A 144,179-nucleotide genomic window follows, 5' to 3' on the forward strand; every position below is an offset into this window, starting at 1 on the left:
AGAAAAGAAAAACAAAAAATAGTAAAAAGAGCAAGAGCACAAAAAGAGGATAAATATCCGTATACAATCAAGAACTAGATTGACCTGTCACAAACCTACTGATGCTATATCTGTATTTGCAGATATGGCAGATGCACGATCATTATACACTTCATCCACTCCCACCTTTGGTGAGAGGTATCATCTGTACCTTTCTCAGATATTTCACATGTGCTATCCTATAATTGAAACTGAATGGGATCATATAGATGTACTAGCTAGAGAGGAAAATGTTGAGAAATTAGAATGGCTAATTCGCCTATTGACCATGACTGACCCCTACTCCGTAGTAGAGGAAATATCCCTGATAGCCCAATGCTTTCCTTTTCCTCGCATGGTTACATTCTTGATGAGTTTATGTGGATGGGAAAATGAAAAGGAAATATCTGACAATGATGAATGGACGGATGAAACTCATGGCACTACTGAGGTTGACTTTATTTATTTGGATGATGCGGATAGAGGCTTAGCCTTAGAGCTAGGACTCTACAACATCCTCTTACCGTATCCTCAGTAGTAGTGTGGTGACGGGTAGGTAGGTTAGTGTTTTCAAGTTTTTTCTAGTTTGGATTCCTTAAACGAGTCTTTAATTTTTCACACTGATGTGCCTCTCGAGGTATAGTGCTTGTTAGTTGATTGTACAGGTTGAAAAGTTTGAGGTGGGTTTGCTTTCAAGTCCTGAGATAGCCGCAACGCTCATACATAAATATCTCATCAAATTGGGGGCATTTCTCTCATCGAATCAAGGAGATCTCCAAAATACAGGTGTAATTCTTCCATACCCACTCTCTTTTGTTTTTTCTGTTCAATTAATTGCATGAACTATAATGCATGACCACATGGAAATTGTCAATGTACTACTTAGTTTTTGAAGTTGCTTGACGTGCTAGTGTAAATCATTAATGAGCTTAACCTTATTGGATATATTCCTGAGAATGCATGACATCTTTAGTTAACCTTGGAATACGATTGTCTTAGGTCTAGGGTCAAACCATCTTAATGTTTGACACCTGGCCATGTGTGTGTTGACCTCTAGGACATAGCTTTTACCCCTTTGTCGAAAGGATGCAAGACAAATTATAGTTCAGGAGCGAAGATCAAAAGAAATAGATTAAAAAAACAAAAAAAAAGCCTACAATAAATGGCAATATAAGTCTATGATGTGCTTTAATGTTGGCCTATCGCCTTATTGATACTTGGTAGGCGAGGAGTATTCTACTCCAGACCGATGCCTTGGTTGGTAGGGGGTAGCCTTGCCTAAAGTGAGCTAATAGATTCCTGGATAATGCCTTGTGTTAAACATGGTACCAGGATCGATGTTAGTTTTGCTTTAGGAAGGTTGCCATTGTGTGTAAAAATTGTCACGTGCATTAAAAAAAAAATAAAGGCAAAAGGCTCCTGTAACTCTGATGTTTCTTGTGTCCCTAGGCTCGTGGTATTAACTTGTTCTTAGAGTAGACACAATGTGGTCATCTGTTTATTTATTAAGCTTGGTTATTTTCCTTGACTTAGGCCAGTTATAAACCTTGATTAACCTTTGACACCTTGCTAACTCTTGATTTACTTTCAATAATTTTAAACTCCTGTTAATTTGCTACACTAGCTCATTCATGTGACCTTTAAACTAAGTTCTCATAGCAGCATCCATTGTGGTCTAACATGCTTGAATTTATACACTTTATATCTTTTGAACTCCAGCATACTTTCACTCTACTTCCCTGTTTTGCAGACGGTCTACCACAACAACCCTCTCGAGCTTACCATACCATAGCTTCCGAGGACGGAATCTACATCAGGAAGGGGGGCATGTTAACCTATGTGACGGACATTGAGACGTACTATGTTTTACGTCATTAATTTAAATATTCTGAGTCATGGGCCGGGCTTGTCGGCACCATATGTTAAGGATGAAGGGATTGGGTGATCGCCGATGAGAGGCGCACCTTGAATATCAGTAGGATAAGGGTTAGGATCGGCCGGCCATGTATGGGCGCCCAAGTGTGAACGACCAAGTCACCTATAAGAGTCAAATGTAACCATAAAATCCTCATTCTCATGTGTTGTGAATACAAGAGTGCTCTTGCCTTATCTCCTTGGTTTTCTTCTCCTGCGTGTGTGAGAGAGAGAGAGAGAGAGAGAGTGAGAGAGCAATCGAGCACTGTGTAGCAGCACGGCGGCGGAGAGGCGGTAGAGTGGCGACGGCGGCTCCTTCTTCACTGCGACGCGGGAATCCCTCAAAGCGGCGGTTGAGCGGTGAGTGACACACCTTTTGCATTCTGTTTGAGCTTGATTTCCTGGTTGTATGCTTGCAGCCATTCGTGGCTTGCATACGGTGTTCGGTAAATCCCCAGCTACGACCTGTGCGGCAAAAGCGCACAATGGTGCACACTTGTTATGTGCCAGCAATCTTGGCTAGGGTGGCTCTTAGTTCTTCCTAAACTTTCTTTGCCCACTTCCTGCCTTTCTTTTTTCGGGGCTTCCGCTCTTCGGCATCCGACTCTTGACTGGATTCTGACTCTAAGGTATCTTCTCCAAAATAAAATTCCAATGTTTCTTCCTCTTGTCCTTGTTTTTCTTCTTGGAGTCTTTGTTTGTTTGCTTTAGGACTCCTTCAACTCTGGCGGCTCCTCCCACCACCACTTGTTTGAAGGTTAGGATTTCCAGGTTGTATGAGACTACTGTCATCTGGAGCTTCTCCTCCAGTCCTCTCACAAACCACTAGCTCAGTGTGGCTAGAGCGGGATGGTTGGGCTGGTCTAAGTGCATCAGCATTGCTCTGAATTCGGCTGTGTAGTCTTTTGTTGGCCTCTTTTTCTAGTTCATCCTCTACAACTTTTCTAGTACTTCCGTTATGGTCTTGTCTTTTGTGAATATTTTTAGGAAATCCTTCTTTAGCTCCTCAAATGTCTGGAAGTGCTCCAGACCATACTGGGCATACCAGGTGGTGGATTTGCTACCCAACATTGTAGTAAAATATTCTATTTTTTGCTACCCAACATTGTAGTAAAATATTCTGTCTTTTGCTCTAGTGGAGCTTTATTTGCCTGGAACGTGGTTTCAAAGGCGAAGATGTGGGCATCTGGGTCCTCCTCACTCTTGCCTTTGAATTTCGAGTATTTGAGGGAAATTCTGCCCCACAACTGCCAGTTCATCCCCTTCCTGAGCTTCCTACCTCTCGTTTGGTAGTAGTTCTTGATGGTCTTCTTCCTGATTTCTTAGTGGTTCCAGAATCAATCTCTCCTGCTGCTGCCGGTGGAATCTTATCTTCTTGTTGGTGATCTTCTTCTGGATTCCTTAGTTGTTCTAGAATCAATATTTCCAGCTGCTATGGAATCTCGTTTGCTAATCTTCTTGGTCGCGGCGGTGGATGATGTAGTGGTGCTTCTTGTTCTATAGCTTCAACCTGTCTATGGCAGTACCACATTTCCCTATTTGAGCTTCCTTTGTTCTCCATGCCTGCTCCATTGTGCTCTTATGACTCTAGTTAAAATTCTTGACACTAGTTAGTGTGTGCTTCCTTTATGGGCTTATTTTGACTAGTTTACTTTATTGATTGTGTAGGACTTAACATATACTAGTCTCTATCTCACTACTCCCCTTCCTAGCATACCAGTCCCCAGCAAGATCGCTAAAAGTGTCGATGTCTGATCGAGACCCAGCACTTGAGTGGTTCTAAACCACCTAGTCGACTCTGGAGGAGACACGACTAATGCCACTATGCCCAACACGATAAGCCAACGCTAGCGCATCACCGATCTAGTCGCGACTAATGCCACTATGCTAAAGGGAGTTAGTCGCGATAGTGTAGAGGTTAGTTCCTGCATCTGATAAGATTCCTGACGTGGCTCCTAGCTTCGGTTCCAAATAGGAGTCACATATGGACAATACAGAGAATGGAGAATCACACCAACAATCACTGTGTATCAGACTGAAGACTTAGTCGAAAGTACAATGCAATAGCCCATAGTTGACACTCCCTACTCCCTTCTCTATCCCCTATCCTGAGTAGTTCCCCCTTTCCCTTTTACATATGCACGGGTGCCACCCGTTGGCAAGATTCAGTTACAAGGTTGTTACAAGAAAGTTTTTGCTCAACAACTATACTAGGCAACGAAATTGGCGGCAAGGCTAGGCACTGGCTGACGGTTGGATAACCCCCAACATGCACACTCCAAGGCATTGAGATAAGAGTTGAGCTCTCCATAACTCCTTCTCTCATTGCTCCACACCTAGCTCAAGGAAAGCTCCACTTAGGTGACACAAGTGGGTGAAGTGAGCCCCTAGCGACTTCACATCGAGGAGTTAACCCTCGTTGGGGTTAGCTAAGTGTATGTTCCCAAACCAAACCTTGCATTATCTCTTTTCTCTTCTCTTCATCCTCTCTCATGCAAGGAGTATGCTCATTTAGGTGAATAGTGGGGCTGTCATCATCGAGCTTCAACTAAAATCTTTTTCTTAATTTCACCAACATTTGGAATACAAAGTCTGTTGTTGTAGTAAAGACATCCATCTTCCTCTTTGTATCCTTGAACTTTATTAGTCTTCTAATGATTCTTTCTCTCTTGAAGGAGTAGAGAAATAATAGGCGCAAAGAATTTATCCGAAGAGAAATAATAGAAGTATAGAAATAATAGGCACAAAGAAGTTATCCAAAGAAATGATATTTCAAACTTCTACTAACAACGGATTTGACACCATTGTAATTGCTAATAAAGAGACTTTTCTATTAAGTGCTATAACTACGTTTCCTTCCATGGCCTATACTTGATTTTAAAATCAAACTCTTACAAAGTCTATATCCACCTTTTCTAATGCATGTTTAACTCATCCTGAGTGAAAATCCTGAGTGATTTTCACTCATCCTGAGTGAAAATCCATTTCAGGCTTTTGTGGTAAGTTATTATCAATGTAAACATCTAACCAAGAAGATAGTGTCTCCACAACTTTAATACATACACTATTGCAAACAATTCCAAGTCATGTGCTTTTATGTAGTATAGGCTTTTGAGACTCATAAGCTATAAGTTGCCCTTCTTGCATAAGAAGTCCCTCAATCATAAATCCGCTGGCACTAGTAACAACTTCAAATGGTTGTATAATTTCTTTTATGTAATTTAAGCTTTTGAGACTCATGAGCTACAGGTTGCCCTTCTTGCATAAGAAGTCAATCACGTGAATCCACTAGCATTAGTAATAACAACTTCAAATGGCTTGCCAAATTTAGGCAATTTTAAAACTAGGTTGGTTACTAAAGTAGTCTTTAATTTGTCAAATGCTCTTTGACACATTGGGGTCCACTTGAAAGGAATATTCTTCTTCAACATATTAGTGAGAGGCAAAACTATTTTAGTGTACCTTAGTATAAAGATTTGATATCAAATCTATTAAGCCAAGAAATCTTATGACTTCTCTGACTGACTTAGGCTCAAGATGATCTACCACCACAGTTTGAACCTTAGTTGAATCTATAGAAATTTCCATATTGGAAATGATAAAACATAAATACTCAATGTTGTCTCAATAAGGTTTCTTGGCAAAAAGTCTATGTTTTCTAAGAATCTCCAAAACGTTACGCACATGAACTTCATGTTCAATTGCATTCATTCTCTAAAGATTTCCTACATTAACCTATTGAATGTAGAGTGAGAGCATTCATTAATATAAAAGGTATTACAATAAATTCATATTGGCCATATCTTGTATTGAATAATATATTTAGAATGTCCTACTATCGGATAGTATTTATTTAATCTATTTTTGTGAACATTTGAACACCATGCAATCGATCCAAAAGTTTATCAATTTGGGGAATAGGGTATTTATTCTTCACTATTAATTGATTCAATCCCCTATAATCAATACATAATCTAAGTGTCCCATCCTTATTTTGGAAGAGAACAAGTGTCCCCCCATGGTGAAATACTAGGTGAACCCCATGGCAGAACACTAGGTTGGATAAAGCCTTACTGTTGTAGTAACCTACCTTAGTTGCTCTTTAAGCTCAATGGATTTTTGGGACTACTGTTTTATAAGCTCAATGGATTTTTGGGACTACTGTTTTATAAGCTCTCTTAGAAGTAGGTTAAGCTCCCGGAATCAATTCAACATCATGATTGACGTCTTGGGGATATCTTGGGGTGGCAGCATTATCGATTTCTTGGGAAATACATCATTAAATTCACTCAATCATTCAGGCTACTTAGAATTTGAACCTTTGTCGATAGGATTGAGTTTTATAATATATATAGCTTGCTTTTTCCAAAGACCCTTTAATAACTTAGCAACTTTCATTAACTATAATTATGAAGATTCGTTCTTGGTAACCCCTTAGACTTTTTTTCCATTGAGATCACAAAAGGGAATTGTTTCTTTATGACAATGAATCTCGACTTGATTTTGAGTCAACTAGTCCATTTTGAGTGTGCCATCATAGATTCCCAAGGGTAGAACTTTGAATTTGGATTACCATCCAAATTCCTTTTCGGATCTAGCTAGCTAATCAATCCTAGTATATTTACCATGCTCTAATACCAGGTGTGAGACCCACCCTCAATAAATAGAGTAAATTTGATAGTAGAAGACAACCACAAAGGGGTGGAGCACCTCACTTGGGGCCTCTCCTAACATTGTCTCAAATGAATAGTATCAATTTATATGAGATACTGCAAGAAGGCTTCGTCAAGAAATGTAAGGGGATTCCTCCATGGTTATGTTCGTCACTTCTATTACTAGATGCAGTAGTTTATTCCTCGTTAATCCTCATAGTAGGACCAACCCCAAGCGGCTTCCCAAGGCTCAACTTGTGGTATCGTACTCCTCAATTAATGAAGATACCTACTCTATTCTCCTACAAATCCTATTTTCTAATAGCCAGGTCAATTCCCAAAGTTGTTTTCTCTCATCGCAATAATCCTCTTTCCTTAATCACTTATGTCTCAGATTCAGTGACCAAGCCTAACTCCATCCGACCCAATGGGTTAGCCAACCACCCAATCACTGAGTCATAGAATTTGGTGACCAAGCCAACCACACGATCACTTAGTCATAGAATTCGAGTGTTCAGTTGTAGGGTTTGGGTTGTGCTTGCATACAAGGGAGTTATACTGCCTGAGCCCCCTACCTAGTACTGCAAGAAAATAGGCACACCAAACTTTTTAAATGAATAATACTAAACATTCTTTTATTTTTTTTAAAGAAAGAAAACACAATCCTCACCATCATAAACAAACCACTAATTCAAATCAATTTCATAAAATAATTTAGATACATTAGGTCTTCACCCCATCTAATCTATAAATAATCCTTTTAAGGTGTCCGGGAGAAACCTGGCCATATGTAGCTCATGGGATTCTACTTCCAAATCACTAGGAAGGGCATATCCAACATACGTGCTCCAAATATCTAGAGTCTCATAACCTCGGCACTGGTATATATATATAATGCCTATAGATAAATATCTACACTGGGGCAAATATATATATAAAATGCCTAGAGATAAATATCTACACTGGCAATGCCCAAGAAATCCATAGATCCTTGCACTAGCTCAATAATGCCCATGGATTTGGTGAACCCTTGCATTGGCGCAACAACTGGAGCATGGACCCCCATCAATCATTCCCAACACATCTTTAAATATTTCATGTTTCTTGGATCCAACCTTAGTAATTCTATACCAAGTTTATACATATTGATTATTTTCTACTTGACCATGCCCATTTTGATTTATTTTTTGGCTCTAATTAATTTTTAGCCCATGTTTGTACTTATAAATATGTATACACATACACATGCATGGTAAAATTCACATGGATTAAATTCTTTTTCCATGGCTCTCATGTGGGTAGGTTTTGCTTTATCTGAATGCATCACAATGCTTATTGTAAAGCGTGCTTTTTAATGGATTTCATAACCTTGGATGGTTCAACTGGTTGAAGATAGGATCTCCCTTGCATTTTGGGTGATGTTGCAGGGCTTTACATTAAAGTGCTTCTTAGAAGAATATTATCCACAATTTCTTGAAGTTTGACCATTTATACATGGTCATTTCATATGTGAAAAGGTAAAGAATTTGCAATAGTAGCCATATGCTCTAGGGGCTTAAGGCATATTTGTCCACTATGGAAGCAATTGGCGTGTTGGATGTAGAACTGGATGTAGAACATATTTTTTAATGTGGAGAAGATACAACATACTATATAAATCTAAATGTTGGAAGGTTTGGCACCTTCCCCTCTTCATAGTGTAATTGTTGACCTTGTTGGAGATAACCTAAACCCTCCTTATGTGCAACTACGTAATCAAGTTTTGATGGCCAAAGAAAATGTTGAGGATGAGGTTGAAAACTTTGGCTGAGTGCAATTGTTGACCTTGTTGGGGACCACTTAGACCCTCCTTACGTGCGATTGTGTAATCAAATTTTGACGCGACTAAAGCAGATGTTGAGATGAGGTTGTGCTTGAGGCCCCAACACCTTCTTTTTGAAAATGCTATAATTATTATGTATAATCCAGTGAATGTGGAAAGCTGGGCCAATAACTTAGAATTCAGTGCAATTGTCCTGCAAGAAGTATATTCTCAGAACGTCATTACGTATGCACATATATCCAAATAAAAGCCACACTGCCATCTAGGCAATTAATGCTTAATGAAAATATTTTTACTTGTGTATATACCATATCTAGCGTTTGGATAATGCTATTAATGCTAACATTGCAATGAATTTTGTCTATTATATTTTTGGTTTTATATTTTCTGCTCGTTTAGTGACAACACCAATATTTTTGATAAAAAAACATACCATGAGAATCCAAGTACACAAATCAAATACACAAATCTATGTTATTATGTTTACAAGAACAAAAATATTCTTCCAAGGAAAGGTGCTTCCCTTTGGTGTTATGATGAGAAGAAGTGCGTACACATGAAAATGTAGTTATGTTATTTTTGTAGATATAAATATTTATACATATACACGTATGTTTTTAAGAAATTGTATACATGTTAATTTCAAGCCTTCCTTAAAAAAAGAAAGAAATTGTATATTATAATTTTTGTATTTTTATTAATGAAATCCATTAACTATAAAAATCTTTGAAATTATCAATATAACAAAATGTTCCAAGCTGGGTGTAATACATTAGAGGACGGTGTCATCTTCAGACTGCTGGGCATACCTATGGGGTTCAGAGTCACTGTCAAGCAGAGATGGCAATGGGTGTTAAGCATAATTTAAGGTAAACTCAATAGATGGAAAAAGACAGCTCAATCTTAGAGGCAGAAAGATGGTAATATATGGACAGATCTCAATGGTACTTTTTGTTTGGTAAGATGTGGAACCTAAGAAAGTCTGCTAGGCTCGGTTGATCATGCACATAGCTCTTTGGAGACAACAAAAAGCTCTCAGAATTAATGTTGGAGATGGGAAATGCCACAGATGCTATGAGTTGGAGGATGAAATGCACATCTTCATCCACTGTCCACTAGAAAAAGGGTGCTTTAATTCCTTGGCCATATGCATTTAGAATTGGAATGGGTACTCTCTAGGATGGAAAAATTTGTTACTAGGAGAAAGCATTGGGTGCATCATGGAATTATGGGCAGTTTTGAGAACTGAAATGCTGTGGTGTATTTGGTTACATAGACTTGAGTTCATGTTTAACAGTAATCCTACTAACAACATCTAGCTGAAAGAGAATCTGGTTCATGCAGGTGAAAGATACATTTAAAGAAGGTTGAAAGATCTAGATTCACAGTTAGGGAAGCTTCTCAGCAAAGTCAAAGACAAACATGTGGATCAGTTGAGTCATGCAATTCACGAACTTTTGATGATAAGAGAGACTATCATGTCCAAGGATATTGTACTCATTAGAGCTCTCTATATGTTGTAACCTCTTTCTCTAATCTCTATATGTTGTAATCTCTTTCTCTAATCTCTTAATATAAGCAGCCTTTATTTGAAAAAAAAAAATATAACATATGTTGTAATCTCTTTCTCTAATCTCTTAATATAAGCAGCCTTTATTTGAAAAAAAAAATATAACATAATGGAAAAACAACGAAATAAATAATAAAAAGCGAACAAGTTGCATATCGCCCGGAGCCGTAGCTGCGAATGAAGAAGTAGCCTTGCCATTGCTGGAACCAGCAAACTTCGTACACAGACGGTCTCTCGACACGACCACGTGCTCTCTTTTGGCTTCACAAAGGTTCTTGCTTCCTCTGCGTGATTTTACAGCGTTTCTATGCATACATGCATTTCTTGCTGAAGAATACTGTGCATCTTTTAAGGTTTCCATGGCTACACAAGGGGTGAGCTTACATTTAACTAAGTATGCTCCAATCTTCTCGTATCATGCTTTGGAAGCATGCTTAAGGCCATACAAACCTTTCTATAGTCTGAATAATTTCTTCTCTTGTTCCTTTTAAATAAAACCATGAGGTTGAGATACATATATCTCTTCATGTAAATCACTGTTCAAGAAGGCAGTCTTGATATCCAACCGATGTACATGCCAATCTTGGTGTACTGTCAGTGCGATGATACACGTCATACGTGATGTGGGAGAAAAGTTTTCATCGTAGTCAATGTCCTTCTACAGAGCATAACCCTTTGCAATAAGCCTAGCCTTGTAGCGGTCAACACTACTATCTGCCTTTCTCTTTAGCTTATAAGCCCACTTTATGCCAATTGCTTTCTTGCCATAAGACAAATCAGCCAAATACCACATGTCATTCTTAAGGATTTAGTCATACTCATCTTGCATGGCACGCATCGAATGATCATCTTTGTGTGCTTCCTCAAAGAAATCAGGTTCCTCTTCATTGTATGAACTGGCAATGAGAGCATCATTCATAACATAAGTAGATGCATAATGAGAACCTACATGTGTCGTGCAGGCAAAGGAGCTACCATTCTGCTATCACGTAATGTATCCAACAACCATCTCGGTACCCGTTGGACTCCTGAACGACTGTCCGTTGCTCATCCACTGTATCCTCCACAATAACTTCATCTATGGGTTGTAAAACAAGCTGAATCTCAGCCAATGGTGGCTGATTTGCAGCTGATAGGTGGCTGATTTGCAGCTGATAGGGGCTGAATTACAGCACCTTGTTGAGCACTTGATTGCTCTACATATGGTTGACCCAAATTGCACAAAGGTATATCTTGTGGGCGTATCCCTTGCTGTTTTTTGCATGTAAGCATGGGTTGAACCGAGTTTTCCACAAAAAACGATGTCTTTGCTCATCGAAATTTGCTTTGTGGCTGGATGGTAAGAGTCTATACCCCTTGCTTTCTAGGGCGTATTCCACAAAAATACATTTAACTGGCTCTTGTGCAGGCACAAGAGCATAAGCAAGACATCCGAACACATGCAGCCATAGAGGGCTTCCTGCCATTCCAAGCTTCATAAAGCATTACTGTTTGCGAGGCTTTGGTGGGGCATCTATTCAGCACATAAGTGGTGCATATAACAACCTCCAAACAAAAACCATAAAGGCAAATCTAGCCCCTTTACTATGCAATATTCCATCTCCATAAGAGGCTTTTTCTTCCTCTTTGCCACACCGTTTTGCTAAGGTGTGTATGGCACTGTACATTGATGTGTTATGCCTCTTTTAGACATGCATGTACCAAATTCCTTTGTTATATACTCTTCCCCTTGATTTGTATGAAGGGTACCAAATTGATTTGCAGACACATTTTTAGCCATGGAGAGAAAGCATCTGAAATACATAAAAACCTCACTTTTGCTTCAAGGAATACACCCAATGTCACGCGGATATATTTGTACAGCACGTACAAGGTAACTGGCCCTTTGTAAGCCCTTGTCTAAATGGCATGAGGGAGCACTGCTCTTAGTGGGGACAAGATTGCAGTTGTCACCATCTCCTATTTTTATGGCTGGACATCTACATGGGGATCATGGGTGGTACTCATGAGGAGTCTATGACATGTATGGGTTTACTCAAGACAGGCGGTGCCCATGAGTGCCCAAGGTTTGCATGGATGGTGTCCATGACATTCTAGTCTCTTCGCTTTGTGCACGACGGAAGACTTACAGGTGTACAGCTTACTCATTTAATTGGGATAAGTATATCTAAAGGGCAAAATCCAGATCCAGCAATATTGTGTGAGTGAGTGAAAACAATCATTCATTTTCCATCGAGTGTGCTTTATATGTGATGTTTACAAATCACACAACCACCCACAATCACACCACAAGGCTGATAATGTGCTGCATGTGTGAGCAACAAGTCAAATAAATACTAGTTTGGGGCGTTCTTCCCCATCAAAGGGTCATATTTGAAGACGTTTCTTCTATCCCTAGACTCTGTTTGTTGCGATTTCTGGTTTACAGCAAATCATTTTGAACAATTAGTAATTTTTGCAAGAGAAAAGAGGTTTATTGCCTTTAAAGTGGCTTGTTTTTTGCACGATTTTCCACTTAATGGTGGAATAATTAGTAATGCTCTCTGAGATAGCATGTAATATGCGGAAGCTTCGGAGAAGGATCGGTACTTCAAAACTCAGAAATCAGCACTCTTTTCGCGACGGAATTAACGCACAAACTGAAAGGAGATGTGCAGAAAATAGAGAGAGAAGGGGGAGATGGAGAGGACACAGTATTGGGTCCCAATTACCCTCTGTAGGGCCCCCACCACGGATGGTGTATTTGCTTTATTAGAATGATGTAAATCTGAAAATAAATATAGAAAACTTGACCTTTTCTTGGCTGGAAAATCTTGCCCTTGACCTTCAGAAGTCCACCCCTTTGCTTGGCAATCTCCTTGGCTTGACTGGCCCTTGATTTGGCTTGAGCACTTGGTGAAAACTGAGATGAATGATGGGATTATGGCCTCCACTATTTATACTCCTCCTGAGGAGCAGTCGGCCAGCTGAAAAAACAAGCTATGTCCCAGGACTGGTGAAATTCAGCAATAAATGCTGAATTAAATCCCAAAAAATACTACCTTTTTTTCCTAACAGGCTGAAAGTGATGCGCCTGCTTCTGATTGGCTAGACACCACTTTTGTCCACAATCCCAAGGCTGGGCAGCCTGTATGGGCTGCCCCATACATGCCCTACAGCCATCTAAAGGCTGTAATCCCCTGGAGATTGCCTGATCTGTGCCCTAGGGCTGTCCTACAGCCCCTCCATGGCTGGTGGGTTCAGCCTGGGCCTTCCTGGCCCTCATGGGGGTGGTTCTACACCATTCCCATGCCCACACTCAGATCCGGGGTAGTCCTATGGGCTGCCCCCTTGTCCTAAACATAATCTACTCCGTGATCTGGCATCCGGTACCATACCAGATACACAGAACCACTGACATCATTCTAGAGGGAGACTCACAGCGCGGACTAGCACTGTTTCATGTGCAAGACAGTGCACACCTGACCTTGGACTCATGTGCAGGACAATGCACACCTGACCTCGGACGACTGAGATGGATCCCTGGCTGACTCGTCCCGGACTGGGCTCACATGGGACCAGTTCACCATCCTAGGTCTGCACCTTCTGTACAGAAATGTCTACGTGGCATCCAAGTGCGGGATGCACGTGACATAGCATTTCATGTTTTTTGAGATGCTTAGTAGGCTTTAGAAGATTCTGACTTGGAGAGATAGGTATTGGTTAAGAAACCTCGTTGGGATCATGAGCATCTGATCTTCCTTGTGACTTTGCACAAGGTAGGTATCCTGGTGTGTCAAAAAGAATTGAGTTGATGCTGATGCTGTGTTCAATGTGGAAGATGCTGTGTTCAATGTGGAAGATACAACTTCTTCAATTTATTCCCAAAGCCGTGAATGAGTGGGGGTGAACGCAACGTTTTTAATTTGGATTAGAGAGGGGAGTTATTAAAGTTTGATTGTTAACTAAACCCATAATGTTACCCCCAATTTAGTCAAGTTTGTGCCATAGTAGAAATTTGTGTTTCATGTTAATGCAGTATTTCCATTTATGCCTTTGCAGGTGCTTTTGTATATAGTTAAGGGGATGAGGAGGAACTACCTTGTTCTTCAAGGAGGCTGAGTGTGAAGTGTGGGTGTTTTGTGGTGTTGATTATCTTTGATCAAAATGATAACAAAGCCACTTATCTTGACATATTTTTACCTACTCATCTACATATCACTCTCATCAGGGGTAATCTTGTACAATAAGGTATGGATGATACTAGTTTTCTGTGGGCATCCAAATAGATCAATCTCATAAGGCAATAGCATTGTTAAGTACTTTGGCCATGGCCCATATTTGACTTGATTTCTTTCTTTATGATGGCAGTGGGTACTCTCTACAAAGCACTTCAACTTTCCTTACCCTATCACTCTTACCATGATTCATATGGTGTTTTCTGGAGCAGTGGCCTTTATCCTTGTGCGGGTTCTCAAGGTTTGTTTTTGAGATTTGAAGGAAGATTATAAAGATGTTTTCTAGCTTGTTGTTTGTTTTCTGATGCATGTTTGTAACTGTGTCCTTGGAGCTACTAGGAATTTCTAGGACCTGCCTTTGTTAAGGACTCAATGATGCTGGTGTTATATCCGCCCTCATAGCAAGAACATTGTCAAACTCTACCATCATGGGCATTGAGTAGCTGATGCTCTGACTCCATATCTCTACCATCATGGGCATTGAGTAGCTGATGCTCTGACTCCATATCTCTACCCTCATGGGCATCATGCTCAAGGTTGATATACAGATTTTGGCCATGGTGTGATCAATTGCATTTGTTCTTTAGTCTCTTGGATCCCTCCTTTGTGAAGAGGGCTAGCAGTGTTGATGGTGTAGACGTGTGGAAGGCCTCTATCCATTTGTTCATTGAACAGTCTGACTAGGATTGGGGCCTACTCATAGTCAAAGTACTTTATTTGCAGTCTCTAATGATGTTTTCCCCCTTCTTAGTATTCTCACGTTTGTTGGTCTATAACTTGACAAATGAAGGGTGGGGTTCAAAGGGGGATCCCTCCCTTCAAGGGAACTTCCTGGCTTGCTTGTCACATGCACCCTGCACTGGGGTATACAGTGACACACTGGCATGATCATCAGTGCAAACATTTGTACAGAATAGGACCTTTTTATAGGAATATTTGTTGTACGTCGTGACCCAGCCCTCGGTCCAGGGGCAGGCAGGCACGAGCTACGTAGGTCAGTCTCCGAGCCATAGAGGATAGTCGGGAGTTAGTCGTTGTAACCCACTTGGAGAATTCATTAGATAAAGCATGTAGAAGTCTAGCCTTAGTAGTAGGTATGCATTAGGTTCATAAGCATAAGCATTGCATGCCTATGGGCCAGCTAAAGAAGCCACACGCAAATATAAGGATGACTAGCGTCGTTGAGAAGCTGCTGACCAAGAGTTTCAGCAAAGACTCAAATGGGAGGCTATGCAAATCTAGCATCAGCAGATGATGGCACAAATTCTGGCATCCCTCGCCAAGATAGCTCCGAATACCTCATCCTCCACTGCCCCTACCACCACTGTCATACGAACCTCTCCAAATATTAGTAATTATGATGGTAAGTGTGATCATGCTGCTGTTACTCAGTTTATTCATCAATTTCAAGCACATTTTCCTTTAGCTAAAATTATAGATCCACAAGATAAAGTCCATGTGGCAGCACCCCAACTCAGTGGGAAAGTTGCTACTTGGTGGTAGCATTGGTCACATGTAAGCCCAACGGAGCGTGGAGTGAAGGATTCAACCACGTGTACCAGAGATATAGATAGAGAGAGAGAAGGGGGAGATAAATATGGGTATAGGGGTTTCACACAGTACACCATGCTGAGCGGGAAACAGGCCCCGCCTCCTTTTCAAGAATTTATTTTAGGAACAATCCACAGGCTTTTCCAAGGGAGGACCACTACAAAAAAATGAATACAATATTAAACAAGAGTGCCAATGTTGAGGTCGGGGTTGAGGCACAAGATCTCTGATGCTGAGCTCACCACGAGGATGACCCACAAAAGTCTTACACTGGGCTAGTACCAATATCAAATTCTGAATCAAGTCTGATGCTCTCCAATACCCACAAAAGTCTTTACACCCAATCTGGAGTCTGGACAAGAATCTTGAAAAGGCACACACCGGGATAGAGAAGCTGGAAAGATGAGAGAGGATGGTGTAAGGCAGCCCAAGGCTCTTCTCCCAATGAGTGGTGGCGGCGTTTCTTTAGTTGGCAGCAGGCGGCACAGGTGGCAGCTGATAGGTGGCGCACGGCAGCGTTGCTAGAGGCACAGGTGCATAGTCGGTGTTTTTGGAGGCAACAGGTGGCGCAGGCGTTGCAAGGCAGCGCTCAGAAGGGCTGGCGGTGCTTTTCTTGCGCCGTTGGGATTCTGCACAAGGGGTAGGAGGCGGTGCTGCGCTTGTTGGCGGTGACTGAAGGCAGCAGTAGCAGAGGTGGCTACAGGCGGCACAGAGGCGGCGCAGCCAGGTAAACAGGGCGCTATAGGGGAGACGCACGCTGGCGGAGATGGTGAAGCAAGGTGTTGTAGAGGCGGAGGAACAGTGGAGCAGCCGGCAGTACTGCTTACAGGGTGGCGCTAAGGCAGCGGCAAGAGGCAGGGTAGCGACAGAAGAGGGTGTTGTAGAGGTGGCTGCCGTCAGCGGAGATGGAGGAGCTAAGCGGTGTGAGGAGGTAGAGAGGGAAGATGATGATGATGATGAATCTTCAACAAGGATACTCTTGCTCTCCACAAGGTTAAGCTCCAAAAAATTCATATGATTCTTCATGAGGGTACAAGCTTCTTATATACTTGATAGGGGTCCTTGCTTTTGTCTTGCCTTGCTTTTGCTTTGCCTCTTTGCTTTTGCTTTTCTCTTTAAATATTATTAATAATAACCAAAGTTCTTGATTTGTGCTTTTAGAGCTTCAGGACCTTGCTTTTTGGCCATGGAGTTGTTTTTTTGGAAAAGCGGCTTTTAGCTTTTTAATCCAACTCAGTCTCCTCTTTCCAATGGTGCCCTTGGCTCGCGGTCAACCTAGTTTGACTTTTCTTGCTTTTTGACCAAATTTGGTGCTTTTTCCAAGGCCATCTTTAGGAGCCATGTTTCCTTGTGTCCCTCAACCTGTCCATGTGTCCGGGCATGAGTTCTATGATGTGAAGAGAGCTTGGAGGGCTAAATAGTTACATTCCCTCCATCTTATATCAGAGTTGTCCTCAACTGTGGGGTACAAATATGCCATATGATCGTGGTACTAGTCCCATCTGGTGCTCTTGTACATCTGGTCTTTCCTCATATATGTGGTGCCTTCTGCTCCTCTGGCAACGTCTTTATGCCTTTCTTTGATCGATGTCCTTGTTCTTTATGGTACATGTTCTGCTTAGGTTCACATGTGTTAAGACATAATAAATGCATACCCACCTTCTGTAAAAACTAGACAGAAGCTAGTCAACAAACAAGTATGCATCATTTGTGTCTACTGGGTATTCCAGGTATTGGCTAGGTAGTCTGGAGCCCATGGACTATCACATGCCATAAATCCAAGCATTGTCCAAACGTCAAAAACAACACACAAAGTCGAAGAAATTCAATCATACATCAGTATGCGATGCACAAGTAATGATCCTCCTGTTCATGGATTGTCTTGTTTGGTTTCATCGAAACCGTACTGAGTCATTTGGTTCCCGAGGAAACCGCTCAGACTATCCTCAAGGACCGCCTGAGAATTCTTCCATAGTCATCTGGGCCATTTGGTCGCATTGACCGCCCGAGTATGAGATCCAATACAGTCATCTAGGCCATTTGGTCGCAATGACTGTCCGACTGCAAAATCCAATACAGGGTCGGGGAGCAGTAGGGTCAGTTGGCCAGTGTCTGGACCAGCCAACAAGCACAGGATAGCCTCCCACACCTGGTAAAAATAGGGGAAAAATATGGAGAGTGGGGAAAAATGAGAAACACCTAAATCGGGCGGGCACACCCACAACAGAGGCCCTGGTGTAAATATACAGAGAGGAGATGACTGCCAACACCCCCTCTCAGCTCCTGGATGTGGAACCAACCCCAGTGAGCTGGAGTGCCACCAGAGCATAGCCTGAGGTAGAGACTTCGTGAAGAGGTCCGCCGCATTGTCCTCCGTCAAACAATAAAGAAGCAAGATGTCACCAGCCAAGATCTTCTCACGAACAAAGTGATATTGTATCTCTATGTGCTTGGTCCGGGCATGGAAGACCGGGTTCCGAGCAATAGCTATAAAGCTCTGGTTATCGCACTGGATGACTGTGGGCTCCTTCTGTGGAAACCCCATCTCGCCAAGCAACCTCCGTAGCCACACAACCTCGCAAGCAGCACCACAAGCAGCCCGGTACTCCGCCTCTGTCGATGACAAGGCAATAGTTGGCGTCCTCTTACTGCTCCATGAAACTGCTCTTGAGCCGAGGGAAAAATTGTAGCCTGATGTGGATCTCCTCCCCAATTTGAGTCACTCCAACCGTGGAGTCTGACTCCATCCATCAATCCCCTCCTGTGTAAAAGAGTCCAAGATCCTTCGTACCCTGTAGATACTGCAAGATCCGCAATCCTGCGTCCCAATGAGACTTCAACGGCGTCTGTATGAATGAGCTCAACAGCCCCACAGAAAAGCTCAAGTCCAATCCGGTGTTCAGCAACCAGATCAATGAACAACTAGCTTCTGGTATAGAGAGGCATCAACTGGCTCACAAGGATCATTCACTGTCAGCTTCGTGTTCGGGTCCATCGGCGACGTAATAGGCTTGCAGTTCTCCATCCCAAAGGCCTCAAGCAACTCATGAACATACCGCTGCGCTGAGAGACAAAAAACCCCCTCTCGGTCTGCCAGATCTCCAATCCCAAGAAGAAGTGGAGTAAGCCTAAGTCGGTCATCTCAAACTCCTTTGACAAGGCAGCCTTCGTCACTCGAATGTGCTCCACATGTCCGCCGGTGAGAATGAGATCATCCACATAAACGATGATTAATGTAATCATGCCGCGTTCCCGAAAGAGATACAGGTTGGGATCTGCGATCGATCTCTGAAATCCAGTCCAGAGAAAGAAGGAATCAGTCTTCTAATTCCAAGCCCTGAGAGCCTGTTTAAGACCATACAAGGCCTTCCTTAACCTGTAAACGATCCCTTCTGATCCTGGAACCACAAAGCCTGGAGGCTGCTCAACATACACCTCCTCCTGCAGGTCACCATTAAGGAACGCAGATTTGACATCCATCTGATACACGGGCCACCGCTGAGAAGAAGCAAGGGCAAGAACGACCACCACAAGTCTGGCTTTGTGTTTGTCCACCGACCCATCTGACGCATATTTGGTCTTAAAGACCCACTTGACACCAATGACTGATCGTTTTGACGGCCTCGGTACCAACTCCCAAGTGTTGTTCTTCTCGATGGCATCCAGTTCCACTTGCATGGCTTTCCTCCAAGTATCCTGTGCAAGGGCTTCCTTGACGGAAGTGGGCTCTTTGTCTCGCATGATACGAGACATCAAAGCATAGTTTACCTGTAAAAGCTCCGCTGAATGACTTTTATCACGGACTCTGTGCGATCTTCGAGGTTCGTCCTTTGTGGTCCATTCGGAGGGAAGCTCCGTGACACCTGACTCCCGAAGGGTCTCCACTAACCAGCTGGGTACTCGAACAGAACACGGAGCTTCTTGCTTGTGTGGGGGCTCAACTCCATCTGCGGGCTCAACCTCCTGAACTGACTAAGGTTGTTTTAAAACGTCCTGAACTGACTGAGGTTGTTTTAAACCTTTGATGATAAAATAATAATTTTTATTTGGAGGATGTGCTTTTGCTATTGCTTTTAGTTTTTGGAGAAAAGCGAACTGAATTGCATCCTTGTTAAAAAGGGAAGGGTGGTGGAATTCGTCGTGTGGTGTGTGCGGGCGCTTCCTCTCCTTGTATGGCTGGTCGCCAAAGAGCACAAGCGACACACAGAGCTTCAGCGTAGGTAGCACTGGACAGAGAGAGCAGGGGTCGGTGTTTTTGTTTGTTTTCCTTCGGCTATGGCAAGCACTGCTACAGGTGGTGGTGTTGGCGGGGCGATGGCCTCTGTGGTACCGTGCAACAGGACATTGGCGGAGACGGGGCGCCGGCGGACGACGACGGTATGGCCTTCGAGACAAGCCTGGGTGAGGGGTGTACAGCAGCTTCGATGCAATGGGCATCCGGGACGAGCTCCTGCGGGGCATCATTCCTACAGCTTCGAGAGGCTCTCGGCCATTCAGCAGCGCTCTATCCGTCCCATCATCCAGAACCGCGATGTCATCGCCCAGGCCCAGTTCGGCACCAGCAAGACCTGCATGATCGCTCTCGCCGTCTGCCAGATCATTGACACCTCCGTCAGAGAGTTCTCTATTTTTCTCTCTATGGGATGCACGTGGGCTGGCTGCAGGAGAATAGAGATAGGCTTTTTCTCTCTCTCTCTCTCTCTCTCTCTCTCATCATGAATTTGCAGGCCCTGTTGAAGAGACTTGGATACAGGAGAACAAGCTACATATACACGGGACGATGTTCATGGAAGAGATGTGTTGTTCCTCTTCGTCTTGAAACTATGTGTATTCAGGGGTTGCTTGACATGTCTTCTATCTTTCTCTCTCTGGGATATGGAAAAAGCACAGGGTATTGCTATGGAAAACAACCCTGGTTTTTGGCACCGTGATTGGATGGTGTATCTGTGGGTTTTCTCATGGAAACAGGACATTGTTTTTCGAGAGGAAACAGGACTTTGGTTTCGAGGAAACATGCCTATGGTTTATGGAATACAGGTCTTTAGTTTATCGGATACAGTTCTTTGGTTTCATGTGGAAAACATGTCTTTGGATTCATGTGAACAGGGTATAGTTTTTCTCGAGGTTACATGCAAGCTGTGGCTATAGGTATTAGGGAGGGACATGTGATATGGTACAGCCCTACTGCTGTTTGGGAAAAGGTTTGAAGGATCCATGTTAGAGATGGAGAAGACCTTTGGAAAGCAGGGAGGTGTTGTACAGGTGTGCCTTCTCTATGGTATGTTGTGCTGTAATAACGAGAGTTCTCATTTGGAAGTCTTGGGTGAAACTACAAGGGATCCTGTTAGTAGAGGATTCTAGAAGTTGTACTTTGTACTCAAATTTGATCAAGTAAAGAAATACCGCAAGGGGCGCCACTGCGTTTTGGGGCCAATTGGTGTCCGTGTATTGTTTGCAGGAGCACTCTAGCTCCCCCTGTTTGTTTTCCTTTTCAGGTCCTCAAAGGTGTTGAAGTGTTTTGTGTGCGAGTGTTTGTTTCACCGCCCGTCAAGTTTTTGAAGGCCGGTTTCAAGGTCTCCAAGAAGTGGCGGCTCATCAATAGTAGTAACCGGAACATGCTCATCAAAGACCACATCCTTGCTGACAACAATCTCGTTCCTGTCTGGATCAAATAACCTGTATCCCTTGGAAAGAGAATTATATCCCACAAATATAAGCTTTTGGGACTTTGAGTCGAGCTTCCCCCTCTGCTTCTTCGGAATGTGAACATACGCATTGCTCCCAAACACACGGAAATGGGAGACATCAGGTTTCCTGCCAGAATATGCCTCAAAGGGAGTCGTGTTCGGTACTGAAGTCGTCGGAGACTGGTTGAGGATATGGACAGCCGTAGCCATAGCCTCTCCCCACAGTGGATGAGGAAGATCACGATGCTCTAGCATCGTCCTCGCCATCTCCACCACAGTCTTGTTCTTTCGTTCTACTAGTCCATTCTCTGATGGCGAACGTGTATTGGCCAGTTCCCTCTTGATGCCATGTTCTGCACAAAATCTCACGAAAGCATTAGAAGAAAATTCACCTCCTTTGTCAGCCTAGAGAGTCTGCACTTGCAATCCAGACTCTTTCTCCACCATCACATGCCACTCCTTGAACCGAGCAAAAGCTTGGTCCTTCTAAGAAAGGAAATAGACCCATGTGAATCTGGAACAATCATCAACAAGGAGCATGAAGTATAGAGAATCTCCCAAGGATGCTATCTGCATAGGTCCACACAAGTGAGTGTGTACCAACTCGAATGGTTTCGAAGCCCACCTGGAAGCTTGCTTCGGAAAGGATTCCCTGTGTTGCTTACCACGTATGCAAGAACTGCAACGTCCTTGCTGTTGCCAACATTTGGCAAGCCAACCACCATTTGGTCCCGGAAAGCTCGCCGCAGTGCATCCACATTTAAGTGGCCAAACTGAAAGTGCCACAAGTCACTAACCTGAGGACCTGTCACAGAGGAGAGTGCAGAGAGTTTGTATATACCATTCTCCACGCCGCCTTCCCAAACAGCCTAGCCAGTCTCGCGGTCCCTTAGAGCAATAGAATGCTCCTGAAACTCCACCCGGAAGCCAGTCTTGCATACCTCATGCACTGACAATAGATGAAAACCAAGTGTTGGGACGTAAAGAACATGAGAGGAATGCTTACCCCCCTTGCCATCGGGAATGATCTTCATCTAGCCCTCACTGTGTATCGGAATTGTGGAATTGTCGCCAATGAAAATGCGACCTGCCTGCCGTTTAAGATCCAGAAAGAAGTCACGGGAAGGAGTCATGTGCCTGGAAGCACCACTATCAAGAATCCATTCCCGAGTATCCTTTGTGGTGAAGCCAATTGCCTCCTCGCTCGAAGAAGATGAAGCATCTGTGTTCATCATCTCTAAGTGCACAAAGGCTGGAGTCTTTGTAGCTGAAGCTGAAGAATCAGCACTCTTCCCAGTCCGCTTGGGACACTTCCTCCAATAGTGGCCTTTCTCGCCACAATCATTGCAGGTCCTCTCGGCCTTCAGTTTCTCTCGGTCTGCGTCGGGCTTCTTCTTAGAAGACTTCTCCAATGAAGCCTTCCCTTTGCCCTTCTTGTTGTTATTCCGGCCTTTCGACCGTTGGCCAGTTAATGCCTCAGAACCTCCGCCCTGTGGAGGGTTCGTAAATCTTTTCTCCTGGTCCAAGACCGTGGGCACAAGCTCCTCCCATGTGATGGTGCTGAGCCTGCCACTGGTAATCAACGAAGAGTAAAATGTTGAGTACTAAGAGGGCAAATGTGACAGCAACGTTATGGCCATATCCTTCGATGATATCTCTTTCCCAGCCTGGAGAACTTCCTGCTGAAGAGCTTGCAGCTTGTTGATGTGCTCCCACATCGTCGACGACTTTGCAGGATTCATCAATCGCATCTGAACTTCCAAGGAGATCCTCTTCATGGGCGATACCCTGTTGTAGAGAGAAGCCAAATGCTGCCAAATACCTCTGGCCAACGTCATATGCTTGATATGATTGATCCCTGTGGTGTGCAATTGAGGAAAATGAAAGAACTGACTCTGGCATTGACACAATCCCATAACTGTGCCTGTGCCTCACGCATAGTTGTTACGAGGCGCGCTTCTAACGATTAGAGGCGTTCGAGGCATATGAGGCGTACGACTGCCTGATCGAGGTGCCCACATTATTATTATTATTATTTTTGGCTGGTTTGAGTCTTTAGACGGGGGACTTTAAGGGCCCAAGGCAGCCCCTCTCATGCACACTCTCTCTCTCCCTCCCTCCCTTAAGCCTTTTTCAAGACCCAAAGTTCAAAGTTCAAAGTTCAAACACACTAGGATGATGATGTTTTTTATACCCACTTTTGGAGCTCTCTCTATACTCTTCCGGTTCATTTCATTTTACTTTGTACCCTTGAGACTTTGGATGCCCCCTTCTTTGCATATACAGTGTAGCTAGGCCGCAGGATCCAATTGCCTGAGATAGACGGCACACTGGAAGCAGCAGCACGTTGGCAGTCTCGGGGCCTATCACAATGCTTCCTTTCAAACTTCTGGAAGAGGCTTTGGGACAGCTTTCGGCCTAGAAAGATCACTCTTTCTTTGGCTGATGGCACAGAGGAGTTTGGCGGTTGGTACTTGGCTGGCGATTGCAGGTCAATCGGCAGCTTGTGTCCTCGGTGCGCCACCATCAGGAGCCTCAACGACATTGCCTTTGGGATTGCCCGAAGGCTTAACAGATTTGGCAGCAGATTGTCCGCATCTTCACTATGGACAGGGCATCGACCCGGATCATCACTTGGGGCACTGTCACTTGGGCCACAGAGGCTGGAGCGATTAGGGCTTATGAGGAGGATGGGGGAGGACTAGCCCTTCAGATCTCTCACCATCGTATTGCAGCAATACCAGTCACAGCCCCTCCTATAGGTGACTGGCAGCTAGGGTCATGCCAGAGATGGGAGATTTGCAACAGCATCGCAGCCTAGCACATTTGGTGTGCTAGATGCAGCAAGGCCTCGAGGGTACCCCCATTCCACCGGCTGAGACCATTAGGAGTATATGGCTTGACATTATTCACACCCTCCGCGGTCAATGGGGGAAGTTACAGGGAGATTCTGACCGCATGCGAAAGCGGGACTTTGGAGGCATGGCCCTTTCCTCACAGATAGAGGCGGTGACCCCATTTGGCATTACAGACCACTTGTGTGGTTGTCCCCCCGCCCCCCCCCCCTTGTATGAGATAGCCTTCTCCTCGCAGAGCGGCCGGCCGGAGGAGAAGCATCTCTGTTAGCAGTCATCTCCTGGACCTTTGTGGTGGGTGTGCCTGCCCGATTTAGGTGTTTTCTCATTTTTCCCCACTCGATATTTTTCCCTATTTTTACCAGGTGTGGGAGGTTGTCTTGTGCTTGTTGGCTGGTCCAGACACTGGCCGACTGACCTTGCTGCTCCCCGACCTTCCCTGTATGCTGGCCGACTGGAGTTGCAGCAGGTCGTGGACATTTATGTGGCTGTCGGCTGTCTTTTGAGCAGGCCGACTGGCTGATGGGGCCATATAAAATGGCCGCTTACCCCCCACACTTCTGTATTCAGATTTCGGCATTTTCTCTTGTGTATATAGCAGAGTTATACGCTTCTCTCTCTCCCTCTCTATTTCTGTGTTTTTCTGCAGTGCACTTGCTCTAGTGTTTTCAGATCTTGTCCTCATCTCCGCTACATATTCTGACATGGTATCAGAGCTCTAAGCTCTTGGAAGATCTTGGGAGCTGTGTGAGCAAGAGGGGGGATGTTTTGTTGCTGATTGGAGGACTGTTTTGGGCCGTACGGGAAGAGGAGAAGCAAGCGGAAGGTGGGCTGATTTGCTGGACAGCCACTTGCAGGTTTAGTTCCTCATTTTTTCCCACCCACCCTCCCTTTTCAGTTACACCCCGGCAATGGCACATTTACTTGAGATGGCTGAGAAGCATGTGAAGATCCCGACACTCCCCACGTTCCCAGTGGACCGTCAGTTGGACGGGAACAACTACGGCATATGGAAGGTAATGATGGAATCTGTTTTGGAGTCTTACGACCTTGCTGATTTCATTGTTGTTGGGGTTCCACAGCCGAAGTTAAGAGGAAGGGGAGTTACCCTTGATTCGGAAGGAACGTGAGGCCAAGGTTGTTAAGAGGCGTCAGAGGCGTTTGGTACGAGGCGGGTATGGTACGCGCCTCGAAAGAGTCGTATTTTTTAGAGACGTTAGAGGCGTGTTAGAGGTTGTTTATATATATATATATATATATATATATATATATATATATATATATATATATATATATATATATATATATATAAACATATATATATATAGTGATAGATAGATATATATAAACATATATATATATATAGTGATAGATAGATATAATATATATAGTGAAAGTTGAGAGAGAGAGAGAGAGACAACATATGAAGGCCTCTAATGGGGGCTACGAAATGTGACAAGATATGTGGGCCTCATCGTATAGGCAAGAAACTCATACATCATGTGGAGTTCGAGGATCAGGGGGAGTAGCCGTGTTGTTCTACTCTCATGCTTCAAATGTTGTGTCTGTGGTAGAAAAGCAGATAGAGGCACAACATGGGGCTGAAAACTAAGAGAGGAGGATTGCAGTCAGTCTTTGTCGCCATATGCTACTTTCCTCCTAGTGGATCACCATACATCACCAAAAAACGAGGGAGGGTGCATCACCATTTTTTCTTCTTTTTACTAAGATGTTATAGCTTCTCACAACAAGGAGAGGTCATATTGTTGGAAATTTTTTTTTCATATATATATATATATATATATATATATATATATATATATATATATATATATATATATATATATATATATATTTATTCAAGAAAAAAAAAGAAAAAAAAACACAAAAGCTAAAGTAAAAGCTAAGCATAGCTTTTCGAGATTTTTTTTTGGCTTTTGGGAAACCTTTATAAACCCCTCACGTGGGCTTCTTGCCACACATCTCTCGAGTTCTCAAGTTCTCAAGTTTTCAAGCTCTCAAGCTCTCAAGTTCGCTTGCACTTTCATTGTGCAAAGATCGAATTTTCTCTCCACGTACCCTCTTCACGATGTCGACCCAAGAATCAGAGTTGGAGTCCCTCGTGGAACGCGAAGGCTTGCCGGCTACGGAAGGCATTGATGCCGATCTTTTTGACGAGTTTGTGTCAAAATCAGATTTCCAAGAGTTCAAAGTAGCTCTCGAAGCTTCTTCGACGGAACGTTATTGCTCGGGAGAGAGATCAATGCCCACCTGGCAACCGAGATATCGAACTTGAGTGCCCCTTGGGATCCACTGGAAAGCCTCAACTGGTCTCCAAGTCGGGGCGGGTACTGAACCTACCCAAAAACCACACGACTTGTGCCAATTGACCTGCGCTCCTGATGCACGGTAGAAAATCTCAATCGCCTCCGTGAATTTCTGGAGATTCCCAACATCTCTTGATAGGAAGGCTGCTGTGTCATCTGCAAACTGTAAATCCAGCAACTCCTCCTGCGAAGGGGGAGACGCAATCCCTAGAGCCCGGTCTCCTGGGCAGAGAGAAAGCTGCACATGGCCTCGGCGACGAAAAGAAAGAGGTAAGGTGCCAATGGACAGCCCTGCCAAACCGAGCGGGAGAGGGGAAATCTGTCACCTCGGGCCCCCTGAATGAGGACCTGGCTATGCGAGGCTCAGTAGAGTCTTGAAACCCTAGGAATCCACTCCTCTGGGAATCCCATCCGGCACATCGTGCCCTCCAAAAAGCTCCAATCCACCCTATCATATGCTTTCTTGAAATCTAGGAGAAGCAGAATGAGGTCCTGTCGCAGCATCCTAGCTGAAGCTGTCGCCTTCCAGAAGGTAAAAATGTTGTCCAAGATGCTCCTATCTTGAACAAAGCGAGTTTGAGTGTCATGGATCAAGTCTGGGAGAAAAGGCTGAAGTCTCTTGCTGATGGCCTTTGCCAATATCTTATAGGCTATCCCAAGAAGAGTGATGGGTCTCCACTGCCGGATCTCCAATTTGTCACCACCCTCCTTGGGAATCAAGTGAATCAAGCCCTTTGAGAGCCTCTCTGGCATGGCACCTGTAATCATAATCTCATTGAAGGCAGCTTGAAGGCCACCTTCCATGAGGTCCCAATGGCGAAGAAAGAAGGAGACTGGAAGCCCGTCCGCCCCTGGGAAGTGCCGTCAATGCCTTCGCCAACTCCTCAGCAGTAAATGGTGTCAATAGAAGAGAACGGGGAACCACCTCCGTCGTATGCCGCCAGACCCTCTTGCGTGTGTCCGCCACTTGTGCAGATGCTGGGGCACCAGTGAGGAGGGATTGAAAAAAGTCCGTGGCGATGGTTCTCACTTGGGGGGAATCTGAAACAATAGCTCTGTCCTGGCCACGCAGCCTGTGAATACCATCTCTCCTCTTGTGGGGACCAGCTATCTCAAAGAAATCCCCTATGACTCTGTCGCCTGCTTGTGTCCAAAAAGAGGCCCTAGCATGATACCTGTACTCCACCCTCCTCTCCTCTATGGATCTAATCTCCGGACGAGCGGTGGCGAGCTGACTCTCGATCCATTGGCTATCCGGGGACCTCTCCTGAAGTCGCTGTAATGAAGCAAGACTCCTCCTCAAACTCCTCTTGCTCTCAAAAACAATCTAATCTGCTCAAGGCTGCCTCCAACAAGAAACTGCTGATCTCCCCTAAGCCCTCATCCAGTGTGCACGCGGTAGAGCCTGAAAGAAAATCCAATCTCGCCCAAATCTGCTCTATCCTGTTGCATATCTCAAGGTTCTGAATGAAGCACGAGAAACGGGGGAGGAACTACTAGAGGCAGACTCCTGGCTTGCCGCCTAGTGCAAGCTCTGGCAAGATGGCCCATCTGCTTGTAGATGAAGCATTGGCCTAGGAGCCCTGAATACTCCATGCGCTGTTGTATGGGGTCGCCCCGGAGGCTAGGAAGAGATATACACTGCGGTACAGACTCCGACGAGGCCACACAAATACGAAGGGATGGAATCCCAGCTGCTCGTGCGACGGGCGAGGCAGCGGTGGGGGGGACTCTGTCACTCTCCCGATGGCACCCCCAACCACTGGGAGAAGAGGAAGGTATTCCTTTCTCAGGCCTAGAAAACAAATTGTCACGAGGAAACCGGAAACGCCAGCCAGTGGGTCAAACGCTGGGTCGAAGCCGTGCTACCACCGTGCAAAGAAGGCCTGTGCCGTACGCAATGCAAGGGGACTCAGCTGCATGATCCGGTGACCGGTCAGACGCTATGGACGAGCCGAATTCCACCCGGTAGTATCCATGCCCCAGAGAGTGAATATCGATGATCTTTGCAGGTTCGCTAATAAGGCTCGCCTGCAAAAGATCCCTGAGTTGTCCGCACGCAGGGCGGCTACCAACAAGCCTACAAACTAGGGTGGAGGCTGTCTGGGCCAGCAGCAGCAGAGGCTGAGAGTAGTACTGGGCTCCATCCAATCTATCTAGGATATCATCAATCCTAGGAATAGGAAACTTGTTCTTTATTGTGATCTTGTTAGGAGCCCTGTAATCAATACACATACGCCAAGAACCATTCTTTTTCTGAACCAATAAGATCGGGGAGCAAAAAGGTGATGAGCTAGGTTGAATCAAACCCTTTTCCAAAGGCTTAGTTACTTGCTTCATAATCTCCTTTTGTTGAGCTTGACTCACGTGTTTAGGAGGTGAGCTTCCTGGCATGTTGTCAATTTGATGATCTTCCAGCCTCTTTGGAGGTAGCTCTCATGGAAGAGTATCTGCAAAAAAATCTTGATACTTCTTTAGGAAATCTTTCCTTTCATGATCAAGAGTTGAGAGTGACTCATCACTCTCAGATTCCTTAGGATCTCTTACATATATCAAGTACGAGGAAATAGATTGCTTTATTGCTTTAGGAACTTGTATTTGACTAATGAGTGGAATGAAATTCCCCTCAACTCCTACATCAAAAGTTACATTCTTGCCCTTAAAAGGAAACCTAATCTTGTTTCCAGTCCAATCAATGGCCGGGTCCATCTTCTTATGCCAAGGCATACCCAAAATTACATCACAATGTCCAACTTTGCCAACAACAAAGTTCTCATTTTCCACATAGTCTCCAATCTGTAAGCGAAGCTTTCCCAAAATAGGAGTCACCTCGGCTGACATTCCTTCAAAAGCGGCACCTACAGTAATAGGAGTTCCAAACCTATCCGGAGGGAGGTTCATGGCTTCAACCACTTGAGGATGGATGTAGTGGTGGATAGCACTGCTATCAAAGTGGATAAGCATGGGTTGGTTTGCCTCTTTGTCCCAAGCTTTAAAAAGTTGCCTCTTTTTTGTGGTGTGTCATCTTGATATTGGAGTTCTTTCAACAATGCATTATTTTGGGGCGGTTTGGCTTCTTGATTTGGTCTATCAGGACATTTTGCAGCCATGTGTCCTTTCTTTCCACATTGGAAACCGTTACCTTCTTTGACATACTCCTCGAGTCGCTTGTGGGATAGCTTCTTTTGGTAAAATGGGGGTTTATCCTCATTCTTGTTCTTCTTTTCTTGTGGCTCATTCCTTGCTTGAGATCCTCATTTGAACCTCTCCTTTTGGGATGAATCTCGATTCTCGTTCTTTGATTTGCCCACCATTCAAGGCATATGTAGAGCTTTGGCTTGCAAGGCTTTGTCTTGGGCTTCTTCCAAGGTTTTAGGTTCTGCCATATAAACTGCTTGCATAAGCTTTGGTTGCAATCCATTGCAAACTTACGCATTTCCATCAATGATGGGATGAGAGTATATGAGGTAAACTTCAATGAGACGGTTGAAAAATTGTTAAGATATGTTGCCGCGCTTTCTCTGGCCTTTTGCTTTACCTCATCCCATTCCTTTTGCACATCTGCCTCGAAGTTTGTGGGAAGGAACTTTTTGTTGAACATGGTTTTGAAATCAGTCCATGATGTAGGCTTGGTCCCATCTTGTACCACTTTTAGCCACCAATTTAAGGCGGCATCTTTTAAATGCGTACGGACCATGCGGAGTTTGGACTTTTTGGAGAAGTTCTCTGTAGGCATATGCTCACTTATGGTAGTGCTATGTGTGAATAGGGCTTAACCAAGGGCATTTTTTCCCATGTGGTTTTTTCCCTTGGATATCAAGTGTGAAAGGACACTCTACATATAATATTTTGTACTTCTATATTATATGGATGTGGCACACATGCAAGGGTTGACTTGCATTTTGTGGCTACCACACTTTTGGCTCTCTCTCTCTCTCTCTCTCTCTCTCCCTCTCATTTTCTGTGTGTGAGCTTCTCTATCCGGCACCTAACCCTAATGTGCAGGTTTGTGTGTGTGAGTGTGTGAGTCCAACACCAACAATTGGTATCAGAGCGGGGAGCTGCCTCTGGAATTCTGCCCCTGGAAAAACTGCAGCAAGCTCAGCTTCTGTCGCTGCGAATTTTCGTCGGTTCTGTCCGTTGCTGTGAAATTCCGTCGTTTTTGTCCGTCGACGGTCCACCTTCCGTCCACCAGACTTGGCCGCCCCGGCCGCCCAAAACCGGCGGAGCTAGTGGACAACGAACCAGCGCGGCTCAGCCCATGGGCGGCGCTTCCCGTCTCAAGCGGCTCCGACAGGCGGCGCTAGTGCTCGCACATCCGCCACAGCCCCTTCCGCCCAGCTCCGTCAACGGCGCTACTGCACGCACTGCCGTCGCTCCCAGCCGGTGCTGTTCATGCGCAGGCAGCCACCTCCGCCCGGCGCTCCTGCGCCCACCTCCACCTTTACCCCTCGTCCTTGCTCCTTCGTCACTGGCCAACTGCTGGAACCAGCCTAGAGTCATCGCAGCTCAGTGCCCAGTGCCTCCAAGTGCCTCCATCCATTGGTTCACGTGGCCAGCAACGCCCCCGGCTGACACCTGCATTACACCTCAGTGCCATCTGTACTGCAGGTACTCTTTTGACAGAATTCTGTTCACATAAAAATATACAAATTTTGCAGACACTACAATGCAGGTCAGATTCAAAGAAAGGTGTGCAATTTGGGGGTTTTCCAAATTGAGGTCAAAATCAGCAAATTGAGCTTCTTTCAGTTGCAAAAATTTGGGGCTTTTGTGAAAATTGGTCAATTAAATGCACATTGAAGCGATTGGAGTGCATAAAAATTGGGGATTTTCAGATTGGAGCATGTAATTGGGCATTACAGCTGTGATTTGCCGCGTATGTATACACATTGTGTGTAATTGGACAATTTGGTGCAGGTTTACACTTGCTTCAGTTTGCAGGCAAACATTAATGCTACATATGTATTTGGTGTGCTCACCCAAGGGGACAAGTTGGATGGATCTAACTACTCCCTCTGGAGTTTCATGATCCGTAATTTGCTGGTAGCCAAAGGGCTTTGGGCATCGTGTGTGGTGATGACACATGCCCACTTACCATACAGCCAGCCCACGCCTCAAAGGGGAGGTGCTCAAAGAGCTCCTGATGTAGAACCTGCTCCCACACAAGAGCAGAAGAGATGGGACTCTAGGGATGCATAGGCCATGTCATTGATAGCCCTTTCAGTGAAAAGGACTATTATTCCGCACATTCGTTCTTGCAAGACATCGAAGCTTGCATGGGACACATTGGAAGCAATGTATCAGGTACACGCAACGAGGCAAGAGTTGCCTACTTGAAGAGGCAATTGGATCTTCTTTCTATGGATGAGGGTGACTCCATGGCAGATCATCTCACCAAAGTGAAAGATTTGCAGGAACAATTGCTCAACATTGATGAGGTTATCCTAGACAGACAAATGGTCACCAATACTCTTCATTCTTTACCACCTTCCTACTTGGGCTTTCACACCTCTCTCAACTCTCAATGAGAGGAGGTGGTGATCCCGTCACTTTTGAAGAGCTAGTGGGTTTACTCTTGCATGAAGAGCAAACAAGAGCAAACTTATCGAGCAACCGTGGTGGAGACAAGGCATTTACAGCCAAGGATAAGGGTAAAGCAAAGAGCTTTAAGCATGGGGGACAACAGTCTTGCAAGGCTGGTCATGGACAGCCCTCTTCTGGTGGTGAAAAGTCTGACAAAGGGGATGCAAACAAGCCCAAAAAGAAGGGCAAATGTCACTACTGCCATAAGCCTGGACACTACATCAGTGAATGTAGGAAGCGGATTGTAAAAGAGAACAGGAAAGAAGCAGGCAATGCAGTAGCAGACTCTTCTGATGACAAAGCACAGCAATCAGCTAATGTAATCCAGGAAGAGTACACTTTTTTGGTCACATGCACTAGTGGCACACCAAGTGCTTCAGACAATGATATGTCTTGCATTGCATCTGACAGACAAAATGTATCATGGTATTTTGATAGTGGTGCTTCGAGCCACATCACTTCATGCAAAGATGTATTTCAGCACTTGGTTTATGCTTCAAATGGCCGCATTGTATCATGTGCAGATCATACCACATATCAAGTAATATGTATGAAAAATGTATTGTATGTTCCAGGGATAAAGAAAAATCTGCTCTCCATCTCAGCCATAAACGACCAAGGTTTAAAGGTTGAATTTGAAGATGGGAAGTGTTTGGTAAAAGACCCATCAAAGGGTTATGAAATAGTCACTTCTGGAACATGATACAAAGGCTTGTATAAGCTTGACAGCTATGACAAGCGTACTTATGATGCAAATATAGTGGCTGCCCACACTCCTGCTATGCATGATGCAGAGCTATGGCATGCTCGTTTTGGACATGTAAATTTTCAGAGTTTGATGCTTATGCCGAAGCATCATATGGTTGTTAATATGCCGCCTCTTGAGTCTCCACCAAGACATGTATGTGAGGGGTGTTTTTTGGGAAAGAGACAACGAAAAACATTCCCCAAAGATGGAGCTGTTAGAGCTGAAAGTAAATTACAGCTCATACATAGTGATGTATGTGGTCCAATGCGGACACCATCCATAGGGGGGCATCTTTACTTCGTCACATTCATTGATGACTACTCCAGGTTTGCTTGGGCTTACCCCTTGAAAGCGAAAGCAGATGTGTTTACATGCTTTCGACACTTTGTAGCAATGGCTGAAAATATGTGTGAATGTAAAGTCCAAACACTCCGCTCAGATAGAGGTGGAGAATACATGTCAAATGCATTCAAGGATTATATGCTTCAAAAGGGCATCAAACACCAATGTACTGTGCCATATACACCGTAGCAGAATGGTGTAGCTGAAAGGAAAAATAGATCTCTCATGGAGATGGCAAGATGCATGGTGAAAGCACAAAAGTTGCCTCACAAATTTTGGATGGAAGCTATAATGTGTGCAACTCATGTGTTGAACAGGTGTCTAACAAAAGCTTTGAAAACCATAACACCATTTGAGGCTTGGTATAGCCGAAAGCCAACAGTGGATTATATGCGTACATTTGGGTGTTTGGCATATGCACATGTGCCAGAACAACTCCAAACAAAGCTAGATGACAAGGCAATGAAATGCATTTTTGTGGGCTATAGCAATGAGAGCAAAGGATACCATCTTTATAATCCAACTACACGAAGGATTTTTGTTAGTAGAGATGTGGTATTTGCTGAAAATTCAGAACAGCCCATGTACAGCTTGTATAAAAGTAATGATACAGGCATACAGGACATGTTTGATGGACTATTACCCATTGCAATAAGGGGGGATTCAGATCAGCCAGTCCCTAGACAAGAAAATCCTCATGTAGAACATGTGGAACAGCCAGCCATTCAGCCCTCTTCTATGGAAGAAGTGGAAGATCTTGTCAGGGAAGAGCAAACAGCCATAGACACAGCCAAGTCAGTGCCAAGATGGTTGCTGAAAACTTTGCAAGAAAGCAAACTTGCAGCTCCACTCACAGGTAGAACAAGGGCTAGTTCCAAACATGCTTTGAATATACATCGTGGGGAGTCTGCATTAGCAATGGGTGGTCTCTTTGATTCAGAAGAGGCTTCTTCTTATGAAGAAGCACATGAGAATGAGCATTGGGTGCAATCTATACAAGCTGAAATCTCTTCTATCATGAAGAACAATACTTGGGATCTTGTGGAATTACCTAAAGGCAAGCATGTCATTGGAACAAAGTGGGTGTACAAAGTCAAAAGAAAGTCTGATGGTACTATTGACAGGTACAAAGCAAGACTTGTGGCTAAAGGCTACTCCCAGAAAAAGGGAATAGATTATGAAGAGACTTTTGCTCCTACTTCGAGAATGACCACAATAAGATCAGTGATTGCATTGGCTGCACATAAAGGATGGAAAGTGCATCAATTGGACATCAAAACTGCATTCTTAAATGGGGATTTACAGGAGGAAGTATATGTAAATCAGCCCATTGGTTTTGTAGTTCCTGGTGAGGAACATAAAGTATGCAGGTTACACAAAGCATTGTATGGGTTAAAACAAGCTCCAAGAGCTTGGTATGATAGGATACATGCTCATCTAACCAACCAAGTGTTACATATCCGTAACGCCGCTACAGGCATTACCACAAGAGGGGACGGCCTCTGGCTCACCACCCAGCCATAGAGGAAGAATGAGGATTGCCCCTCATCCCCCAGGCTATATAGTGTGTGGCCTGCCGTCCACACTAGCCTGGCCGCCCATGACTCCGCATGGGCGTCCTCTCCCACTGAACCCCGGACATGGCCATCCGGTCTGCCGTCGGTCACAGGCGTTACAGCCTACGTGACATTACCCCCCCCTTAAGAAGAGTTTTCGTCCTCGAAAACAAACTGGGGAAACCTTTTGGAAATTGCACTACGGCGTTCCCAGGTTGCCACCTCCTCATCCCTAGCTATCCATTTAACAAGTACCTCCTGGTACACTTTATGTCGGGTTTGTCTATCACGATACTCTGGAATCTTTTCAGGTTCATGTGGTATCTTTGGTGGCTCTATCAAGTCCACCAAAATCTCTGGAGAAACTGCGTTCTCTAACCCGTGAACTGATTTCTTCAGTTTACTGACATGGAAGACAGGATGGACTTGAGAACTCTCCGGTAACTCAAGTTTATATGCTACGTCCCCAATCTTCTTAAGGATTTTAAAAGGACCACAATATCTCGGGAGAAAGTTTATCACACTTTCCCGTTTTCATGGTTTCTGACTGCGCAGGAACCTTGAGAAATACAAAGTCACCTTCTGCAAAGGTCACCTTTCTCGTCCTTTATCCGCATAAGTTTTAGCGCGATCCTGAGCGCTACGAATGCTTTCTCGTGCGGCTCTGAGCATATCATTCATATCTTCAAGGAAATCCTTGACAGATTGAATGTTCTCCTTTTCTAGGCCTACAGCCATCGGAGATCTCGGCTGGAATCCATACATTAACATGAATGGTGTAAATCCAGTCTCGCTGAGTGTTTGGAGCTGTTATAGGCAAACTCCAATAAGGGCAAGTACTCTTCCCAATTAGATTGCTTCTTACTAACATAAGAACGCAACATATCCTCTAGAATTTGGTTAACTCTTTTAGTTTGACCATCAGACTCCGGATGATCTGCCGTACTCATACTCAGAGTAGTATCCAACTTTTTGAAGATTTCCCTCTAAAAATGACTGTTGAACTTTCTATCTCTATCCGACACTATATCTGCAGGCAGGCCATATAGCTTGTAGAGATGTTCAATAAAGAGTTTTGCCAACTCTGGCGTTTTAACAGTTTTCTTTGTGGCAATAAACTTTGCCATTTTAGTTAACCTGTCCACTACCACCCACACCGAGTCATTCCCTTGACTCGTCTCATCATCCCCACTTTCTACATGCCACCCCCATATTAAGGGCATGTGGTTAGATAGAGCAGAGGAATTATCTATCCAAATTTCCAAAGTATGAGGTACCCAAGTAGCGTGGTGACTTAAAAAAACTCTGTCCAGCCTAGAAGAAGAACCAAAGTACTGTAAACTAAAGTATGTGTCCAAGATCATTCCTCCATTCACCAAGACTCCAACCATCTACCAGACCCGGCCTTCCTCTGAGTTCTCCCCATTTCCTCTTCTCTTGCCCCATAGGATGGTGCTTCCTCCACACCTATCAGCTATGCTATGTGATCCTTCCTGAAGTGGAGAAGCAGACTGAGGGGCAATGGGAAAATTTTCTGAAATAGGATGTGGCTGACTTTGTGTTGCAGTGGGCAAAAAGTGCTGAGAAAAAATTGTCAGAGAGTGCCCTTTTGATGTCAGAGCTCGACCGCCGCTACGGGCAATCCGACGTGCCATTAACTGGGGAAGTCATTGGTAAGCAAATGTCTAGTAGTACTCAGGCAAGCCGTGATTTGGTATTTCAACCAAAACCCCAAGGCAAATTTCATGCCTTGATTTTGCATCATGTCATTAGCACAGAAGCTAATGTACTGGAGAGCACTCTAGTAGCGCAAGTTCTTAGACTATGCTACTAGATATTTGTAGACTACGCTACCATGTTGCATCACCAACTTGTTAAAACTTTTCCTTGGAAAGCTCTACGGCCATAGGAGAAATAAACTAGAGCCAATCTAATCATGCATCACAAGGATTAGTTCCAAAGTTGAGAGATACTTTCTCTCTTAGAGTAACATCTTTGCACAAGCATATGCTCTAGAATCTTGTTGAGTTTCTAACTACCATCAAACTACGGATGGTTAAACTCCACTCTAACTCAGAGTAAATGTAACTTTTTGAAGATTTCCCTTCAAATATAACAATCAAACGTCCTATCTCTTATGCCATACTATATATGCGGGCAGACCATATAGTATGTGGAGATGTTTGATAAAGATTCTTGCACCAGTACGGGTGTATGGAGTTACATCCAATCACTTACAACTCTTTGTTGCTATTACCAGACACATCCCTTCAAGTATTGTCTGGACTTACACAACTATTCGAGTTTATGTGATATTTGAGGATATCCCTCCTTTCCCTCAAGAAAGGTTTTTGTCCTCAAAAACTCTACTCTCAAGCGGACTACGCGCTAGTGTCATAGGTCCAAGAACAAATCTAGAGCGTGTTTAATATCATATGTTATATTCTTGAGTCCTTCCAAGAAACTTTTAAACATCTTGCAACGAAGATGTGGTATAGTGTCTACGCACATATGGTGGTACTATTGATAAACTGCTTTGCAACAGATCAGTGGTTTCACACTTGTAACAAAGTGCTTCATTGTTGTATATTATTACCCTTCATAAGTGGTTACACACTTATGAATTATTTGGGTGGGTTGTACCATCTATCAAGAAAAATTCCAAACTACTAATAACCACATTATCAATCCACAGATAATGACTGAGCTTGCTGCGAAGCCATAGGTTGCTAGATAATTGATGGTAATTACACAAGCCCAATGTCTCATTACATCATACATTCAATATAAATGCAAACATCACAGTACTTTGTGATAATGAACTTAGGAATTTCATCCTATCCCTGTTTGGTGTTGGTATGAAGTATAACTATGAGAACATTATTTGCTGCCTCCTCATTATAGCGGCAAAGCTACCTACCCATCACAGGTGGCAATCTCTACCAAGCTATAACCAATGACAAGCAAATAAACGAGTACTCTTGTAAGAACTTCATAACCATATGTCACACAAAACTCATAATCACTACGGATTAAATGCCAGGGCTTGCAAAATTGAATGTTATCTGATAGGTAGAGGGGATCATCAAACTACGGATGACCTCGACAACTCACTAGGACTAGTGATGTGTAACTTTTAAGTTACTCCACTCTCCTTGCTTATTCCATACCATCGAACAAATCGGTCCCTCGATTTGAGCAACGTCAACATATTTATGAGTACCTCGATACTCATGGATTGTGGTTCGGTAATTTAAAATGTTGATCTAGAGTATCTTTCACTCGAGGATCTTAATTTTATTAGCATCTATGTATTAGTAGTGAGTAACTACGTACCCACTATCATCACACTAGTAGCTCCATACTAGTCATTGAGTAACTCTATACCCAATGGCGTACCTCCCCTGAGTGGGAGTACCATATACAACCATCTATAACAAGATGCTACACAAATTGACATACTAGTCTGTGAGTAACTCCGTACCCAATGGCGTATCTCCCCCGAGTGGGAGTACCATATACAACCATCTATAACAAGATGCTTAAGTCACTTGCTGCTAAGAAGTGACTACACAAATTGACCCCTCCATTGCACATTGCAGTACAATCTCTGGTATTACAACACGAATTTTTGGACGTCCTTATCATAGAGGTCAACTTAAAAACTAGTGCATAGGTCTTGTGGAGTCTCGGCTGACCTAATTACACCACTGGTGACTTCCTACAAAAAATGAGTAGCTCACTCCAGATGAGCCTGGTTGTTGTTAGTATCGGATCCGACATATGTAGTGTACATAAAATCGGGTTGAGTTAGGATAGGAGGCTAAGCCGGAGAGCTTAGCGGTAAATCCTACTGTATCTGGTGAGTTTTGACTTAACCGGAGTGTTAAGAAGTAAACTCAAAGTCTGGGGCTGAACTGGAGTGTTCGGAGGCAGACATATCTTTTGTTAAATCGGAGAATTTAGCAACAGATGAGCTTGGGGTGAACCATGGTACCCAGGAAAAAAGCTCTTCACACTGAAATAGTGCACAATAATTTTAGGGTGATAAAAATCCATCGCAGGAATGTTTTACAACTTTCCATAAATGATAGATGAAGACCATGTACTTTACGGAGTTAAAGTACATAGGTGGTGACTTCGGCATGTAAAACCTTATTAAATCCTAGAAATGCTCCACTCATTCCCCAGGGGTCATACGACTTATAGGGTTTACACGCACATGAACTTGTAAGCAAAATAGCCGGTCATGCAATATTACAATTGGTTATGTAGGAAAGTAATATATTTTCCAAATTCATATGGTAGCAACTAAAATGTGCTCACAATCGCACACTTATGTTGAACATAGGCAAGACTACACTTGCAAAATGCTATAGGGCGTCCCCCATGCATGAAATTGTCCAACCAAACTAGTCTTACTGCTAACCTCTAGATTTAGATCACTCCGGAACTAAATCACTCTGTTAGCACTAGCACACCATCATGGTCTTGCTACCTAGAGCTTCTCCGAACTCTACTGGGTTTTATCCCAACTTATGGCTATATTTGGTAATTTTCAAAGTTCAAATTTTATCTTGCACACTTTATCACTACAGACAAGTGTACATACAGACCTGCCAAAGAGTCAAGTTACATACACAAGCCTTGGCGTCCCATTCCACCAAGACTACAATCGATTCCGTGAGAATTTGATGTCCCATACCATCAAATTACCACCAAACCAATTGATGTGACATATAAAAAGACTCTTTCTCCCCTCGAAAGATCACCACCAACTCTCGAGCAGTGGGATGTTGACGCATGGCAATAAAAAGAAGAGAAAACCATGCTAGTAAGTTTAAGAACAGTTCTCTTCGTCGATCAACTTCTATAAGGGCATTGAGCATTACATCTCAAGACTATACCCCTTCAGATTTACCTTTGATTTCTACAAATCAATCCTAAATGTGCTATCATTATCTAGGCGTATGCTAATCCCTCAGATTAGTACTCCTAGATAAACCATTCAATTGAGTACTGCTAGCAGCACTGCTAGCCCCTTTATCCCAAGTAATACACACTTTAGGGATTACTTTCACAAGGCAATCTTCGTGACTAAATCAAACTAGTCACTACTGTCTAGGCCCAAGTAGTGACACTATTTTGTTACTACCAACAAGGGCCAGCTTGTCTCTACGGGCCAAGGCTCTCTTGTTGCTACAAACAGTAAGCAACTTGTTTGGACCCAAGGCATAACCACATCAAGACTACGCTTGTACATGGTTCTCATTTGCCAAAGTTTATCACAATCTTGTAGCATCTGTTAAAAGATTGTGAAGGGTTATGAGCACTACGGCTCAATTAGGCTTACCTTGATTTCTCGTGATAAGCACTTCGTCTAATTTGGGCACAACTGACCGTTATTTTCATTATTCATAAAAATGAATAATGAAAATGTATTAAAAAAAATAAATGGTTTTTTTAACCCTTTTTGTTTTCTCATGCGTGGCGTTTGCTGGGCTGGTCGGCTGCCTGGTGGTCGTTGCCGCCGCCTGCTGGCCGCCGTTGGCCGGCCGGCGCCGCCCATGGCTGGCCGCCGCCGCCGCCGCTGGCTGGCCTGGCTGGCTACGCAGCACAGGCAAAGGCGCCCACACAAACGGCGCATTACAGCAAGTTCTGGGCTGGCCGCCGTGGGGCTGGTCTTCGCCCCACAACGCAGACTTTTCCAGCCATTTTGTTCACGCCTTTCGTTGGTTTTCGCCCCACACACACGGTAGTGGGCTCTCGCCCCCCCCCACTCCCACACATAGCATTAACGAAGTCTTTGAGCAACGGGCCTGGGCTTGCCTTCGCCCCCCCGCCTTACAAGCTTCAACGAATCTGTGGGGCTGGTGCCGCCCTTCCCACACACAGTAGAGACGGGTCGTGGGGCTGGTTTCGCCCCCCCCACAGCAAACCCAAAATTTTTGCACACAAGCTTCAACGCAGCAAAAAAAAAACGAAATTCACTTACCTCCAATTCGCTTGCTCCAATTCGCTTGCTGTGTGTGACCGGGAGAGAGAGAGAGAGAGAGAATTCTTCCCCTCCATTCTTCCTTGGCCGCCTCCCTCCACACCTTCCATTGGAGATAAGGGTGAGAAGATGAATGGTTGAAAACCATCGAGTGGGCTCCGGTCCCCCGTTCACGCGCGAACTCTGACGATCCCATCGAACCACGCTCTGATACCAGTGTTACATATCCGTAACGCCGCTACGGGCATTACCACAAGAGGGGACGGCCTCTGGCTCACCACCCAGCCATAGAGGAAGAATGAGGATTGCCCCTCATCCCCCAGGCTATATAGTGTGTGGCCTGCCGTCCACACTAGCCTGGCCGGCCATGACTCCGCATGGGCGTCCTCTCCCACTAACCCCGGACATGGCCATCCGGTCTGCCGTCGGTCACAGGCGTTACAGCCTACGTGACACCAAGGTTATGTGAATAGTCCAGCTGAAAGCACATTGTATGTGAAGAAAACCGATGCCGATATTCTCATAGTCATCTTGTATATAGATGACATGCTCATTACAGGTACTAGCAAAGCACAAATTTCAGATTTGAAAGTTGATTTGAAAGCTGAATTTGATATGTCAGATTTGGGGCCTTTACACTACTATCTCGGCATACAGTTTATGCATACAGATGATGGCATTGTTATGCAACAAACTAAGTACATAAAAAGTTTGCTAAAAAGGTTTCACATGGATGAATGTAAGCCCATTTCTACTCCAGTAGAACCAGGTGTACGACTTACTATGCATGACATTGGAGAGCCTTTTGAGGCTGGCATTTACAGCCAGGCAGTGGGATGTCTCATTTACTTCCCCCCCCCCCCCCCCGAGAAAAGATCCTTTCATTAGTTATATAAAAAACACCCGTAGGGCTACAAAAGACTCTCTCCTGCTCATAAGAAAACAGAGCAGAGATCCAATCAAGGCAGCTAGGGAGACTCTCCCTAGGTGCAAAAAAGTACAAATATCAGTACAAAGAACTGAGGGGCTATATCATACAATAGGAGGGGGGAAAAGCCAAACAGGTGGCCTGTAGTGCCAGCGGGGGGAGCCCGCGTGTAGGGTATAGAAGGGGCCGCTGCGCCAAGTGGTGTGAAAGGCCTGCGCCGCAAGATCGCCTCGTCCGAGTCGCCCCGGATGCGGTCATACTGTCCTCGCAGGGTGTGGATCAACTCCTGCCAAATCCCCTGAATAGTCTCTGCTGGTGGCTCCAGTCTCCCCTCAAAGGCCCTGAAACACCGGGCTCTCCAGGTGAACCAGATGGTGAGGCTGCTGAGGAGCTCCCATCGTAGATCCCTCTCCTGTGTCCAGCCGGCGGACGAGAAATCCGGTGAAGGAACAAGGCGAGGCTGGCCCCTAATGAATCTGATGGCCTGGCTGTCCTGCCGGCGGACGAGAAATCCAGTGAAGGAACAAGGCGAGGCTGGCTCCTAATGAATCTGATGGCCTGGCTGTCCTGCTCCGTCTCATATCCCAGAGCAGGCCCCGAAGAAGTTGACCAAGCAGCGGCACCCCACGTATACATGCCCTCTGGAGAGAGGGGGGCCAGAATGCGCAGCATCCGCAACCAAATCTGCTGCGCCTGAGGACAGTCCCATAGGCAGTGTCTCTGTGTCTCCAAAGGGTGGCCACATCGGACGCAGGCCGCCGGAAGACCACTGTAGACAAGCCAGGTGCCAACTGTAGAGCCCCTGTGGACGACCAGCCCACTGGAAAGTCGAGATCCTGCGTGCCTGTCGACTAGCCCAGAGCTTGGTCCAAAAAACCTCCAGGAACTCCTGTGAGAGTCCCTGTAGCCGCCAATGCTCCGATGTAGCTGGAGAGACCATCCTCCTCGCAGTCAAAATATGTCTCCCCAACCGAACAATGTACTGTGAAAGAACACTCTACATATAATATTTTGTACTTCTATACTATATGGATGTGGCACACATGCAAGGGTTGACTTGCATTTTGTGGCTACCACACTTTTGGCTCTCTCTCTCTTTCCCTCTCATTTTTTGTGTGTGAGCTTCTCTATCCTGCACCTAACCCTAATGTGCAGGTTTGTGTGTGTGAGTGTGTGAGTCCAACACCAACATTCTCGCCTTCAAAGATGGTGTCAAACTGTTGATGAAAGATGGGGCTTTCTGGGTGTCCCGCTTTCCATAGAAGGTATCAAACTTTATGCTTTTCTCTCCCAGCTTGAAGTCCACTTTGCGAGTTGAAGGTTCCTTTGCCTTCTTCTCTTTGCTAGGCTTGAGGAAGTTGCATCAGATAGAGCAGGTCTAGGGGCAACTTCTCTCTGTCTTCCACGAGTGATGGATCGGGTAGCTTTGGGTTCCTCTCCAATGGTAACCCCTTTAGCTCGTAAGTATGCTTTGGCGGCTTCCACATCTTCAGCTTCAGTGGCGTGGTCTTTGATAAAATTTTCGAACATTTGGGCTCTTCAGTAGTCTTGTTCCTTCTTGGCTCTCCAAGCTAGGAAGTTAGGAACTCTTCATCTTGAAGATACTGTCTGAACTTTTGAAAATCTCAGTATTCTGCTAATGTCGTGGCCGTGGTCTCATGAGAGACAGATTGGCGACCTTGGATCTCTCCTTGATGTTCTGGGTTGGCTTCGTAGTTGTTCCCTTCTTGAGGCCCTTGGTCTTCCTCGACTGTTGACATGGTTCTGTCACACCAGAAAAGATTTCTTCAAGAGAAATCCTTGCTTTGATACCACTGTAAGCCCAACGGAGCGTGTAGTGACAGGTTCAACCATGTGTACAAGAGATATAGATAGTAAGAACGGGGAGAGAAAGATGGGTATAGGAGTTTCACACAGTACACCACGCTAAGCGGGGAACAGACCCCACTCCCTTTTCAGGAATTTATTTCAGGAACAATCCACGGGCTTTTCCAAGCCAAGACCAATACAGAAAAATGAATACAATATCAAACAAGAGTGCCGATAGCCTTATGATAATCATTCTCCAGTCGGCCAGGTCTGTAGCATTCCAGCAGCATGGAAAATCCAGGCTGAAACATGTAGTTTTAAAGTGCTAGCATTAAAAGCTATTTTATAGCATTTTTTGTCCCATAAGGAACTGGCCGACAACATCTGCTGCCCGACCAGCTCCTCCTAGGACTATAAAAGCAAGCGCATCATTTCCTCATTATTCATTCAGTCTTCAGCAAAGTATTCAGCAGTTCAAGCATGAGTCAAGTCATCCTATCAGCTCTAGGCTATGAGAGAAGTTCCTCTCCAGCATTCAGCCAGCATATGTGCAGTCCTACAGCTATCTGGACTTGCATAAGTGGCCCGAAGAGTCTTTTGTAGTGCCTCAGATTGGTGGTTACTCGAGCGATGTACGGTCTTCCTCGTCCTTGCGTTGGGCAATCATATCGCTTGTTCTCAAGCATTGTATGGCATTCTCTCATCCTATCAGCTCTAGGCTATCAGAGAAGTTCCTCTTCAGCATTCAGCCAGCATATGTGCAGTCCTACAGCTATCTAGACTTGCATAAGTGGCTCGAAGAGTCTTTTGCAGTGCCTCGGATTGGTGGATACTCAAGCGACGTATGGTCTTCCTCGTTCTTGCGTTGGGTAGTCATATCGCTTGTTCTCAAGCATTGTACAGCATTCTCCAAAGAAATAATATAAGCAAATACTCCTCCTTACAAAGAGGAAGGGGGGGGGGGGGGTTCAGTGGGTAATTGGGACCCAATACTGTGTCATGTACTTCATTTCTATTCTCTTCTCTCTCTCTACTCTGTGAATTGGATGTTAAAGATCTCACCACATAAAGGTATAAAGAAGGCCCTATTGTGCGTTACCACGATCAACTCAGTGCATGTAACACGGCTAGAAGTTTTACTTAGAACACTGTTCAAACAAAAAATATTACCATTTGTATTGTGTTTGAGAGATGGCTCATTTATTGGCTGCAATTCAAAACTTGAATGATACATTCCAATAAGCCTTTGTAGATCCTTTATAGACACTTATAAATTTTAACTGATCATGCAGGTTGTGGGGCCCGTGAAGATGACATTTGAAATGTATGTGATACCAGCCTCTTGAAGCTCTAGAGTTGTTTGTTTTTTAAAGTATTCTGGGATGTCACCTGACTGTAGGTGGTTTGATTGTGGATTTGTTGCTTGCATTGATTGCAGATATGCAACTTGTGTGGTTCCCATCAGTGCATTCTTTGCAGCCAGCCTCTGGTAAGAAAGGGTTTTGACTTTATCAAAGACTAGATGTTAAGAGCATAGTCACAATGCAACGGGAACGGAACGGTCCATGCCGTTTGGAACGGGAACAAGAATGACACATCAACACACACACACACACACACACACACACACACACACACATATTAAAAGCTATTGATCTTTCATTTAAAACATGACAAACACGATACATTATACATAACCATTGATCGTGAGACTTGAGTACTCTAGAAAAATAGAAATAGATCCAGATTCCACAATCAACTTTTGAAACTTCAAACAATACAAAGAGAGGTGCAATGCGCAGGAGCTACAAAGATAGATGCAATGAGCATGAGCAAATCCCAAATGTCAAATGATAGAAAACTAAAAGATGAAACAACATATCAAATGTGAAGATTAGCAACTAAATCATCATCAATTGCACTGGAAGAGCTCCCAATCTTATCGTCATGGCCCATGTCCATCTGCACTCATCATCATCTGAATCTGAAGAAGGGTGGGCATCAACGAAGCTCTCTGCTTGCGGCTGTAGAGCTGGCTAAGTAGTCGAAAATTTGCAAAGACATAAACAAAATCATTGGTTCTTTGTGTAGCAAGTTGGTTCCGCTTCTTTGAGGCAATGTGGCTAAATACACTCCACAATTGCTCAATAGGAGAGAAAATACGAACGGCAAGACGTTGAAGCTCAGGAGTCCTTGTGATCGTAACCTCTAGAGGTTACCACCAGACCACAACGAATGACCATAGGAAGGCAGCAATCCCCATTGCTAGCTGCCCCCCTCACGTCCACACAAAACCCAAGTGGGGAAGATATCTAAGAACCATGCCCACTGTACTATATATGGAGCTCCATCCAAGCCCCCCGATTTGCATGTGGGATTACTCCACGAGTTCCTTGGCTCCTCATGCCTTCCACCTCAATGCATTGGTGGCAACCCAATTCCAACTCCTTATCTGCAACAATGCATGTGAACCCCCTTGCCACATGGTCAACGCTTTGTAAGATTGTCAACCCAATAGTCGGCCAGGAGGAGTTCGTTGACGTCGCCATAGCAAACCAGAATCCTTGCATTGCTGCCTTTTTTTGCATGAATGTCTCCCTAGAGGTCCCTAGTCTTGCGAACCTTCGCAAGGCCTTTGCATTGGATCCTCTCGCTGTCAGCTGCCTCTCACCATCGCCTGCAGGAAGATCTGCTAGGATCAAGCGCCTAGAGCTCTGATACCAAGATCGAATCCCCAGAGGTTACCACTAGACCACAATGAACGATCACAGGAATGCAGCAATCCCCATCGCTAGATTCCCCCCTCACGTCCACACAAAACCCGGGTGGGGAAGGTATCTAAGAGCCATGCCCGCTATGCTATATATGGAGCTCCATCCAAGCCCCCTGATTCGCATGTGGGATTACTTCATGAGTTCCTTGGCTCCTCATGCATTCCACCGCAATGCATTGGTGGGCAACCCAATTCTAACACCCTGCTCCATAATCCTCCCACCATAAGGTAGCATCTGCTGAACCAAATCTTCCTTGCTTGCTTCTATAAATTGATAATTGATCTTTGATAGACCTCCAATGGAAAGGATCTGGCACCAATTTTCCCACTACTTTCTACAAAACTAGTTGCATGCAAGGGTGAATGATAGTTATCCCATCGAGTTTGGGAAAGTGCTTTCAACTCCTCTTGCCTTCCCTCATTAGGCTCCACCTGATTGCATATGCCCAAACTTTTTGCAAGTGAAACGGGAACCTGCAAAATTTTCCCATTTAAGTTAAAGAAAACTTCTTGTGTTGGGATTCCTTGCATTTTGACATCCATTGCTACCCTGTCAGGGGTTTCTTTGTCTGTGTCCCAAAAGGATACAGAATCTATTTACATTGCCAGAGGATCTGGGAGGGCATACAACCTTACCTAGTGATTCAACCAAAAAAGACAATGCAGGGTGCATATACACCGGGAGATCCACCACTTCTACCCACACAGGGCATCTGGCATCTATGCTTGATAAAATTCTGATAATCTTTGGTGGGCAACGAAGGGTAAACATGCACCATTTGCTGTCTGAAGAACAAGGTGACTTTTCCAACAACATTTGTTTGTACTTGGATTCAGTGACAATCACCTTATAAAAACCTCGTGATGCAGAGTATACTCTTCTTGAGGGAGACTCTTTGAAAGAACTCTTATACTGACATCTTTCTCAATGTGTTTCTTGATAACTGCAAGCTGAGTTAAGATACTCTTTATGTAGTTGAGATGAGTTGGAAGAGATTCATTTGAGTTCATCTTAAAGTTTAAAAAAGTTTATGAGCAGGCTGATCTTTGAGTTTTTTGATTGAGCTCCAAACAAAGTATCAAGAGTATTGCAGCTTCTTGAGAAATTGAGAAATGTCTAAAACCCTTACAAAGAGATTTGATAGATGCTAAAAAGCCCCATCACCATGCAAATGCATATTGTTTGCAAGAAATTCTGAAAATCCTAAGTTCTTTGCATGTGAGTAATAGTATGGTTTGATTTTTGCCTTGGACTTCTTTACCTTCTTGATTATCCTTCTTGTCTTGATGTGCTTGGAGTTTGATGACTCACAATTAGAAGGCATCTTTAAACCCCTTCGGGTTAGCTCAATAATTAAGATTTAAGTCAACCTCAATCACCAACATTGTTTTTGGGGGCAGAAAATTGATCCAGTTTGGAGCATAGAATTGGAGACCTTCCTCAAATCTCCTTTTAGTGTTATAGCACTATGTCTAGATGGGATTAAGCCCAACAAACACTTCATTAATCATTATAACCAAACTTTAATCACTGCCATACTAGAGTAGCTTCTGTTGAGTATACAGAGGTGAAACGCGTTGTTGCCAGCGATTATTCAACAAACCTTTACCCTCAATCCTTGCCAAGAGGGCAAAACTGATTGCGATCCATTTTGATCGCATTTAAACTATAAATCTGACGAACTCCTTCATCTATGGTTCTCGGATTAGTGTCTATTGAGGTTATGGATGGTTTTCTAGGTCTCTTGGAAAATTTTCGCGAAGTGAATACATCCACATTCATGCTACCATTCTCTCATATCCGTATCTACTAAATATCAGATAGAGTACAATCAAAGAATCTTCACATATGTGGTTTCTACATGGAGTTTTTCCGCAAAAGTGTCGAAAGACACATTTTGCATCTTAAGTCAAGAGTTTGCTGAAAACACTAAACTCATCTACACCTTGGCTAGAAGGTTCTCAAGACTTGTTGAAGTCTTGGTTTCAAGTCCCTTTCACTGGGTGAAGGTTTTCCTCCTTGAGGAAATTTGCTACGTACTCGATTTTCCAAGTATCAAATATCAGATGGAATCCAAAGTGCATTGCCTCACCTGGTCAACCAAGAGTAAGCACACACTCTTGGGTCTTCTATCTTTAATATCCCCAAATGTATAAGAGATCAAAGGAGAACTCCAAATCCAAGGTTCTACTACTAGGGATTCGGGATAACACACTCCACAAGTTCCACTTTTTCATGCAGGTGTTGCATCTCTCTTGTAAACGTAGCTTTCTAAACACGTTCAACTCAAACTCCCTCGTGATACCATGGCCCAACTGGTCCATGCGATGATCTACGTTTCGAAAGTTGTGCTCCCTATAATCTTCATGGTCTTATGTGGATCCTTTGGAGCAGTCACATGCATGTGGATCCTTTGGAGCAGTCACATGCATGTGATTCGGTAGTTTCAAAGGCCTTCTGCCAAAGGGTCGAAAGGCTCTCTCTCTCTCCCCCCCCCCCCCCTGTTACATCTAGGACAGGTGCACACTAGCGTGGGGTCAAGCTAGAGGCTAGACAAGGGGCGCCTAGTGGGGAGATATCCTTGACGTGGGAAGAGCCTTTTAAGAGGAGCCATAGTTATAAGGAATTATAGGGTTAAAAGCTTATAAAAGCATTGGGGCTAATTATAAAGCCTGGCCTATATAAGTGAAACAAATAGTTCCGGGGCTTGGTCTGGTGAGACCTTACACTGGTATCAGAGCCTATATCTGACGCGGTAAGGGACCTTGGACGTGGTGGTTATGGGCATGGCTAGGAATCCATGGGTTCTCGGGGAGAGGGAGAAAGAAAACCCTAAGATGGCTGCGAATTACTCTGTGTGCATGAATTGTAGAAGAGAGAGTGAAAGCTTGGCCCAAGTTTATTAGTGCTAGGCATTAGGCACATAGTTTATTTGGGGTTTTTGTTAAAATATAAGCCCAACATTGTCCTTTAGCCATATATCAAAAGGGGCATAGGATATGTACAAGCCTAAGGTTGTGTGTAGCTCCCAATGACATAAGCAATGATGTCAATCCACTCATGTATCCAGTCATATAGGATGTATCTCTCAAGGCTATTTATGCCTCATGTAGTTGTTCATTTGAATGGGATCAATGATATGAATGTTATCAACTCTCTTTCATCATGAATGGCTCATTCACTCTCCCGCCCTAAATCTAACATGGTATCAAGAGCAAAATCCTAGGAAAAATAGGGTGATATTCTCCCCCTTGAATAGTGGATCTCACCTTTTTCACCAACCCCCTGCCACTGGAGGACTCCCAGCAGCGAATCCAGGCCGCTTTAGGGTGTGATTTCAACTAGAGAGTGGCTCATTAGGTCTAGGCGCACCGTTTTGTACAATCAATGCCTGGCGTACGAGAACAGCAGCCGCGGCATTAGCAGAATAGCAGGCCGACGCATTGTTTTCCCTAGCTTGCTGGTCATACCGCAAATGCGCTCTGTAGCGGCTCCCTTTGCTGCCATTGCCTTAGGGATTTTGAAGCCGTGTATTTGAAGGCTCTTCACCTCAGTCCTTAGCCCAAAAGGAGCTGCGACGCGGTTGCTACTTAAAAAAAACCAGGTGGGATATGAAGCTTTCCATGAAAGCTCATTCCAAAACTTCATTTTAGTGTTTTTTAACACTAATCAAGTGTTGCTTGGCCCTATTTCTTCAAGAAAGATTATTTTCTCTGAGGAAGCTCTTCTACATCAGCACTTGAAGCACTCCATCAATCTTTCAAAAGCTTCATCAACACTTGAAGGACTACATCAACACTCCAACTTCATCAACATTTGCAAGTGCTCTCATGAGCCTTTTTTTGGGAGGTGAGAAGAACACAAATTAGTATCTTTCTTCATTCCTATGGTATCCACTTTTGTTATGGCCTCTCATTCTAAATGCCCTGATAAGTGCATTGTGGAAAGAACAACCATCCACCTCACAAGTGCTACTACAAAGACAAGGCCAACCTTGTTGTTCAAGAAAGTCACTTTATAGAAGTGAAGAGTTTTTGTAAGGAAGATGAATCCTATGCATTGTAAAATGTTGTTCACTCTTGTTTTGGTTAAAGCCTTTTTATTGTTATGGGGACACTTGTTGTATGATGGACCTTGTCACAAATGTGGTCCAATCATTGTTGCATACACCCATTTTTCCACACCTTGATGTTGTAGAGAAGAGAGCACACACCCTTATGTTATAAAGGGGGGCCTCTATCTCATTGTTTCAAGGAGGGATGTTGTTAGGCAAAATCTATTGTTGAGTGTCAGTTGTCCATGTTTGGCTTAAGGAGGGTGTTAAAATATAAGCCCAACATTGTCCCTTAGCCATATATCAAAAGGGGCATAGGATATGTACAAGCCTAAGGTTGTGTAGCTCCCAATGACATAAGCAATGATGTCAATCCACTCATGTATCCAGTCATTTGGGATGTATCTCTCAAGGCTATTTATGCCTCATGTAGTTGTTCATTTGAATGGGATCAATGATATGAATGTTATAAACTCTCTTTCATCATGAATGGCTCATTCACTCTCCCGTCCTAAATCTAACAGTTTTTGTACCTTAGAGTCACTTGTATGCTTTATGGTAACACATGGCACATTTTACTTGGATCCCTTGGTCCTTAGATGTAGGGGGGCACCTTTTACTTTTATTGCTATTAAATTCTCATGACTCTAGCATGAGTGTTTTTACCGCCAACCTCTCTTTTTTTTTCTTTTTTCGTGAAATGGTGTTTTATATTATATGTAAAAATGTACATCAGCCACATGGCTCACACAGAACCTATGGCCCCAAAAAAAACCCCCACAAAAGATTCTCTAAAGGATCATGACCATGCAAACCTGTACACTAATAAGAAAGCCTCCTAGCCAAATAAGCATCCCAGATAAAAGCATCAAAGATGAGCCAGTCGAGCCGCCGTAGACCATAACGAAATAACATCTGCATCCGGTAGCTGAGCTGAGAGAAGAGAAGAGAACTGCAAAGTAGCAAACCGCGGATACATAGAATGTGCCCATGTATTCTTGACAAGGAATCAAAGATGAACCCATTCCATGTAGTCAAAATATGCCAAAGTCCTGTCCATCTCTAAGGAAATGGAATATCACAAGGTGACTGTCCGAAGTAATGACTTGAGGACAAATCCCAAATATCCACTAATGAGCTGAAACAGTAGACCTCTCTACTGCCTCCCAAACGTGAGAGACAAAAGAGCAAATCTGACGGGCCACTGGACAACTCATGAACAGATGCATAACTGTTTCAGTGCATGTCGTGCAGAAGAAGCAAGAGGCCAATGTAATTTTACGACGGCTGAGCTGATCCCGTGTAGGTAACCCTCCCACCAACATCCTCCAAATGAAAACCTTACCTTGGTAAGGGAGTTTAGACTGCCAACCACGCATAAGAGTTTTCTGCCACCATGATTTAGAGTTGTGCAATCCCCACACCTTATTGGCCTTGGCTGAAACCCAATCTTTCTCTGATACGAGCTTATGATAGACCTGGTTAGCTGAAAGTGATATCAAGTCACCAGATTTACATAGTGCCCAATCAAGCCAAGACTGATCTGCAGATGGCCGAGGCAATGGAGTAAAAGGCTCAACTGCATGCATGATGTCAACCCATAGTGGCTGAAATGTCCGAGGAACCCTAAAGTGCTGCCGAATACGACGAAACGAATATGGCCTGTCGCGACCAGGTATCACAGCATCTCGGATTCTAACCAAGCCTAACCTGACCATGCGGTTGAGTCGTATGCGTGAAGCATCTCTGTCTGGCCAAACAATGACACGCGACTTCACAAATGTTTCGAACTGCAAAGAGTTCAAAAGTAGTCTTTCATGATCAGGATCCCACCGAGCCAATAGTAGAACTTCATGCCAAGAAAGAAGAATATGCGATAAAATGTGAGATGAGCGAATACGGACAGGATGAGCGGCATTCACAATGTCCCACCATGAAGCCTGCACACGTGTCCATCCATGTGACAATCCCTCCAACTCAATCAAGTCACGAGCCATGAATACCCAAGGCTGCTCCTGCAAACACATATCTTGAAAAAGCGCCCACCTACGCGCCACCATATGCAAGTGGACATCCAGTAAAGCAGCCCCACCCATTCTTTTGGGCGTCGTAATGTGATTCCAAGCTATCCATGTTTGACCCATAATATTTCCTTGCCTCTTCCACAGCATAAACCTAATGGGAGCAACCAAACGGAGAAGAGATTTGTGCGTCCAAGGTAGCAAAGGCAAAAAATAGGAAATCATGCTAAGCATAATAAACTGAGCTACCTTAACCCTCACGTGCATAGGCCACCCTTGAGCTTTCCAATACACAAATTTATCCGAGATCCGAGCAGAAATCCAAGCAAGAAGCGCTTGGGGATCCACATCCACACCCACCGGATACCCAAGATGACGAACAATGTCTCTTGTATGCACCACACGGCCTTGCCACCCTAATGCCTCAAGATCAAATTCCGTGCATACAATGAGGGCTGATTTTGTTGAATTTATTTTCAGCCCAGAAGCCAATGCAAAATTATTCCAAGCTTCCATTGCTCGATCTATACTGGCTTTTTCGGCCCTGAGAAACATAAAAGTGTCATCCGCAAGGGCTTGAGCAACCAATTGCTTGCCATGAGGGAGATGCAAACCAACCACTTCACCATGCGATGCCATAGCATCTAGGCGAGGTAACATAGGATAAGTGGCAATGGCAAAGAAAAGAGGGCTAAGAGGACAGCCCTCCCGGAGAGAACGGGTAAGAGAAATACCATTCGAAAGTCATCCATTGAGCATAATCCGCGTGATAGAGCCAGAGCCAAGTAAATGCACCAAATTAGCCATTTTGGGACCAAAGCCCATGGCTGTCATTAACTGAGAAAGGAAAGACCAGCTGACATGATCAAAAGCTTTTTCAAGATCCAGCTGCACCATCACAATCTCTTGCTTCTTTGCCTTGGCATAATCCACTCCAATTTGAACATTAAGAATATTATGCAAAATATTCTTGCCATGCACAAATCCATATTGATATGGATGAATAAGAGTAGGAAGCACCTTCTGCAAGCGATTGGCAAAAATCTTTGTAAAGATTTTATACATAATACCCATAAGTGAGATCGGGCGCCATTGAGCCAAAGAAGTAGGCAAAGGGACTTTGGGCAACAAACGAAGTATGCCCAACTTCCAATCGGCAAGCATATATCCCTCATTCCAAACCCTTTGACAAATAAGCGTCAAAGGCTCTGCAAGCTGATCAGCATATTTTCGAAAAAACTCATTTGTCAAACCATCCCAACTAGGGCTCTTTTCCATGGGAAGTTTGGAGAGAACAGCTTCCACTTCCCCTTGAGTAACAGGAGCATCAAGCTGAACCGCCACATCAGGGTCAACTTGATATCGTACTTCAGCAAACAATGACTCCCTTGCAGCCAGGACAGCCGGCGAGACATCCTCTCGAGGGGCAAGCAAATCTTCATAAAACCTGATGCAATGCTGAATAACCTCAGAAGGTTGAGTAACAAGGTTGCCTTGGGCATCCATCAGCCTAACAATATTCTCACGCATATGTTTTTGATGCAACTTATCATAGAAGCGATGAGATTGACAGTTAGCATCCCGCAAAGCATCAAGACGTGCAAGTAGTTTAAAGCGAACATATTGTGCTTCCTTCACCCTAGATAGCTCCTTTTTCAGCCATTCTATGGCATCCACAACTTCAACATCCATAGAGTCAGTAAACATGAACGCCTGCAAGCCCTTTAAAAGCGACTCAAGAAGAGCCACATGTTGTTTTTGTATAGAGGCATTAGCAAGACCATAATGCCGCGCTAATTTCCGAGTGTTGGTAAGGAACACTGGCCAAGCATGATAATCAGCCATGGACACTCTTGTGGAGAAATGTCGTATCAACTGACGCATATAAACATCAAAAACTTCATGCTCCAAAAAAGTGTGATTTAAGCGCAAAGGCAAGCGTTCCAACAAGCCTTTATATGCATCCATAGGATGATAGACCATTTCAAACACAAGCGGCCAATGATCCGACAAAACCTGTTGCTGATCAACCATCATAGTAAGAACCTCTAGCAAAAAGAGATCTTGATGTAAAATATACATCCTATCCAATCTAGCATAAGTGCCCCGAAACTGTTGTGAGGCATAAGTGTAACCCCTTTCATCTGGATGCAACCAAGACCACATGTCTTGTTTTAGTGACCTTGCTGCAAAAGCTTCCCACGCCATTCTCTCCAGGCCATCCATTACAGAATAAGTGTAACCCCTTTCATCTGGATGCAACCAAGACCACATGTCTTGTTTTAGTGACCTTGCTGCAAAAGCTTCCCACGCCATTCTCTCTAGGCCATCCATTACAGAATGAGGCGACGTGGCTTGCTCCCTGGAGACACACATATTAAAGTCTCCCATCACAAAGCCAGGATGAGAGATTGAAAGAGCACACAAGTCATTCCACAGCAAACGGCGTGCATGAGCATTATTTGGAGCATACACCCCTAACAACCATAAAGGCGTATCATCCCAAACAATCTGTATCACTAGAAATCTTCCATGAACATCTTGAATCACAAGAGAAGGTTGAAAGTGCGAACGAACAACAAACATAACACCTGACTGCGAAGCAGGATGTCCACTGTAGAAAACATGAAACCCCTTATATACATAGGCTTTGCCAGCCAACTTATGCTGCTTATGTTCAACTGCACACAAAACATCCCAACCATGACAAAAAGTTGTACGCCAAAGCCTGAACTGCTTTTGGCGCGAAGAAATACCCTTTACATTCCATTGTACAATTTTCATAAGCCTTCCCAGAAAAGGAATCAACAAGGCCGTGTACTAGGCCCAGGACAATCTGCCAAATCACGAACCTTTTGAAGCATTGCATTTTTAGACATGGTATTTGTGATCTCAGACTGCCGAGCACGTGCCGAAGGGTAATGACCATCCCATGGCGAGATGACCTCACCCTTCGAACCAAACACAAGAGGCAATTGTTGTTGTGCTTCTTTTGTTAGGCGACTTCTAATAGGATAGCGTTCTACTCTATCCACCCCAAGAGCCCCTGTACCCTGAGAAAGTTGGCCTCCCGGCCTCTCAATCCTGGTCTGTTGCTGGGCAACTGAACCCAAAGGGCGACGAGCATATGTATGTAAGGGCCCCTGATGAGTACGCAAAGGCCCCAGTAAAACAGCATCTGAGAAATCCCCCCGCGGGGCAACAAATCGTGTCTTTTTACCACGTACTTCCACCCATGGCTGCTCAACCTCATTCTGAACATCCACATGTACATCCATGTGCTGGGCATCATGTAAAGGAGCATCATGCTCATCTTCCACGGGCAACTGCCCATCAACGATATCCTTGGTAGCAGCAACTTGTTCTTTCTTAGGACATTCGGAGACAAAGTGGCCCATCTCACCACATTTGAAATAGTGGCCAGCAAATGTATCCCACCTCAATTCATACATTAAAGGTTGCAGCCCAGCCATATTGACACGCAAATGTGTCGGCCTAGGTCTCCCAGTATCCCACAACATGCATAGGCGATTTCGGTTTCTAGATGTCATTCGAGGCACCACCAAGACATCACCGATACCTCGCATGAGACCTGGTAAAACATGCCAAAACATTGGTGGGAATTGTTTCACTTCAACCCAAACTGGGCAAGCCTGGCGCAACATATCTTGGTACTCTGCCATAGGCTTCCACGGAACCACATGAACCAATTGCCCATCCAAAAAGAGTGGCACCTGCTCCAAGACTACCCTACGGGCTTCCGAAGTGCGAAAAAGTATTTCATAAAAGCCTCTCGGACCATCATAAATCTGCGACACCAAGCGGCCCAACCATGCTCTAAAACGAGGCAACAACGGAATACGTCCAGTAAAGAAGAAGATAGCAGCACGATCATGAAAATCTGCTAGCTGTTGTAGCAACAAAGGAGTCTCCATGCATACATCAGCCACACCACCATTATCTACTGCAGCCATTTGCACGCTATTTGCCTTCACATATTCTTGTAGAAGCTCACCAGTGATCTACAACAAACGTGCAAACTCCGGAGAAGGTACCTGAGAACTTTTCTCTACATTCTCTCCAACATTCACCGGAGTGTAGCTTGCATCAACATCAAGCCTTTGACGTTTTTGTTGCTCCGAGGCATCTGAAGCATAACCCACATCCTTCTCGATCATCTCCTCAATAAGATCCATGTTAAGGCTATTGGCAGCCATGCCACCAACAGCAGCAGCCGGGTCATCCAAATCCATGTACAAAAGCAAAGAAAACCCGTTCTCTCAAACCCTAATTCAGCACCTGCAAACCCTTGAATAATTGCTTGAACCCTTGCTGCACCCTTGAGAAAACCTGCAAACCTGATTTTTTTTTAATTTTTTTAATTTTTTATCTTTAATCTTCTTCCACTGCTGCCTGAAACCCTTGAGCCGGAAACCCTCCCAAAGCGTGTCAATTAGAGAGCTTATGATTAGAAAAGCACGAGAATCCGCTGCAGTAGGGATCGCCTTCAAGCTGAGGAACGGCACATCTGCTAGCTCACTAGATGACATTCCTCCCTCACCATACACAGTCAACCTCTCTCTCTCTCTCTCTCTCTCTCTCTCTCTCTCTCTCTCTCTCGTTTACCTGTTCAACTGTGCATGCGCTTGTTGCTGTTGACAAAAGTTTCCATTGCTTTCTCTTCCAACATTTGGTATCAGAGCAATTTGCAACCTTGCAATCTGTGGTGCTCACGTCTGTTGCGACCTTGCGAGGTGTGGTCGTGGTTCGACTGCACCAAGCAAGGCGAAGGGAAGCGAAGCGCATTGTCAACAAGCAAAAGCACTGTGTGGTGTTGCGTCGGCTGTAAAGAAAGCAGCACATGGCACACACGACAAGTGTGAAGAAGCAGCGCTATTTACAAGCTTCGCATGGCACTGACCTGGTCATGGTGGTGATGGAATTCAATACTTAGCTGTGAATGGCGATGGCAGCAGAGGCGCCTGGCACTGACCTGCTCATGGTGGTGAAGCTAAGCGGCGACAAACAGGTGACATGCTCAGTCAGTAAGCCGGCTTTTGGCACTGAAGCAGGTGTGGTAGCTTGCGACACTAGTGCTGTTGGTGTTGCAAAGGTTGCGAATTAGGTGACAGCAACCGCTGTACACAATGGAGCAACGGCGCTGCACGGGAGGTGCTCGGCTGAAGACAGCGCTGCTGCGGCAGTTTTGGGTGGCACGACTGGCGGTGATGGCGGAATAGGGCTCTGCACAGTCAGCAGTAGGAGCTGCTATAGTGACTGGTAGCGGCGAAGGGAGGCTATGGGCAAGACGTGGTGCTGCATAGGTGGCTCCAACATCGACAGGATTTCCTTTGCAACAAAAAGATAGATAGCAAGTTATCAGGTATACTATTTTGATACAGTGCAGTTCTACATTCTTGCTACAGGTACACATCCTTGCAGGCACACAGTACAGTGTTGGGATACGTGCTCTAGTACTTGTGTTTGCAGCAGTGCAGTGTGGTTTTTGCATTGTTGAGCAGAGATGGCACAGACATGGGATGTATTTAAGGTGCTCACCCAAGAGGATAAGTTGGACGGAACTGATGACTTCCTTTGGAATTTTATGATTCACAATGTATGGGATATAGTGTTTGGTGAAGACACATGCCCACCAACACTACAGCCAGCTACACCTCCTAGAAATGCTACACAAAGGGTTGCAGGTGTTGATGTATAGGTTGCAGATCATCCTCCTCCTACCCAGGGACAAAGGAGGTGGGACTGTTGTGATGCACAATCAATGCCATTGATTGCTTTGTCAGTAAAGAGGTCAATCATTCCACATGTACGGTCATGTACGACAACTAAGAATGCTTGGAATACACTGGACCATATGTATCAAACTTGGAATGAGGCTAGGGTTGCCTTTCTCAAGAGGCAACCGGATATTCTTGAGATGTGTGAGGGGGTGTTGCACATGCGCGGAAGTCTTGCTGTACTGATCCACATCCCTAACCTTGATTAAGAACAAGATGCTGATTTAAACATGGTCAAGACAGAGGAGAGAAGAAGAGAGAGAGAGTTGGTGTCAGGTTTTCTTGTATTTCATATGATACAAAAAGGTGACTTTATGTTTGTACATGGTTAGGCCCTTGGTTGGCCCCAAAGGGGTGACCTCTGGCCCCTACATATGCTTCTGCTGATGACTTCAATGATGAATGACTTGATTCCTTGACTGAAATGATGCCTTTTGCTTATATATGTGTACGAAAGTCTGGTCGGTCCTATCCAAGGCTGTCGGCCAATTTGCTTGGACAATAATTCATAAATTCCTTTTTTTTACTGCTGTGCTTTACTTCCATGCTGCCCATACCTGCTGGCCATTCACCCAGGCACTGGCCGCCTGTTGCTTGGGCTCTCTGCTGGCTGCCGACTGCTTCGTGCTGGCTGCCTACAGAGGTCCCATGCCCTCCAATGAGGATGCTGTTGATGGTAATGCTGAAGATGATGACGATGGTGTTGATATTGAAGATGCTGATGCTGATGTTGATAATGCTAACATTGGTAATGAGCCGATGATGACGATGACCTAAAATGCTATCCTAACCAAGGGATTAAAGCTGTTCATGCCATGGCACGGGCGTGCACGTGACATCCCCTCATGTGAAACTTGATGACTGGGTGGACACTCTGTCATCCTTCCTCCCTGGACTACTAACTTTGACCTGCTACGTCTGACTCTGACTTTGACTTTGATATTGTTGTTTGAACACCTTCCACTTCTGATCTCCACTTCCAAGTCTTGTTGAAGAATTGAACATCTGTTCCATTGCTGTCCCCATGCTTGCTATCCCTTACGCTTAACACAATGGCCAGAACTGATCATGCTTGTTGCTAGGCCTTTGGAACTAATCTGAGAACTTAATGATGTATTGTTTGTGAGTATATACCCCCAAAGAATGCTTTTCTCTAGCTTCGCTTGTTGTTGCAGACCACTCCATCCACTACTGTGCTGAATTCTTTTGCTGGATCTATGCACCTCCTTGGGACCTATACTTAGTGGCTGAGCCTAAATGCTCTGATACCAATGTTGCATGCTTCGTGCTGGCTGTCGATAGAGGTCCCATGCCCTCCAAGGAGGATGCTAGTGGTGGTAATGGTAATGGTAATGGTGATGGTGATGGTGATGGTGATGCTATGGATGACCTAAAATGTTGTCCTAACTAAGGGATTAATCGGGGATTAATGCTGTTTATGTTGGAATTAGCCATGGTAGGAGTGTGCACGTGACATCCCCTTTTGCTAAACCTGATGACGGCGTCAACACTTTGTCATGCTTCCTCCCTGGATTACTAACTTGGACTTGCTACTTCTGACTCTGACTTTGACTTTGATAATTTTGTGTGAACACCTTTCACTTTTGATCTCCACTTCCAAGCCTTGTTGAAGAATTGAACATCTGTTCCACTGATTTCCCCATACCTGCTATCCCTTACCCTTAACACAGCGGCGGGTCACCTATCGGAATTGATCATGCCTGTTGCTAGGCCTTTGGAACTGATCTGAGAGCTTAATAATGTACTGTTTCTGAGTACATACCCCCAGAGAATGCTTTCCTCTAGCTTTGCCTGTTGTTGCAGACCACTCCATTTGCTACCTTGTTGCATTATTTTGTTGGATTTGTGCACCTCCTTGGGACCTATGCTTAGTGGCTGAGCTTGAATGCTCTGATACCAATGTTGCATGCACGAAAGCCTTGTTGTACTGTTCCACAATCCTAAGCGTGATTAAGAACAAGATGTTGATTTAAACATGATTAAGATAGAGGAGAGAGAAGAAAAGAGAGATAGTTGGTGTCAGGTTTTCTTGTATTTCATATGGTACAAAACGGTGACTTTATGTCTGTACATGGTTAGGCTCTTGTTCCACTGTTGTCCCCATACCTGCTATCCCTTACTCTTAACAGAGCGGCGGGTAACCTATCGGAACTGATCATGCCTGTTGCTAGGCCTTTGGAACTGATCTGAGAGCTTAATGATGTACTGTTTCTGAGTACATACCCCCAAAGAATGCTTTCCTCAAGTTTCGCTTCTTGTTACAGACCACTCCATTTGCTACCTTGTTGCATTCTTTTGCTAGATCTGTGCACCTCCTTGGGACCTATGCTTAGTGGTTGAGCCTAAATGCTCTGATACCAATGTTGCATGCGCAGAAGCCTTGCTGTATTGATCCATAGTCCTAAGCGTGATTAAGAACAAGATGCTGATTTAAACATGATTAAGACAGAGGAGAGAGAAGAAGAGAGAGATAGTTGGTGTCAGGTTTTCTTGTATTTCATATGGTAAAAAACGGTGGCTTTATGTCTGGACATGGTTAGGCCCTTGGTCAGCCCCAAAGGGGTGACCTCTGGCCCCTACATATGCTTCTACTGATGACTTCAATGATGAATGACTTGATTCCTTGACTGAAATGATGCCTTTTGCTTATATATGTGTATGGAAGTGCTGGTCGGTCCTATCCAAGGCTGTCGGCCAATTTGCTTGGACAATAATTCATAAATTCTTTTTTTAAAACTGTTGCACTTTACTTCCATGCTGCCCATACCTGCTGGCCATTCACCTAGGCGCTAGCCGCCTATTGCTTGGGATCTCTGCTGGCTACGGACAGAGGCCCCATGCCCTCGAATGAGGATGTTGCTGATGGTAATGATGATGGTGATGATGGTGATGATGATACTACTACTGACGTTGACGTTGACGCTGACGCTGCTGATGATATTGATGCTAACACTGATGGTAATGAAGATGATGTTGTGGATGACCTAAAATGCTGTCCTAACTAAGGGATTAATGTTGTTCATGTTGGAGATTAACCATGGCATGAGCGTGCACGTGACAGGGAGACTCTATAACAAAGCACTTCACAAAGGTCAAAGATTTGTGGGAACAACTGTTAAACATAGATGAGGTTATCCTTGACAAGCAACTGGTTCAAAGCACACTTGATTCATTGCCTCCATCATATCTTGGGTTCATTACTTCTCTCAATCTCATGAGGAGGGGTGGTGCAAACCTAGATCTTTTTGTTAAACTTGTGGGATTTCTCCTACAAGAAGAGCAAACAAGAGCAAATCTTTCTAGTTCTCGTGGTGGAGAACACGCATTTTCTACGAGAGAGAAACGCAAAGCTAAAGTGGACTTTGGGCACACAGTCCCTAAGGGTGATAATACTTCCATGCGTCCAAGAGCAAGAAGAAGAAGGGTAAATGCCATTTCTGCCATAAGCAAGGGTACTACATCAATAAGTGCAAGAAGCAGAAGTGGATTGCTTATGAACAGGACAAAAAAAAGGATCCTGGCAATGTGGTGGATTCTTCTAGTGATAAAAAGGAGAATTCAGCCAACCTTGTGGAAAATGATGTGGTGGTCTTGACCTTGGAAAAGGTCAGTGATGAGATGTCTCTTAGTGCATGTGATAAGAGCCAACCAATTTGGTACATTGAGCAGGGCTACTAGACATCACGTCTAGGCATGATGTATTCAGCTCTTTGCAAGGTGTGGATGATGGGAGGAGTGTCTCATGTGCAGACCACTCTTTATACCACTTAAAAGGCATAGGCAAAGTGCCTTTGTTGCTTGCTAATGGCAAGCAAAGTCAAATGAAGGATTTGCTTTATGTGCCAGGCATAAAGGAGAACTTGGTGCCAGTGTGGACACCAATGAGCACACTCAACCGCAATATACTTATAACCATACAATGAGAGGCTTCTAATATAGATAGCCTCTAGCCAAGACTCTTTGACATGTGGCATCCTTAATCCCTCTATAAGCTGCCACCTTCCATACCATGTGTCCACACTCTAGACTTTCCACTTTCCATTTGACTTTATCATCCACATGTTTATCCTTAACAATTTTGCAGTGCACCAAATGTGTATTTTCTCTCTCAATACTCCCCCTCAATGGTAAATTGAGAGGAGATACTGCATGCCCATTACTCCCCTCAAATCACATATTTGGTGACATAAGATTTTCTAACAAAGATGGACTCCCCTCCTCTTCTTTCTTGGTTTTTTTTTTCTAATAACCTAAGAGGAAACTTGGATACAAAGCTTTACAAGTTGAGACCCAGCACTCAAGGAGCATTCAAGGTAAAACAAAAAGACATTAGTGATCCTAACAAGAATTAGAAAATTAGGATCTTGGAGTTCTGCAAGCAGCCAAATGGTGCAATAGAGGTCCTTGTGCAGCATGTTTATATGCACAAGGACATAATGCTACATCAATACGATCATGTTCATGCTTAGGACATTTGGAGGGGGCCCAGGATTGTTTGGCCCCCACTTGCCTGGCCATTACAATTTGGTCGTGGTCACCTTATAAACTTTGACAAAATAATGTTGTAACTCATCAAAAACCATGATAATAAATTGGGTACGGTTTTTAGTTACTGTCTGCAAAACTTATATGGACACTAGTTAGTGCATAGATTGAACCATATCTGCCTAGGATATTCTTGGGTGTCCTTCAGACTCATGGACATTCCACATTGTCCAAGAATGAAGACAGTTCATGCGTGCAAACCATTCCCAAGCAAGAGGCAAATACGATATAAATCACAAAAGACAAAATATCACAAAAACCGATCATCTTGTAAAGCTTTATGTATGAATCTTATGTCATAGCATTATGGTGTCATTGTTTGTGCCTAAACCACCATAGTGACCTACCATGATCGACCAAAATTCCATGGCAAACTCTCACCAAATGTCCTCATGAAACTCTTTTATGCACATGCCTCCAAGGTCCAGAGTTTTATGGTGACCTTCTATAATGGAACAAATCCCTGCCATACTTCATGCCTATGGTAGGGCACATGCTTTGGGGGTCCTATGTCCAACCTTGTGGCCACCTGCCATAGCTCATGTCCACCTGGTGACACTTGGGCTGCTCGGATGGGACTGAGGATTGAGGAACTGTAACATGATGGCAGAAGCTAAGAGAGATTAACGCTAATTATAGTCTGTCTAGGGATCGATTAATGCTTATCACAATGATAAACTGCAAGTACACAATAGACAAGGTAATAGACCTAAACATGCATGGCTTGAGTAGTCATGGGACATGATCCAAGGCCTGAGTTATGTGTCTGCCTTGCGCCTGTATGAGTTGTGGTCTGTGGTGAAAGGAAGTTGTTGTATTCTTTTGAAAGGAAGTTGTTGTATTCTTTTGTTTGCATTCTGATAAACCCTAATCTTTTGTGATGGAAATGCCAGGTTTGGCAACACTGCCTATCTGTACATTTCAGTGGCGTTTATCCAGATGTTGAAGGCTCTAAGTACGTCTACCTTTCTCAAGAAACAAATCAGAGTGTTTAGATACAGATGCTTACTGCTCTTCATCTCTTATGGATCTACATTGTCTTCGCAGTGCCTGTTGCAACCTTTTTTATAGCAATTATATGTGGGACAGACAAAGCTAGGTGTGACTTGTTCCTCAACATGTTGCTTGTCAGCTTGGGAGTTGCCATCTCCTCTTTTGGGGAGATTCATTTCAATGTAACTGGAACTGCATATCAGGTCACAGGCATACTCGCTGAAGCTCTTCGACTAGTTTTAACACAAGTTCTGCTACAAAAGAAAGGGCTTACATTGAACCCTATTACCAGTTTGTACTATATAGCTCCTTGCAGGTCATCTCTTTATCTTTCTTGTAAACATTAGTGTTATCCTCTGTGCATGTACGGTGGTTAAGGGGTGGATGGGGTGTGTGTGTGTGTGTGAGAGAGAGAGAGAGAGAGAGAGAAATGAAATGTTATATTAACGTCTTCAAAAGGCCATAATGACCTATGAGACCAAAAGTTACATCATGGTGGATTTGATACAATGTCTGGATTAAAAAACCCAGAAAATGAAAAATAAAGATGATACTACTGGCACCTAGAAAATGAAACTGGAAATGGAAGGTAAACAGAAACCCTTATAGGGTGTGAATATAGTGAGGGGGGGGGGGGGGGTAGGTACACTATGGAGGTGCCTCCATCTCATAATATGTGCCGCATCGGACACTGGCGGATCTCCTCAATATCCTCTGTGGTCAGCACCCTGACTGGGTGTCTCGCATGCCTCGCAAGAATAATCTGAATCCGCCGCTGCAACCTCCGTCTATGCTGGGATGCCCTCCTCCGTAGTCGTGGGCATTTGGACCACCCAAGCTCAATCGCACGATCAATCAGTGTACCTCTGGTGTGGGCGGTATCCATGTCCTGCTGCTGTGGTCCATCTGGCGCAGTGATGGCTGGACTAAAGAAGTCTGTAATGTGCCTCTGAGTCTGGCTCTCTGTGCGCCTAAGCAGGCTATCTCTATGTCTCCGCAGCTCAAGCAAGAACAATCCCAAACACCTCTGGTCCTGGTACCCCATGACTCTGGAAAGTGGTCCAAAACCCTCTCTGAATAAACAGTGGAAACGACCACGTATCTCATAGTATGCAGCTCAAGCAAGAACAATCCCAAACACCTCTGGTCCTGGTACCCCATGACTCTGGAAAGTGGTCCAAAACCCTCTATGTCTCCGCAGCTCAAGCAAGAACAATCCCAAACACCTCTGGTCCTGGTACCCCATGACTCTGGAAAGTGGTCCAAAACCCTCTCTGAATAAACAGTGGAAACGACCACGTATCTCATAGTATGCAGTACAATGGCATATATAATGCAGCTCTGTCTCTGGCTCCCCATGGCATACTCGGCATATCCTGGCCTCAGCTGGTGTACCTCTATATCGGCCAATCTCAATCTCAAGCTGGTGTGAGGATGTGCGAATCTGACCAATAGCACATTGTACTGCATGAGACAAGTGTACATCCATGTAACTGGGTCTGATCACAAAACCATCCGCTGTGAGCTAAAGAAAATGCTCTCTGTAGAAAGCCATCTTCGTGCCCAGCTCCTCAGTCGGCTGTATCCATGTCCTCCTAATGTCCAGTTGAACTAAATCCTGACGGATGAGTCTGGTAATCTCTGTCCGTGTGAGAGTGAGAGAGGGTGCCTCCAAAGAATACTAGAAGGGAGGCAATCTGTCCATGCTAAAACCATGTGCCTGGAACCAAGATGTCATCTGTCCATACCAACAAGCCGTGTCTCCTTGTAAAGCTAACTGTCGGGAGGACTCCAGGGCGAGGCGTGCATATCTGTCTCGGGGGAGATCCCACAAGCCATGTATGTAGGAGACTGATCTCGTAAGAGCCTCAATCACCAGAGGGGCAGCCGCCAGCTCTGCTCGAATAATCTCATGAGGTACCACGGCCTTGGCTCTAATCATCCTAGCAATCATAGATACCAAAGGCCTCTCCATACCTCTCCACCTGCCTGCGCTGTGATGGCCCACTGAAGGTCCCCATATCTGCACTCCATAAAGCATAGCTGATGTCACTAGAGTGTCAAAAAGCCAAAGTTTCGTTCGAGGTTCCTGAAACTGAACCTGCGAACACATCCTCTCCAAACCACCCAGGGCTGCATGTGCTCTAGTCAATCTAGTCTCTGCTGCTCTCCTCATCGAAAACACTGGCCCACTGAATACTACCCCAAGATATGTATATGCATCTGTATACTCCACAATCTCCTGCCCATATGTAAATGTGGAAGCTGATCGCCTAACCCACTGTGGCGTGGTGTTAAACACCATAACCTTGGTTTTGCCAAGGTTGACAGACAATCCACTATCATGTGCAAACTCATGTAAAGCATCCAGATGACGCTGCATACCCTCAGGGGAGTCAGAGATCAACACAATATCATCAGCATATAACAATAGTGGGATTCATGTACCTGCTAGCTGGGCTCCTCTGTCCCCCAATCTCTCAATGTAGTCAGAAGCCTCATCCACATACATACCAAACAATGAAGGAGATAACGGTCAACCTTGCTTCACTCCTATAGTGGAGTGAACCAAAGTAGAGACCCCCTCTGGGGTGCGTACCTGTCCTGCAACTGATCTATATAAAGCCATAATCCCCCATATGAGCTTTGTGGGTACCCCCATCTCCTGTAATCGCCTCATCAATCTGGCTCTGGGCATTGTATCAAATGCTTTGCGGAAGTCCACAAAGCTACAATAAATCCGTCGCCCATGCGACCTGCCCTCCTCAATAATGGCCCGCAGAGTCAAGATGTGGTCAAGAGTAGAGAAACCTCTCCTGAACCCTGCTTGTCCCTCTGCTCGAATGCCCTCTCTCTCTGCCCATCTACTCAACTGCTGCTCAAGAATGGATGCATACAATCGTGCTGGTGTGTGACCAATCATAATAGTGCGATAATTCCCTGGCTCCATAGGGTCCCCTGACTTGAAGATAGGCACGATGGTGGACCTACTCCAAGTCTCGGTAAGCCTTCGCACATAGCACGATTGAACATCACTGCTAGAAGCTCTGCCAGCATGTCTCTCGCATGAATAAAGTGCTCAGCGACCAATCCATCATGATCATATGCTCTCCGAGTCTTCATCCTATCAATGGCCTTCCTTACCATCTCTGCGGTAAAGAAAGTACATGTCTGTGGGCATGGTGCTGGCAGGTCAAGAAAAGGTGTCTGTCCAGGAACTGTATATAGAGATGCTGCATAACTACCCCAGACCTCTGTAGAAGTGATGGCCAAAGCAGGGGAGGACTCATGAAACATACGCCAAGCCTCCCTCGAATCTTGGCTCAAGAACAGCTGGTATAATTCCTGCTCTAGCTGAGCAAGGAAGGCCCGCTTCTTCCTTCGCACAAGGCGTCGGAAGGCAATACATGACTGTCGGTGAGTAGTGACTCCCAAAGCAACCTCCCGCTGCAGTCGGGCTCTGGTCTCTCTGCACTCCTCATCATACCAGCTTTTCTGGGGCATGCATCCAGAACGCTGTCTCTGTCCAGGCCGAGTATGTGGATATGCCTCTCTCGCTGCATCCTGTAAAGTCTCTGTCAGTATATGGGTCAACTCCTCCAAAGGTCTCCCTGGCTCCTCTGTGTACAGACGTCTATAAATCCCATCTGTGTAGACAGCATCAGTCTCTGAGGTAAAAGTATATCGAGTGTGATCTGCCACTCGTGTCCTCTGAGCTGTGGTAAAGTGAAAAGAGATAGTCAATGTCAACAATGCATGATCCACTACTACCCCAATGGGCCGAGATCCAACTGTGAAGTCCTCAATGCATGAAACAAAGCTCGGCATAGCCATAACATAATCCACTGTGCTAGCACCATGTCTATGTGGAAAGCAAGTAAATCCAGCTGCTGACGGAAACCTCTGCAAGCCATTAAGTATGGCCAACCCATTTGCAGTCCCCATATCTACCAAATATCTCCCATACTCTGTGCACTCCACATCCTGTGAGCGTCTGTCTAATCCCATATCCAGAGTGTCCAGCTCTCTCAGCATCTCCTCCGAGGTATCATAAAAGGCTGTCTGGCGGTTGCCCGTCCGGGCATTAAAGTCCCCTAACAGGATGATGTCTCCATCCCTAGAGAACTCCCATATGTCATCATCTAGCACAGAGAAAGGAGACTGCCCTCTAGGTGCTGCATATGTCGATGTACTAGGAGCAAAATAGCATATGGCAATATACAAGAATCTGCCTGTGTCGGCCCTCAGTCTCACCCACATATATCTAGCCTGATCATCTCTCCGAACGATGTGTAGAAGCGGTTGCAGCTCCTCCCTGAAAAGAACTGCCACCCCCCCTGATCCTCTACTACTGTATACCGATCTCGTCCCTACTCTGCAAGCTGTCTCCCATCTGTATCCTGTCACCTATGGCATCATCTGACCAGGGGCCTGGTGAGTCTCCGAGTAGAAGACTATATCTCTATCTCTAAAGTTGTCCTCAAAGGCACCTACATCAAGTCTGAGGGATCCATTGCAGTTCCAGGCTGCCAGCTTTAATTTGGTCCCATAGGTCTCGCACCGTCATGTAGAGCGTCGCTCCACGATGACCACCCTCCCTTCTCTATAAAATGCTATCTTTTCCTTTTCTCTTGCCGCCCTAATCTCTGGCATGACTTCCTTCATATGTGCAAGCTGTGAAAGAGTAAGATCATCACCGAGAAAAATGCTGTATTCTTTAAAGTGGGTCGTCTCTTCAAGAACTCCTTCGCCTCAATAGAGGGGAAGCGAAGTATGAGAGCTCTTTCCTTTGATGTTTCCCCGTTGCCTCCGCTTTTTTTGCCCACTCTCCAGGCTTTTGCATGTGCCGGACTGTCAATCCCCATCAACACCATAAGCTCTTTCACCTCCTCTTCAACTTTATCCCCGTCTTTAACACCGGTAATCCTCACATGCAAAGCACGTGTACGTCTTCGTGGTTCCTCTTCCAAAGTCATGTTAATGATTGTAGGTGTAGTGGTTGTTATCTCCTTACCTTTACCCTTCTTGGCGACCTCTATCCACTTCTTCGCTTCATCCATCTTCTTTTGAGTTTTGGTGATGACACGGAAGCGAGCAGGGCGAACAGCAGGCGGCGGAAGTGAACAAGGTGGCGGCGGTGAGCAGGGGGAATAGCAGGCGGGAGGGAAGGCGGCGGACACGAACAGGGCGGCGGCGAGCAGAGAGAGAGAGAGAGAGAGAGAGAGAGAGAGAGAGAGAGAGAGAGAGAGAGAGATTAACGTCTGCGAAAGGCCAAAGTGGCCTATGAGACCAAACAATAGTACACAATTGATGGTGTCTCATCAAAAGTAAGACAAAAAGGACTAAAAAAAGTCCTAAAAACAGTCGTTAACAGCTATGAAAGGAAAATACTCCTACTGAGGTACAACAAAAGTGTATAATATCTACAACTAGCATAAGACTGGTGTAATCTGCTCATCTCAGTATTTCTCTCATGGGGTGCTGTAAGATAGAGAAACTAAAGTGGCGGGGCAGTTGTCTCCTGTGGTGGCGGGTGATGATTCAGGCTCTAATCCACCGGTGATGAAGCGGCCGTGGACGAGGTCCTGGTAAGTGTGGGCGTCTCGCTCGACAAAGTGCTATGGCTCTGTCAAGGGTGACTCCTCGTGAAGGACGTCTGGCTCGCCGAGGGGGTAGTGGAGGTCTTGGTCGTATGTGCCGGGGTGGTCCTGGCCCTGAAAAAATCTGCCATGGCTCGTTTGCGGGGTGGGTTCTGGCTTGTAGGAGAGCCTCTCGATGGCATCTAAGCTCCAATAAGAAAAGCCCCTCCAATAAGAAAAGCCCCAAACACCTCTCGTAATGGTCCAAAAACTCTTGGAAGAGACACCAGTATCTCCCTCGTATCTCATAGTACACAGTAAATCAGCATATGGAGTTCTCCTTTGACTCCACTTCTTGGTGACATAACTGACAAATGCAGTCTTCTGGCTTCATCCCCTCGTATCTGCCAGTCTCTACCCTCAACTGATGTGATGAAGTCTGGATCTGTCCAATGGCACTGCGAATGCCATGTGAGAGATGGGTGTCCATGTATGTAGACCGTGTCACAAAGCCATCTGGGGAGAGATGTAGAAAACGGTCACGATAGTGGGCCATCTTCGTGCCTAGTGGTAGGGGGGGGCTGGACCATGTCCTTTCTGCATCTAGCCTCACGATGTCCATCCTGATCACCCTATTCTGCTCAGAGCGACTAAGGTCCAAGAAGGGGAGTCCAGGCTGTAATCAAATGGAGAGTGCATCAATCATAATGCCATGTAATCTGAGCCAGGTACACATCTGGGCGTACCAACATCGTGTATCGCCGTCTACTGCTAACTGCCTGGAAGAGATAAGTGCTAGGTGTGGGTATCTCTGTCTTGGGAGCTCCCATATCCTTTGCAAAAATGTCACTGATTGGAACAGGGCTTCGGTAACCACTGGTGCGGCTCCTATCTCTGCTCTGACAATCTCATGAGGTACCGATGGTTTGCTCCGAATCATGTGTGCGATCATAGTCACCAGTGGTTTCTCTAGTACGTGCCATCCATCATAGAAATATCTCTCTGGTCCGACTTGGTCGACAAGCGGCTCCCTCCTCGTGTGGTAGAGGCTGGGTCCCCATATGGGTGAGCCATATAAGAGTGTAGGTGTGACCAATGTGTCAAACAACCAGAGTTTGGTGCGCGGCTCCTAAAATTGAATGTAGGCACATTTTCTCTCTAGTGTCCCTAGGGGTGCATATTCACGCGCCAATAGAGCCTCTGTTGCCTGCCTCATAGTGAACTGTGGTCTGCTGAATGTGACTCCTAGGTACACATATGATCTGGTGTACTCAACTGATTCACCTCTAAAAGTGAATTGATGGTCGGATCTAGTCACCCAGGCTTGTGTGGTATTGAAGACCATAATCTTAGTCTTCCCAAGGTTCACTGTGAGGTCCCTATCTGCACAAAACGACTGCAAAGCATCCAAATGCTGTTGCAAACCCTCAGGGGAGTTTGCAATAAGTACAATGTCATCGGCATATAGCAGTATGGGTATCCAACCCCCTGCCAGACTGGCCCCCTACCCCCCCATCCTGTCAATGTAGTCGGATATCTCATCAATGTAAAGTCCAAAAAAGGTGGGTATAAATCAGTTGGTTTTTGGATCAGTGATTCTCCTCTTGCATATTGGGGTACATATGTTGGTTTTACTTGGATTGAGAGAGGATGCTTTGCCAGATACCTTGGTTGTCAGGTGGGCGTTGACATCTCCCTTGCACAACAGTTTGCTCCAGTGCTCTTAAGCATTAAAAGCAAACTTCATCACTGGAGTAGGAGAAAGCTCGACTTGGCCTCTAGAGCTTTGGTGGTTAACCAAGTTTTGCTAGCCACGTCTTGGTTTATTTCTTCGTGTTGGATTTTTCATAAGGGTTACATTGGCCAGCTTCGTCGCCTTATTCGAAACTTTCTTTGGTCAAGGCTTGATGGAAATGCACACACTGCTTGGGAAACCATTATCAGGCCTAAGCAAGAAGGGGGATTGAATATCATTGACCCTGAGGTGCAATGTAAGGCTTTGCTCTGTAAGCTTGTTGTTAGGGGCTTTCTTCGAGGCACTGAGCCGTGGAAGGACTTTCTCATGCAGTAGATTACGAAGTGTGTCCCTATTCGTGGAGGTGATTGGACTCTCAGCTCACGCTTTATTTTTTCAGATGTAGTTCACCGCTCCCCTTCATCCCCCCTGGTTAGGTCCCTCCTATGGGCTTGGGATTGCCTGATGAGTTTTTTGGTACACATCCCCCCGTGTTCAGCGGAGGAAGCTAACCGGCAGCCCATTCTATGGAATGATTTGATCTTAGATGGGCATGGTAGGCCTCTTGGGACAGCTATACATATTCTCTGGGCTGGCTAGGAGACCCTTTGCCCCACAGTGCTGGCTTGGAAGAGGTTTCAGAACCTTACCAAGGTGCAGAGATTGGATATCACGCAACACTTGAGAGGTTCTAGCCGGAGGATTGCACAGATTGATGCAGCCATTCCCAACCACTGGATTATTGGATCTTTTTTGGAAGGTCGTCATCATTCTTGGTTTGGGGTTTTCTCTGGGACATGTGTTCCTCTTCAGGTTATGGGTATCTCCTGGCCTAGGGAGGATGATGTACCGGTCTTTTTTTCTCTATACAGGATGGATGGCAGCTAGAGAGATGTGATGTGTAGGACCTTATTGAGGGCCCTGAGATTCGTCCAGTCAAAGTTGTTGGCAAGTTAGGGACATGTCTTTGTTGCCCCCTCCCCCCTCCTCCCCCCCCCCCCCCCCCCCCCCCCCCCCCCCCCCCTCAGGGATGATCACAGAGAGTAGCCTTTGGTTGTATGGTGGCTGCCCTATCAAACATTTGCCTTGGGACCTCGGTGAGTGGGAGTGGAAGGATGCTTGTAATCCTTTGAAAAGCATGCCTTTTTTCAATTATACGGTGCGGAATGCCAGACATCTTATCTTGGGATACATACAGAGTGTCCCTACTCTTAGACCCCATTGGGAGTCTTACGGCATTTCAATTGACATTTAGAGGGCATTTTGGCGGAGATTGTGGCACTCTTATAGGAAGCCACAGATTTCCTCCTTTATCTGGGTTTCCCTTCATGGTGGTCTGGCCACCAATCAATGGAGGTCTGTTACTGGTGCGTGCAGGAGTTTTGGAGTCAATTTACCATTGTTTATGGGAATGCAGGGAAGCACATAGGGTTTGGTCTGCGATTGTACACCTCTTTGGTAGGATTAAGAGGGATGCTATCCTTTCTTTTGGTTCTATCATTTGGTTGACACAGTCTGGGCCTCAGCTGAGGTTTGAGGGGACTGACAGGAGCTTGGCCATTTTGGTTCGGCAAGGAGTTGCTCGGCAGTGTTTTGTTCAGGATTTGCCACTTTCACACTTGGTCCCTCTAGCACAGAGGTTAGACAGTTCTTAGGAGATTATTGCTAGCATCTCAGCCTGGAATATCTGGAAGGCTAGATGCACTGAGGCCATTGAGGGTACTCCTGTTCTTGTTTCTCAGTGTCTTTGCAGGATTTGGAGTGATATTATTCACACCATTATGGCTACCTGGCCAAGAATCTAGGGATCTTCGAGGGTTGCGGAAAGGAAGTGCGCCCAGTTTATGAGAGGGTGGGACATTGGTATCTTTTTCACATCCTCTCATTCGGGACCCTATTGGCAACACAGGGTTCCTGATTGGTTGAGATCTCCACCTTGCTTGGTGTGAAATCTCCATTTTGTAAAATTTTTTCATACTTAATAGAAGTCTCCTTTTTGAAAAAACAAAAAAAAGGGTGGGTGACAGTGGGCATCCCTGCTTCACCCCAATGGTGTTAGTCAGTGTATCCGACATGCCTCCAAGAGTCCGTACTCTGCCTATCACCGCCTCATATAATGCATAAATGCCCCACTGCATCACCTCGGGAACACCAATGTCATGCAATCTCCTCATGAGTCTGGCACATGGCACCGTGTCAAAGGCTTTGCGGAAATCCACAAAGCAGCAATATATCCTCTTCCCTTGTGATCGTCCCTTCTCAATGAGAGCCCTGAGGGTAAATATGTGATCCAAAGTCGTGAAACCTCGTCTGAAACCTGCCTGCCCAGGTGCTGTGAGTCCATGTGTCTCAGCCCATCTACTCAGCTCTCGATCCAAAATATATCCGAATATCTTGGCCAAGCAATGGCCAATCACGATGGTCCTGTAGTTCCCTGGTATCATGGGGTCACCATTGTTAAATAGAGGTACAATAGTATGTGCCGACCAACTGTCTGGGAAACCTTCGCAAATGGCCATGTTAAACATGTGTACTAGCAGTGGTGCCAATACATCTCTGGCATATGAAAAATGTTCTGCCACCAGACCATCCTGGTCTTGGGCTCTTCCATTACGTAGTCTGTCGATAGCATCCAAAACCATCTGAATGGTGACAAAAGTAATATGATCCGGGCGAGTCGTTGACGGTTGAGGGATGGGGGGCTGCCTTGGTACTTCATATAAAGTTCTTGCATATTCATGCCATGCCTCAAGTGCTGTGATAGGTGTGGGTGGCTGTCGCTCATGGAACATCTTCCACGTCCTCTTGCTGTCCTGCCCCAAAAATAGTTGGTATATCTCCATCTCAAGCTTGGCCAGGTAATCCCGCTTCTTCTTTTGCACAAGGTGTTTGAAGAGCGTTCTAGCATGTCTATGAGTGTGGATGCCAAGGGTGATCTCCCGTTGCAAGCGGTCACGAGTCTTGCGACATTCATCATCGTACCAACCATTCTGTGGGGCCGTATGGCGAGGTCCTTGTAAATATTTGAGAAATAAAATGATTTCAAAAGTTTTACTTTTAAAAGCATGAGCGTAATGTAAAGTATGAGTCTTGTAATCCTAAAATTTAATCTTACGATGAATGACCAGGACGATCAGCCTCCACTCCCCAATGCATTATATACAGAAGTCCAGGAGAAGAAGCTCCTGCTCAAGCAAATGCAATCTCCCTCCTTTAAGGGGGAAGGTTCAAAGATTAAGAAGGATGCTGAGGTTTGGATTGACGCAATGGACGATTATTTCTCAGCTGCCAGTACTGGAGCGGCAAACTAGTCCATGCTTGCACGATTTTGACTCACCGGGGATGCTAAGCTCTGTGGAAACAATGGTGCCGTGACAAAGGAGTCACTGAAGACTCCCAAACCTGGGAAGATATCAAGCAGGGGTATACGAGAAAGCTGCTGAACCATGTAATGCATATGCCAACTCTTTTGTAAGCTCATCAAGTGGACTGCTCAGGTCAAGAGGGAACAGACCATCATATACTGCACTGCCATATACCCTAGAGGTCTCCCGAGTAAAGTGATATCTTGGGTATCTGGTATGACTAGAGGGTGGTGTGCCTTTAACATATCCACAAGTCACAAAAAATGTCAAATATGCATGGTTTGCTGCTATCCCAATGGGTCTGCCCGAAATGGAGAGATCCTGTATATCATGTATCAAGGTAGGTGAGCCCATCAGGTAATCCGGTAATCCACTGTACTAGCTTCTCCCTTTTTGTTCTAGCATGTGAGAGCATCTGAACCTGGCCAACGGGATAGGCCATTATAGATAACTAGCCCATGTGCACTCCCCAAAGCTAGGAAGTGTCTCCCATATTCTGTCACCTCTCCTGTGTCCTGGTCAGATCTTTGCATCCCTATCTCATCCGCTGCTAGCTCGGTACATGGGCTCATCTGTAGCATAGAGAGCTGATTGTTCCCGGCATGTATGTGCATTAAAGTCCCCCGTTAGTAGTAATCTGTAGCATAGAGAGCTGATTGTTCCCGGCCTATACGTGCATTAAAGTCCCCCGTTAGTAGTACATCTCCCAAGCTCGCAAATCTCATGATGTCCTCGTACAGCGGCATATATGGTGATTCTTCCGGCGTAGAGTATCTGGAATGTGCCGGTGGGGAGTAGCATACTGCAATGTAAATGTCCGAGGTCTATTTGTGCTCACTTTGATCCACATGTAGCGTGCGTCTGCACCTCTATGCATCACATGTACTGCCTCCCGTAAGTCCTCCCTTAACAGTACTGCTACCCCCCACTTCCTCTAGTCCCCCCTGCTATGCGTGGTTGGGGTCGTTATACTGATTCCCATCTATACCCAGGAACCTCCAGTAATTTACTCCCTGCACATTGGTGTGTCTCTGTATACATGGCAATATCCCGGCCTTTGAAAGTGTCTTGGAAGTACCTTGCATCTACCCGTAGGGCTCCATTGCAGCTCCACACCGATAACTTCAAGGTCCCATAGGCCGTGCCCCATCAGGATGACCGGCGCTCCTAGATGAATACTTGCCCATCTCTATATACAGCCCACTTCCCCTCCTTACGTGCTTCGAACACTCGAGGCATGTTTTCCTTCCGGTGTGCTACCTGGGCCGGCGTAAGATCCTCATCTAGATAAATTTTCTCTCCCTTAGCGCGGCCCTCTTGGCGAGAAAGGCCTTCTTCTTATCCATATCTGCAAATTTCAATATCAATGCTTATGCTCTGGTGGCATCCTTTCCCACTCTCCAAGCCTCTCCTAAAGAATTCTCTGTGGCTCCTATCTTTGTACTCAGTGTCTTAGCATCTTCTTGAGGAGTACCTTTTTCCCCCCACCCTGTAACCCGTACATGTAGGGCTCTGGCTCACCGTTTAGCCTCTTCTTCAAGGGTTGCATTCATCACCTCCACTTTATTGTCAGGCATTCCCTTGTGCTTTTTTACCACATCAATCCACTTAGCATTTTCTTCGACCTCCGCCTTGGTGTGCTGTGCAACCTCGGCGAAGGTTTTTATCTCCTTCTCCACCTGTATTTTTAGTTCTTTTATTTCCTCCTGCATTTGAGGTGTTGCAGTCATGCCTTGTCCCTCATTTTGATGGTCTAACTTTTCCTTGCATGCATTCAGCTTTGCCCTTAATTCCAAGATCATACTGTCTTTCTCTGCAATCATTGAATGCATTTCCTCTTGCAATTCTTTTCTGATTTCAGCCTGCATGAAAGTTTGTGCAACTTGCAGTTCCGCCCGTACTTGTGCTTGCATCTCGCCCTTCATCTTTGCATACATGTTTGCATACGTTTCAGCCAAACAGGCATGTGTTTCTTGCTGCATTTCTTGCTTAACTTCCTTATGCAAGAGGCGCATCTCTGTCCTGACCAATTTGTGTATCTCATCATACATTGCTTCATTGATTCTCTTGGATGTCTTCCCCGGTCGTTTTGACCCCGGGGAGAGTGTCCATTCCCTACCTTTTCTCACATAAAACTTCTTAACAGAAGGGGACTTTACTAGTGTATGAAATGCAGCATCGGCGGCTCCTGCGAGTTTGGCGACTATCTCCTCTTCGTCCATGTTGTTCTGCGAGCTGTCCATGTTGGACTGAAGGGGTCCCCCTTCTAGTATTGATTCTGGTCCTCAGTTGGTGGCCCCCATAAGTGGCCAGCTGCAAGTGGGGAGGCAAGTACATGCAACAAGAGGAGGCGCAGGTTGGACAGCGAAGACAGAGAAGGGAAAGAGGGGGAAGCAAAGAGAGAGGAGGAGGTGCAGGTTTGAAGCGAAGGGAAGAGGGAGCGCAGTTTCAAAGCGAAGGCAGCAAAGAGAGAGGAGCCGGTTCAGGTTCGAAGCAAAGGGAAGAGGGGGCGTAGGTTCGAAGGGGGCGCAGGTTCGAGGGGGTGCAGCGTAGAGAGAGAGAGAGAGAGAGAGAGAGAGAGAGAGAGAGAGAGAGAGAGAGAGAGAGAGAAAAGAAAGAGGGGGTGTGTGTGTGTGGTGGCGTTCGTGGAGATTCGCCCCCGCTCGACAGCTCCTCTGCTCGATTGCTTGCCTTGTTCTGCTATTCGTCGTTCATGTCCTGCTGCTCCCTGTGCTCACCTGAAGCTTGTCGCTCAACTGGCTGGGAGTATATTCCGTCCTCTATCTTTGCTGTTCTGTGTTGCTAGTCACCTTCCTGCTCTCCTGCGTCCTGCTGAATAAAATGATCATGAAGACACCTCTTAAATGTATGTCATATAATGTACAAGGTTTAAGCAATTTGAATAAATGGAGGCTAGTTTGGGACTATGTGCATAGAATGAAGTCAGACATAGTATGTCTTCGAGAACCGAACCAACATGCTATGGCTGGCCCGACTAGTTTCTTTGATGGATAATGTATATATTATGCTAGTTGTTCTACTTTCTCTGGTGTGTGTTTTCTTGTCAGACAAGAATGTGGGGATTTTAATAACTCACTAGCAAGAGATGATAATACTCGTGGCGATTCACACATGATTGCAGCTGAAAGAGTTGCTTGGCGCAATGCAATAAATCACATGGATGCACTGATACTTGGCTGGCCACTTGCCTTGACAAGAAGAGATATACCTTTCATCATAATGCTTATGCAACTTACAGGGCAAGGCTTGACAGATGGTATTTGTTGAATGCAACCCAGATTGATCCTCTTACATGTAGAATGTGGGTGGATTACTCTTTGGAACTTCGTATAGAATTGACGTATCCATCGACTGGAACCATGCTTCCAACGATGAAGAAAGATCTGCTCAAGCTCGATGACTTGTGCTTCGTCTACCACGTCTGGCTGATGTTTATCTGAAACATTAAACACTTCTGGTCCAACATATGGTTTTAGCCAAGAAACATGGAAAACATCATGCATTGTCCAACTGTTACGCAACTTCAACTTCATGGAGACATCACTTATCTTTTTAACTATTGGGAAAGGTCCAAAACTACGGAAAGAAAGCCTGGGACAACATTTGCCCACTTGTTTCAATCGTTGTTTCATGATGCGTAGATAGGACCAATCCCCTTCCTTGAAGTGGACATCTCGTCTAGACTTATTTGCCTGTTTGCTATATAAGCTTCCTGCTTTGGTCAAGCGGTCTTTAACTGACTCAATGATTTCGGAAAATACTTCCATCGTTTTATTAGCCTCAAGAGATGGAGACACCAATCTCGTCAAAAGAGAAGAGAAATGGCGACCAAAGGGTGCTTTATACGGAGTCCGTCTGACACCGGATGAATGAGTATCGTTCAAGATGGCTTGGACCAATGGAAGATAATGTTCCCATTTGGACTGCTAGTCATGACAATATGACTTGAGAACATCAAAGGCCAACTGGTTATAGATTTATGCCTAGCCATCTGTCTGTGGATGGAATGCACTAGATAACTGTAACTTGGTTCAAAAGTTTTCGAATAATGTCCTCCAAAAATACGAGGTTAACTTGGAATCTCTGTCTGAGAAGATGGTGCTAGGCAAACCACAAATGGGGTACTGATGTTTGAGAAAAAGACGGGCTACGTCGTCACAAAACGGGCACGTGTATACGGAACCAATTTTCTACCAAAACAGCATACATAAATCAACCATTCTTGGCATATACATGATTACCATCATTGTGAAACATTACATGAGCATATACATCCTGCAAACATAAACCAACTTGCACATGACACAGCACTAGGGGCTGAAGTTCCCCCCCCCCCCCTCCGAGGTATCTTTATTACCAACAGAAGTATTTATATGTACAAGATGCAGGTGCTCGGAGAGTACACACTCATCCAGCCGACACCAGATTTATCCAACTGTGAAAAACATAGGTAAACACATTACCTGCAACTCCTCGGTCACCACCCACTCCTATTGCAACACCCTTGGTCACCAACCAAGGTTGAGCGATCACCAACCGCTCCTATAGAAATACCCTCGGTCACCAACCAGGGTAGAGTGATCACCAACCACTCCTATGCTTTGATAGAGCGGTCACCAACCCTGTAACAAAGTGCTGTCCCAAACCTGCAAAACAGTAACCAGCCATCGTTTTGGCTCACTGGCCACCCACAGGCTCCATCAGATCACATCCCTAGGCTTGATACTTGTCTAAGGATATGTTTGCTCAAGTTTCGTCGCGAGAAACCTCCGGCAAACCTGTAAAAACAGCCAATAGTTGCCCTTACAACAGTCGGCCAGCTCCTATTGAGTCTTTGTTCACTCCGTCTGTGACTTGGTTGAACACAATGCTAATCAATACACTTAAATACACTAAGATTTGATGGACACTTGCTCAAATACAAGAAGTAAATCGCTGAATTGACAAGAGACACACAATGAGCCGGAACGGCTGACCCCTCACTCAAATAAAGTATATTGATCTTGGGAGAATCAAGTACATAGTGTCATGGGCATTTTTGACCAGATTTCCATACCAATGCATATGAATACAGTATTGCAAACAAGTGGTTGTCGATGTAGACTTGCAATCCACACTACCCTCTCAAGTGCCCATGTTCCCTACCATCTGCTCTCTATTGTTCCACCAACACATGGTAGCAACAACGTGCAAGAGAGCACGTAGGACAAGAGAACACTACACAGGGTATGTGATCTTGTAATCCGATTCCTCCCTCCTGCCACTTGCTTCCATATTTAAGCATTAAAGCTTACCAATTGCAAGTAGAGTCGATGACAGCGGAAGTCTTCGCGATGGAAGTCCTACGTTGAGATCTTTGATTTGTCACATTTCTTCGCGAGAAAAGTCTTCAAGAGGATGAAGGGAACCTTGGGAAAGCTTCCCCTATGGTTCAACTTGAGAAAGGAGGGCTGAAATTAGGGTTTTCAGCAAAAAAGACCAGAAATTACAGCAATAAAGAGAGTTGTTTTGCTGAATTTCAGTCATTGGGAGTGTGTAAGAGAGTGATTAGCATCCGGAAACACTCTTGGAAGGTTGAAAAACACCTTAGCAAGCTTGGAAATGGAGTTGGGAAGGAGAAGAGTGCAGAAAATGCAGCCCAACAGCCCTCATGAAGGAGGTGCCCATCTCTAGAGAGAGGAGGAAGAGTGAGGTGGTGAGTTGTCCAGTGTAGGTGGCAGGCAGGTGCTTTGTGGAGCAAGCTAGAGTGGACACATGGCTGGTTACTTCCTTTGTACAAAGGGGATAAGGTCTGGGCGGTGGACATTGGGTTATGTCCACCTCGAGACATCAATGTGTGTGAACACCGGGTTGGTCATAATTTATAAGTGAGTTTTGGTTGCCCAAAACTTAATGAAGTGTGTACACACTCACTTATAAATTAGTGCTAACTCCTAAGGCCAGGTTTATGACCGATACTTACCACCTGTCACATGCCACATAACCATGTCAGCTGACAGTTTCACACGCACGGTTCGCGGGCGGGCGTTCCCTTACCCGGAACTACACATTGGTCAAGCAAGCATGAAAACAACATGCAATTTCAATTGCAAGCAAGCACATAAAGATGCTATGCATTGCAGCATTGGTATGGACAATCTCCGTTCATGAGACTATACCAAAATAGACGTGCTCCAGGCAAGTACACGAGGTACTAGACCCAATGGAACAATCCACCAAGCATTTCCGGGCATGTACACGGAGGCACAAGTCTCAACGGAAAGCCAAGTCCACAGTATCACATGAGTGGCATCAATCCCCGACATATACAACTGCCATGGACACCAGTCCAATGTACATACATGATGAGAAAGCACGGGTGGACCAATTGGGTGGCCAAATGGGGACACCGTCCAAGCCCTATTCTCAGTAGAGTAGCACCAAAACAATCCCAACAGCCATGCGCTAGCTTTTGGAAACAAATCTAACAGCCTGCAGCCCTGTAGATGCAGTCGGCCAGCCCTGGAGAGAGAGAGAGAGAGAAATGAAATGAAATGAAATGTTATATTAACGTCTTCAAAAGGCCATAATGACCTATGAGACCAAAAGTTACATCATGGTGGATCTGATACAATGTCTGGATAAAAAAACCCAGAAAATGAAAAATAAAGATGATACTACTGGCACCTAGAAAATGAAACTGGAACTGGAAGGTACACTATGGAGGTACCTCCATCTCATAATATGTGCCGCATCGGACACTGGCGGATCTCCTCAATATCCTCTGTGGTCAGCACCCTGACTGGGTGTCTCGCATGCCTCGCAAGAATAATCCGAATCTGCCGCTGCAACCTCCGTCCATGCTGGGATGCCCTCCTCCGTAGTCGTGGGCGTCTGGACCACCCAAGCTCAATCGCACGATCAATCAGTGTGCCCCTGGTGTGGGCGGTATCCATGTCCTGCTGCTGCTGTGGTCCATCTGGCGCAGTGATGGCCGGACTAAAGAAGTCTGTAATGTGCCTCTGAGTCTGGCTCTCTGTGCGCCTAAGCAGGCTATCTCTATGTCTCCGCAGCTCAAGCAAGAACAATCCCAAACACCTCTGGTCCTGGTACCCCATGACTCTGGAAAGGGGTCCAAAACCCTCTCTGAATAAACAGTGGAAACGACCACGTATCTCATAGTATGCAGTACAATGGCATATATAATGCAGCTCTGTCTCTGGCTCCCCATGGCATACTTGGCATATCCTGGCCTCAGCTGGTATACCTCTATATCGGCCAATCTCAATCTCAAGCTGGTGTGAGGATGTGCGAATCTGACCAATAGCACATCGTACTGCATGAGACAAGTGTACATCCATGTAACTGGGTCTGATCACAAAACCATCTGCTGTGAGCTGAAGAAAATGCTCTCTGTAGAAAGCCATCTTCGTGCCCAGCTCCTCAGTCGGCTGTATCCATGTCCTCCTAATGTGCAGCTGAACTAAATCCTGACGGATGAGTCTGGTAATCTTTGTCCGTGTAAGAGAGAGAGAGAGAGAGAGAGAGAGAGAGAGAGAGAGAGAGAGAGAGAGAGAGAAATAGCAGCCAGCCAACCCTGGGACTCTTGCTCTTGGCATGTACTCCACCTGTAGCTCATGCAAACTGAGTAAACTTGCTGTTTTTCTTGTCCAAACAGCTCCTAACAGCCCACGTTTTTCAGATGAGTGCTCTACAAGTTAGGGCTTGCCCACTTTGGCCCTCCCACACCAAGAATACCAACTCGTGGAGCTATTTGGGAGTGCCCGGGTGCCCATCTCTCATAATTGGACTTGGTTTATTAAAAATAGTCCAGCTTGATGTGAACTCACTTATAAATTATAAGTGTGTCCATCCACACTTTTAAGTGAATGTGAACCCTGCACCCAATAAACCTTAGTAACATGAAATAATGAATAAATTGGGTTAAGTGTGCACACTTACCACCTGCAAAACACATAAGGAAACCATATGAGTCCCAAACAAGTGCGCACACGCGTATCCACGGGTTGTCTAGGCGTCCCCGGTGCTCCTGGACATTCACAGGCAAAATACCAAGCAATGTCCAGGCATCAAAAACAAGTCATCCATGCATGTGCAACTCACATACATATGCTGGTGCACAAACATAGTGGATGGAATCTCCCAACTTACATCTTGTACATCCAACTAGCCCGTTCACAGGCGTCGTCCATACAGGACCAAAAAGTACTCACCAAGGTAACCACCCTTCCATGAGTCCAGAGTCACTCACCAGGGTTACCACCCTTCCATGAGTTTATAAATCATGCCAGGAACTCACACCAGGAAACCAATCCTTCCATGGAGCCCTTCCACATGTATTCAATCATGACATCATTCCAAACGTCTGCCAGAGAAGTGGTGACATACGTCCTCAGCTGTGGCCGTATGCTTGTATGGGATGAGCATATAGAACTTACTGAAGCGATCCACAATGGTAAAACACTGAGTGTTACGAGATCTGGTGGATGCTGGTAGAGGACCTACAAAGTCCATAGAAATGTCGATGAAAGGTCCGTCGGGGATAGGCAAAGGTTGAAGTAACCCAGCCTTCTTTGTATGTGGAACCTTAACTTTTTGATAAATCTTACAGGCTTGAACATGTGAATATACATCACGTCTCATTTTCGGCCAATAAAAGGACCGTTCTAATTTCTCGAGGGTAGTGTTGACACCTCTATGTCCTCCAACTAAGGAGTCATGGGCATCATGGAGAAGAGCTGCTCGCTTTTCCTGAATGACAAAGAGGCAGTTCTTGAAGAACAACCAACCGTTCTTCACTTAATAATTTCCAGGCTTAGGAGTGAGGGCCAAATTGTATTGAGTACCAAACTCAGGGGAGTCGACATGCTGGTCTTTCATGCTATCTAAGTCTTTCCGCGTGATTTCGAGAATGGTAGACTCTTGCGTTGCTTGGATGTTGGCCTTTCGACTACGAGCATCTGCAACTGGGTTATGCTTACCAAGGATGTACTTGATCATTCCTCCAAATTGTTGGAAGAGCTGACTCTATCTGGCTTGCCAATCACTTCATTGGGCACTTGGCATGGTTTGAAGCCACTTAAGTGCTTGGTGGTCTATTTTGACTGTGAAGACCTGTCCATAAAGAAAAGGCTTCCAATGTTTGAGCGTTGTGATCACACCCAAAAGCTCTTTGTCATAAACCGAATAATTCTTTTTGGCGACATTCAATTTTCTATTGTAGTAGGCCACGGGTCTATTGTCCTGCTGGAGAACTGCACCTATGGCTACATTGCTGGTATCGGTAATGACCTCAAAAGGTTTATCCCAAGATGCTAACTTCAAAACAGGTGCTTCTGAGGTAACTTTTTGGAGTGCATGGAATGCATCAATTGCCTTGCCTGTGACTGAGACTTTTTGTCTATGAGTCTTCATCCCCTTGAGCAAGTCGGTGAGAGGTGCTGCAAGGTTGAAAAACTGGTGAACATGGGTGCTGTAGGCTTGAAAAAGACCTATGAAAGAATGGATCTCTTGGGCGGTTTGAGGAATGTCCCAATCCAAGATCTCTTGAACCTTTGAGGGGTCCAATCGAATCCCATCGGAACCGATGATCTAGCCCAAGTATTGAACCTCTTTAACATCGAAGATAGACTTTTTGGCGTTTATGTAGAGCCCATTATCTCGCAAAAGTTGCAAGACTTTCTCCACATCTTTCTCATGCTACTCCGTAGTGGCTGAGAATACAAGTATGCCATCAAGAAAGATTAAGACACACTTATCAATGAGGATTGCGAAAATCCTGGACATCATTTTATTGAAGGTTGCGGGTGCATTGGTAAGTCCAAAAGGTATGACTACAAACTCGTAGTGACCACTCTCTGTCCAGAAAGCTGTTTTTGGAATGTCAGCTTCGAAAACGAGGACCTGATGGAAACCACTCTTGAGGTCAATCTTAGTGAAAAATTTTGCACCGTCTAAACGCTCCAAAATGTACTCAATCCTTGGCACAGAAAACTTATTCTTAATGGTGAGTTTATTCAATGCCCTGTAGTCTACACAAAGGCGTGCAAACTTGTCCTTCTTTTGGACCACTAGGATGGGTGCAGCAAATGGTGAGGAACGAATCCGGCTCGGAGGAGCTCAGATAACTGTCTTTCTAGCTCGCCCTCTAAAGTCTTGGAAAGATGATAGGGAAATCTGCTAGGAGATTCTAATCTAGGGACCAAATCGATATGATGGTCCTCAGGACGTGATGGGGGGAGACTGGGCGGAAGATCGTCCCTAAGCATAATGTCATGATGTCTAGACAGGAGGTCTGCTAACTGTGGGACCGAAGATGAGATAGTTGCTACCGATGAGGTAGAGGCTGTCTGAGCATGAACATAAAGTAGTGCCCCTTCCACTCCCTTGCGGATAGCTCGTCAGGCCTAGAGGTGCGAAATCGATGGGATGCCAAGAATGCTTCTATCCCCACGAATCATGACGAGCTCAAGAAAACGTTTACAGATAGTAAAAGTGTCTTGTCCCCAATTGGGAATAGACTCATATTGACGAAACCACTGGATTCCTAAGATCATGTCACACCCTAAAAGAGGCGAGACCATGAAATCTCGTTGGAATGAGGCCTTTTGAACTTCAAAGGCAAACTGTTGTGCCTTCTGAGATATGTGGGTGCGGAGACCAGGTGTGAACCCATCCACATCCAAATGATATGGCACTAATGTACAACTCATTTTATTAGCCAACTGGGGAGAGATGGCGTCCTCAGAACTGCCCATGTCGAATAGGACTACAAATTGTCGACCCTTGACAGAGCCATAAGCTCGGATGAGGCTTTTCTGTGTAGAGCATCGCTCTCACCCTCCTGCTTAGCATCAAATACCATGGATGGCATAGGATGCATAAAAGGTAAAATCTGAACTGCATTTGTGGTAGTAGGCGGGGCTAGAGGAGCTGGAGATGCTGTGGCAACTGTGGCAAAAGGAGCTTTGGAGGCTTGCTCCGCTTGCCATTTGTGGTAACCCTTCTTACCATGCTTGATGGTATGACAGAAAAAGCATCTATTTTCTGACTGGTATGTCCTTTGCTCCTCTGGAGGAAGATAACCTCCAGTGATGTCTACTTTAGCCTTTTCCTCAAGGGTTTTCTTAGGCTTGGATTCCTTATCCTTCTTACCCCCTGAACTAGAGCTATTGATGTTGTCCTTCTTAGCATCTTTAGAAGATGCATTACCTTTCCTTGGCTGTGTAGCAGAGTGCTACTGCTGGGGTTTGGTATTGGACTGTGACGACTGGAATTTCTTTTGCTCCTTTGGAGGAAGATAACCTCCAGTGATGCCTGCTTTAGCCTTTTCCTGAAGGGTTTTCTTAGGCTTGGATTCCTTATCCTTCTTACTCCTTGAACTAGAGCTATTGTTATCGTCCTTCTTAGCATCTTTAGAAGATGCATTACCTTTCCCTGGCTGTGCAGCAAATTGCTGCTGCTGGGGTTTGGTATTGAATTGGGACGACTGCTTGGGCTCGTCTCCGTTCATCTTCATTTCTTCATTTTGAGCCAGAGTCAAAGCCCGGTCATATGTACTGGGTTCAAAGTTACGAACTGTGAACCGGATATTAGGATCTAATCCACGAAAGAATTGATCCATTTTGGCCTGGTGAGATAACCCCAACTGTTGTGCTAAAGTTATAACCTTTCCGAAAAATTGAAGCACTTGTGACCCATTCTGTTTGAGTCCATAGAACTTATATGCCAGGCTGGTCATATACTAGGGAGGGAGAAATCTGGTCTTTAGGTCAAATGTATCCCACAAAGCTGTGACACCTGTGGTCTGGTCTATATGAAGACTTGTGGGTTGACTACCATGAGTATATAACATGCACGTTCCTAAAAGGTGAATTTGGGCATGTTCCTGGATTCATCTAGGTGTATAATTCAGTTGTATTAGCGGACATGCAGATTTCACATTGTGAAGTTTTCGTCCGAGTTGCAGCCAGTTGATATTGTGCTTGTTCTTTCTATCTTTAGCGGTGCATTTGTCCTATCAACTACTTATTTGCTGTACTAATTCTTTCTATTTGCTACTTTCCTTAGTGCTAGGCTTCATTATGGCTGAGTTTGCCTTGCATCTCCGGAGGTTTGACAGAAACTCAGTACAAAAGGCTTTGTGTGAAGATATGCTCGTATGTGTGTGTGCGTGTGTGTGTGTGTGTGTGGAGTGCATGTGTGAGAGCATATCTTGATATAGAGTTCTACACCCACTATTGGGCACTGATGACGTTAGTGGGGATGTCGTAGTGTCTAGTCCATACTATGCATAATGGAGTTGATAGGTATATAGTCTGGTGGGTTGACTACCATGAGCAATGCTGCCACCAAGTGACTGCCTCACCCGTAAGGTGGGGAGTCGCTACGTGGACTCTATCCTGAGGATCTGTAATCCTAGCTAATGGAAAATGAGTAGTAAATTGATGAATGAACTGATTAAAATGATCACACTTATCATCATACTTACTGAAATTTGGTTGAGTTGGAATGACGATAGTCGATGTCGTGGGCTGTTGGCTGGTGGCACCTATGGCTGGGGAAACTGAAGAGGTGCTGATATCTAAGATGCGTGGCCTCCTTTTCCCTTTGGTACTCGAGTAACATACGTTCTCGATCGAGCTCTCATTGGTGCTTCTGAGCAGCGAGTTCAGCCTGGCGCTTGTCTTCTTCGATCTTGCGTTGGGCTTCCTCATAGTCCCGTGTATCTGCTTTTTCTTGTTGCTTTCTTGCTTCAGCTTCAACTTTTTCTTCTCTCCGTCGAACCTCATCTTCTCTTCTTTGTTGCTCAATCGGAAAGAAGAGCTTGATGTAGTTGGGGGTTGCTGCAGGCAAAGGAGGTCGTGCTGCTGTTGCCTCCAAGAGTTGGAGACGCTCCATGAGAAGCTGGTTCTGAGCTCTGAGTATAGCTATGGTGTCTGCGGTAGTCGGAAGAGCAAGGTCTCCTTCAGGGGAGACTTCTTCCAACTGATGTGTACTCTCCTCTGTAGACATGATACTGAAGTCGGTGGTCGTGCCGGAACGCAATCTAACAATCCAAGGATGCTCTCACGCTAGGATGCGGTGTGTGTGTGGACAAGCTGAATCTGATACCAATGTAACATGCAATTGAAGTATTCATAATTAAGGATCCTGTCACACAAGTCTCATTCCGCCTTCTATATCCTGAGTTTCGCGAGTTTAGCAATCAACTTTTATGACTTCAAACTTTACGAGATTTGAGAGAGAGAGAGAGAGAGAGAGAGAGAAAACTGTACACCATATGGGGTCCGGAATTACCCACTGAAGGGCCCCCTATCCCGTTACCGGAATAGTATTTGCTTTATTACTTTGAAGAGACCGACTTTGGACTGACGATAAGTCAAACGCAAGATCTCGGAGGACCAAGAGTTGGGCTGAACTGCACATGGCTGTAAAAGCACCAATGATGACCAATCTCGAGCCTATGCAATCTTCCCAATGGAATGAGGGAAGGCTGCAAATTTGAGGCTGAGGTGTGGACTGTTTGGGACTGTTCTAGGCTATGTATGAATGCTGAAAATGAATGTATGTACACGTGTTACCTTCACCGAAGGGGCTGTAGCAAAGGCGAATGCTATGCAATGCTGAAAATTGCTTCAGGGCTGAAAACACAAGGCTGAAGATGACCTGATACTGGCCGGCTGTTGAACATGCTGCGTTTTGCTGTTGGGTGGCTGATGGTGCAAGCGATGATGCTCCAGGGGCCGAGGACTGCAACGCTTGGCTGAAGAATGATATGAATGAATGGAATGATGCAAAAGCATGCCTATTTATATGCACAAGTGTTGGTCGGCTGGCATTTAATTCTGGCCGACTGTAGCATAAAATGCTACACGACTTGTTCATGTAAAATAATGATTTTAAATGCCATAAATTATGGAAAAAATGCCAGATAAATGCTAATAAATATTCTAAAAATACTAGATGTTATTTGAAGGCTTCTGCAATGGTCTATTTGCAATGGATGCATGCTATGCAATATGCAAAGTGCTTTCTAATGCAAACTCTTAGGTTTCTATTGACTCTACATTCATGAATGAATCTCTTCAAGTGGGTTAAGGGACTTGATTGACTGACTGACTCGCTATGGTTGAGGAATGACCTACGTAGCTTGTGCCTGACTTATCCTGGATTGAGGATTACAATGGGGTTACGGCGTACAATAATTATCATCCTAAAGGGTACTAATATTGTACAATGTTGCACTGATGATGATGAGCCATCTTGTCACCATGCACTACAGTGCAGAGTGCATGTGACAATCTTGATGGCTTATGTGTGGTTTTTCTTGCAAGTTGCCTCTATTGGTATGGACCAAGAAACATATTATGGCTTTCATGTCTCACACCATGTAAGTACTATGGAAAACCAGACATCAGAAGAAAGCTATTTGGCTCTTAAGATATGAATGGATTTGTTCGCCAAAGATGTATGGAGGAGTGAATACTCTGAATATTCATTATCATGTTTTGGCAAGAAAAGCAACTCTGTTGTCCACCTTCTTTGTCCAAGAGCAGCCTTGGACAGTCATGATTGCAACTATGTGTACTGCACTTCAAACAAATTCTTTTGGCAGATGGCAATGTATGCATTGGGATTTGCTTCTTGGTAAGTTGCAAGGAAAGATACCGGGTTGTCCTTTCACTACTAGACTGATTACTGATTGGAAAAAAGTCCTCTAATATTTGCATTGGTCTGGAAGATCTTCAGAGGCAGGTTACTCACTAAGATTGGAGAGCATTCACTAGAGTAGAGTTTTTATGGAACCTCTAGCAGTTTAGGAGCCAAGGAAAGCATATTTTCTTTCCACTAAAAATATATGTCTAATCCAGGATGTGGTCTCTCCGGATGGTAGAATTCTTACATTCCCATAGGCACAAAGGAAATGGAATTTGGGCATGCATTATAGGCCTATTTGGTAGAAAATCAGAGCTTTAATGCAGCAATTTGAAGTGATTCCACCTGTCTCACAAGAGAATAGATTGTAGATTGGATGTTGCAGAGAGATGAGCCCGGTTTTCCCAAAGTACCCTACCCATGTTACAACTCACTGTTGCTTGCATATATAGATCGATAATTCCTGAGCCGTGGATTATTGTTCATTCGAATAGGCTTTGGAATATGGGTAAGACAACCAAATGGTGGAAACAAAATCTCCAACAAATGTGGACTAGTAAATTGCCATCAAAGTAGAGAGTTTTCTTGTGGCAATGCTTGAATGGAGTGCTACCCGTTGGTGAAACTCTAGCCAAAAGAAAGATCACGTCTGTTTCTTGTGTTAGATGCCCAAATCGCAATGAAATTGTGTCTCAACACTGTCGACCTCGCCTGCAAGCCCCGCTTCACCCCCCCCCCCCCCCCCCCCCCCCGGCGCTGCTTCTCGCCATCGCGCCCCACTCTCCCCCCCGCCAGTCCTCCGCTGTCTCCTCCGCCCTCTCCCCCGCCTTCTTCTTCGCGCCCCTTTTCGCCATCTCTCCACCGCATTCTGCCTCGCGTACTCCCCCGCCTCCCTCCTCGTTTCCGCTTTCCTTCCCCCCGCCTTCTCTTCCTTCGCCACCTTCCTCGCTGCCCTCCCCGCCACTCCCCCCGCCGTTTGCTCCCTTCCCCCGTCCTTTTTTCCTCCACTTCTCTAACCACCTTCGCCTCCTTTCCCCCGCTTCTCTTCTCTCCCCCGCCACCTCTCTCCCCCTCCGCCTTCTCTCTCCTCCTTCTCGCCCCTCCGCCCACCGCTTTCTCCTCCCCGCCTCAGCTTCCCCCCCCACCCCCCCTGCCCCGCCCCCGCTATCCTGTAGCCCTCCGCCTCTCTTTTTTCCTCGCAGGGCTGTGTCCCTCCCGTCGGTGACCCCGGTTTCTGGCTTTTTCCCTCTGGAGGACTCCATGGAAGCCGCTCCGACTAACCCTGCCGATTCCGGTCTCCGTCTGGAGTTCATAGCTGAAGATCTTCAGTTGTTTGTTTCCACAGTTTCCGCTCTTGAGGCCTCCTCCTTGGTCTGCAAGATAGTGGGTAGCCGTCCGATGCGGAGAGAGCTTCGCGACCTTCTGCAAGGTAGCCTTGTTGGCGTGCCCGCCAAGATCGTCAGCGTAGATTTTTTGGGACGTGGCTACTATCAGGTGGATTTCGAGTCCCCACAGGCAGCTCAGATGGTGCTGGCTCGGAGCCCCATTGCCCTCCGCTCATCCTGGGCGTTCCTGGCGCGATGGACTCATGGTTTCGACCCCGCTTCTGACCCGCTAGCAGGCGCGACAGGTTTCCCCGTCACTATCTGTTTTCCTGGACTCCGTAGGGAGTACTTGCCCCTCTTGTCATCCATTGGCAAGGCGTTCGGGCAGGTGGTGGAGACGCCTCAGACAGCGGCTTCAGTGATTGCTCGGGCAGCAGGACTCCCGGCCATTCGGGTTGTGGTTCCGTCACCGGAGTCCCTCCCGAAGACGATCCTTCTCCCTTGTCTTTCTGGAGGACATATGATACAGCGCGTGGAGTATTCGGGCCTCCCCGGCCAGTGTTACATATGTCGGGAGATGGGCCATCTCGCACGCGCCTGTCCCCGCAAGGGGGCTCATCCTTCACGCTATGCCGCCTCCGGACCCCCTGCAGGAGACCCGAGGGGTGGCCATCCACTTCAGAGACCGGACATCCCTGGCTCGTCACAGCAGGCGCCATCATCAGACGAGCAGACCCCGGCGGAGGATGCCGCGCAGTCCCAGGAGGCTGGCGGATGGCAGGAGGTTCGCCGGCGGAAACGCCTGGCCCGCAGGGACCGTCGTCGCAGACGCTAGCAGGCAGCACAGGCTGGCGGACAGGCTGGCGGACAGGCGACTCCGGCTGGCGTACAGGCACCTATCTGCACTTATGCTCCTGTCAGGGATAGGCGGCCAACAGGTCCCACCCCGATGGACGAGGATTCAGTCTCAGTGCCCGTTGAGGCCGCTGGTGGAGCCTCCCACGTGGAGACCCCGCTCCCGCCTCCCCCCGCGGGGGCCCCGCCCCCTCCTTGGAGCAGATTCCTGAGGATCCTGGGCCGCACTCCTCGACCCCCGGCTCCCCTTCCCCTCACCCGGAGAGCACTCCTTCCACCCTCCCCTCTCCCCCCCCCAGCCCCCCCCCTCCCGCCTCCCCCGGCGGCCCCCCCTGACACCTATCCTCTGGCAGATGCCTCTCCATCCTCTCCTCGCTCTCCCCCCTCCTCGCCACGAGCCCCCATCCCTCCCTCGGCCTCTCCAGGATACTTCGCCAGACCACCCACTGCCCCGGGGCAGCGCAGCTGGGTAGGCCAAAGCTCAGTCCAACGGCTGTTCCACCGCCACTCCGGGCCGGTGGAGATGGCGATCCTCGCTTCGCCCGCCACAGAGTTCTCTCCAGCCTCCCCTGGGGGGCCCCCGCGAGTGATGGGGCTACCAGTGGATTACGGTTTTTTCAGGTGCCTCCAGCTGGACGCTGGCCCGTTCGAGACACTGGTCGCGCCCTTGCGAGTTTGCGTGGTGTGCCATCCCTCTCGTTCTCCCTCTGTGGTGAGCAGCATGGTGGCTTTCTCCTTTCCTCTTAGTGTTGCCCCAGACACAGCATGGGATTGCAACTCTGTAGAGGAAGTTTTGCGTGATCAGATACTGGAGTTTTCTCACCACTTCAGTGACTTGGGGCTCACGGACCTATTGCAGACCCGATTACACTCAGCCCGCATGAGCTTGTTTGGTATAGGAGACTGGCGGGCGGATCCGGTCCACACCTCAGTTGAGGCGGTGCTTCTGATTCTCCTCCATGCCGCCCCGAGGGTGCAGCCTACCTTTAGATACATATATGCAGAGGATTGGTCTCACGCCTATGCCCTGGACAGGGCGAAGGCGGAGTGGGGTTGGACACAGAGACAGGTCACCCTCTTTTTGGAGAGACTCTGCACCCGGACAGACAGTGATTATTCTCCCTCCAAGCCGGCGCCCAAGACTCACAGAGTGGAGGGCAGATCATCCGGGCCGGCTGAGAGGGGTGAGCCTGTGGAGGCTGCTTCACTTGCCATAGCTCATCCATGAGGATCCTCTCATGGAACATCCAGGGTCTCGGTGGACATCGTTGCTACATTGGTCGGGGCAGACTTCACCAGGAGATCCAGAGGGCTCTCGTTGGAGGACCCATAGATATCCTTTTCATCCAGGAGCACCACCTTTCTGCCGGGCGTACCCGCACTTGCGGGAAGATCTTGCCAGGCAGGAGTCACACTTTTTGGTCACCGGCATATGGCTCCTAGGGGAACCAGGGTGGAGTATGCATCTCAGTCAGCGAGCAGCTTCTATCCGAGGTGGTGGACTCTGGCATTCTGGTCCAGGGTCGTGCGCAGTGGATCATCCTTCGGGTTGCGGAAGACCGCATTGGCTTCCTCAACTTCTACGCCCCTAATGGGGCGACCGGGAGAGCCGAGTTCTGGAGCACCATTAGGCAGTCCCTCCCCTTGGCAGACCACTGGTGCCTCGGAGGGGATTGCAACATGCTGGAGGATGCAGAGGACAGGATGGGGGGCAGCCAGGAGACCATTCATGGGCCGGAGCTCGTTGCCTGGGAGGAACTAGTGCTACAGGTGAGAGGCCAGGATCCGTGGACTCTCCCGGAGTTTGGCAGGTTGCAGGGGAGTCTATCTTTCTCGCGCTCGGATAGACGGGCCACAGGAGTTAACCTATCCCGCATCGACAGGTTTTACATTGATGAGTGGGCCTGTGATAGAGGTGGCACAGTGGGCATACTTGCAGGCTCCTCGTTTTCAGACCACCATCCAGTGCTTCTCCAGATCGAGGACCCCACGAGAGGAGAGCAGGGCCAGAGCGTCCGGATTCCAGATTGTCTCATGGAGGAGCCCGAGATTGCGATCAGAGTTGAGCAGGTCTGGCAGGAGCTGCAGTTCAGGAGAGGATCGGCAGCCAGCGATCTTATCAGTGGCTTGCAAGAGATCAGCCAGATGCTCAGACAGGCTGCCTTGGACCGGCTGGAGGCCTTCAGAGAGCAGGAGAGGAGCCTACGGAGGAGTCTAGCGTCCCTCCAGAGACTCCAGGAGAGGGATCCTACGAGCCCTTGGATCTCAGAGCAGATGGAGTCAGCTCGCACGGAGATCAGATCCATCGAGGAGAGGAGGGTGGAGTTCCGATTCCATGCTCGAGCTTCTTTTTGGACACAGGCTGGAGACAGAGTGACTCGAGATTTCTTTGACGCGACAGGGCCTCGCTTCAGACGAGAGGGTCTCAGGCGTCTTCGGCAGGCTGATGGCCAGGTTGTGGTGGATCCCCCCAGGGTTCGGGCTATAGCCACAGATTTTTACAGGGACCTTCTCTCTGCTGAGCCAACAGATGACAGGGTGAGAGAGCCTCGGGAGGCAGTCTGGAGCTTCACGAGACCGGTTGTGCCGGCCCATTTGCAGCACTCCCTTCTCTCCCCCTTCTCGGATACGGAACTGGAGGAGGCTCTTCAGGCATTACCTCGGGGCAAATGCCCAGGAGAGGACGGTCTTTCGGTGGCTTTCTTCCAGAGGTACTGGGGCCTCTTACACAGCGGCTTCAGATTGGCATTCCAGGAGATTATGGAGTCAGGAGTCATGCCGGACAGCATGGCAGAGGGGTTGATCCACTTGATCCCCAAAGAGGGAGGAGACAGACTGGAGATTAGACAGTGGAGACCGATCACCTTGCTAGGCACGGCCTACAAGGTCCTAGCTAAGGCGATCAGCAGGCGGCTTCAGCCTCACCTTCCGGACATCATCCACTCCACGCAGACGGGCTTCATCCAGGATAGGAGCATTCTGGATAACATTTTCTCTTTCTGGGAGGCTATGGCTCTGGCTAGATTTCGACAGGAGGATCTGGCAGTGCTCCTTCTCGACTTCGAGAAGGCATATGATCGGGTGGACTGGGCCTTCTTGGAAGGCACTATGGAGAGGATGGGCTTCCCCCCTCAGTGGATCCGTGGGGTCTCTGCACTCTACACATCAGCTCATAGCCAAGTGCTGATACAGGGCGTGCGCGGAGAGAGGTTCCAGCTCTCGCGCTCGGTGCGGCAGGGGTGCCCCTTGGCGCCCTTTCTTTTTCTTTTTGTGGCGGAGGCCATGAGCACTTTTTTGACGGCACAGGATACAGGTTTGCGGGGCCTCCAGCTTCCCATCTGCTCCTCGGAGGAGCTCCTAGACTCGGAGTTTGCGGATGACACTGCTGTCTATCTTCAGGGAGGTGAGGAGAACCTCCGCCGCTTCGCCTTAGCCATGGACAGGTTTTGCAGAGCTTCGGGCGCTTTGATCAACTGGCACAAGTCGTGTGGGCTGTGGGTCAGCTCTATGCCCCCCCCGACTTGGAGGCCAGTTGTTGACGGTTTTCAGTGGCTGCCCCCTGGCACTACAGTGCGTTATTTGGGATGCTATGTGGGCATTGACATATCTCCGGAGCAGCAGATAGCCCCCCTTCTTCTGAGCATTCGGAAGAAGCTTTTGTATTGGAGTACCGCTCGTTTATCTCTGGCTGGCCGAGTAGTTGTGGCCAACCAGGTTCTGCTTGCTACTATGTGGTACATCACTTCTTGCTGGGCCTTCTCTCGGGCATGCATTGGCCAGGTGCAGAGGCTCATCAGGAACTTTCTTTGGTCCGGTGGCGATGGGCGGCCCGCCAGGGCCAAGGTGGCATGGGCGGTGATCACTCAGCCGAGGGAGAGAGGCGGCCTGGGCATTGTTGATCCTATTTGCCAAAGCCGAGCATTGCTTGGCAAGTTGGTAGTTCGTGGCCTCCTGCCAGGCGCTGAGCCGTGGAAGGAGTTTCTTGTTTCCAGGATGCTCAGCCGCACCCCTTCTCTTAGCGGCCCCTGGACCCCCAGCATCAGGTGGATCTTTACAGAGCAGCGATCCAGAGGAGTGGGCCTAGGCTTCGAGGAGCGTTTTGTAGCTAGCCTTCTGAGGGCCTGGTCGCATCTGAGGCCGTCACTCTTCCAGACTCCCCCGGGCACCGATGAGGAGCGCCTGAGGCAGCCTTTGATCTGGAACCCCTTGATTCGTCTCCCCAGTGGCCATATGGTTGGATCGCGGTCTCACGTGTCGTGGGGCCCGCTGAGCTCAGGCCCAGCCCAGTCCCTAGACGATTGGATAGGTTTTCAGCAGCTGCCTCTAGAGGCTCAGGAGAGGAGACTCAGTGGGATGAGGGGCAGAGAATTGATGAGACAGGACATTGAGGCGGCCATCCCCAGGGAGTGGCGGACCCCAGTACAGGACCCTCCACCTCCACAGTGGATGGGTGTCTTTACTCGGCATGAGATCCTTCTAGCGGTCTGCGGCACTGCGGAGAGAGTCGCCCCACTCACTTTCGAGGTGGGAGAGGGTGGCCAGCTTCAGAGGACACGACTAGATTTGGATGGGCTCCGGGGATGTATTCTTCAGAGGGTGCGGGTGGTCGGTTTTCATCAGAGACAGTGGCATGTAGACCCCTCACCGGCCTCGATAGGGGAGGACTGTTCTTGGAGATTATGGGCTTGGGACAGCAGGCCTCTTATTCGCCTTCAGTGGGATCCAGGTGAGTGGTTTTGGAGAGATCCCTACTTGGCCCATACCAGCCCAGGCATCCCCTTTTTTCAGTACACAGCGAGGCTGGGGCGGCGGATTCAGAGACACAGGATAGCGAGCACCCCAGCGGCGGCCGAGCATTGGCGGCGACAGGGGCTCTCCCCTGCCTTTCTTCGGGACTTCTGGCAGCGCCTTTGGGCCAGCTTCCGGCCCCGGAAGGTGACGCTGTTTCTCTGGCTCACAGCGCATAGAGGACTGGCTGTGGGGGCTTGGCTAGCTTTCAGCAATCACCCAGCGTCCTGCCCTCGGTGCGGCCATGCACAGGAGTCGCAGCGGCACTGCTTCTGGGATTGCCCACAGGCACAGCAGGTCTGGCAGCGCGCTCTCAGGATGGTTTTTGCAGGCTCACCAGGTGAGATGCTGGTGACGTGGGGAGCGGTGGCTTGGGCCACAGACAGCGGCCCGGCCCTTGGATATGAGGACGTCCCTGGCAGTGCGACCATCCAGGTCTCTGACAGGGTGATGGCGGTGGTTCCGACGCCAGACATCTCTTCGGCAGCCCCTCAGGAGGGGGTCGGGCACAGATGGGAGTTGATCAGCAGCATGACGGCTTGGCACATTTGGAGAGCCCGATGCAGGGAGGCCATTGACCGCCAGGCGACTCCACCGGCGGAGGTCATACAGGCCCTCTGGGTGGACATCATTCACACCTTGAGAGGACACTGGGGGAAACTCCACCAGGGCGACTCGGATCGCATGAGAGGGCGCCGCAAGGCTTTCCTCCGCACTTGGCAGCCTGGCCCTTTCCTCACCGCGAGGGGCGAGGATGTCACTTGGCACTACAGGCCTCCAGTTTGGCTTTTCTCACCTCCTACATGTACTACTAGGTAGCCCCCCCCCAGAGAGCGGCCAGCCACGGGGGTGGAGCTCAGGAGTTCTCTGTGTTTTATCCCTCCTTGCGAGGTGAGCTTTGTAGCCTTATGGCGTTTTCTCATTAACTAATAGAAGGATCTTTTTTCCGGGAAAAAAAGAAAAAGAAAAAAAGAAATTGTGTCTCATTTACTTTGGTCTTGTTTGGATACCAAAGATTTCTTGCTCGGATTATCTGTTTCTTTGGTTGCCAAATTTCCAGGGTGTTATTTCTCCAAGCATTTCTGAATCTTTGGAAGATATCACCAAAGACTGGCTGATTAGCAAGTTTCCTTGTTTGGACACGTTTTTGGGCACTTTGGACACTCTGGATTAGCTGCAATCATCTGATTTTCCACTTTACACAGATTGACAAGTACTCATACTTCCACCAGTCTTTGCGCCAATCTTTATATGATTGCCTCAGACTACAGTAGCTGGACCAGCTGCAGTTAGACTTGTTTGCTCAATGTTTCTGATCTTCAAGAAGTTTGCCTCGCTTTGAAGGGCTTCTTTCTTTGTGCAGTGGAAGTAATGGCACAAAGCTTTTGCAAGAAAAAGAATGGGTGTGTGTGTGTGTGTGAGAGAGAGAGAGAGAGAGAGAAAGAGAGAGAGAGCTTATTGCAAGGTACATGGTTGAAGCTTTCAAAAACTCTATTGGTGGATTGCAGTTTTTTATTCCTATTTGTGCCATGGTTTCTTCTTGAGAAACCTGAGATGGAGGCCCAGCAGATCACATTCAATTTCTGGATCTTCTTCAGCAATGCACTTTGCGCCCTTGCTTTGAATGTTTCACTGTTCTTGGTTATTGGTAGAACTGGTGCCATCACTGTCAGAGTTGCTGGTGTGTTGAAGGACTGGATACTGATTGCTCTTTCAACTTTTCTGTTTCCTGAGTCCAAGCTCACAGGGCTCAATATAATAGGATATGCCATAGGTAAATCCACCCCTTTCCATCTACATCTTCTCAAGAGAAAAGCTTTCTTTTGATCCCTTTATGTTGTTGCGCTGATCCTCTCAACATGTGTGTAAAATAGAGGACCAAGGATAGCTCATTTTTTCCTTGGTTGTGCAGCTTTATCAGGGGTTGTTACATACAATTATCTTAAAATGAGAGAAGCTCGTGCTAACAGCCAATTGTTGGCTGACACAATTCCTGAGAAGTTAAAAGCCCTACTGAAGGTATATGTGTGTGCGCATGCGCAGGGGTGAGCACCATGCATGTGTGTGTGTGTGTGTGTGTGTGAGAAATGAAATGAAATGAAATGTTATATTAACGTCTTCAAAAGGCCATAATGACCTATGAGACCAAAAGTTACATCATGGTGGATCTGATACAATGTCTGGATAAAAAAACCCAGAAAATGAAAAATAAAGATGATACTACTGGCACCTAGAAAATGAGAGAGAGAGAGAGAGAGAGAGAGAGAGAGAGAGAGCAGCACAACTGGGAATTTTAGATACATGTGCCTGTGTGAGCATGTGTGTCCCTCCAGCTGGTCATATTAGATGGGGTCATATGTATGTGCATGAGATAGATAGGTAGATTCAATTATGTCCCCAGAGGCCAAATATGACCTATGGGACCAAGGTGCAAAGGTGGCCAGTAGTGGCCTCAGAACATATAGAACAAAAGGAATAAATTAATACAAATTGACCTTTTGAGAGGATTGATGTCTCATGTTAGGGACTGAACATGGTCGTTTCTTGTCTTGGAAGTGCAAAATTCTTGGATGATGGCCCTTCCCTCCTGGTAGAATGCCCACTTGCCTGGTTTGCAGGCTTCTTGGACTTTCTGCAGGTCTATTCCCTCTTAAGTTGTGCTGGTGTAAGTTCCTCAGCTACCCATAGAAATGTAAAATTCAAGTGGTTTGACTGTTTGTGGATGTCGAGGTAGTCTTCTTTTATGGTAGACTAGTGCCTAATGTGCAAGTGAATAATAGAGAAGATAGTATCGGGGAATAGAGAGAGACACATGCACAACACACAACTACCTAAACCACTGTATAAGAAAATGAGATACAATAGTTCTCTCCAAGTACATTTTTTTTCCCAAAAATGTAGATCTCTGATCCTCAGCATAAACTGCTGTAAATCACCATCAGATCAGCCCCAATGTTAGCGAACGCTCCGGGTCTTCCGCTCAGAGAATTGTGAGATTTGCAATTGAATATTCCTCGTATGCTTATATAGGACCCATTTGACCTAGTCGGCCAGCCCTATATGTTGTCAGCCTGTAAAGTGCATATGAAGTGCTCCTCTGACTTGGCCTCCTGCTGGCACATAGTGCATATTCTCTCCTCACAAGGTATCTGCATTAATTGTTCTAGAGAGAGAGAGAGAGAGAGAGAGAGAGAGAGAGAGTTCTATTAATGTCTACAAAAGACCAAAGGTTCTATGACCAATGTATCCATGAACTGACAAAATCATGGAAAAAAAACATGATAAAAAAACCCAACTAGAGTTCAGAGAAGAACGACAGCCCTGGGGTAGTGGTGACAAGTGGCAGGAACCCTTTTTTTTGGGGGGGGGAGCGGGGGTTTATGAGACCAAAATAAGCTACACTAGTTCATGAAAAAAAAATGCAACAACTAGCCACAATAGTGATCGTGTGTGTATGCGCGCGCGCGTGTGTGTGTGAGAGAGAGAGAGAGAGAGAGAGTTCTATTAACGTCTACAAAAGACCAAAGGGTCTATCAGACAAATGTCTCCATGAAGTGACAAAATCACGGAAAAGAACATGATTTTAATAAAAAACCCAACAAGAGCTGAGAGAAGAAACAACAGCCCTGTAAGTGCCACTGGTACAATGCTACAATGGTACAATTTGAGGGGTGCACACAATGTGGGTGATTGCAATGTCTATCCATCCGACTACGTTCGTGTGTCCGTTCAATTGATTGAATGATTTGAATGCTTTGGAATGTTTGAAACATCTAGCCCCAGTGTTTACAACTTGCTTTGTCTAAGTTTTCCCGTGTTTATAACAGGAACGAAAACTTGAGAAGAAGTCCTTAGAAATGTACAACGGTAGCTCTGCAGATGTGGGCGGATTAAGTCCGTCCCCTATTTTGGTGGACGAAGAGGCTCCGCTTATTTCTCGACTCTCCCATGTTGGGGGCCGCATGAGCAGTACAAATAGCTAGGATGCCCATCGGCTTCTTCCATAGCCAGCATCTTTATCAGCCTACATCTCCATGCTGAAAATATATCGATCCTTCCCTCCCAGAAATGAAGTAGAGGGGGCACTTGAGGGATGGCATCCTTCCTGTTACTCTGTAGCTCGCAGCTTAAAGTAAAGCATGGGTCCTGGAAGAAAAGCACCAAAAACGTCTCTTCAGCTACTCTCTGGTTATTTTCAAGCCCTTTCAAAGTTTCCTTATGTCAGAACACGAGAGTTTTTTCTCCAATGTTTTGGGCTACCATGAAGGATTTTGAGCTCATGGTCTTATAAAAATCGATTGTATTTCTATAAAAGATGAACTTGTTTGAACAATATTGTGGTTGCACCTCGAATTCTCACGGTTTGTTGATGTGAAAATTAAGGCCTCTTTTATGAGGCGGGGGGTACTACATGCTGTTTCTGATGCATTGGTATGTTATGGACTACAACTGATTGCACAATTTTTGTGTACATTTAATGGTACAGTGGACACGTCTATTCACCAAGCAGGGGTTCATATGGGCCATGGTGTTCCCTTCCTCATGTATGCATACATATAGCACCAGTGGACCCCCCTCCCATCTTGTATGTTGTACAGTCAGAGGAGGGTGTTTGTGCGGTGCTAACCTTGTATGTCGTGGTGTGTTATGGACTACAGTTGATTGCACAATTTCACATTTAATGATACAGTGGACATGTATGTTCACCAAGTAGGGGTTCAATTGGACCATAGTGCTCCTTCCTCATGTATACATGCATAATTGGTATGTTATAGACTAAAGTTGATTGCACAATTTCTGTGCACATTCAATGGTACAATGGACACGTCTGTTCACCAAGCAGGAGTTCATATGGGCCATGGTGTCCCTTCCTCATGTATACACATGCATATAGCACCAGTGTGCACTGCAAGCCACAAGTACACATGAGCATGAGTGGACCTCCCTATCTTGTATGACGTACAATCAGAGGAGGGTGTTTGTGCAGGGCGAACGTTGTATGTCATGCGATAAGACTATTTTCTCTCTCCTGTCCAAGACTTGCTTCTACTGTTTTTGTGAGTACTGACTTACAAAACCCTGTTTGGTTGAGTACGGTATTGGCTATTCTATTTTCTTGAGGATAGTAGGGTGCTGCTGACTTCTGATGGAAAACCACGAACTCGGAAGCAAGTGTTGTATCGCATCACCCACAGATCGGCTTCCTTGTTTGTGGTTACATGCTCTTGGTAGAAATTTCTTGCATCCCTTTTTTTCATAGCTTTAGCAGTAACTTATTATGTACTGTAGCAATGTTGGATGCATAGCTGCATCATGAGTAGGCCTGAAAATTTCTGTTCACCAATTTTTCTTAAAAGCCACCTACATGTGTAAGGACATTCTGTCGTGGTCTCAGGGTTGTGGAGTGACTAGCGCATGTGATAGGCATTTTTGAAGAGTTATCTGCAAGCTGTGAAGAGTGTAGGGTATTGTGCTTGCTTTTGCTTCACCTTCTCGTGTTCATGTGCTCTTAGTCCCATGCTTTCCTATGATGTGGTCGTTGATAAGGTGCAATGGCCTGGTGAATTCTTCTTAGCTCCTCCTTGCTTAAGGTCGGATCTATACGTCCATTAAAAAGGAGGGGGGGAGGGGGGGGCTATTTCTTTTCCCCGAAGCGTAGAACACATGATACATGGCATAGGAGGGAGAAGCTCAGTTTATGAACTTCATAATTCCTCTGAGAGAAACCACACCAACCTTTTGGGTGGGACAAACAAGGCTCAAACAGTTGCCAGGCACCTATGGCATACATAATAGAAGTGATGTGGGCAACAAGACAACATTCCCTCTGCTAGTCTTCTCCAAGTTGAAGGATAGCAGTGACAATACTACACATGACTGACAAGTTGTGGACAACCGCAGGATGGTCTAATGTCCAAGTATGTATCCTTTTAATGGATCATATTGGAGCATTCGGCTTCACTTTCTAGTTAAATTTGGCACACGAAGCCTGCATACTGTACAAATTTAGGAAAAGCAATAAAAAACGAAATAATTACCAAAACTTAAAAGCGAACACCAAAAGGAAGCGAGCGCCTAGGATAAAATGAGTGAGGGGGGTGTTTGACACATTGTTTTGATGGCTGGTAGCGGATGGGTGGCACTTCCTTGAGCCAGCACTCCGTGCATGGCCTGCTGCGCATGTTGTCCCTCGTATGTAAATCAAATGTTAATGTTATGATTGGCTGATGTGTTAATATCATCAAGTCACTGGCACGTCCTTGAGCAACCACTCCGTCCCTGAAAAGCTGCATGGCCTGCTGTGATGTTGTCCCTCCTATTTAAATCAAATGTTAATGTTATGGTTGGCTGATAAGTGTAAGTCATGAAGTCAGGATGGCCGAGTGGTCTAAGGCGCCAGACTCAAGTTCTGGTTCTCGTGAGAGAGCGTGGGTTCAAATCCCACTTCTGACAAGGCTTTAAAGTAAGTTATAATCGCTATAGAGTTTCAAGTCCTTTTGTCAGTACTTATCACCCTATTATGCTGTGTTCTTACATTCTCTCGTGTCGCTTTAGCCCGATCGGCTGGCTAAACCAACCCCCACCGATAACGTATATTGCTCACAGTCAGATGATCTATCGAATGCTAGTTAAGACTCTTTCGAAAGCCTGTTCACAATCAGATGATCTATCGATGGGGTGCTGTTTTCGAACCTTTCCAATCGAAAGAAACAGGGCAGAGGAGTCTTTGGCACGCGCGCAGGGACATAAGATCAAAGAAGATCTACGAACCGAACTCGATGGCCGAAGACACCACGACATCGTGTGGCGTCCCGCTTTTCTGACCGCTCCTTCGCTCACAATTAGTGGATTGGTATTGTACAAGACATCGTTTTATCACAATTAGTGGACTGGAGTTGGAGCTATTGTACAAGACATCGTTTTATCAAAATCCACAACCTATCTAATGGCTTCTCTTGATATCTAATGGGTCCTTAATATATCTTTTCAAGATATTTAACCATAGATCTTTTTTAAAAATCATAAAGACAAATGCCATGGATTCATAATAATCAAGAAGACAAATGCCATGGATTCATAATAATCATAAAGACAAATACCATAGATCATAAAGACAAATGCCATGGATTCATAATAATCAAGAAGATTAATTCATTTTTTTGTCAAGAAGATTAATTTATTAATCATAAAGATTAGTTTATTAATCATAAAGATTAGTTTATTAATCAAGATTAATTAATCATGTGAGAGAGAGAGAGAGAGAGAGAGAGAGAGAGAGAGAGAGAGAAGGCTATGGAGAACTTGAGTACTTCTATAGAGTGACTGGTGCCCTCTTCTTCCCTAGAGTTGTCGGCCACAAGGGCAACAAATAGATGAGACATGGGGAAAACACGTGCAAAATAGCTGCTTCTTCCTTATTTAGGCTCAAGACAAGAAGTTTTTGCAAAATCACTGGTTTTGGCTGTTAAACATCTTTTTGTAAGGTTCAAAATTCAACATTTTAAAGCTTCAAAATGCCGTTTGGAAGGCTTCTACATGTTTGTACCTTGCTTTATATTATCCATATCTAATGGCTTGGCCCCCACGAGAGAGAGAGAGAGAGAGAGAGAGAGAGAGAGAGAGAGAGAGAGTATACAATACATCATTATAATATTTCCAAAGGCAAAGGTGTGTAGAAAACAATGAATGCAAATGCACTTCTTGACAAGTAGTCCGTCTATGGAGATTTTTTGTAGGAGTGCCCTTGGAGAAGCAAGCAGCTCCACATGATTTACATGCTTCTTGTATAAGAACTTAGGCATTGATGCTACACGAGGCCAGTGCAAAAAGGCAAGAATGAGGCGAAAGAATCACCTTTAGCTATTTTGTACAGACACAAGTTACACCTATTCTACTCCTCTAGCTTTCATATGCCTCCTTCCTACTCCATGCTACACAAGATAAACACAATCAGAGAATTCTCTCTAAAAGGAACTCATGCTAACTTTCTCATAATCCACTCGTTTATCCTCGTAACACTTCCTCGAGCCGATTTCCTAAACTACAACCTTTGCTAATCCCTCAGAACACTTACTTTTTATACCCTAGCTTCAGTTCACTCGAGATAGAGATTTCAAGCAAGAGGGGGTTTGCCATTTCACTTGAAGGAAACCTGGGCATGCTTCCCACACATAACCTCGAGCTCCAATCTCAAGTAAAGCTAACTAGTAAGAGCTCAAATAGACGCTAGAGCACTCTCAAGTATCATAGAACCTACAAATTTATCAAGAAAGCTTCTCATAATTGAGAGTGGTAGAAATAAAAAATAAGAGGGAAAGAAGGAGAAAATCTCGCAAAATCATAAAGATCTTTTTAAAAAATCATAAAGAAAAATGCCATGGATTCAAATTAATCAAAAAGATTAATTCGTTTTTTTTGTTATGGATTCAAATTAATCAAGATTAATTAATCATGAGAGAGAGAGAGAGAGAGAGAGAGAGAGAGAGAGAGGATCACCTTAAGCTATTTTGTAAAGATACAAGTTACACTTATTCTACTCTCCTCTAGCTTCCATATGCCTTCTTGTGCATAATACAAGGACATAGTTTTTCCATGAACAAGGATATAATATTAACAAGTTGATTGTGCAAGGACATGGAGTTTTTCTAGTAACAAGGACATCATATTAACATAATTGATTGTACAAGGACATGAAGTTTTTCCAATAACAATTTGTCTACTTTGTAAGTATGGGGACCAAGTCTATTGTGTCTATTGCTATTAGATATTTGGTAGTACTACATTATGAGGTCATGCACTTATGCCATGGGCACTTTTGTCCCATTGGGTTTTCCCCCATGGCCATACGAGCACCTTAGGGTTAGCTAGTATATATATAAGCAACCTCATTCATAGTTTAGGGTGGCTTGCTCATTTGTACTTTCCCTTTATACTTGTAGAGAGCTTAATATGTCCTTTGAGCTTACCAATCTCTCTTAGACTCTATACCCTTGTGTTCTTGTTAACCTCACTCACACTCTATATCCTTGTGTTCTTGTGTTTGGGCATTGTGTGTGTGCGAGTCCAGCTCTCCATTTTGCGTTCTTGTCAATCTCACTCACATCTATACCCTTGTGTTCTTGTCTTTCAGCATTGTGTATGTGGGAGTCCAGCTCTTGACTTTGTGTTCTTATGAATCTTTTTAACACTCTATACCCTTGTGTTCTTATCAATCTGAGCTCAAGTTGAAGCTCTTCAGTGTGGTGGTGCACCTTGAAGCTTTCCTTTGAAGCTTGCTTTGTGAGCTTTCTCTCCAAACAATAAAGGATACTTCTTCAAATTCATTCAATAGTGAGCTCCTTACAGCTAGTTCAGCCTACAACACCACTAGTGTAGTCTATCCCTTCAAAACAATTCCAACTACAGTTCAGGTGGTTCAATTTCGTATGAGTTGAACTCTCAAAATCAATTGAATCATTCACCTACGTAGTCTGAGTGATCTAACTTTTGCACCGCTTCACCAGTGGCGATATGTGGTGGATAGAATCACCCGATTTTGGAATTGTTCGACTCTGTGATCATTTTTAGGTGTAACTTCCCATTATTAGAATTGTTTTCAGGTTTTACAATTGGTCGATCCAATGGGTCGAATTGACCAATTCTACTTTTTGCCGATCCTTGTTTTGGCCGATTCCACTTTATCTTATCGTGATTCCAAAAGTCAGATCATTCAACGATCTTAGTGTGGTGGTGATTCTTCTTCGGCGATCCTACCTCGACCACTCTACTTTTGTGATTGTCAATTCTACTTTTCAGGATCGTTACCTTTTGAAATCGTTTGATTCACTTTCTTGGATTAACCGATTCTACTTTCCCGAATCGTCCGATTGTACTTTCAAGGATCGTAAGATTCCACTTTCTTCGATCATCCGATTCCACCTTCAAGGATCATCCGATTCTATTGCTAATTTTCAACAGTTGCAATTTGTTCATCATTATCAAGTGATTTTAGTTTAAGCTTACTTTTCACATCTTTTCTTCTCAAAATCACTAGCAGTCAGGTATTGCCAACAACTTTGCAAATGACTTGTTTAGTATTCTTTCCAAAGAGGATAAATTGGATGGATCCAATTACTCCCTATGGAGTTTTACGATTAGAAAAGTCCTTATTGTGGTAACGATCGCACAATTACACCTGCTACTCCTCAAAGGGGTAAGGGCCAATAGATCCAACATTAAGTTCCTCAAACTATTACCATGACCAAAGAAGACAAGCTTCACATGATGGTCAAGCTTTGGCATTGATTTTCTTGTCAATTAAAAGATTTTTTTTTCTATTCATTTTATCTTGCAAAACATCCATGCTTGCTTGAAACACTCTAGAAATTATGTATCATGCTAAAAATGATGCCAGGATTTCCTATCTCAGAAGGAAACTGATAATGAAAATATGCAAGAAAAGGGGGCTATGAACAAATATTTAACAAAATTATAGGACTTGAAAGAGAAACTTCTCAATACTAATGAAGTCCTTGAAAAAGTTATGATTAACATCACCCTTAACTCATTGCCTAAATCTTATCTAGGATTCATACTTTCCTCCAAGTTTCTTTGAGAGGCAATACAGTCCCTCCTACCTATTAGGAGCTTGTTAGTTCCGAGAGTTCTAGTAATGATCAAACTCTAACAGTTAAGGATAAGGGCAAGAAATTCCACTGTAAGACAAATTTAAACAAAACTTTTGAGGCTAAGGGTGATTCCGACATGCCAAAGAAGGTGACTTGCTGGTATTGATTGAAAATTGCTTTAAACTTCAAAACAAGGGAAAGAAGAAAAAAGAAATCTAAGAAGAATCCATCAGTTTTGCCTTTGACAATCAAATTTCAAAGAAAGAGGACTCTTCTAATATCATTATCCATGAAGTTTTCTCACTAATAGTTGTTTACAATTATAATCTTGAATAGGATGCATGTCTTAGTGTAACTGTCTCTGACTAATAGTTGTTTGCAGTTATAATCTTGAATAGGATGCAACTGTCTTTGACAGTTGGTTTCTTGACAGTGGTGCTTCTAAGCACATATAATTCTCAAAGAAGTTTGGTCAAACATATTGAGACTGCGCAAGGTGGTCACACTATTATGTATGTCAAAAATGCCTCTTACTCAGTTCAAGGTATTGGCGAGATAGTTCTCACTACTATTAGTGGGTGAGAATCTTTGTCTTCAAAGTATACTTTTTGTTCTAGGAATTAAAAAGAATCTACTTTTTGTGCCCACTCTAGCAAGGGGGGGAATTAATGTTGAATTTGTAGATAATAAATGCATTGTCCCTGATGAGAGAGAATAATAAGGTCACTAGAACAAGGATTTCCTAAAGTTCTAAGGTGATGAACGAGACAAAGGAGAAAAACACAAGGGACCTACCATGGTATTTTGAGATTGAGGATGTTCTTGATTCCTCCACTCAAATTACCTACCATGTTATTTTGAGATTTAGGATGTTCCAAATTCCAAAAGCTCTAAGGTAGTGAATGAGACAAAGGAAGCAACCGACCAGGTTATTTTGAGATTGAAGGTGTTCCAAATTCCCCCACTCAAATTACCTTAGAAGAAGAATGGGGAGTGGGAAGCCTTGATGAACCAATCCTCATGGACAGAAACAGAAGAACTTAGGGAAAAAGCCCAAAAAACATTGCAATCTCATAGGGATGAGAGGCACAGACAAACCAATGAAACATGGGATAGTCCAAGATATATTGAAATTGAAGATATTCTGGAACCTCCTATTCAAATAACTTTAGACAATGAACAAGGGATGAAAAGTAGTGATGTATCAATCTTGATGGGATAGATGAACTGGTAGTGCTAAAAGATCTTAGAACCAAAGAGAGAAAACATGTAATGAAGACATAAGAAACCTAAGAGTTATACATGACCGTATCATAAGAGAACAAGAGATTCACGAGAGGGGATGACATGAATGTGACCATTCTAATCAAATTGAAGGGTGTGGCCACAACTATAGTCCTAGATGGAGGAGCAGGAGTGAGCATAGCCACCAAAGACATGTGGCAAATGTGGGGGACAAACCCCTAAAACCTTAAAAAATTATCCTCAAATTAGCTGATGGCAATTTTAGGAACACCTATAGGAATCCTAAAAGAAGTGAAAGCAATGTCATGTGGCCTTGCCTACAAGCATATGTTTGCCATTGTTGACTTTGGAAGGCCCACCAATTACGATATGATGTGCTAAATGATGTTAATCCACAACTCGAAAAGAGATGACATCTACCTTCGATAGGAGAATGGTACCATCAAGGCTGTTAGAGTAGAGATCAAGGTAGAAACACATGCATAAATGTAGCAAGCAACAAGAGATAGTAGATAGAATCACAAAATTCAAAGTAGATTGATGAGAATGAGTGAGGTATAAGTGAATTGACATGATAAGGTCACTTACACACACTCATAAGAGTGTGTATATATGCTCGGGAGAAAAACCACCTAAGAGAAAAAAAGTGTCTCAGCAACCCATTATTAACCTACATACACTGAGCTACGATTAGAGAGGTGCTTGGGAGAAGAGGGGCAAACATGAATGAAAACTTGAGAAGAAGTCTGTAGAAATGTATAATAGTAGCTCTGTAGATGCAGATTAAGTCCGTCCCTTATTTTGGTAGACGAAGAGGCTCCACTTATTTCCCATGTTGAGGTCCACATGAGCAGTACCATTAGCAAGGATGCACATTAGCTTCTATCTTTATATGTAGAATCCATTGTCCATAGCCATCATCTTTATTGGCCTACATCTTCATGCTGAAAATATATCCAAAATTCCCTCCTAGAAATGAAGTAGAGGGGGCACTTATGGCATCCTTCTTATTACTATGTAGCTTTCGGCTTAAAGTATAGCATGGGTCCTGAAAGAAAGGCACAAAAAATGTATTTTTAGCTTTGTTTAGTTATTTTCTAGCCCTTTTAATTTTTCCCTATGTCAAAACATGAGAGATTTTTCCCCAACGTTTTGGGCTACCATGAAGGATTTCGAGCTCATCGACTTACAAAAATCAGATTGTATTTCTATAAAAGATTAACTTATTTAAATAATATTGTGGATGTATCTCGAATTTTAGCATGAATGGATTTGTTCACCAAAGATGCATGGCGGAGTGAATATTCTGAATATTTATTATCATGTTTTGGCAAGAAAATCAACTCTGCTATCCACCTTCTTTGCCCAAGAGAAGCCTTGGATAGTCATGATCGCAACTATGTGTAGTGCACTTAAAATAGATTTTTTGGGATATGGCAATGTACTCAATGGGATTTGCTTCTTGGTATGTTGTAAGAAAGATACTGGGTTGTCCTTTCATGACTAGACTAATTATTATTGATTGGAAAAATCCTCCAATATTTGCATTGGTATGGAAGATCTTTAGAGTCAGGTAACTCACTGGGATTGGAGAGCATTCACTGGAGCAGAGTTTTTATGGAACCTCTAGTAGTTCAAGAGCCAAGGAGAGCATGTTTTCTTTCCATTAAAAGTATACATCTAATCTAGGATGTGGTCTCTTTGGATGGCATAATTCTTACATTCTCGTAGGCACAAAGGAAATGGATTTTGGGCATGCATCATAGGTATATTTGACAGAAAATTAGAGCTTTATTACAACAATTTGAAGTGATTCCACTTGGCTCATAAGAGAACAGATTGTTAGATTGGATGTTGTAGAGAGATGAGCCTGGTTTTCCCAAAGTACTCATGTTACAACTCACTGTTGTGCTTGCATATACAAATTGATAATTCTTGAGCCATGGATTGCTGTTCGTTTTGGAATATGAGTAAGACAACCAAATGGTGGAAACAAAATCTCCTTCTACTTCTTATGTTAGATGCTCAACTCACAAATGAGACCAATATGTCCATGAAGTGAGATACTGGGTTGTCTCATTTACTTTGATCTTGTTTGGATACCAAAGATTTCTTGCTTGGATTATTTATTTCTTTGACTGCCAGATTTCTAGGATGAATTTTCTTCATGCATTTTTGAATCTTTGAAAAATATCACCAAAGACAGCTGATTACACAAATTTCCTTGCTTGAACACGTTTTTGGTGGGCACTTTGGACACTCTGATGGATTAGCCACAATCACCTGATTTTTCACTTTACACAGATTGACAAGTACTCATACTTCCACCAATCTTTGCCCCAATCTTTATATGATTGCCATAGACTATAGGAGCTAGACCAATTGCAGTTAGTCTTGTTTGCTCTCAATGTTTCTGATCTTCAAGAAGGTTGCCTCGCTTTGGAGGGCTTCTTTCTTTGTATAGTGGAAGTAATGGAACAAAGATTTTACAAAACTGTGTGTGTGTGTGTGTGGTGTATGTGAGAGAGAGAGAGAGAGACAGAGACAGAGAGCTTATTGCAAGGTACATGGTTTAAGCTTTCAGAAACTCTATCAATGTATTAAAGTTTTTTATTCCTATTTGTGCCATGGTTTCTTCTTAAAAAACCTAAGACAGAGGCCTAGTAGATCACATTGAACTTCTGGATCTTCTTCAGCCTAGGTACATGGTTGAAGCTTTCAAAAACTTTATTAATGGATTACAGCTTTTGATTCCTATTTGTGCCATGGTTTCTTCTTAAGAAACCTAAGATGGAGGCCCAACATATCACATTCAAATTATGGATCTTCTTCAGCCCAATGCACTTTGTGCCCTTGCTTTGAATGTTTCACTGTTCTTGGTTATTGGAACTGGTGCCATCACTGGCAGAATCACTAGTGTGATGATTGAAGGACTAGATATTGATTGCTCTTTCAACTTTTCTATTTCCCGAGTCCAAGCTCACAGGGCTCAATATAATAAGATATGCCCTAGGTAAATCCTCCCCTTTCCATCTACATCTTCTCAAGAGAAAAGCTTTCTTTTAATCCCTTTATGTTGTTGCACTGATGACCCTCTCAACAGTATGTGTAAAATAGAAGAATTAAGGATAACTCATTTTTTTTCTTGTGTGTGCAACTTTATTAGGGATGGTTACATATAATTATCTTAAAATGAGAGAAGCTTGTGCTGACAACCAATTGTTAGGCTAGCACAATTCCTAAGAATTAAAAGCCCTACTGAGGGTTTGTGCATGTGCGTGCATGGGTGAGCACCATGCATGTATGCACATCCCTCTAACTGGACAAGTTAGGGGTGTTTGTGTGTGTGTGTGTGTGTGTGTGTGTGTGTGTGTGTGTGTGTGTGTGTGTGTGTGAGAGAGAGAGAGAGAGAGAGAGAGAGAGAAGTCCAATTTGGAAGTTTAGATAGATGTGCTTGTGTGAGCATGTGTGTCCCTCCACCTGCACTACTGGGGCCCTACTATAGGTACGTGCGCATAACACAAAAGAGAGCACCATGCGTGCATGTGTGTCCCTCCAGCTCGTCATATTAGATGGGGTCATATTAGAGAGACTGTGTGTTCTATTAACGTCCACAAAAGACCAAAGGGTCTAAAACTCCAATGTATCCATGAACTGACAAAATAATGGAAAAAAACATGATTAAAAAAGCCAACTAGAGCTGAGAGAAGAAACAACAGCCTTGAGGGAGTGGTGTCAAGTGGAAGAAACTCTCTTTTAAAAAAATAAAAAAATCTATGAGACCAAAATAAGTTACACTAGTTCATGAAAAAAAAAATTGAAACAACTAGCCACAATAGTGATTATATGTGTGTACGAGAGAGAGAGAGAGAGAGAGAGAGAGAGAGAGAACCCTGCCGGTCGAGCTCAGCGGTAAGCTCACCATTTACGGTGGTATACCCTGTTTGCACTCCCGAACCAGCTACACGCAAATCTACAGGAAGCAAGGTTGGGCTGTGATACCAAATGCGGTAGAATTGTGCCTAACACGCAAGTGAATAACAGAGAGGATAGCACATGCACAACACATAAAAGTACCTAAAATAATGTGAATTTATGTACAGTACTCTCCAAGTACAAATAGAAATGATATTGAAAATGAAGATCTCTGATCCTTAGCCCAAACTGTTGCCCAATGAATCGATCAACACGCATGCTTATATAGTTCGAATAAGACTTTATGTGCGAATCTTCTTCTTAAAGCTCTTGGTGGTGGTTTCTTTAGGGTGAGAAGAGCTCCTGAAAAGGAGATGATCTTGCCTTTCTCCATCTAAACCCTAGCATTGCATCCCCTGCCCAAATGTGAAAGCTGGATTGTATGGTTACCTGTATTTGCTGTAGGCCGAGCTTGAGTGGAGCTGGTGGTGAAGATCAGCGAGACAAAGAGTAAGACAGTGGAGCAGGAGTAGTGCAAGCCTCTAGGAAGTGGCGTGAGCCATTATACCGGGCGCAAAGTAGAGCAGGGTGCACAAACAGGCTGAGTGGTCAAAGCTCTAGTGAAGTGCCCACAGCTGGAGACCTAACACCCCCCTTCTAACTCGGTGGTGGCTGGGGATGTCAAAAATGAAAACAACTAGCCAGAATAGTGATCGAGAAAGTTATACTAAATGTCTTCAAAAGACTTCAAAACACCCAATGGGTCTTTGAGACCAAAAGTGATACAATAGTGTTCATCTAATCTCATCGTGGTACAAAAGAAAATAAATACTCGAGCTATGAGCTAGGAATGTCAAATCCGAGCCATATGATACAAAATGGGACCATCATCATCATACAGCCTATGGAGCTAACCCCTTGGTAGGAGGATGGGGCCATCAAAGATATTAAGCATGGGGTCAACTTGTAGAAGGCTCTGCAGATCCGCTGGTTGTGGTAAGGTGGCTTTGTACCTCTCCAAGATCTCCTCAAGCTGGGGTTGATGTTTGTGTTGCTAGCGAGGTCCAAGGAGTCTGGGACGTCGGGCTCGCTGTAGTGTTGCAGCAGCCCGATCTAGAGCCACACCAAAGTGGGGTCTGGTGGGAGGTCAGACACTCGAGAAGGTGTGGCTCGACGAGGTTTTGGGTATGTCATCCATGGCTGGTGTGGCGCCCTCTTGTGGTTGGAAGAACTGAGTGATGGCTGCCTAGGGCTGGGGTGGATGTCTCCCATAGGGTCTCAACTCCCTGATCTGTGAGTCTCTATGGCGATGAAGCTCTAGTAGGAAGAGGTTGGGCGTCGCTGATCTGGGTAATCCATGATCCTAGATAAGGGTCCAAACCCCTCTCTGTCATGACAACGGAATTAGTGAGAGCTTAGAGAGCTCGACCGTCCCCGGCCAAGGGATGAGCGGGGTTTAGGGGAGCCAAAAATGACCCGATACGGACTCTAGGGTGACCGGGCACATGTGAAAGGCACCTAGCCAATAAAAGAATGGGGTCCAAGGATAGAAGGTCTGGTAGCTTTTTAGCTGTGGTTGGGAGGAGAACTAGGAGCTCAGCACCCTTGCCGCCTTGGGAAGAAGTCGTGCAGCTGGGGAGGCTGCCCCAACACTGGTATCAGAGCTTAATGATTTGCAGCACCATCCTTTTCATCCTATGAGCTGTGGAAGAGTCCGCTAGCTTATCAGCACAAAAAACGATTTGGATTCTTCATAGAGCCACCATCGTTGCAACAGCCCATGCATGCTTTGTAGCATCACAGGAAGAGCCGCGAGAAACAATTGGCGGGCCGGCACACCAACTAGTGTGGTATACACAGCAGCCGCTGCTGCTGGCGCAGCAACAAAGCAGCCAGACCGCCGGCCACATGCACGTCCAATTGTGCACACAGTCAACACACATAATCAATAGAGCCGGCATCACAGCACCAAGGCTTTTATGGCTTTTCGCAGACGACCCAGTCGACAATCGCCAGCCGGCTTTGGGAAGAGAAAAAAAAATAGAGATGTTGTCTGAGAGACAGGCCGCCAAGCCACAATCACCTTGTTGGAAGCAGAACTTCACAAAAATTCAGAAATTTCTTTAAAAAAGAAAGAAGAGAAAAAGAAATTTTAAAGGTTTTAAACCTTTGAAGTTTAGAGCTTGTTCGCATGGAGGAATTGCCAAGTGAAGATTCGAGGCTGTTTTCACGAGGCGATTGAGAGGTGTTTCGTCCGCGACTACTCTCAGCTTTTCATACCGCACCGGTGATTTCACTTCGAGCTAGCAATCCGGTTGCTTTCCTAGAGCTTGGACTTTGTGAGACCTCTCTACTCCCTCCGCGCGCATTGGATTCCCGGTTGCTAACATCGGAAGTAGCTTCCTCTTGCGCAGTGCAAGGTTTCCCACTCGGGACCTCACCCTCGAATGTCCAGACACGAGACTAATCTGGTGGTCATTCCGAAACCGAAACCGGGAAAATTTTCCTTGCCCGGAAAACGGGGACGATTCCACCTTTTTGATTTTCATAACAAATTTTCTAACGGGGTCAAGAGACTAAACTATCCTTCACCTGATTAAACCAAATAGAAGGAAAACTATCACTGACTTAGTTTGAAGAAATCAACGCTTTTTTTCCTAATCGAAATCAGGCACATCCGCCGTTGATCTAATCATTTGAAGAAATCAACGCTTTTTTCCTAACCGAATTCAGGCACAGCCATTAATCTACTCATTTGAGAAATTCTTCAGGTTTTTATTTAACTACTCGAATTCAAAGCGTATTCCTATTATTTCAATTTAATTATTAAAGCTCCATTGATTCCAACCCACCACCCAACCACTGGAATCGATGGAACCCGACAATTACTCACCCACCCATAATTGAATGCCTTTCTTAACTTTTGCTTTTGATACGCACACACTTCTCTTAAAACTTTAACATATAAAATAATCCATTGACAAACAGTTATTGGTTACAGATGTCATAACTCAAAAATTCCATCCAATCTTTTATTTCTTAAAAAAAACAGTATCACTCTGGACTCTCCGTTGAGACCAACTGGTCAGCAACAACGAGATCCAGTAGTAGCAAATTACAATAATCATTTCGTCCATCATACATATCTTCCACGACATACGCATGGGTGTCCTAGGCACCGCTAGGTGTCCTGGCACTTCACTCAGGGACCGCTTTGTCGGTCCTCGCCCATCGTATCAGAAGCGCACCATTTTTCAACCATACCGAGGCTGGCAGGCTTTGCCGCGTGAGTTGTCCTTTGAACACTCCCCGCTAGCTGTTGCAACCAAACGTCCCTTAGAAAAACATATACCAAATGCTTCCTCCAGCATTCTGGCGTAAAAACAGTCCTTTAAGAAAACAAGGTTTATAAGCAAGTTTTCAGTTTGATTTTTTTTTAATACAAGGAGTATTTCTTGAATCAGTATCCCCAAAACTTCTTGATCGTAATTCTGAATTTCATACCAGAATTCCTTGAATTCTATAACCTTGATCCACAGATCAATTCGAAGGGTCTCAAACTTAGTTTTAGATTTGGCGGGAGTTTTGAGTGTATTTTTCTAAACTGATCACACCTTCTTTTCTTGAAACTGACGAAAGAGTTTGGTCTTGGTCATAGTCTGATTCAAGGTTCGAGTCGGATAAGATTTTTCCTAAACTATCTTTCTCGAAAATAATTCGGTTACTATTTTACTGAATTTTTTTCTTTGAATATTCACTTAACTGATTTCTAAATTAGTTACGAATTCCAATGAGGAATAAATTAATCATTTATCGAAATATTTCAATCTCGATAGATTTTATGAATTTTCTTTTTAAAATCTGTGTGAATATAAAACGATAGAAATTTCTTTCTTAGAGTATTTAATTATTCATTTATGCATCTTTAAGAAATTTCTTATGCATAAAGAAATTCCTTTATGCATAAGAAATTTCTTTCTCTAAGTATTTAATTAATCCTTTATGCATCTTTCTATGCATAGAAATCAATTTTAATAAGAATAACACTTTTATAATAGAAATATTTTCATTATGCATCTTTCTATGCATAGAAATCAATTTCAATAATTAATATCAGTGATATCCATGCATATTCATAGGTGAATATGTACATAGAATAATTAGAATATTTCTTTTAGATGCAAAAATGGTAGGAATTACTCTTTCGGAATAACATAAAAACAAACTTTCTTTTTCACAAAATTCTAGAAAATTTTGCCATAACCTCCTTTGTATAGCTGACCATTTCTCATTTTTATCTATCTTTACTTAACTTAATTAACCCAATTTAGAATTATAGAACTCTAATCTAAACAATTTTCTAAATTTAAGAGAGTAAACGATAAGGAGAGTTTAATTAATCACTTAGTTAATCTTTCTAAGATTAAGAAAGGTTGGAATGTAAAGAAGAGAAGGGGTGGCCTTTTCATCAAAGGCATAGCATTTGAATTTCATTCAATCATTTACAAAACATAAAAATCAAGAAAACCATAGATTTTTCATTAAAATGCGTAAACAAAGTAAGAAAATTAGCTTACAAGGAGCTTGTAAGCTCTCCTTTGGCTTGAGGGATTGAGGGTTCTACTATTGTTTGAAGCAATAGTGGCCACCAATTCACTTTGGAGAGGATTAGGCCGAAAACAATTGAATTATTAAAAAACTTGACGTGAATTTGGGATCTCGATCACTTACTATTCTCCTGGGGTAGGCCATGCAATCTAAAGATTTCCTTGAGGAACACTCTGGCCACATCCACTGCAGTGTAGGTTTCTTTTATTGGAATCAGATGGGCAACTTTGGTTAGTCTGTCAACTACCACGAAGATGGAGTTGTAACCTGATTACACTGAAGGTAGTCCAGTAATAAAATCCATACTGATACATTTCCACTTCATCTGGGGGATGTCTAATGGATGTAACTTCCCAGGCATTTTTACTCTCTCCGCTTTGACTTTCTGACATATCAGGCATTGACGTACATGATTAAGTACATCCATTTTTAGTCCAGGCCAAAAGAAGCTTTTCTTTATAGACATGTAGGTCTTGATGAAACCTGGATGTCCTGTTATATAAGGCTATCATAGGCTTCATTTGGAATTTGACCCTTAGTTCCCTCATCATTGTTGGGAATGCATAGCCTACGATTATAATACATAATTCCTTCATCTAAGCTGTACCCTTGAACTCGGTTCAACTCCTGAGAAGTTTTGCTTTCCTGCATAAGTAGGGTAGCAATAGGGCCAAAGAATCTATCCTACATGATCTTCTTCTTTGCTTCATTAATCAATGGATTTGACACCACTGTGACTGCTGCAAGCAAGGAGGATTTTTTGCTGAGGGCATCTGCTCTACTACCACATTTTCTTTGGCCTGGGCGGTACTTGATTTCAAAATCAAATTCCTGCAGGGTCTGCATCCACCTTCTTTGGTGCATGTTGAGATCCTCTGAGTGAAGATCCACTTTAAGCTCTGATGATCTGTCATCATCAAAGTGAATCTTTAACCCAGTAGGTAATGTCTCCACAACTTCAGGGCAATGAAAGTAGCTCCTGGACATGGACAGTATAATTTCTCTCATGCGTTCTGAGTTTTCGGGATTCATAGGCCACTGCATGACTTTCCTGCATGAGCGCACCTCCCAGGGCAAAACCACTGGCATTAGTTACCGCAAAGGGTAAAGAGAAATTTGGCAACTTCAGAATGGGATTGGTTACCAAGGCGGTCTTCAGCTTATTAAAAGTGCTCTGACACCTAGCAGACCATTGAAACGGGGTATTCTTCTTGAGAAGATTAGTAAGGGGGGAAGCTATGAGAGCATACTTAGGTATAAAAATTCTACACCAACCAGTTAATCCCAAGAATCTCCTGACTTCTTTCACTGTCTTTGGTTTAGGCCAATCTATGACTGCCTGGACTTTTGCAGAATCTGGAGAAATTCCATCTTTGGATACCAGAAAGCCCAAGTATTCAACATGGTCAACAGAGAAAGTGCATTTGCTCTTTTTTGCAAAGAGTTGGTGTTTCCTTAGAATCTCAAGAACTTTACGGACGTGAGCTTCATGGTCAGCTTCATGGTCAGCTGCATTCTTTGAGTAAATCAGAATATCATCAAAGAAAACAAGAACAAAATCATCCAAGTATTCTCTGAGAATGTTCTGCATTAGGCGATTGAATGTAGTTGGGACATTTGTCAGTCCAAACGGCATGACAGTAAATTCATAGTGCCCATAGTGAGAATGTCTTGCATTAGGCGACTGAATGTAGCTGGGGCATTTGTCAATCCAAACGGCATGACAGTAAATTCATAGTGCCCATAGCGAGTATTGATGGCTATCTTTGGGATATCTTGATCATTAATCCTAATCTAGTAATACCCTAATTTGAGATCTATCTTTGTGAAGATCTGGGCTCCATTTAGCCTGTCCAGAAGCTCATCAATTCTGGGGATAGGATACTTATTCTTAACTGTCAGCTGATTGAGACCTCTGTAATCCACACACAGTCTTAACGTTCCATCCTTCTTTTTTTGAAAGAGAACTCGCGATCCCCAAGGTAAAACACTGGGTCTTACAAAACCTTGTTCTAACATGTGCCTAAGCTGTTCCTTGAGTTCAATGGCTTCAGGGACTGGCATTTTGTATGTGCGCTGGGCTACTGGTGAGCTCCGGGGGGGTCAATTCTATCTCATGATCTACGTCCCGAACTGGAGGCATCTCAGTTAACTCTGCTGGGAATAAATCATCATACTCACTTAATCATTCTGGTTCTTTAGCCTTTAACTTTGTGTCTACCGGATTCATTTTGACAACATAAATGAGCTGCTTCTTTCTAAGTCCTTTTAGTAACCTAGAAGCTTTTACTAAGCAGATCTGGGGATCCTGAAATTCCAGTTCCTTGAACTTTGTTCCCGTGAAGGTCACGGAAGGAAATGGTTCCATTGTGACAATGAATGTCAACTTGATTTTTGTGGAGCCAATCCATTCCAAGGATTCCGTCGAAAACTCCCAAAGGTAAGACTCTGAACTGGCAGTCAGTTACATTCCCATCTAGATTAAACTAAATACGATCTGTCTCATGGTGAGTGAAAAGAATCTTCCCACTGGCCAATTCAACCAACTTGCATAGGTTTCCCTGATTTCTGTTCTAAGACTAGCTTACGCAAGCATCCTGGGGAAATAAATGAATGAGTACTACCTGAATCAATCAAAAGTTTAAATGGCTTACCCTTATACTTAGCTAGAGCATGGATGATAGAGAATTGATGATTTGGCCCTTGGTTTTCAATCGTGGCATAAATCTGACCTCTTTTCTCTTCCACTACTTATGCTATCGTAACTGCTCTGGCTGCTGCCAGATTGGGGCGGAACTCTTTCTCTTTGGTTACCCCAGTTTTGGGAGGGAGTTCTAAGACTACTCTGAACAGAGGCAGATGGTTGAGCTGGAGTCCTCCTGGGATTGCCCTGATTTTGGCGAGACGGTTGATTGATACGAAGGGGCTGATCTCTGCACTCTGGGTCCTTGACTTCCCTGTCCTCTTGACATGGCAGGAGTCGGGCAGTCTTTAAGTTGGTGACCAAAACCCTAACACCCAAAACACCTGTTCTCACTTCTAAGCTCATCCCTTTGAATCCTTGAAAGAGGTGGGACTCTTGAGAAAGTGTTCTGAGGCAAGGGTCTTCCTTCACTTTTGAATTTCCCAGCATCTTGATTCTGATTAGGGCATTGTTGCCTCTTTGGGGGTGGAAAGTTTGAAGCCTTTCCCGGGGTTTGGAACCTTTTAAAGTTTAAGGGTGCAGGCTTCGGCGGCGGGACCTTAACAACAAATGCTTTGCCAAAGTCCTTTGCCATTCTGATAGCTTAAGGGTGCAGGCTTCGGCGGGACCTTAACAACAAATGCTTTGGCAAAGTCCTTTGCCATTCTGATAGCTTCTGCCATTGAGACTAGTTTGGCATTTTTCACTAAAGTGTCCAATGGCTCGTTCATCCCTCGAATGAATCTGGCCATCAGCTGCTCTTCATCCAAAAGTGGAGAATATCTGAGGAGAAGGGAAAATGCCTGATAGTATTCTTCAATCGTCCCGCTATCCTACTTCAGTTCCAAGAACTCAATTCATTTTGGTTTCCAAGAAGCCCGGAGGACAGAACCTCTTCCTGAGGTAAGCTTTAAGATCTGACCAGGTCTGGGTATTTCGGTCGAGACGGTTTGTCTCGCAATGGTTCCTCCATGCGACCCTGGCCATTTCCACAATTTTCAATATGGCAAGAACCATCTTGCGCTTCTCGTTTTTTATAACCAGTTACATCAAAATACTCTTCCATTGCCTCGATCCATTTTTCCACTACTTCTCCTAATTGTTCCCCTTCACCCTTAAAGGGACCGGGTTGGGATCGGTGCAGGGCTTTACAAACGTCCGGATCTAACTCTTCATCATCAGTAAGAGGATCCGGCTGCCTACCATGGCCCGCGCGCCTCATGATTCTGACAAAACGATATTTTTGTCAACTTAACTTTGTCATCAGATTTATGACTATTTAATTTTTGAGATTTATTTCTTAAACAAATAAATATTCCATCATAATTCTTGAAAACACGATTCACTTTGATAATTTTATTAACCAATATTCACAACCACGAAAACAATTTGGAATCTTTTGCAAAACATCATTTATTATCAAAAGTTTTTGATATATACATAGAGTGTCTCGGCTCCAAAAGTCACCGCCTCAATCGTGTACGCATAAAAAGGCGATACTGCAATGGAGACATACTATGATATACACGATTTATCATTGATAATGGTGTTGTAATTCTTCTCCTAGGAATAAAGCGGCTAAGAAGTCTAAAAATACAGCAAGAAATTCTAAAATTCCAGGGTAAGTGATTATCGAGTTGTACATAATGAACAACTCCTAGCCTTATCAAGATCATGGCTAGCGAGATATTCTGTCTGATTCTCTATCGTTGATTGGTATTGACGCGAATACTTCGCCCTCCAGAGAACCACATATGTTGACGTCGCTCTACTAGATCAGGAAAGTATAGATCCTCAAAGTGACGAGCAAGTCTCACTATACTTTCTCGGGTTGTAGCGGAGTTGATGAGATTTTCGAAGGCAAAGGCGATCATATCCTTACTCTGGGAGAGTCCAGGAATGCTAGATAGATTTGGGGTATCCATCCAGTTCAATTTATGAAGTTCATTTCAAACATAATCTTAACAAGTGAAAACATTATTTCCCAGATTTACTTTAAAATTTTAGGCAATTTTTGCTGCTGTTTCTTAAGTTTACAACAACGCTTTGATACCAACTGTGAGACCCCTCTGCCCCCTCCGCGCACCAGATTCCCGATTGCTAGGGGCGAAAGTAGCTTCCTCTTGCGCGGGGCAGGGTTTCCCACTCGAGGCCTCGCCCTCGAATGTCCGGATACGAGACTAATATGGTGGTCATTCTGAAACCGAATCCAGGAAAATTTCCCTTGCCTGAAAAACGGGAACGATTTCACCTTTTTTATTTTCATAATGAATTTTCTAACGGGGTCAAGAGACTAAACTATCCTTCACCTGATTAAACCAGATAGAAGGAAAACTATCACTAACTTAGTTTGAAGAAATCAACGCTTTTCTCCTAATCAAAATCAGGCAGCACAGCCGTTGATCTAATCATTTGAGGAAATCAAGGCTTTTTCCCTAACCAAAGTCAGGCACAGCCATTAATCTACTCATTTGAGAAATTCTTCAGGTTTTTGTTTAACTACTCGAATTCTAAGCGTATTCCTATTATTTCAATTTAATTATTAAAACTCCACTGATTCCAGCCTATGGGCCCATGGGTTAGCTACCACCCACCAACCACTGGAATCGATAGAACCAAAAAATTACTCACCCACCCATAATTTTCTTAACTTTTGCTTTTGAGTATAGATACGCACACACTCCTCTTTAAAACTTTAACATATAAAATAATCCATTGACAAACAGTTATTGGTTACAGATGTCATAACTCAAAAATTTCATCTAGTCCCTTATTTCTAAAAAAAAAACAGTATCACTCTAGACTCTCCGTTTGAGACCAACTAGTCAGCCAATGGATCCAGTAACAGATTACAATAATCATTTCGTCCATCATACATATCTTCCACAACATACGCATGGGTGTCCTAGGCACCGTGAGCCCGTGCATTGCCTGGTCAAAACCCTCCAGGATCCTCCTTATGTGTCTTGGCACTTCACTCAGGGACCGCTTCGTCGGCCCTCACCCACCATCGTACCGGAAGCGCACCATTTTTCAACCATACCGAGGCTGGTCAAGACCTAGGCAAGCTTTGCCGCATGAGTTGTCCTTTGAACACTCCCTGCCAGCTGTTGCAACCAAACTTCCCTTAGAAAAACATATACCAAATGCTCCCTCCAGCATTCTGGCGTAAGACAGTCCTTTAAGAAAATAGGGTTTCTAAGCAAGGTTTCAGTTTAATTTTCTTTTAAATACAAGGAGTATTTCTTGAATCAGTATCAACAAAACTTTTTGATCGTAATTCTGAATTCCAAACTAGAATTCCTTGAATTCTATAACCTTGATCTACATATCAATTCGAAGGGTCTCAAACTTAGTTTTAGATTTGGCGAGAGTTTTGAGTGTATTTTTCTAAACTGGTCACACCTTCTTTTCTTGAAACTGACGAAAGAGTTTGATCTTGGTCATAGTCTGATTCAAGGTTCGAGTCTGATAAGATTTTTCCTAAACTATCTTTCTCGAAAAGGTTTGATAATTCAGTTTTTATTGAATTTCTTTCTTTGAATATTCACTTAACTGATTTCTAAATTAGTTACGAATTCCAATGAAGAATAAATTAATCATTTATCTGAATATTTCGATCTCGATAGATTTCTTGAATTTTCTTTTTACAATCCGTGTGAATATAAAACGATAGAAATTTCTCTCTTAGAGTATTTAATTTTTCATTTATGCATCTTTAAGAAAGGTTGGAATGTAAAGAAGAGAAGGGGGTGGCCTTTTCATCAAAGGTATAGCATTTGAATTTAATTCAATTATTTACAAAACATAACTTTGTGAATATATTCTACATTCTAAATAGTCCCATCATGGAGAAGTGGATTGGGAGATACAAGGATACAATCAATAGACGAAAGGATGAGAGAAGAGCTTTCAGAAGAGTAAATAGATGTTTGCCGTTCCCGCCCAGCTTGGAACCTCTACCAAATGTGATCAATATAGAATAGCTTTGTATGGCAATATTGATGACATCGCAAAATGGAGAGAGGATCGCAAGAGAAGAGCATGAGTATGCAAGAGGATGTGACCCTCAAGTAAGTACATTTTTTATCTCTGTCTCATGTATATACCTTATTTAATGCACTATACAAACTGTCATGCTTTTGTTTAATGTTAGTACAAACTATATAATGCAATATGGTCAAAGGGAAGGCACTTTTGCACAGAGCATGTGGATTCTAAAAGAAACACATTTGATTGTGGTGTGATGGTAACTTTTGAGCAAGAAAGTCGAGCTAGTAGATATGATACCAATGTCATAGGCGACAATCTTAAGTATTGTGGAACTATTCAAGATATTCTTGAGGTTAGATTTAGAGCATTTAGTCTATTCATCTTTGACGTCAAATGGTTCAAGGTGATATATAGAGGTGCTCAAGCAACCGTGAAGAAACATCCAAATGGGTTCTTTCAAATTGATTTCACGAAAATGATGAGAAAGATACTTTTGTACTACCTCAAAACTGTCAACAGGTTAGTAACCCAACCAATCCCTAATTAAATCTTGATGTAGTATAATAAAAGTGTAACCCCTTTGCTTTGTGATATTAGGTTGTGTTCAATCTAATTGATCCAAAGTGGTGGTATGTTATATAAGTTTCCCCTCGTTCAAAACATATCTTTCAAGATCAAAATGTGGAGGTCAAATCTTTGGATGAGGTGCAAGTACTACCTCAAATCGGCTCATTAGAAGAAGACGATGAAGAAAACATTTTAGAGGGGGCCGATCAAGAGCATGAGGAACATCAATCCAAAGAAGATGATGAGTCACCTATCAATCATGACAATGATTCATTAGATCATGATAGTGATATTGATATTGATATGGAACCCCATCTTTTCATTGAGCTTCCATTAGATATAGACATTGATGAAGCAACACATATGGGTTTATTACAAGATGGGATAGATTCATGATCTTGACATTGTTTCGCTTCTCAAAAGTTTTCAACTATCTTTTTTTTTGCTCAAAATATGACTCCAAGGGTTCTAATGGATGTTTTTTTAAAACCATAAATCATTTTCTGTATATATGTGACATGTATTTTTTAAATTCAGCATCCAGCAACTCTCTGGAATTTCATGCAGCTAAAATAGTAATGAAATCTCGTTGCTAATTCCGCTGCATAGGTGACATCACAGTATAGCAATGAAATTTTACTGCTATAAGCGCTGCGAAAGCGAAAATTTACTGCTATGAACGTTGCCTAGTAGCGAAATTTCGCTATTGGTTAGGCAACGACCGGAATCCCCGACATCCCAACAAAATAAACGTTGCTATGCCCCCGACATATTGTAGTGATTGTAACATCCTTTTCTATATCTCAGTTGAAAATCAAACTCTTGGAGCAACTCTACCCATCAAGCTTTGCGTCCTTTCAACTCTTTGACTAGATAGCCATTTGATACTCTCATGATCAAAGACTATCTATTATCTGGCACCATATAAATAATGCCTCCACTTCTCTAAGGCATGATTAATAGTATATAACTCCCTTTCATAAGCCGAATAATTTTGTTGAGCTCTATCCAACTTTTTACTTTTGAATGCAATAGGTTTCCCCCCTTGTAAGAGGATTGCACCTACTACATCACTACTAGCATCCAGCTTTTTACTTTTGAATGCAATAGGTTTCCCCCCTTGTAAGAGGATTGCACCTACTGCATCATTACTAGCGTCATCATTACCACACAAAGGGTTGATTCGGATCGACAACTTGGAGAATGAGAGCTGTAGCTATAGCTACCTTAAGTTTTTCAAACCTTCTTTGCTGGGAATCCCCCCAAACGAAGGTCCTTCCCTTTCCTTTAAGCTGATCCATCATTGGAACATCTATCTTAGCATAATCTTGAACATACTTTCTATAGAATCCAGACAAACCAAGAAAAATTTGTAATTCTTCTAAGTTTGTAGGATGTGGCCATTTCAATATGGCTTCAACTTTCGTTGGATCCATACGAATGCCACCTTCCGAGATTATGTGGCCTAAGTATTGAATCTCTTTTTTGGCGAAGCATTCACATTTACTCTTTTTTGGCATAAAGTGAATGCTTTCTAAGTAACTCAAAGACTTGCCATAAGTATTCGAGATGTTCTTTCTTAGTGCAACTATAGATTAGGATATCATCTACGAAAACCACGATAAATTTTTCGAAGTAAGGTTTCAAGACACTCATGAGTGTCATGAATGTGGCCAGAGCATTAGTCACACCAAAGGGCATGACTAAAAAAACTCATAGTGACCAAACTTAGTTCGAAAAGCAATCTTTTGGACATTCACTTCCCGAATTCTCACTTGATGATATCCATATCGTAAATTGATTTTCGTAAAGTACTTTGTCCCTTGGAGTTGATCAAACAACTCATCTATTCGTGGCAAAGGATACTTATTCTTAATCGTGATTTGATTCAAACCACTATAGTCTACACATAATCGCATAAACCATCTTTTTTCTTCACCAATAGAATTGGTACCAATAGAATTGGTGAAGCCCAAGGGGAAGCGCTTGGTCGAATGAATCCATTCTTAAGGTATTCCTTTAACTGTCGTTCGATTGCTTGTGCTTTCTTAACACTAAGTCGATAAGGAGGCTTACTTACTGGCTTTGAGCTAGGTATTTCTTCGATTGGATGCTCAACATCGCGGACATGAGGTTATCCTTCCGATATCACGAACTACTATATCCCAGACATCTTTATCATAGCCGTTAATCAAAGAAACCACATACTTATGATCACGGGATTTGTGGCAACTTTAATTTCTTGACTGAAGTATAGTTCAAGAAATTGTGTGTGGCACTATCATCAATCATAACTCGTACCTTGCAACCTTTAACGGTGACCATGAATTCAAACCAACTCATTTGGTCCAAATGTTGGCACCCACATCGATGACATGACACAACATGCATGAGTAGAATCAGCATGATAAACTTGAACCTCTTTAAACTTATGAGAAGTCTCTAGAGGGAGCACTTAAATAGTGTGTACTTACTTTTCTTTACTTTGATCACGTTGATTTTTCTCATTTTCTTTTATCTTAGGACACTATAGTTTACTATGACCTTTTTCCATGCAGTGAAAACATAAATTTTCTTATTTAGCTCTTTCAAAATCTTCATGCTTCAGAAAATTTTGTGGTCCTTTAGTCTTCTTAAGCTTCCCATTTTGTAAATAGCCTCTCTCACCTTCTTATCTCCACAACCAACTATAACAATCAGAAGAATAAACTATGCATAGAGAAAAATGGAAGTTAGTATATGAGCCTACAAATTATGTACCACAAAGAGAAAATGAATAAGCGAATATTTATATACATGTAATATCTTGTGCCAATTTTGTGTCTTGAGGCCATATAATTGTTCCTCTCCTTTCTTTTTGGTCTTTGTGAGTGAAGGCACCCTTCAATGAATGCATTACTCATGTTGGTGTACAAAAACAGGCAATCACACTTTTCACCTTATTGTGCTCGTTTTGTTCTCCTCCATGTCATTATCTGCACTTTGTCGAGCCAATACCTTATGACGACCATATGTCCAGACATGCTCAATAATTATACGACATTGTTATATATATTGGCCCTTGCATCGATCACACACACAACAAATTTTTTCTCTCAACCATGCCTCTCGGAACCAACTTCCGGCCCTTGATGTGATCACTGTCAAACAACTTTAACCTGCCCAAAAATGATTAAGGGTTCAAACAAAACACAAAATACCATATAGAAATGTTTATAGAAAGTTACTCAGAACTTCGCTACTACCGCACAGCGACTACAATAGCATTTTTTCACTACCCAACAGGCAAAATTAGTAGCGAAATTTCACCTGCTGAGGAGCGACCTGGAAACTGATACTCCCGCCTAAAATGCCATTGACGGGAGTCAACGGCGTTGACGGGAGTAAAGTTCTACCTACTTCCCCTACCCTACACATGTAGAGGCTACGCATGCAGGCCGTCTATTCGTCCCACCACACCTCTTCTTTCAAGGCTATTCCATCAATCATCTCTTCTTTCAAGGCTATTCCATCAATCATCTCTTCCTCTCCAAGGTAGGTACCTCTTCCTTCTCTCAAGCTTTAATGGAAAGCTTCAATGCTTTCTCTTATTCCAAGCTTTCATGGAAAGCTTGTATATAGCTCTATGTGAGCTTTTCTTTAGAGGCTACGCATGCAGGCCGTCTATTCCTCCCACCACACCTCTTCTTTCAAGGCTATTCTATCAATCATCTCTTCCTCTCCAAGGTAGGTACATCTTCCTTCTCCCAAGCTTTAATGGAAAGCTTCAATGCTTTCTCTTATTCCAAGCTTTCATGGAAAGCTTGTACATAGCTCTATGTGAGCTTTTCTTTGCCTTCGCCTCTCTTTCCTTCACCTTTATTCCTCCCCCTGTCTTTCCTCTCCCTTGCCTTAACGCTAGCCTAATGCATAGAGCTAATATAGAGCTTTGATGGAGAGCTCTCCACCATCAAACCTATCTATTAGGCATTATATGCATAGAGCTATGGTTTAGGCTTAACAATGTATAAACTAATTTATTTCATTCACTTATGCATTAAGAGTAGATTTTAGGGTACTCATCTCTTTTTCCCCTTGTTCTCTTTGCTTGCTAATGTGTTAATGAGAATTAACTTTTTTATTTACTATGTTTTTTTTTTGATAGGTTTATTCAAGTGAACAACGGTTTAGGCCAATCCTCATATGGCATCTCATTAAAGAGGTAAGCCCTCTTTTTTCATTTTTTGTTATGCTTCTTCTCTTTGTATTTTTGCACCCTTGGGTGCCGGGTATTAGGGTTAGGTCAATAGTCTATGCAATAAGCTTATGCAATAGGCTTATGCATAAGCCTATTGCATAAGGGCTATGCATAGCCTATGCAATAAGCCTTATGCAATAGGCTATTGCAATAAGCCTTATGCATAGCCTATTGCAATAGGCTATGCATAAGCCTATTGCATAAGGGTTATGCATAAGCCTTATGTAATAGCCTTATGTAGTATAAGCCTATTGCATAAGCCCTTATGCATAGCATATTGCATAAGCCTTATGCATAAGCTTATGCAAAATGCTATACAATAGGCTTATGCATAAGCCTTATGCAATAGGCTATACAATAGGCTTATGCATAAGCCTTATGCAATAGGCTATACATAAGGCTTATGCAATAGGTTTATGTATAGGGCTTATACAATAGGTTTATGCATAAGGCCTATTGCATAATATGTTAAAATGAACTAACTTTTTGATTTATTATGATAAGTTTTTGTAAGTCTATTCAAGTGAACAACCACCAAGGGATTAGCCCATGGGGCAGCTCGAATTCTCAAACAAGAGGTAAGCCCTCTTTTTCCATTCTTTATTTATGCTTCATCGCTTCAAGTTTTTGCACCCTTGGGTGTTGGGGAGGATTAGGGTTAGGTCAATAGGCTATGCATAAGAACTATGCATAAGTGTTATGCATAAGCCCTATGCATAGGCTACACATAGGGTATGCATAAGCTATGCATAGGATATGTGTAAGCTATGCATAGGGTATGCATAAGCTATGCATAGCCCGTGCATAAGGGCTATGCATAGGCTACGCATAGGGTATGCATAGGCTATGTATATGCATAGGGTATGCATAGGCTATGCATAAGGGCTATGCACAGGCTTATGCATAGAGATATGGGGCATTGTTATAGGCCATCTAAAAATGCTGTTTATGTCAAGTTAGGAGTGGTTATCCGCGAGTAGGTGGTTATAGTGGAGGGGGAGCCCTCTATCTTCTCACTATCCTTCTCTTTGTAATAGAGGAGTTGCCTTTGGCTTTAATATGGGGAGCGTATGGAAAGTCCTCAAAAGCTATCATCCAAAAAGGGGGACTGTCCACCCTACTTGTCTAAGCAGTATTGTAGGAGGTCTTAACAATGTTCTAATATCACATGTTGCCTTTTTTGTCTAAGCTTTAAGCATGGCTTTTGGTAGAGAAATCGTGTTTTGTTACCTCATGCATGTATGTATAGGCAATATTAGTCGACCCCTCACAAGACCCTGATGCAAAAAATCTGCTATCTATTATAAACAAACGATATGGGCAGTAAGCTTGGTCTCAGTTTACTTAAACACAGGTATGGTTCCATCAAACCTTTTCACATACACAAAGTTAATCTTTTATGCATTCTATAAGTCTTATTTTTTAATCTTATATGCAGGCAAGCTTACAATCAGGCTGATTGACGCCAAGGGGAAAATCTACCCCACTTGGCCAGTCAGGGCATACCACGCCTTTGATAAGCAAGGGGACGAGTGGTGCAGGCCTATCACGATATGGTTGTGATGAGCCCACACCACCTTCCCTCGACTAGACCCACCCCTGCTCCCTCATGTCCATCTTCACCACCATGACGACGACGTGGTAGGGAGTTTGGGGGGCTAGTAGACGTGCTAGCAGGGGGGAGTAGGCTACTTTTGCTTTGGCAAAAGTAGCACTAGGTCTCCCGATGCATCTCCCCAGCAGGGGGGCTCTTCATCTACACATTATGAGCCAACCCCCAGGAAACCCATTCCACCATTCGATCCATGCACCCTACCATACGTGGATGTCGAAGGTGCCCTTGTGATGGATGCACAAGGAAAGCAAGTCATGAACCGCATGCATGTACTTGCAAACCTAGAGTTCATGAACTCCTTCAAAAAGTGGAAAGCATAAGATGAACTTTCAAAGCAATACATCATTGATGTGCTTAAATTGGAGTTTCTTGATCCACATGTGGGTCTTTGCTTCTCTGAGGACTAGATGAAGAGATGAGTCAAGCTTTTTCTCTCTAATAGGAGAGCAAATATCAAGAGAGTAGCAAAGAATAATTTGGAGAACCGCAACATTTGTGTGGTCAAGGAGTGGAGGCACGCACACAGCTTTGTGAGAAAGCACCCATGTGCTTTTCAACAAGCTGCAGCACATCAAGTGTTTCCCGGCGGTTACGAAAGCGAGGGGCTTCACACTTCGGCTTGGGAGGAAAGTCCTCCTTCATTACTCATTTCCTAAAAGTACCATTTTTAGTAATCATTTCTTCTCCTCTTTCATTTTGTTTTGTACTATATTATTTTATTTAACTAATTGTATATTTTCTTAATTTTTTTGTAGAGGGAAGTTATTGGGCGTGACCCAACAAAGGAGGAGTACGACTATGGATACAGATCCCCCCGTTCGTAATTGCAGGCATGGATGCGTATAGCGAGGCGTACACTTGGATGAGACCATTTTGGGGACTCAAGTAGATGAGGTAAGTGGTCTTAAACCCTTCTCTTTTCTACATCTAATTGTATTTTATTGCCCTTACTTTTCTTGCGCTTGATGGCATGTATGTAGGAAGAAGGGAAAGAGGAAGAGGAGGATCCTGATTATGAGTATGAAAAGACGCAAGGAAGTGAAGAGGACGACGAAGATGATGTTGATGATCACTTGGAATCCGATGAGGATTCTAGTTAGTGGCCTCTTCATTGTAAAGGTTTTTTGTATATATGGCCAAAGGCTCGACACTTTATGAAATAAAATAAATTTTGGGCTCAATTGCATTCTTCACAATCTATGTGTTTCTTATGCTTGTGTTTGTGTCATAAAACTGAAACTGCGACTCTATTTTAATATATAAAAAAAGAGCTTGGGCAATTTTGCTGCTATTTACACTGCTCAGAGCAAAAGCACTGCACAGTAAAAAAATAGTTGGGGCAGTGCTTTCGTTGCTGCCCCAGCTCTTTTTTTACTACGTAGTGCTTTCGCTGCTGAGCAGTGCAAATATAAACAAAATTTCGCTGCTATTTTCGTTGCTAAGCAGCGAACCCAGCAAAAATAGTAGCGTTTCTAGCAGCAAAAATAGCCCGACATCTACCTACCCTTCTTGTTATAAAAACATTGCTACACCCTCATTCTATTGTAGTGAATTTGGTAGCCGATTCATTGAGTCGTATGCCCATGGTTAATGAGTTGAGTTTTACTCAAATTAAGAGTGATTTTTGGAATCACTTAAGGGGAAGTGCTTTGGCGATCCACATTATGCCCACGTATGGAGTGTCATAGAGAAGAGGGATCCCTTAACTACAAATAAAGATGGCCCCATTTATGAGACCGACACTTCCACTAGCAATAAGTCTCGAGAGATGTCTCAAGGAGACATATCACTTACGAGTGATGAAAGAAATCGTTGGAAAAAAATTTCAATCAATAACGGTTACCTACTTTACAAAGGTAGAGTATGTATACCTTCGGACTCAGACATTAGGCGCCATATTTTATATGAATGCCACGATAGTCCGAGTGTTGGTCATCGTGGAATACGGAAGACATATGCACTAGTTAAGAGATAATTTTATTGGTCTGGCTTAAGTAAGGACGTCCAAGACTATGTCTTAAATTGCCAAAAGTACCAGGTGAATAAAGTAGAACGCCTAAAGGTAGGTGGTTTCCTAAGTCCACTAGAGATCCCAAATGGCAAGTGGGAGAGTATCTTAATGGTCTTTATAGTTGGATTACCTAAAACGAACAAAGGCCACGATTCGATTTGGGTGGTCATAGATAGGTTGATAAAAAGTTTTGATTTATTCCGACAAAAACGACAGTGACTACGGCAAGGCTATTCATCGAAAATATCTATCGACTATATGGCTTACTTGCCGATATAGTTAGTGATAAAGATACAAAGTTTAATAGTCATTTTTGGCGTGCTCCGTTGAAGAGATTGGACACCATGTTAATGAGTACGGCTGATCATCCTCAAAGTGATGGTCAAACCGAGAGAGTCAACCAAGTCTTGGAAGACATGCTACAAGCATATGTAAGCAAAAAGCAAACCAATTGGGAAGAATATTTTACCCATATTGGAGTTTGCTTATAATAGTGCCAAACATGCAATCATGGGATTTAGTCTGTTTATGTTGATGTATGGTTTTCAACCACGAACTCCAGTGGCCGTTGGACCCAAGAAAGAAAAGATATAAAAGGTTAAAGATTTTCTTCATCACGATCTCTAGGAGATAACAAAAATCGCGCGAAAGATAATGTTAAGAGAGCACAGGACCGTGCTAAACATTATGTAGACAAGGATCGTAGACAAATCATCTTTGTTGAGGAAGGTGTTGATAAAGTGTTTTTAAAGGTTCCTGCACACTCCGAATCTTAAAAATAGGGAGAAGTCTGAAGCCATCTCCAAGGTATTGTGGTCCATTTACAATATGTAAAAAAGTAGGTGGTGTTGCTTATAAATTAGCTTTACTAGAAAGGTCTAAAGTTCATCCAAATTTTCACGTCAGTAGACTGAAAAAGAAGTTGGGTGTGATGACGATAATCTCGTCAATCAAGAGATCCTAGTAGAACTTATCAAACCCCCATCCTTACCACACGAACCAGAAAAGGTCTTGGATTTCCAAGAGAAAATAACTCGACACTCTGTACGACAGGAGTGTTTAGTCAAGTGGAAGGATAGATCAGAAGAAGATTCTACTTGGGAAAAGGTAAGCACACTCAGAAAGAGGTTTCCAAATTTCATTTTTGAGGAAAAAAACTCCTCCTAAGGGGGGAGTAATGTCATAACAATGGAATTAGTCCTTGTATGTCGTGATGCGTTATGGACTATAGTTGATTGCACAATTTCACATGTAATGGTACAATGGACATGTATGTTCACCAAGTAGGGGTTCAATTGGGCCATAGTGTTCCTTCCTCATGTATACATGCATAATTGGTATGTTATAGACTAAAGTTGATTGCACAATTTCTGTGCACATTCAATGGTACAATGGACACGTCTGTTCACCAAGCAGGGGTTCATATGGGCCATGGTGTCCCTTCCTCATGTATACACATGCATATAGCACCAGTGTGCACTGCAAGCAACAAGTACACATACGTGAGCATGAGTGGACCTCCCTATCTTGTATAACGTACAATCAGAGGAGGGTGTTTGTGCGATAGACTCTGTTTTCTCTCTCCTGTCCCAAGACTTGCTTCTACTGTTTTTGTGAGTACCGACTTACAAAACCTTGTTTGGTTGAGTATGGTATTGGCTATTCTATTTTCTTGAGGATAGTAGGGTGCTGCTGACTTCTGATGGAAAACCACGAACTTGGAAGCAAGTGTTGTATCGCATCACCCACAGATCGGCTTCCTTGTTTGTGGTTACATGCTCTTGGTAGAAATTTCTTGCATCCCTTTTGTTCATAGCTTTAGCAGTAACTTATTATGTACTGTAGCAGCCATCATGAGTAGGCCTGAAAATTTCTGTTCACCGATTTTTCTTAAAAGCCACCTACATGATGTGTAAGGACATTCTGTCGTGGTCTCAGGGTTGTGGAGTGACTAGCGTATGTGATAGGCATTTTTGAAGAGTTATCTGCAAGCTGTGAAGAGTGTAGGGTATTGTGCTTGCTTTTGCTTCACCTTCTCGTGTTCATGTTCTCTTAGTCCCATGCTTTCCTATGATGTGGTGGTTGTTGATAAGGTGCAATGGCCTGGTGAAGTCTTCTTAGCTCCTCCTTTCTTAAAAGCGAACGCCAAAAGGAAGCGAGGATAAAATGAGTGAGGGGGGTGTTTGACGATGGCTGGGAGCGCCTCTTCCCCCGCAGGAAGCGACTTCTTTTGTATGATGGGCACTGGCACGTCCTTGAGCCAGCACTGCGTCCCTGAAAAGCTGCATGGCCTGCTGCGCATGTTGTCCCTCGTATTTAAATCAAATGTTATTATTATGGTTGGCTGATGCACCGGTGTCATCAAGTCAGGATGGCCGAGTGGTCTAAGGCGCCAGACTCAAGTTCTGGTTCTCGTGAGAGAGCGTGGGTTCAAATCCCACTTCTGACAGGCTAAGTAAGATTATAACTGCTGCAGTGTACATGTCATTTTGTCAGTACTTATTATTACCCTATTATGCTCGTTTAAAGGTGTTCTTACATTCTCAATCGGATGATCTATTGAATGCTAGTTAAGACTCTTTTGAAAGCCGGCATGCATGTCAAAGGCAGGCAGCGGGTAATTAGTCGCCAGATAGGATCGAATATGGCCCCGTAACTTAGGGAGAAGGGGTGTTGTTTTCGAACCTTTCCAATTGAAAGAAACAGGGCAGAGGAATCTTTGGCACGCGCGTAGGGACAAAAGATCGAAGAAGATCTACGAACCGAACGTCGATGGCCGAAGACACCACGACATCGTGTGGCGTCCCGCTTTTCTGACCGCTCCTTCGCTCACAATTAGTGGACTGGTATTGTACAAGACATCGTTTTATCACAATTAGTGGACTGGAGTTGGAGCTATTGTACAAGACATCGTTTTATCAAAATCCACAACCTATCTAATGGCTTCTCTTGATATCTAATGGGTCCTTAATGTATCTTTTCAAGATATTTAACCATATATCTTTTTTAAAAATCATAGACAAATGCCATGGATTCATAATAATCAAGAAGATTAATTCATTTTTTTGTCAAGAAGATTAATTCATTAATCAAGATTAATTAATCATGTGAGAGAGAGAGAGAGAGAGAGAGAGAGAGAGAGAGAGAGAGAGAAGGCTCTGGAGAACTTGAGTACTTCTATAGAGTGACTGGCGCGCCCTCTTCTTCCCTAGAGTTGTCGGCCACGGCTAGGGCAACAAATAGATGAGACATGGGGAAAACACATGTGCAAAATAGCTGCTTCTTCCTTATTTAGGCTCACGACAAGAAGTTTTTGCAAAATGACTGGTTTTGGCTGTCAAATGTCTTTTTGTAAGGTTCAAAATTCAACATTTTAAAGCTTCAAAATGTTGTTTGGAAGGCTTCTACATGTTTGTACCTTGCTTTATATTATCCATATCTAATGGCATGTCCACGAGAGAGAGAGAGAGAGAGAGAGAGAGAGAGAGAGTACAATACATCATTTTAATATTTCCAAAGGCAAAGGTGTGTAGAAAACAATGAATGCAAATGCACTTCTTGACAAGTAGTGCATCTATGGAGATTTTTTGTAGGAGTGCCTTTGGAGAAGCTAAGTAAGTGAGCTCCACACATGATTTACATGCTTCTTGTATAAGAACTTAGGCATTGATGCTACACTAGGCCAGTGCAAAAAGGCAAGAATGAGGTGAAAGGATCACCTTAAGCTATTTTGTACTACAAACACAAGTTACACCTATTCTACTCCTCTAGCTTTCATATGCCTCCTTCCTACTCCATGCTACACAAGATAAACACAATCAGAGAATTCTCTCTAAAAGGAACTCATGCTAACTTTCTCATAATCCACTCCTTTATTCTCGTATCACTTCCTCGAGCCGATTTCCTAAACTACAACCTATGCTAATCTCTCCGAACACTTACTTCTCATACCCTAGCTTCAGTTCACTCGAGATAGAGATTTCAAGCAAGAGGGGGTTTGCCATTTCACTTAAAGGAAACCTGGGCATGCTTCCCACACATAACCTCGAGCTCCAATCTCAAGTAAAGCTAACTAGTAAGAGCTCAAATAGATGCTAGAGCACTCTCAAGTATCATAGAACCTACAAATTTATCAAGAAAGCTTCTCATAATTGAGAGTGGTAGAAATAAAAAATAAGAGGGAAAGAAGGAGAAGATCTCGCAAAATCACAAAGATCTTTTTAAAAAATCATAAAGAAAAATGCCATGGATTCAGATTAATCAAAAAGATTAATTCATTTTTTTTGTTATGGATTCAAATTAATCAAGAAGATTTATTTATTAATCAAGATTAATTAATCGAGAGAGAGAGAGAGAGAGAGAGGATCACCTCAAGCTATTTTGTAAAGATACAAGTTACACTTATTCTACTCTCCTCTAGCTTCCATATGCCTCCTTGTGCTACATAATCCGACTCTGTGCTACATAAGAGATTTCTCTCCAAAAGGAACTCATGCTAACTTTCTCACAATCCACTCCTTTATCCTCCTATCACTTCCTGTAGCCGATTTCCTAAACTACAACCTATGCTAATCTCTCACAATAGTTACTTCTCATACCCTAGGTTTGATTCACTCGAGATAGAGATTTCAAGCAAGAGGGGGTTTGCCGTTTTAGTTAAAAGAAACCTAGGCATTCTTCCCTCACATAACTTGGAGCTCCAATCTCAAGAAAAGCTAACTAGTAAGAGCTCAAATAAGTGCTAGAGCACTCTCAAGTACCATAGAACCTACAGATCCATCAAGAAAGCCTCTCCTTCCATTTCAATGTAGACTCTATACCCTTGTGTTCTTATTAACCTTACTCACACTCTATATCCTTGTGTTCTTGTGTTTGGGCATTATGTGTGTGTGAGTCTAGCTCTCCATTCTACGTTCTTGTCAATCTCACTCACACCTATACCCTTGTGTTCTTGTCTTTCAGCATTGTGTATGTGTGAGTCTAGCTCTCGATTTTGTGTTCTTATCAATCTCTCTAACACTCTATACCCTTGTGTTCTTGTCAATCTGAGCTCAAGTTGAAGCTCTTCAGTGTGGTGGTGCACCTTGAAGCTTTCCTTTGAAGCTTGCTTTGTGAGCTTTCTCTCCAAACAATAAAGGATGCTTCTTCAAATTCATTCAATAGTGAGCTCCTTACAGCTGGTTCAGCCTACAACACCACTAGTGTAGTCTATCTCTTCAAAACAATTCCAACTACAGTTCAGGTGGTTCAATTTCGTATGAGTTGAATTGTCAAAATCAATTGAATCATTCACCTACGTAGTCTGAGCGATCTAACGTTTCCACCGCTTCACCAGTGGTGATATGTGGTGGATAGAATCACCCGATTTTGGAATTGCTCGACTCAGTGATCATTTTTAGGTAAAATTTCCCATTATTGAAATTGTTTTCAGGTTTTACAATTGGTCGAATCCAATGGGTCGAATTGACCGATTCTACTTTTTGCCGATCCTTTGTTTTGGCCGATTCCACTTTATCTAATCATGATTCCAAAAGTCAAATCATTCAACGGTCTTAGGGTGGTGGTGATTCTTCTTCGGCGATCCTACCTCGACGACTCTACTTCTGTGATTGTCGATTCTACTTTTTAGGATCGTTACCTTTTGGGATCGTCTAATTTTATTTTTAGGATCATTACCTTTTAATCGCCCGATTGTACTTTCAAGGATCGTAAGATTCCACTTTCTTCGATCATCCGATTCCACCTTCAAGGATCATCCGATTCTATTGCTAATTTTCAGCAGTTGCAATTTGTTCATCATTATCGAGTGATTTTAGTTTAAGCTTACTTTTCACATCGTTTCTTCTAAAAAATCACTAGCAGTCAGGTATCGAGTGATTTTAGTTTAAGCTTACTTTTCACATCTTTTCTTCTCAAAAATCAGTAGCAGTCAGGTATTGCCAACAACTTTGCAAATGATTTCTTTAGTATTCTTTCCAAAGAGGATAAATTGAATGGATCCAATTACTCCCTATGGAGTTTTACGATTAGAAATGTCCTTATTGTGGTAACAATTGCACAATTACACTTGCTACTCCTCAAAGGGGTAAGGGCCAATAGATCTAACATTAAGTTCCTCAAACTATTACCATGACCAAAGAAGACGAGCTTCACATGATGCTCAAGCTTTGGCATTGATTTTCTTGTCAGTTAAAAGATTTATTATTCTATTCATTTTATCTTGCAAAACATCCATGCTTGCTTGAAACACTCTAGAAATTATGTATCATGCTAAAAATGCTGCCACGATTTCCTATCTCAAAAGGAAACTGATAATGGAAATATGCAAGAAAAGGGGGCTATGAACAAATATTTAACAAAATTACAGGACTTGAAAGAGAAACTTCTCAATATACTGATGAAGTCCTTCTTGAAAAAGTTATGATTAACATCACCCTTAACTCATTGCCTAAATCTTATCTAGGATTCATACTTTCCTCCAGGTTTCTTTGAGAGGCAATGCAGTCCCTCCTACCTATTTAGGAGCTTGTTAGTTCTGAGAGTTCTAGTAATGATCAAACTCTAACAGCTAAGGATAAGGGTAAGAAATTCCACTGTAAGACAAATTTAAACAAAACTTTTGAGGCTAAGGGTGATTCCGACATGCCAAAGAAGGTGACTTGCTGGAATTGCAAGAAGCGCGGCTATGCAATTGAAAAGTGCTTTAAACTTCAAAACAAGGGAAAGAAGAAAAAAGAAATCCAAGAAGAATTCCATCAGTTTTGCCTTTGACAATCAAAGTTCAAAGAAAGAGGACTCTCTTAATATCATTATCCATGAAGCTTTCTCACTAATAGTTGTTTACAATTATAATCTTGAATAGGATGCATGTCTTAGTGTAACTGTCTCTGACTAATAGTTGTTTGCAGTTATAATCTTGAATAGGATGCAACTGTCTTTGACAGTTGGTTTCTTGACAGTGGTGCTTCTAAGCACATATAATTCTCAAAGAAGTTTGGTCAAACATATTGAGACTGCGCAAGGTGGTCACACTATTACGTGTGTCAAAAATGCCTCTTACTCAGTCAAAGGTATTGGTGAGATAGTTCTCACTACTATTAGTGGGTGTAAGAATCTTTGTCTTCAAAGTATACTTTTTGTTCTATGAATTAAAAAGAATCTACTTTCTGTGCCCACTCTAGCAAGGGGGGGAATTAATGTTGAATTTGTAGATAATAAATGCATTGTCCCTTATGAGAGAGAATAATAAGGTTAACATATTATACTTACTGAATGTTTAACCACCAATGGTTTGTATAAATTGGACATGTATGATAAGTATGATTGTGCTTGTCTGGCATAATGAAATAAAAGATGCCCAGTTGTGACATGCTAGGTTTGGCCAAACTTCTATTGTTGGTGGCTTTGATGCTTTTGCAGAAACATGTGATGTTAGAGGACCTTTCCCAACTTAATCCACCACCAAGATATGTTTGTGAAGGATGTATCCTTGCCAAACTTTCTCGCCAACTTTTCCCAAAGAATGCAACAAATAGATCTGATCACAAATTGTAGCTCATACATAGTGATGTGTGTGGTCTAAGTGAGAACTAATTCTTTGGGAGGAAACCTATACTTTGTTACATTCATTGATGATTATAGCTCAAGTACGACTTTCTTACCCTATGAAAGAAAAATGAGAGGTATTTTCTCATTTTCTACACTTTGTTTCAATGGTTGAAAATAAAACTAGCTTAAAAGTTCAAACTCTCAGTTCAGGCAAAGGGAGGGAATATATGTCTAATACATTTAAATATTTTTTGGCATAAAAATACATTAAGCATCAGTGTATAATTCCTTATACACCACAACAAAATGGTGTTGCTGAGAGACAAAACAAGACTCTCATGGAGATGGTTAAATGCATGGTTAAAGGTCAGCGCAACAACATCACCTTCCACACAAGTTTTGGGTGGAAGTAGTTCTTTGTGTTACCTATGTGCTGAACAAGTGCCCCACTAAAGCTTTGAAGACTATCTATTGCTCCTTATGAGGCTTGTCTAAATAAAGAACCTAAGGTTAAACACATGCATGTTTTTGGTTGTTTGGCATATGCACATGTGCCAGCACAACACAAAACTAAGCTTGATGAGACAAGGTAATGAAATACATTTTTATTGGTTATAGTACTGAAAGCAAATGTTATCGTCTCAATAGGGATGCCATTTTTTCAGAGAATTCTGTCTTTTTATTGGTTACAGTGATAAAAGCAAAGGTTATCAGCTCTCTATAATCGTCTTACAAAGAAGATTCTTGATGTTGTTGTTGTAGAGAATTCTTTCTATCCAATGACGGAATTCAATAAGCGTGCCTATGCCAATCCTCTGGACATGTTTAATGGGTTATTACATGTGCCAATAAGAAGGGAACACTCAAGGATTTGATACATGAACTTTAGATCAGTTAGATGATACAACAAATGCTAAAATCTGTCACAACGGATCCATCTACCTTTCTCTTAATTTTAAGAAACCCACTTATTACCACATAGCTTTCTTACCAAACGGTAAATCCACTAAATCCTAAGTACCATTTTTTTTAATGGCATGAATTTCATCTTACGTGACTTTCACCCAATTTGGATCTTCTTGAGCCTCTTCAAAAGAATTAGATTCATCTACATCATGTAGAGAACTAAGAAATGCAAACTCAGTAATATCTGCTTGAAGAAGTGGTTCTAATATTAAATCTGGTTGTACTCTATAAAGGACCAAACAATTTGCTATCCTACAAGGTGCTTCTAACCGATCTAGGCATAAGCCTAGATTCATTGATTGCTAATCAAGGCCAAACTTGTTGAAAAAGGTTATGCCCTATAGAAAGGGATTGATTATGATGAAACTTTTGCTTCCATTTTCCATATTGGATTTATTATTACTTTGGTAGCCCATCATGGATAGAAAGTGCACCAATTGGGACGTCAAAACAACGTTCTTAAATGGTGACTTTCAGATAGAAGGTATAATTTTAGAGCGAGAGAAAGTCCCAATTAAGAGATTTAGAGTGTCTTATTTAACAAAATTAGAGTTACATCTCTAAAACAAGCTAACAAAACCTTGAAAAGAATAAATTTAATGAATTTAGGAGTAGAGTTTTTTTTCTTCCAAGGGCGGGGGCATTAGGAGTATAGTTTTAGAGAGAGAAAGATGAGAAACTCTCTCTCTCTCTCTCTCTCTCTCTCTCTCTCTCTCTCTCTCTCTCTCTCTCTCTCTCTCTCTCTCTCTCTTCTAAGACTTGAAATTCGATACATGAAGGTATAAATCTTATTTTAAAATTTTGAAATCAAAATTAAAGAAGTGTGGATTATGGAAAATACTCTTTCTCTAGAAGTCCAAGAATCAATTATTAAAGGTGTGTATGAGACCTTAGATTATAATGACTTTAGTAAGAATCCAAGGTAAATGATTAGATGTGTAAATTCTTACATCCTTATAGAGGTATGGGATCTTTTTTTAACTTCAGTTTACTCATTTAGATCCTTAATTTGATTAAGATCTTAGACAAATTTAGAACAAAGAAAGGACACTCTCTTAAGTAAGATGAGCACCTTAGCAACCATATGCCGGAAGTCCAAAATTGATCAAAGATTAAGATAATCAAATTCCCCAAAACTAGACTTGGCTCGTGGTATTATGATGACCTCACCAAAATCATGTGGCTCGAGGATTTTTAATCGAAGTTATAACTAGGTTATGATGGAAGAGTAGAGTGTCTCGTCGAATTTGCATTGGTTTCCCTTGTCTTCTCTTGTGATGCATGATTGCACGAATCATGTCTTATTCGGTTTGACATTGTATTTATTTAGAATATTATTTTTGTGGAAAGGTTGTGAAGGTACCACACAAGTATGTGTTATGCCATGCAGATGTCATCCGAGTGGTGAGTCGCATCACAAAGACGGTCGCTCAAGACCTTGACCCATCTCGGGCAAACATGGGTGCACTCTTGAGGGATAGGAAGCGGCAATGTGTATCATCTCGTGACCTTGGATGTATGCGTTAGTCAAATGTGGCACCTAACATCGATGCCTAGAGTGTTTGTGCTTTTGGAAGTGGCATGGCTATGAGAAGAAGAGGCTACTTTGGATATTTTCAAAAACTGGTGTTAGAGGCATATGTAAGACTTGTTGGGCTCCTTTGGTCAGTGGTTCGAGAATCTTCATCCGAGAATGTTTGAGCTCTAGTAGACTATAGTGCATATCTTCCTAGTTTAAGGATCACGGTCGTGGTGTGGAGGAGACACTTTGGTGGCTTTTTGGAGAGATTTGTAGTGTTTTATGCTAATACATTATGGATATTTACTTTATGTATTAAACAATTAAAGTATTGTGAATGTTTTATTGAAGAAATAAAACATTCACAATACTTTAAAGTATTGTGATTTGTAGTGTTTTATGCTGATACATTATGGATATTTACTTTATGTATTAAACAATTAAAGTATTGTGAATGTTTTATTGAAGAAATAAAACGGTGATGTGGAGTGAGTGAATGAACTCTGTATGAAATTGCATGTAAAAATGAATTTTAATTATGGCTTTGTGAGTTCACACCAGCTCCATAGGCTACTCTCCTCTAGCTTCCATATGCCTCCTTGTGCTACATAATCCGACTCTGTGCTACATAAGAGATTTCTCTCCAAAAGGAACTCATGCTAACTTTCTCACAATCCACTCCTTTATCCTCCTATCACTTCCTGTAGCCGATTTCCTAAACTACAACCTATGCTAATCTCTCACAATAGTTACTTCTCATACCCTAGGTTTGATTCACTCGAGATAGAGATTTCAAGCAAGAGGGGGTTTGCCGTTTTAGTTAAAAGAAACCTAGGCATTCTTCCCTCACATAACTTGGAGCTCCAATCTCAAGAAAAGCTAACTAGTAAGAGCTCAAATAAGTGCTAGAGCACTCTCAAGTACCATAGAACCTACAGATCCATCAAGAAAGCCTCTCATAGTTGAGAGTGGTAGAAATAAAAAATAACAAGAAAGAAGGAGAAGATCTGACAAAGTAAGATTAAGCATGTCAATTCCATTTCAATGTAGAATAAATATTTTAATTCACATGTGCTTGATATTCTTTGTATTTGTCAATTTCTTTGTTAATTTTAACCATGTAAAAGTGGATGTTGACATATGCTTGAGCGTTCTTTGAATTTATTACAAAGTGAAGGATAGTGTCTCCCATAAGTGCTCCTTGATCTTGGATTTTAAGAGTTCCTAAAAAGAAAAGGGTAAATTCAAGAGAGAAGTTTCAACAAGTGTGCATAGATTTCTTAAAACACAATAAAGTTTAAGGATAATGACACTTTACATTCTACATGGTGAGAATTGAAACTTGAGTGTCCTCTCTCTTTCTTAAATATATAATAAATGAGAAGAAAATCTCCTTTCTTTACACATATTATAAGCATATGGCTAATGGTAAATTAAAATGGAAGCTTGTCAAGATGTAGTGCACAAGGGATACTGCATGAATCTAATTAGAGTGATTGTGGTGCATTTTGCAACAACCACACAAGGCATGGAGGTGGAAGCTCTAGTTCTATCATGCATCAAAGGGACCTCAACTCACAAACCAAAAAGTTTTGTTAGTGTGACATCATCAAGAAATCTCTACATGGAAATACTTTTAGAACATGGGTTGCAAGAGGCTATCAAATAGTGTTACAACATTGGAAGAGTACTAGAGTTAGGAAGGGGAGGAAAAGGAAGCCAAGAACATGATATTAATGAATTGATCATACAAGGACATAGTTTTTCCATGAACAAGGATATAATATTAACAAGTTGATTGTACAAGGACATGGAGTTTTTCTAGTAACAAGGACATCATATTAACATAATTGATTGTACAAGGACATGGAGTTTTTCCAATAACAACTTGTCTACTTTGTAAGTATGGGGACCACTATTAGATATTTGGTAGTGCTACATTATGAGGTCATGCACTTATGCCATGGGCACTTTTGTCCCATTGGGTTTTCCCCCATGGCCATACGAGCACCTTAGGGTTAGCTAGTATATATATAAGCAACCTCATTCATAGTTTAGGGTGGCTTACTCATTTATACTTTCCCTTTGTACTTGTAGAGAGCTTAATCTCTCTCCTTTGAGCTTACCAATCTCTCTTAGACTCTATACCCTTGTGTCCTTTGAGCTTACCAATCTCTCTTAGACTCTATACCCTTGTGTCTTGTTAACCTCACTCACACTCTATATCCTTGTGTTCTTGTGTTTGGGCATTGTGTGTGTGCGAGTCCAGCTCTCCATTATGTGTTCTTGTCAATCTCTCTCACACCTATACCCTTGTGTTCTTGTCTTTGAGCATTGTGTATGTGTGAGTCCAGCTCTCGATTCTGTGTTCTTATCAATCTCTCTGACACTCTATACCCTTGTGTTCTTGTCAATCTCCTTTCACACTCTATACCCTTGTGTTCTTGTCTTTAAGCATTGTGTGTGTATGTGAGTCTAGCTCTCCATTCTATGTAAGCAAACAGTGGTATCATACCAAAGCTTTCCATAGCTTATTTTGAGGTAGATCGTTTGATT

At 43.9% G+C, this 144,179-nt stretch overlaps 1 protein-coding gene and 2 non-coding genes across 8 annotated transcripts; all 3 read left to right on the top strand.

Annotated features, from left to right (window-relative positions):
- Positions 1-10,123: 10,123 nt before the first annotated feature.
- On the top strand, positions 10,124-100,615 carry LOC147603031 (putative sugar phosphate/phosphate translocator At3g17430). Of its 6 annotated transcripts, none has more exons than XM_086797461.1 (13): positions 10,133-10,247; positions 10,939-11,202; positions 11,385-11,623; positions 11,721-12,176; positions 14,018-14,206; positions 14,327-14,434; positions 44,870-44,901; positions 45,016-45,066; positions 63,684-63,745; positions 63,838-64,099; positions 97,618-97,883; positions 98,022-98,128; positions 99,937-100,555. In XM_086797461.1, exons 5-13 carry the CDS (start codon positions 14,123-14,125, stop codon positions 100,090-100,092), a joined length of 1,128 nt encoding a protein of 375 aa, XP_086653587.1. In that variant the 5' UTR covers positions 10,133-10,247; positions 10,939-11,202; positions 11,385-11,623; positions 11,721-12,176; positions 14,018-14,122; the 3' UTR covers positions 100,093-100,555. The 6 variants fall into 6 exon arrangements, with proteins under 6 accessions (XP_086653584.1, XP_086653587.1, XP_086653586.1 ...); XM_086797460.1 differs by having other exon boundaries at positions 11,721-12,107; XM_086797462.1 differs by lacking the exon at positions 11,721-12,176.
- Positions 100,616-102,478: 1,863 nt separating this feature from the next.
- TRNAL-CAA (transfer RNA leucine (anticodon CAA)) lies at positions 102,479-102,562 on the top strand. Its single transcript has one exon. It is a non-coding gene; the product is annotated as a tRNA-Leu (tRNA).
- Positions 102,563-133,955: 31,393 nt separating this feature from the next.
- Positions 133,956-134,039, top strand: TRNAL-CAA (transfer RNA leucine (anticodon CAA)). Its single transcript has one exon. It is a non-coding gene; the product is annotated as a tRNA-Leu (tRNA).
- The last annotated feature ends 10,140 nt before the right edge of the window (positions 134,040-144,179 follow it).

This window comes from Cibotium barometz, chromosome 65 (genome assembly GCF_041138505.1).
Source record: "Cibotium barometz isolate CiBa-2024 chromosome 65, ASM4113850v1, whole genome shotgun sequence".
Taxonomy (NCBI): Eukaryota; Viridiplantae; Streptophyta; class Polypodiopsida; order Cyatheales; family Cibotiaceae; genus Cibotium; species Cibotium barometz.

Coding starts and splice junctions, on each gene's coding strand:
- LOC147603031 (XM_086797458.1), top strand. CDS start 14,123: ATGATAACAAAGCCACTTATCTTGACATATTTTTACCTACTCATCTAC. Junction 45,067..63,683: donor TTCTTTGCAGCCAGCCTCTG/GTAAGAAAGGGT, acceptor TGGAAATGCCAG/GTTTGGCAACACTGCCTATC. Junction 63,746..63,837: donor CCAGATGTTGAAGGCTCTAA/GTACGTCTACCT, acceptor TTGTCTTCGCAG/TGCCTGTTGCAACCTTTTTT.